This window comes from Pristiophorus japonicus, chromosome 6 (assembly GCF_044704955.1).
Source record: "Pristiophorus japonicus isolate sPriJap1 chromosome 6, sPriJap1.hap1, whole genome shotgun sequence".
Classification (NCBI taxonomy): Eukaryota; Metazoa; Chordata; class Chondrichthyes; family Pristiophoridae; genus Pristiophorus; species Pristiophorus japonicus.
In genome coordinates, this window is record NC_091982.1 from 182,189,041 (window position 1) to 182,333,219 (window position 144,179).

General features: G+C 45.1%; 2 protein-coding genes and 1 non-coding gene across 3 annotated transcripts; 2 read left to right on the top strand and 1 right to left on the bottom strand.

Annotated features, from left to right (window-relative positions):
• Positions 1-6,901: 6,901 nt before the first annotated feature.
• LOC139266233 (intestinal-type alkaline phosphatase-like) lies at positions 6,902-61,711 on the top strand. The gene is made up of 12 exons (XM_070884062.1): positions 6,902-7,121; positions 7,850-7,912; positions 9,503-9,613; positions 26,124-26,239; positions 34,183-34,357; positions 39,219-39,391; positions 41,832-41,966; positions 42,065-42,134; positions 54,534-54,672; positions 55,151-55,341; positions 58,969-59,085; positions 61,440-61,711. The coding sequence occupies exons 1-12, from the start codon at positions 6,902-6,904 to the stop codon at positions 61,709-61,711; spliced, it is 1,782 nt and encodes a 593-aa protein (XP_070740163.1).
• Positions 61,712-75,486: 13,775 nt separating this feature from the next.
• ppp1r2 (protein phosphatase 1, regulatory (inhibitor) subunit 2) lies at positions 75,487-113,181 on the top strand. The gene is made up of 6 exons (XM_070883466.1): positions 75,487-75,734; positions 77,881-77,988; positions 89,751-89,837; positions 98,706-98,803; positions 108,985-109,143; positions 111,771-113,181. Exons 1-6 carry the CDS (start codon positions 75,628-75,630, stop codon positions 111,812-111,814), a joined length of 603 nt encoding a protein of 200 aa, XP_070739567.1. The 5' UTR covers positions 75,487-75,627; the 3' UTR covers positions 111,815-113,181.
• A 17,092-nt stretch (positions 113,182-130,273) lies between these two features.
• On the bottom strand, positions 130,274-130,471 carry LOC139266321 (U2 spliceosomal RNA). Its single transcript, XR_011593694.1, has one exon. It is a non-coding gene; the product is annotated as a U2 spliceosomal RNA (small nuclear RNA).
• Between the last annotated feature and the right edge of the window lie 13,708 nt (positions 130,472-144,179).

The window sequence follows — 144,179 nt, forward strand, 5'->3', positions numbered from 1 at the left end:
CTCTCTCTCTCTCTCTCTCATACTCTCTCTCTGTCACCGTAAAAATCACCTTCCTCTGCCCTTGCTTTGCTGGTGTGTGTGTGTGTGTGCGTGTGTGCGATGCTGCAGCCGCTGTCTCTCGCGGCCGCCGCTGACGTTGGGAACAGGGGCAGTGCCTGCACCGGGTTTCAGGCACAGAACCTGTACATGCATGCTGGTAATGTCCATCTTTTGTTACTCTTTGAGGCTGATTGTATTTATTCATTAAAGTTTTAACTTGTAAATGTAAACTCGCCCTAACGGAAAAATCGTTTACCCGGAATAGCCCAATCCCCGAGGGACCCGGATAATCGAGAGTTGCCTGTACTTGGATAGGGAGGGACATATTAGGGACACCCAACATGGCTTCATAAAAAAGAAGTCATGTTTCACAAATTTAATTGTATTTTTTGAAAAAGTTACAAAGTTGGTGTATGAAGGAAGCCCAGTAGACATTGTCTATTTAGATTTCAAAAAAGCTTTTGACAAAGTACCACATTAGAGGCTTCTCAGAGCCTCTGTTATTATAGTAGTGGAAATATATTGAGTTGGATTCAGAACTGGCTGGCAGGATGCAAGCAAAAAGTAGTTATAGATGGATTTGAATCTGTTTGGAGGCTGGAGACTGGATATCAGTGATACCAAGGGCAGTGTTGGGACCGTTGCTTTTTACTATTTTATTAATGATCTGGATTTTAGGGTTGGGGGCATAATTTGCACATTTGCAGATATCAAGCTCTGTGCGAGTGTTAGAACTATAGAAGATGCTCGTCTGTTCAGGCAGATCTTAATATGTTGGGAGATTGGGCTCAAGACTGGAAAATGATATATAACTTAGATAAGTGCAGTGTTATGCATGTGGGGAGGGCAAATACTCAACATTCATACACCCTCCAGGGAAAAGCATTAAAGATGGTGGAGATAGAAAGGGATTTGGGTATTCTAGTGCATACATCTTTAAAGGTACATGAGCAATGCTTCACAGCGATAGCTAGAAAAAATAGGGTGTTGGGGTGTATTCATAGGACAATTGAGTATAAGACGAGGCGTCCTGTTTTGTCCTTGTACAAAACCTTAGTCAGGCCACACTTGGAATACTGTGTCCAATTTTGGTCTCGTCACATAGTGGGTGATATTGAGGCTCTGGTAAGGGTGCAGAAGAGGGCCACGAGACTAATTCCAAGTCGAAAGCATCTTAATTATCAAGATAGGCTAAAAGAGTTGGGACTCTATATCTTAGAGCAATGTAGACTTAAGGGGGATCTGATTGAGGTTTATAAGGTAATGAAGGGAATAGATGGTGTTTCAGCTGATACTTTATTTCAATTAAATAGCTTCGGCAGGACCAGGGATCACAATTTACGTTGTATAATGCTAGATCTAGGTTAAACATCAGGAGGTGGTTCATTTCCCAGAAAATAGTAGACCTCTGGAACAAGCTGCCGTTTCATGTGGTGAATTCCTTCAAACAAAAGCTGGATTTGTTTCTGGCTGCGGCAAAGATCACCTCTTACAGAAGGTAGGCATTGCAGGGAATTCAAGGCTAGAGTGATGTCCTGGACTAGTTTCGATCGCCTAGATGGGTCGCAGAAGAATTTCCCAGACTTTTTTTTCCCCAAATTGGCCTGGATTTTTTATCTGGATTTTTGCCTCTTCCAGGGGATCACATGGTTTCGGGTGGGGTGGAGTGTATGGGGCCAAGTTTCGGCCTGAGTTACTCCTGTTTTTTTGGAGCAACTGGTTTAGAATGGAGTATCTTAGAAATTCAAATTCTCGGCATTTAGTTTGCTCCAGTTCTAGTCAGTTAGAACAGTTTCAGTTTGGAACAGAATTTTCTTTTCAAAAGGGGGCGTGTCCGGCCACTTACGCCCGTTTTGAAAGTTTAGGCAATGAAAACATACTCCCAACTAACTTAGAATGGAGAAAATGTAGATTTTTGTACGCTCAGAAAAACCTTGCCTACAATTAGAAAATCAAGCGTAGGTTACAAATCAGGCGTAGAGAATGGGGGTGTGGGGGTTTAAAGGGAAGTTTACAAACATTAAACACTTCAGTTTTACAAATAAAGAGCCATCATCAATAATAAATGATAAATACATCAATAAATCAACCAATAAATCAATCAAAAAAAATTAATTAAAAAAAATTTAAAAATCAATAAATAAAACATTTTCTACTTACCGACTGCAGCACCGGTTGCCCTCCAAAAGCGTGCTGGGACGCCCCCCCAGTGTGTCTCTGTCAGTGTCTCTATCTCTCTGTCTGTCTGTCTGTCTGTCTCTCACTCTCTGTCTGTCAGTGTCTGTGTTTCTGACAGCAAGGGGAGGGGTAGAAGGGGGGTGGGGGGGAGGGGTAGAAGGGGGGTGGGTGGGAGAGGGGGAGGGGGGGTGGGGGAGGAGGAGGAGAGGGGGGGGAGGAGGAGGAGAGGGGGGGAGAAGGGGGAGGGGGAAGAGGAGGAGAAGGGGGAGGAAGGAGAGAGGGAAGGAGGGAGGGAAGGAAAGGGGAGGGAGGGAAGGAGAGGGGAGGGAGGGAAGGAGAGGGGAGGGAGGGAAGGAGAGGGGAGGGAGGGAAGGAGAGGGGAGGGAGGGAAGGAAAGGGGAGGGAGGGAAAGGGAAGGGAGAGTGGGAGGGAAGGGGAGGTAGGGAGGGAAGGAAAGTGGAGAGAGGGAGGGAGGGGGAGAGAGGGAGGGAGGGGGAGAGAGGGAGGGAGGGGGAGAGAGGGAGGGAGGGGGAGAGAGGGAGGGAGGGGGAGAGAGGGAGGGAGGGGGAGAGAGGGAGGGAGGGAGGGAGGGGGAGAGAGGGAGGGAGGGGGAGAGAGGGAGGGAGGGAAGGAGAGGGAGGGAGGGAAGAGAGGAGAGGGGAGTAGAGGGAGGGGAGGAGGGGAGGGGAGGAGGGGAGGGGAGGAGAGGGATGGAGGGGAGGAGAGGGAGGGGAGGAGAGGAGAGGGAGGGGAGGAGAGGGAGGGGAGGAGAGGAGAGGGAGGGAGGGGAGGAGAGGAGAGGGAGGGAGGGGAGGAGAGGAGAGGGAGGGAGAGGAGACAGAGGGAGGGGAGGAGAGGAGAGGGAGGGAGGGGAGGAGAGGAGAGGGAGGGAGGGGAGGAGAGGAGAGAGAGGGGGAGAGGAAGGGAAGGAAAGGAAGGAGAGGAGAGAGAGAGAGAGCGAACGGGCCGGGCACAAGACTTCGGACTGGATTTACAGGTAGGTGGCGTCGGGTCCCGGGGGGGGTGGGAGGGTCGCGGAGATCAGGGGGGGGGTCACGGAGATCGGGGGGGTCGTGGAGATCGGGTGGGTCGCGGAGATCGGGGGGGGGGGGGTCGTGGAGATCGGGGGGGTCGCGGAGATCGGGGGGGGAGTCGCGGAGGTCGGGGGGAGGAGTCGCGGAGGTCGGGTCGCCGGGGGGGGAAGCGGAGGTTGGGTCGCCGGGGGGGGGCGTTGGGGGGAGCAGAGGTCGAGTCGCCGGGGTGTGGGGGGGGAGTGGAGGTCAGGTCGCCTGGGGGCAGAGGGGGAGTGGAGGTCAGGTCGCCGGGGGGCGGGGGGGAGCAGAGGTCGGGTCGCCGGGAGGCGGGGGGGGAGCAGAGGTCGGGTCGCTGGGGCGGTGGGGAGCGGAGGTCGGGGGGGGCGTGGCGGGGGGAGAGCGGAGGTCGGGTCGGTGGGGGGGGGGGGGCGGCGGGAGGTCGGGCCGGGTCAGGAGCGGGGGGCGGGTCCGGTCCGGGGGGGGAGCGGGAGTCAATTCGGGTCGGGTCCGGTCGGGAGAGAGCTGGGCGTGGGAGATGAGCCTTATCCACGCAGCCCCAGTGAGGCCATTCGGCCAGGGCTAGGGGCTGCGTGCTTCGGGCCCCTCCCACAGTTTTGGGCGCCTGGAGCTACTGCACATGCGCGCCCATTGTAGCGCATGTGCAGAGGTCCCGGCACTGTTTTCAGCGCAGGGACCTGGCTCCGCCCCCCCACAGCTCATGCTGCGCCGTGCCCAGCTCCAGGGGACCTGCAGGGAGCCGGAGAATAGGTGAGTTTTTTTTAGGTGCACTTTGTGGCGCGAAAAACGGGCGTCCAGGTCCGGGCTGCGCTGTTCTAGACGCCGCCCGAAACTTGGGCCCTATATGTTGTGATACACAAAGTATCTCAATTGTGTGGGACAAGCTCGATGGGCCACATGGTCTTTACCTGTCCGTCATTGTTTGTATGTTTATTTTCCATTGCTTTCCCTCATGATATTTGAGTGTAAAATTGGATCTTTTAAAATAAATCCAGTCTGTATAATTTCCAGTCTAGCAGGGGCTGCAATTTCCTCCAGCTAAACCTTGGGAAGATTGAAGGCATCATCTTTGGCCCCCACCACAAAATCTATACCCTCACCACCAACTCCATTCCTCATACCAATATATTTGCCTTTACTAAGCCTTAATCAAATTATGGTATCTTTGATTAGAATGATTAGTCTTTCATTACCTGAAAAATGGGAAATAATACGAGCCTGCACTATCAGCATTTTTGAGGCAAAACTGATTTTAGTGTTCAATCAAATGGAGTCACTCTTAATTATATAAACCAGGCAAACAAACTGTCCATTTAGTTTATTACTCTTTAAGATAAGACTGATAAAATGGAAAATTTCCTTTGGCTAATATTAGTATCCTACATGGAAATGAGTTTGAATAGTATAAATCCAGTTCCTAATGAACACAAATTACATCCTAATTTACTCTAAAATGTCAATGTCACTCGGAGAAGAACATAACAACATAAGAAATAGGGACAGGAGTAGGCCATATGGCCCCTAGAGCCTGCTCCTCCATTCAATAAGATCATGGTTGATCTGATCATGGATTCAGCTCCACTTCCCTGCCCGCTCCCCGTAACCCCTTATCCCCTTATCGTTTAAGAAACTGTCTATTTCTGTCTTAAAATTATTCAATGTCCCAGTTTCCACAGCTCTCTGAGGCAGCGAATTCCATAGATTTACAACCCTCTGAGAGAAGAAATTTCTCCTCATCTCTGTTTTAAATGGGTGGCCCCTTAGAAATGTTATAATGGTGCAGTGAGGCAGTGTTTTTGAGGCTGATTCCGTACCACATTGATGAACAGCTTTAATGTGCATCTGTATGTAACCATCTTATAGTTGACCTTGGAAATGCTTAAGGCTGAGACTTGGGGGGCTGAAATTGCCCTTCTCCTTAAGGCCTGTTACCACCACAAATCGGCGACCACGCTGCAGAGTGGAATGGCTGCCAACTTTTCGTGGAATGGCCGCTGATAGCCCAATTGCCCTTCCGAGGTTTCCCGGCGGTGCCCCGATCCCCACCCTACCGCTCCGCTGCTGTTGGTCCGACTTAAATGCGTCATCACCAGAAAAAAAACTGGTTTTGGCCCCGCCGACCTACCTTCGTGCCCCACCCCACCAGGGGCGACATTTCACTATGAAAATCTTCGGCCCGCCTGTTGGTGCCAAAACCTGTTTTTTTCCGGTGGTCCAATGAGGCTGTGGCCTTCTGCAATGGCAGTGGGGCTTTTCTTAAAGGGGAGGGTGCACTGCTGCAGTCGCCGTGTTTTTTTTTGTCAGCCGAATACCATGTCGGCCCGACAATTATGTCCCTGGGTTCGTTTGGGCCGCCAACAGGCAGCCTGGCACCCCCTCGGGTGCCAGGCCGCTGGCCCGGCCGAAACCCTCCCTGGTGGCCCAGTGGGCCGAAGTTTAAAAATCGCGAAGGCTCTCCTCTTTAAGTGAAGGGGAGAGCCATGGTGACGCGGCGCCATGATGACGTCACTCTGCAGCGCCTCCAACTTCCGCCCCTCAGGTGTTGCTACCGCCGTGTATCCACTCCTCTCGTGTAGCCACCGCCCGCATTAAGAGCATCTTAGGGATCCGAATTTTTAATAAACAACAACGAGTGGAATTTCGCTCAAGAGGCAACCTCAACCATAGCTGCAAGTAAAAACCATTGAAACGGGGTGCATTTGCCCGGTTTCGGATGGGGGGCAGTTTCTATCCCAAAGTGTTTTGTTCAGCAACATACCATGATGAACACAAAATTCACCAAAATATGTGTTGGGCACATCTCCAGAGCATTGAAGAGAAAGATTAAAATGAAAATCCCAGGCCACTCTCATGCACTTCTTAGAATCACCCCCTCCCCCATTTCCATCATGATCAGCTTCAGAAAGAATTGATAGAGGGCAAGTGTGGGGAGATTGAAAGAGGAGAACATATAAAACTAACTGCAGAAAGACTGCAATGTTATAAAGTTGAAGTTCAATCACCCGTTCTGATCTTAGTTGTCACTGCGTTAGGGAGCTGTTGTTTGTAAAATCAGATGGGGAGCCATCTCAGGGTTGGTTCATGCACAAATATTGTGAAAGTCTGTGAAAAGTTTGTCCAACTGCTCATTTTCTTGACTGTATGTCCCAGTATGTGTTGAAATAGCATCCTAGGCTCCAGTTAGAAGGGAGGGAGATGTGCGTGCGTGTGTGCATGCGCTTGTGTGTGTGTGATGGTGCATATGTGAGTGTATGCTTAGAAAATCAGCCACGGTTCCTCACTGCCATCCAATGGGTCCTATTGGATCCATGTGTGAAGGAGTTGAATGAAGACACAATTAAGTTAAATTGTGATGCCCCTTCGAGCTGGCTATCTAGGCTCACAAATGAAGAATGGCTTCATTTGCAAGTCATTCAATGAATGGTAGTCAGTGCTTGCCCTAATGAGGCTAGGAGAACGAGGAAGGGATTCACACCCTGAAAAATTACTTTAAAAAAAATGGAAGGCATTACCTATTACTTTTGTGAATCTTATCTGGTTCACTTTGCATCAAAAACCCTTCAAGATCTGAACCAGTTGTCACATGATCTCTGCCAAGCCAAAAAAGCAGTTTTGTTTAATTCTGTTAGTACATGGTCCTAGTTCTCTTTGTAAAGACTTTGCTGCTTCAGTACAACAGCTACAAAGTGCAAGAACACCATTTGCTGACAGATGAATTGTACTATACAAACACACATACCCAGTCTGACATCCCATCATCAACAGATGGGAACAATTTGGAAAGGCTTGTGCTGCTTTTGGCTGATGTGACAGAAATTCAGCATACTGGGAATATTATTAAATTAGGACACAGTTGGAGCAGAAAATGAGCAATTTACCAGAACCAAGTGCAAAGATTATTTCTGTATATTTACTAGTACAATCAGCGATTGGGGCAATGAACATATGGGACACTAATAACTTTTGTATCATTTTAGTTCCTGTATAGGAACTAAAATGATAGGAACTAAAATGATACAAAAGTTATTTTTGAATAATATTTAACAAAATAAGCTCTTGGTCTGCTGCAGGAAGCTTTTTAGTTGTAAAACTTTAAAAGAACAAAATAGCAGATGTAGACAGACAGCTTCTTATACTTTTCAAAGTTGAAATCTTATTGAAGATCAAGAATATGTGTTCCAATAGGTTTCCTGAAGGTGGAATTCCTGCAAATGTCTCCCTTCTTGTAATGGGGTAGACACCCCGCGGGCTGCAGTTCCATGGGCACCAATTGTCTCCAGTGCCATACCCAAGCCATTCTTCATTTGTGAGCCTAGATAGCCAGCTCTAAGGGCCATCACAATTTAACTTAATTGTGTCTTCATTCAACACCTTCACACATGGATCCAATAGGACCCATTGGATGGCAGTGAGGAACCGTGGCTGATTTTCTAAGCACACACTCACATACATACCATCACACACACACAAGCGCATGCACACACGCATGCACACCCTCACCCTCCCTTTGAACCGGAGCCTAGGGTGCTAATTCAACACATACTGGGAACAGCGTTGATAATCAGATCTGCTTCACCAAGGATGCAAGAGAGAATTGGTAGGTGAGCGGCTACAGGTCTCTGTGGTGCACCTTCCAGTAGTCAGTATGTTTTGGTGAGGCGGTGGTGCAGACACCCAGAAGAGAAAGAAAATAAGTAAGTGGGTGGGGCAGGGGTATTAGTAGATATAGGGAAGTAGTTGGTATAACATTGCAAGGTTGTTTTGTGCTCTTTATCCGAACACTTGAATGGTATTCCCAATTACTATCGATTCAGTGTAGGTCTCTCAGTATAACAGCTCTCTCTACAGGTCTTGAAGCTTACTGCATTATTTTGGTTACAACAGCTATTACAATGCAAAAACCAGATTTCAATATACAGCAGTTTGTATCTTTTATATCGCTGCTACAGAGACATAAGATGCCTGATATTATATTTACTCTGGATTGAATTAAGTTACAAATTGTGATTATTCACAATTTGCTTGTACTTGGTAGATAGGGCAGAAACATAGGATTACACAGGATATATGACACAGAACAGGCCATTCGGCCTAACCAAACCATGCTGGCATTTATGCTCTACTCGAGGATCCTCCCATCTTTCCTCATCTAAATCTATCAGCATAACCCTATAATTCTCCCTCATATGATCATCTAGCCTCCCCTTAAATGCATCTATACTATTCGCTTCAACCTCTCCCTGTGGTAGTGAGTCCACATTCTCACCACTCTTTGGGTAAAGAAGTTTCTTCTGAATTCCCTATTTCTTGGTGACTATGTTGTATTGATAGGCTCTAGTTATGCTCTTCCCCACAAGTGGAAACATTCTCTCTCTATCCACTCTATCAAAACCTTTGGTAATTTTAAAGAGCTCTATTAGGTCACCCCTCAGCCTTCTTTTTTCAAGTGAAAAGAGACCCAGCCTATTTATCCTTTCCTGATATGTATACCCTGATATTTCTGATATCATCCTTGTAACTCCTCTCCAGTGCCTCTATATCCTTTTTAAAATATGGCGACCAGAACTGTAGCAGTACTCTAAATTTGGTCTAAACAAGGTTCAATACAGGTTTAGCATAACTTCCCTACTTTTCAATTCTATACCTCCAGAAATAAACCCGTGTGCTTGGTTTGCTCTTTTTTTATGGCCTTGCTAACCTGTGTCACAACTTTTAGTGATTTGTGTATTTGTATTCCGGGATCCCTTTGTTCCTCTACCCCACCTAGACTCGCACCCTCCAAATAATAAATGATCTCCCTCTTCTTCCCACCAAAATATGCTACCTCACATTTATCTGTGTTGAACTTCATTTGCCAATTATATGCCCATTCTGCAAGTTTATTAATGTCCTCCTGTAATTTGTTGCCGTCCTCCTCAGTATTGACTATCCCCCACCCCCCACCCCCCAAATTTGGTGTCATCTGCAAATTTAGAAATTGTGTTTTTGATTCCATCGTCTAAATCGTTAATATAAATTGTGAAAAACATCAAACGTCATCTTATTGATTTTCATTTTATTTTTCCAAATGATTTTGAGGGCCCAGCAAACTTAGGAATGTGTAGTAAAAATATATATTTTAAATAAATTATGATTTTATTTAAAAATTAAACACTTATTTTTCATAGATTTATTATAACACAAGTCAAAATTGAAACTTCAAAGCTAGTATGTTTTATATATTATAGTAGAAGAAGAGGACCCATTGTTCTGGAATTCGAAGGCTAAACAAGCATTGAAGACTGCTTTAGAACTACAACCATTAACACACCATGCTAAAAATGTTATATTGTTTCTTGGAGATGGTGAGTAATTCTTTATTCCCTTCACAATCAAGTTTTTTTCCTTATTTTATATTTGCTCCTTCACAGCATCGCACCTCTGACGATCCTTTAGACTGGTTGAACATCTAAGGTTTCCAATACTTGTACTGTTATTATTAAACCAGCATATGTTGCATAATCTTGGTGGTAAGAAGATTCATATTCCAATGGAGGCCATGTTGCCAGATTTGAGTTTATAAAATATAATTGTGCAGTACCAAAAAGATTTTACCATAAAACTGATAAATGATCACTTCATTGACAGGAGGATGTAATTACAATGTGATAAGTTTACATTTCCAGAAAATTATAATGGAAAAATTTGGCAGGAAATGCAACATAAGATTTTTAACGTATTCTACCTAATAATATTTAATCAAATATTACATTAAAATAAGAACAGAATATATGATTTTAAAATAAGGACTGAATGATCCCTCCAACCAGGTTTTTGCCCTGCCACAGTATCGAAAAGGCTCTTATCAAAGCCATAATTTATATCCTTTGTGACTGTGACAAAGGTAAACTATCCCTCCTCATCCTTCTCGACACAGTTGCCTACACCATCTCCTCCCAACACCTCTCCACTATTGTCCAACTGGGCGTGACTGCATTCATTGGTTCCATTTGTATCTATCTAATCGTATCCAGAGAATCATCTGCAATGGCTTCTCTTCCCACTCCCGTACTGTTACCTCTGGTATCCCCCAATGATTATCATTGTCCCCCTCCAATTTCTCATCTACATGCTGCCTCTTGCCAACATCATCCAAAAACACAGCTTCAGTTTCCACATGTATGCTGATGGCACCCAGCTCTACCTCACTACCACTTCCCATGACTCTTCCTCGGTCTCTAAATCGCCAAACTGCTCCGTTCCTCAGCCACCAATTCCGTGACAATTGTCTGAGGCGGAACCAGACTGTTCGCAACCTTGGTGTCATATTTGACCCTGAAATGAACCTCCAACCACATATCCGCACCATCACTAAGATCACCTATTTCCACCTCCGGAACATCGCCAGACTCCATCCCTGCCTCAGGTCAGCTGCTGCTGAAACCCTCATCCATGCCTTTGGTACCTCAAGACTTGATGGTTCCAACACACTCCTGGCCTGCCTCCCACGATCTACCCTCCGAAAACTTGAGGTCATCCAAAACTTTGCTGCCCGTGTCCTAACTTGCACCAAGTCCTGTTCACCCATCACCCCTGTGCTTGCTGACCTACATTGGCTTCCGGTTAAGCAACGCCTCAATTTCAAAATGTTCATCCTTGTTTTCAAATCCCTCCATGGCTTCGCCCCTCCCTTTCTCTGTAGTCTTCTACAGCCCCACAACCCATCGAGATATCAGTGCTCCTCTGATTCTGACCTCTGGAGCATCCCCAATTTTAATCGTTCTACCATTGGCAACTGTGCCTTCAGCTGTCAAAACCTTAAGTTCTAGAATTTCCTCCCCAGACCTCTCCGCCTCTCTACCTCTCTTTTCTCTTTTAAGACACTCCTTAAAATCTATCTCTTTGACCAAGCTTTTGGTCATTTGCCCTAATAACCCCTTATGTGGCTAGGTGTCACATTTTGTTTTAGAATGCTCCTGTGCAGCACCTGGGATGTTTTACTATGTTAAAGGCGCTTTATAAACACAAGTTGTTGTATGCGTACCCTGGTTGAAACATCCTTTGCCCTTTAACGTCACCTCTACAGAGGACTACATTTGTGGAACACCATTGGAGATTGACTAGTAATATAATGGAAGAGCCACAGAAATCCCATTAAAAACAAGAACTGTGCTTGGGGGCTGTTCTCACCATTCCTGCCGAAGTTATGGCAGACGAGTGGGAGAACCCTCAGGGAAATTTACCCTCCTTTTGTTGTTTCTAATAAAGAAAATTGAAGATGGTCATAGAAGCTCATGTTGCCAGTTATATTTGGGGTACATGTCAAAATGCTTCCACCTGGAGCTACATTAAAATATGCAGATAATGGTGGGGATGCTCTTCTTGATATACAGCAGGACGTCAAATGCAACCGATGTCCTGGAAATCACATCCAGGGTTGTATTTTTGGTTAGTTTGCGCCTCGTTTTGTGAGGTGGCGGGGCAGCAAATGTTGCATCTGGGCGTCAAACGGGCGTCCAGGATTTTGCGCCCGGGCAGAACTTTCAGCATTGGTTTTGTGGTGATGTTAAAGGTGTTAACCGCCCGACCTCCGTTTGGATCATAATGATGACATAAATCATTGTGCAAGGCTGCATAACACCCTGGGCGAAACATTCGGGCCTTGCGCCTGATTTAGCGTCCGCCTGAAAAACTGACAGGAAAAAGCTGACATTCCCATGGGGCAGCAGGCATAATAGAGGCATCTTTGAATGGAAGTTGGACCATTTCATATCGGAGTTGTTGCATACTGCTATGGTTTAGCGCCGAACGCTGCGTGAATCTGCAGAAGACTTCCAGGTGAGTTAACTCTTTGACAACCAGTTCGCAAGGGCAAAGTATGCACGGCGAATGGAATTTAAAGTTCCCAATGAGCAGGGTGTGCCAGACTGAGAGGGCTATAGGCTCTGAGCACTTTGCTTGAATGGGGAAGGGATGGTTTTGAGTGAAGCCTCGCGACTCAATGCCACTATGTTGGCTTTTCGCCCACTTACTCAGCAAATGAGAATCAAGACAGCAATGTTTAAGGTCAAGGAAATATTTTATGAAAAATGTAACAGTATCAACCCCCACTCCATCCCCCCTGCACCCAACAAAGCCCACAATAATTCACCAGATACACACTTATGGACACAAATCTGCATCCTGCAATGAACAACATGAATATAAAAAGAAAAACTGCATCCTCCACTGGACAATATGCAGCATTCATTAACAATGCATTCTGCAGTGCACTACATTTTTGTGATGCCCTAATGTTTATGGGTTGCGCTTTTACCCCCCCCGCCTTCCCTTCATCCACTCCCATGCCTGCTGCTCCTTCTCAATGTGGCATCAGGGCGTGCAGCAAGGCTGCCAGAGGGCTGCTGTCTTGGGGGCTCAGACAATGGAAACTGTGTACGAGGATGCACTGGACCAGCTCCTGGCCTGGAAGGCTCAGCTTCTGACTGGTTCACTTCTTCCTCGGCATTACCAGTCACAGGTGGTTTGGGTGTCAACCATCATTGGTGCTTGGTTGACGAGTGAATGGTGGGAGATGGAACGCTGTAATCCTGAGTAATGCCAGCATCTCCCATTTCCCTGGAGCCACTGTCGTCGACAGGGCTGGGCCTTAGCAACCGGAGCACGATGCAAAGGAGCATCTTGCTGGCCTCCTTTGGCATCATCATTTCCCCGTGGGACAGTGGGGAATGCAGAGAGTATGGAGGCAGACATGGACTGCATCACTTGCCTAAGCTGAAGTAGAGCTTGTGCCTGTGATACGCCTGAGTCTGCTACATGATCAAGGGCACACGCCACACTCTCTGGAATTCCACTCCCACTGCTCGAGGTCACCAGCTTCAGTGTGTGGGTAAAGATGGCCTCGCTGGACTCACGGCTCACAGCAACAATCTGCCGACTCTACCTCCGTAACTGTCACAATGAGCTTGTCAATGCTCGTGGGGATCTATCCCAATGCATCAATGATCTCACGGTGCATCGCTGTGGTTTCTCTGGACACGGTCACCAGGTCAAGTTCCATGTCTGCCTGTCTGTTAGCAGCCCGACTTTGCTGACTCACCCTCCGGAGAGCTGGCCTGCGGGATTCCACCCAAGTTGCGTTGCTGCACGCCACTGGGCCCAGGAGCCTTCAAGTCGTCAAACGCCAGGAACGCAGCCTCGTCCCCAGATTAACTCAGTCCCAATGGGACATCGGGTGGGCTGGGATGCTCTGCTGGAGATGTATCATCCATTTCATCCTCCTCCAAACTGTGACGTGGAGGGCTCCCTCAAGGGATGCGGCGCCTCTGGTTGGTCATCTGGAACTAGAAAGCAACAGACGTGTGGCTAGCAGCAGAGGAGGGGGATGAGTGACATGAGGAAGGTGGCATAGCACAGGCTCATTTGAAGGACCGCCGCGACTCCATTATATGTCTCAATGCAGTGTTTTGAGTCGCATGATCCATTTACTTACCCTCAGTATCCAAAGGGGGCTCAGCAACTCCATCAGCAGCTGTCCAACCTGTGACGCCGATAAGGGCTGACACTCCTTCCTCCACATCAGTGAGTGGAAGTGTCTGAGGTGGACCCCCGCTTGTCCACAGTTGCTCCCTCCGGTTGTGGGAGTGCTTTGACTGAAAAGATAAAAATGTGAATGGATAAAAAAGGATCATCTGCTGTTGTAGCACAGATGGCCACTAAAATAGTTTATGCCATATTTTATGAATGTTCTAGGGGCCTCTGTTTAATGTGCTTGGATCTTGCATGTGCTTCATAGAAACATAGAAAATAGTTGCAGGAGTAGGCCAATCGGACCTTTATGCCTGCACCACCATTCAATATGATCATGGCTGATCATGCAACTTCAATACCCCATTCCTGCTTTCTCTCCATATCCTTTGATCTCTTTAGCCGTAAGGGCCACATCTAACTCCCTTTTAAATATATCTAACGAACTGGCCTCAACACCTTTCTGTAGTAGAGAATTCCACAGGTTCACAATTCTCTGAGTGAAGAAGTTTCTCCTCATCTCGGTCCTAAATGGCTTACCCCTTATCCTTAGACTGTGACTCCTGCTTCTGGACTTCCCAACATCGGGAACATTCCCGTGAGAATTTTGTATGTTTCTATGAGATCCCTTCTCATTCTTCTAAGTTCTAGTGAATATAAGCCTAGTCAATTCAGTCTTTCTTCATATGTCAGTCCTGCCATCCTGGTGAACCTTTGCTGCACTCCCTCAATAGCAAGAATGTCCTTCCTCAGATTAGGAGACCAAAACTGTACACAATATTCAAGGTGTGGCCTCACCAAGGCCCTGTATAACTGCAATAAGATCTCCCTGCTCCTATACTCAAATCCTCTCGCTATGAAGGCCAACATGCCATTTGCCTTCTTCACTGCCTGCTGTACCTGCATGCCAACTGACAACCTTCGTCAGTATGTTATCGAAGTCTACAGGCATTTAACATGGGGTGTGTAAGAGGTCTTTCAGAAAGCGATGAGAGCAGTTGCAGTGCATTGTGATGAACGGTGTTAATTATGTGTAGAGATCATTCAACGCAAATAGGGTGCCGAAGTATGCCTTCCTTTCTGTTATACATTGTGGGAGTGTTATGTATTTAATAACTCAATAGACTGAATACAGTAAACTCACTCAGGTGCACACCTGGCTCAACTTTATTCGGGCCCAATGTGCCCACATTACGTGGTGGCTTGCTTTATATACCTGGCCCGCACACACATGAATACAGCCCAGTGACTTCCGACAGTGGCGCCCCCCTGGTGGCTAGTAACCCCAAGCATACATACATGACAACATCCCCCTTCAAGATCTTAGTATCAGTCTTTTTACAAGTTAAGATGGTCCGGGGCTTTCCGCTTACAAATTGATCGTCTCAGTTCAACTCCAGTTCTGGGTGAGCGTTCTGAGTCAGTTATGACTGGAGGCGGGGTGGCCGATCTAATGGGAGTGGCAATGACCATGTCAGAGATTGAAAGTCCAGATTCATTGATGACGGCGGAGTCCTCTGATGAATGAATATAGGTTGGTTGGTCACTGATCGTATCCTCCTCAACTTGTTCCAGTTCCTCCGTGTGCCGCAACTCTCTTGTTTGTTCTGCGTGATCCGTGCTGGATCGATCATCCCCTGCCAACTCTGCCACGTGGTGAGTCGCAGCACTCTTGCACATTCGCTGGCGGTGCCCCATTGTTTCACAGCTTTTGCACACGTAGTGCTTGAATCGACGTTGATGGGCTCGATGATTACCTCCGCAGCGCCAACATGGTGCTAATGGATTTGCATTCATGCCCGATGGCGGACTCTGAGTCATCCTAGGTCTCGCAGCTGCAGACGTGTAGGCCCTGCCATATGCAGTTCTGCCTGCTAGCGACATTATTTTATGCACAGTACATGCCGTGAGCTTCGATGCTGGGAAGATATCTGTCTGGTATTATCGCTCGTGGATATGAATGCCTGGGCTATCATGATGGCCTTGCTCAGGTCTAGGGATTCGGCAGACATCAGCTTGCGAAGAATAACCTCGTGGCCGATGCCAAGCACAAAAAAGTCCCACAGCATTTCCCCCCCAAAATCCAGAAAATTCGCAAGTTCCCGCAAGACGTCTCAGGTCGACGACATAACTCGCCACGTCCTGGCCCTTGGAGCAGTGGTGCATGCCGAAGCGATACCTGGCCATTAAGACGCTCTCCTTCAGCTTGAGGTGGTTCCGAACCAGTGTACACAACTCTGTATATGTCTTCTCCGCTGGTTTCTCCGGTGCTAGCAGATTCTTGATGAGGCTGTATATTGTGGACCCACACATGGTAAGGAGAATCGCCCTGCGCTTCATCGCTTTATCGTCCCCATCCAGCTCATTGGCCACAAAATACTGGTCGAGACGCTCAACAAAGGCAAAGAGACCTGGGTGTCATGGTACATCAGTCATTGAAGGTTGGCATGCAGGTACAGCAGGCGGTTAAGAAAGCAAATGGCATGTTGGCCTTCATAGCGAGGGGATTTGAGTACAAGGGCAGGGAGGTGTTGCTACAATTGTACAGGGCCTTGGTGAGGCCACACCTGGAGTATTGTGTACAGTTTTGGTCTCCTAACCTGAGGAAGGACATTCTTGCTATTGAGGGAGTGCAGCGAAGGTTCACCAGACTGATTCCCGGGATGGCGGGACTGACCTATCAAGAAAGACTGGATCAACTGGGCTTGTATTCACTGGAGTTCAGAAGAATGAGAGGGGACCTCATAGAAACGTTTAAAATTCTGACGGGGTTAGACAGGTTAGATGCAGGAAGAATGTTCCCAATGTTGGGGAAGTCCAGAACCAGGGGACACAGTCTAAGGATAAGGGGGAAGCCATTTAGGACCGAGATGAGGAGGAATTTCTTCACCCAGAGAGTGGTGAACCTGTGGAATTCTCTACCACAGAAAGTTGTTGAGGCCAATTCACTAAATATATTCAAAAAGGAGTTAGATGAAGTCCTTACTACTAGGGGAATCAAGGGGTATGGTGAGAAAGCAGGAATGGGGTACTGAAGTTGCATGTTCAGCCATGAACTCATTGAATGGCGGTGCAGGCTAGAAGGGCCGAATGGCCTACTCCTGCACCTATTTTCTATGTTTCTATGTTTCTATGTTTCTATGTTTCCCAATCATCACCCTCTACAAATCTCTCTAAAGTACCAACGGCATCTATGACCGCATGAAAGTTCGTAATCTGTTACTCATCGCCAATTGTTAAGTATGGAAGAACTCCACAAGACTGAGTACTGTGAGCTAAAACTGATGTGACCTTAGTTTCTTTAATACAACTCCAGAGTGCCTAAGCAGCCTGGCAGACAACCTTTTATACTCCCTTGCACGAGGTGTACAGGTGACCCTTGGGCCTCCAACAGTTGCGCCCTCTAGTGGCAAGTCTTACACAGTTACAATGTTTACATACATGACAAGGGTTGTAAATTAAAAGTTCATTAAAGAAAAAGGTATTGTGATAGCTTCAGTTGCAGCAGCTCTGCACTGTGGTATGTGGCAAATAATCGTATTCAAAGTGTGAGGAGTTGTTCTATGAACAATGGGCTCAATTTTCCCCTGTCATTTGCACCATTTTTTGGTGCGTGCTGTTTTTTCTGGTATATTTATTTTTTTCAAGTTTCCCCCTGTGATCTGCACTGGTGTAAATGACTTAGTTACGATTTTTCTAGACCAGTTTTTTTTTATCTGCGCCGGTTTTATCAGCTCTTCGCAATTTGGCAAACATTTTTTCAGGTTGGCGTATACTCCCGAAAAACCTTCTGGTGAGTTAAGAAAACCAGCGCACATTCACAAATCTGCGCTGAAAGACACCATTGTTTTTAAATCAATTTTGGAGGGAGTCAAAAACACTGTCAAAATTAATAATAAAGTTCAACTTTTTTTTAACCTGTCAACATAGAAGTGTAAATTTGTTGGATTTCAAAAGTTTTCTAATTTTTTTACTCACTCACACGCCACCAGCGAACGTCTTGAAGGAGGGCTGGAGGGTTGTAGGTTTCACTGGCAGAATCGGCCTCGCGCCCAGACACAGGGGCTCGGGGTTCAGCTACAAAACAAGCCGTTGGGGTGGGGGGAGGGTGAGGAGAGAGAGAGAGAGAGCAAGGTGCCGATCGAAAGGCTTGGTGGAGGGGGAGGGAGAGAGAGAAGTCACTCCAATTATGAAAGGCTGGGGGGTGGGTGACAGGGAGAGAGGAGAGGAGAGGAGAGGAGAGAGAGAGATTGGGTGTGGTCCATCCATACAGACCCGGAGAGATTGGGTGTGGTCCATCCATACAGACCTGTGCTGCCTGCTTTCCAGCCGTTTTGAGCTTCTTTCAAAGGTTAAGTTTAAGTATGGGGGCAACACTGACAATGCCATATCTTGTGTCAGCCTTCTACATCATGGTACTACGTAGGAGACAATTGATTCGACTTCATCGCATCAGGAACATCAGAGCCCGTAGGGTGCTGGGCAGGAGGCCTTACCCACCTCGGATATATCGAGACAGGCGTTCGTACCTCCACCTGAGTGATGCAGACTGTGTCAGAAGGCTGCGTTTCCGCAAAGAAATTGTAAGTGAGATCTGTGAGTTGGTCAAAGCAGACCTGCAACCTAGAAGCATCAGGAGGACTGCTTTGTCAGTTGAAGTGAAGATTACAGCTGCACTTTCATTCTATGCCTCCGGATCGTTTCGAGCTACAACTGGGGATGTGTGCGCCATCTCTCAACAAGCAACACATGTCTGCATTCGCCAGGTCACGGCTGCAGTGTATGCACGGAGGAATGACTTCATAAAGTTCCCCATGACCACCCAAGCAATCCATGACAGGGCTGTGGGCTTCTCCAGGATTGCTGGCTTCCCAAAGATATAGGGCTGCTAGATTGTACCCACTTCGCCTTGTGAACACCTTTGAAGGATTCCGAGATGTACAGGAACAGAAAAGGCTTCCACTCCATTAATGTATAGCTCGTGTGTGACGACATGCATCGCATCATGTCAGTCGATGCAAAGTACGCTGGCAGCACTCATGGTGCGTTCATCCTATGCAACAGCGTTATATCTGCCATGTTTCAGCAGCAGCCAGAAGGGCAGAGCTGGCTACTGGGAGACAAAGGGTACGGCCTCACCACCTTACTCGTGATGCCCGTACGCGTAACCCGCACGGATGCTGACCGTCAATACAACATGTCGCACATTACGATGCGCAACATCATTGAGAGGCCCATTGGCATATTGAAACAGCGTTTCCGATACCTGGACCATTCTGGAGGCTACTTGCTGTACTCCCCTGAGATTGTCGGTCAGTTCACTGTTGTGTGCTGCATGCTGCATAACTTAGCCATCATGAGGCAGCAGAACCTGGTAGTGGAAGACCCACGTGCGGTGAGAGTGGCTGATGATAATGATGTGGAAGACGCAGATGATGAGCAGGAGGAAGAGGAGCAGGAGGACGAGGAGGATGAGGAAGCCATGCAAGTGCCTGAGGCCGGAGCACGACGGCGGAGGAGGGCGGGCCATCATGCTCCTTTAACGATTGCTCGAGCCTTGCGCCAGCAACTCATCTGTGAACGCTTTACTGATGCCTGATGGCTCAGCAACAACTATACCACACGGACCATGTTTACTGTTTGGAGCTGTTCCGTAGTGTGTTGTGTTAATGGAACATGATTCAGTTTTAATGTAAAATATATTTTATTCAATAGTTTACAATGTACTTAACTTAACTTTAATAAAATTATTCTTGTATCAAACTTTGCTTCAATATCACTCTTTAAGATCACTTAAAAACTTTAAAATCACTTATAAATTTGAAAATTTACATAACTTCCAAAAAACTTTTAATTTTAGAACAGTCCAGGCGAGATACCAGCAACCACACCCAAAGAAAAACAGACACCAAGGCAAACAACTGAACCACAACTCAGACGTTCCGCGAGAGAGCGTAGACCACCTGAGAGACTGAGCCTATAAAAACAATAAGACCTTGGGGGAGGGTGATGTCATGTATCTTACATTATTATATATAACTGTATCCTAACATGCTATACATGACTACAATAAGATATGACATGTAACCACCAGGGGTGCACTTGCAAGAGACAGGTATATAAGGACAGGTCTCAGGCAAGTGCAGCATTCCAGAGCTGTGAAATAAAGGTGCAGGTCCAGAGTGACCTTGACTTCACTACATGCCTCGTGTGAATCTGTACTGAAGGGACAGGACTTTACAGTGGGTCCCAGTGTTGTGGTGCAGCGAAGCACACCCAGGGCACCACCGTCCCAGGCTGCAGGTTCCAGTGGGGTGGAAGGAGGGGAAGGAGAGCTCGACTGCGCTCTCCTGAGGTGCAGGATCTAACAGATATGGTTCAGATGATGTCATTGAGTGCGGAGAGCATTGACCTTACCCGATCACTCCTGGAAGCCATCAGTGGGGTGAGTGATGAGGTAGCGGGACTATCGGGAGAAGTAACAGCAATGACGTGAGAAATGGGAACGATATCTGAGACCATCAGTGAGGGACTAGTGTCCATGAGGGAGGGAATGTCAGAGGTAGTGCAAACCACGTCACTGACCATGAGGGAGGGAATGTTGCAGGTCGTTGAGACACTGTCAGGGCACATGAGGGACGGCATGTTGGAGTTAGCTGCTGCAATAAGAGAACACACCCAGACCCCGCGTCCATTAACAGAATCAACTGTTGTTCCCTCTGTCTGTCCACCAGGTGTGGTGCGAGTTCCACATTGTAGTCTGCTTCTGGTTCCACAGTGTTGTTGGTAAATCTGCTTTTGACTTGGTCTACATGCCTCCGGCAGGTTTTGCCATTGTCCATTTGTACTACCAGTAGCCTGTTTCATTCCTTGCCTGTTACTGTCCCTGCAAGCCATTTGGGACCCCGGCCATAGTTTAGCACAAACACTTTGTCCCCTATCTCATTCCATCTCCCCCTCGAATTTCTGTCATGGTACTCAGTCAGCTTACGGCGCTTTGCCTCAACGATTTCGTGCATGTCTGGGAGGATTAACGAGAGCCTTGTTTTTAAAGTCCTTTTCATCAACAGTTGCGCGGGGGGGGGGGGTTCCCAGTCAATGAGGGCGGACGAGATCTGTATGCCAGCAGCAATCGCGGCAGGCAACTCTGCAGCGTGGGACCTTGGATTTGAAGCATGCCTTGTTTAATGATTTGCACTGCTCTCTCCACCTGGTCGTTGGAGGCCGGCTTGAACGGTGCCGTCTTGATGTGATTTATGCCGTGGTCAATTATAAAATCTTGTAATTCTGCGCTGGTGAAGAACGGACCATTGTCACTGACTAATATGTCAGGGATTCCGTGCATTGCAAACATGGTTGCGAGGCTCTCCACAGTGGTGGAGGGTGTGCTCGAGTTAAAAATGGTGCATTCGATCCACTTTGAAAATGCATCGACAACTATGAGGAACATTTTGCCCATGAATGGGCCCGCATAGTCTACGTGCACCCGCGACCACGGTTTGGTAGGCCAGGACCAGAGGCTCAGTGGAGCCTCCCTGGGGGCATTGCTGAGTTGGGCACAAATGGTGCACCTTCGGACGCAGAGCTCCAAGTCCGCGTCAACACCAGGCCACCAGACGTGGGATCTGGCTATGGCCTTCATGAGAATGATCCCCGGGTGCTCGCGGTGGAGCTCCCGGACAAATGCCTCTCTGCTCGCAGAGGCATGACGACTCGGCTGCCCCACATCAGGCAGTCTGCTTGTAGTGATAGCTCATGCATGCGCCTGTGAAAGGGTTTTAATTCCTCGGGGCAGGCATCGCGAGCCTCTGCCCAGTCACCGGTTAGGACACATCTTTTTACTAAGGATAACGTGGGGTCGCTGGCCGTCCAAGCTCTCATTTGGCGAGCTGTCATGGGCGAACCTGTGGACTCAAAGGCATTGATTGCCATGACTATCTCGCAGTCCTGTTCGTCAGACCTTTCCTTGGTTGCCAGGGGTAGCCTGCTGAGCGCATCGGCACAGTTGTCTGTGCCTGGTCTGTGCCTTATGGTATAGTCGTAGGACGCTGGCATGAGTGCCCACTGTTGAATTTGCACCGAGGCTTTGGCGTTTATTGCCTTGCTCTCAGATAGGAGGAACGTGAGGGGCTTGTGGTCGGTTTCTAATGCGAACTTGGCCCCGAAAAAGTATTGGTGCATCTTTTTGACACCGTACACGCACGCTAGCGCCTCCTTCTCTACCATTCCGTACCCGCGAAAGTGACCTGGAGGCATAAGCTATGGGTTGTAATTTGCCCACAATATTGACATGTTGCAAAACGCACCCGACCCCATACGCTGACGCATCGCATTGAGAACTAGCTTTTTACCTGGATCAAAGAAAGTCAAAACATTGTTGGAACACAGAAGGTTGCGTGCCTTATTGAAGGCGCATTCCTGGGCGTCCCCCCAAAACCAATTGCACCCCTTCCTGAGTAGCACGTGGAGAGGCTCCAGCAGCGTGCTTAAGTTCTGCATAAAGTTCCCAAAGTAATTGAGTAGCCCGAGAAAGGCACGCCGTTCTGAGGCATTCCGGGGCCTGGGTGCCAGGCGAATTGCTTCTGTTTTGGACTCTGTTGGGCAGAAGGATTCCATCAACGGCAATCCTTCTGCCCAAAAATTCAACCTCGGGTGCGAGAAACAGGCACTTGGATTTCTTGACTCGTGGGCTTACCCGATCCAACCACTTTAGTACTTCCTCCAAATTACGGAGATAGGAGTCGGTGTCCCTGCCCGTGATAAGTATGTCGTCTTGAAATACAACCATCCCCGGGATGGACTTGAGCAGACTCTCCATGTTGCGCTGGAATATGGCAGCTGCCGACCTGATGCCGAATGGGCATCGATTGTACATGAAAAGGCCTCGATGTGTGTTGATGGTGGTGAGTAGCTTGGATTCCTCGGTCAATTCTTGCGTCATATATGCAGATGTGAGGTCTAGTTTTGAGAAAAGTTTATCTCCAGCCAATGTGGCAAATAAGTCCTCTACTCTGGGCAGCGGGTACTGGTCCTGTAGGGAGACTCTGTTTATGGTAGATTTGTAGTCCCCACAGATTCGTACGGATGCATCAGGCTTCATGACTGGGATGATGGGACTTGCCCAGTCGCTAAATTCCACAGGTGATATAATGCCTTCCCACAGAAGCCTGTCCAGTTCGTGTTCAATCTTTTCCCTCATCACATAGGGTACAGCTCTGGCCTTGTGATGGACTGGTCCAGCATCCTGTGTGATGTAGATTTTAACTTTGGCCCCTTTGAAAGTGCCCACACCTGGCTGAAAGAGATGTTCAAATCGCTTTATAACTGTTGAGCAGGAGGTCCGTTCCTCTAATGACATGGCATCGACATCATCCCATTTCCAGTTTAGTTTTGCTAGCCAGCTTCTCCCCAGCAGTGCTGGGAGGTCTCCGGGGACAATCCACAGGGGAAGTCGGTTCACTGTCCCTTTGTGTGTGACAGAGAGCATGGCGCTGCCAAGGACTGGTACGATTTCTTTGGTATAGGTACTTAGTTTGGTTTCGACCCTTGTGAGTTTTGGTCTGTCTCTTTTATGCGGCCACAGTTGTTCAAATTGTTGAGCGCCCATGAGAGATTGACTCGCTCCCGCATCCAGCTCCATGTTGACAGGTATCCCGTTGAGTAGGACCTCATCATTATAGAAGGCGTCCTGTTGTAGGAGCAGCGGCCATTGATCGTGTTGACCCGCTGTACATCGGTGTTCCGGGTACTGTCCCCACCGTCTTCTGGTCCGCTTGCCGACCCAGCTGAGCTGTCGTTTTTTTGCACATGCGGGCCAAATGCCCTGTATATTCACAGTTCCTGCAAACAGCCTGCTGAAATCGACATCCCCTTGACGATTGCCCACCCCCACACCTCCAGCACAGACTGCTTCTATTGTTCACAAAGAATGAGCTGCGTCTGGCTGATCTCTCTTGAGCTTCTCTCAGTTTGTAGTTGATTGCTCGCATTGTGGGTTGATGAGGTATGAACGGCCGTTCCTGTGGCCCTTGATGGCTTCTGGCAACACTGCCTGCTGTCGAGAGCCTGTTCTCCTGGTTTTGTCTGTGTGTGGGGGTAGCAGCTTTTCTAATGCTGTGAACTCCTTGTTCCATTATTTCGTTAGTTGTCATACCTGCATTGTAAATCAACCTCGTTTCTTCTTCCCCTACCAAGAATGTCTGTGCAACCAGTGCTGCTGCCTCTAAGGTCAGGTTCTTGGTCTCTATGAGCTTTCGGAATATGCCTGCGTGGCCTATTCCTTCAATGAAAAAGTCTCTCAGCATTTCTCTCCTCAGTTCATTGGAGAACTCACATAAACTAGCCAACCTCCGAAGTTCCGCCATGAAGTCGGGTATGCTCTGGCCCACACAGCGTCTGTAGTTGTCGAACCTGTGTCTGGCCATGTGTCGGCTGCTCGCTGGCTTCAGGTGGTCTCTTACCAGTGTGCTCAATTCTTCAAACGACTTGCTTGCTGGTTTCTCGGGTGCCAGCAGATCCTTCATTAAAGCGTATGTTTTCGAGCCACAGCTGGTCAAGAGATGGGCTCTTCTCTTGTCTGCTTTGTCGTCTCCTAACCAGTCTTTGGTTACAAAGCTTTGCTGGAGCCTTTCTATGAAGTCCTCCCAATTGTCTTCAGCATTGTACTTTTCATCTGATCCGTTGTTCGCCATTCTGTGGATTCTGTAATCCCGTAACTCGTCGCCACTGTAAAGTCCTGTCCCCTCAGTACAGATTCACACGAGGCATGTAGTGAAGTCAAGGTCACTCTGGACCTGCACCTTTATTTCACAGCTCTGGAATGCTGCACTTGCCTGAGACCTGTTCTTATATACCTGTCTCTTGCAAGTGCACCCCTGGTGGTAAGGTATGCTGGTGGTTACAGGTCATATCTTATTACAGTCATGTATAGCATGCTGGGATACAGTTATATATAATAATGTAAGATACATGACACCCACAATCTCGGAAGGTGTGAAATTGTGGAATGTCCCACCATCACACAAACCACTAGTCACAGAAGGGGCTGTCACTTCCATGAGCGGCACCTCCTCCAAAGTCAGTACAACAGTGAGAGCTTCATCCAGCTCCATCCCCTCCCTCTCACCCCCCGGATGGATTGGAAGATGTTCTCTTCAGGCTCGTCCGTGTCTGAATCTACTTCTGCATCATCAGGGTTGGCCTCAAGTTATACAAAATATAACAGAACAGACAAATGGTTAGCAGCAGAGGAGAGGGCAGGGTGGGTGGCATGAGTAGGCTCACACATTGCAGGCCAGGCGGCAGGTTCATTTGAAGGGCCACGATGAATTTTCAGGACTTACCCTTTCTCTCGAGTGTGGGCCCAGCTTGTGCAGTGGTGATTGCTTTTTTCCAGGCAGGACCATCAAAGCAGTGATCCTCTCTTCCAAGGGTGTCAATGGGTGCAGATTTGCCAGGCCTCCTCCTGTTCAAGTTCTTTTCCTTTTATTATGTGCCACCTTCCTCTGCAAAGATGAAAATGCAACTTTTTAGAGAGAGTGCCTTTCTGCTGGGTGGGACATGTACAGCTGGTCACATTAAATAAATGAAAATATTACTTACACTAATTACTTGACCAAGGTCCTGCCATTTCTTTTTACACTGGCCTCCAGATCTCATGGTGGTCACCACGGCGCAGTAATCATCTGCAACTTGGTTCCAGCGTTTCTTCATTTCTTTTGATGGAACTTTTATGTGACCTCTGCTGATGTCCAACTCCTGCCATCTGGTCTCAATGACAGTAACTAGTGCCTCCACTTCTTCCTGTAAGAAATTCTTGGTCCTTGCACCGCGTTGCACCTCGCTGCAGCTGTGATTTTCCCAATGCGCTCTCACAGCACTCCTTCTCATACACAACTGGTTCTTTAAAAATGTCCGATTGCCAAATCCAAGCTGTGCTGAGCATGCGTGTCCATTGGAACAACGTCAAAACGTAACTTTTTTCCCCGCACATGCGCAGAAGGTACGGCTTCGTTTTTTGGCACAAACAGCAGGCTTCATCCCCCGAGGAGACAGGACACGCTGCGCGGCGCCAAATTCGAATTATAGATCGGGGAAACTTTGGCAAAATATTTCTGCCGCATTTCTGGCCTAGAAAAACAGGCGTAACTCTGGCAATATGCCAGAAAACGGGCTTGGGGAAAATTGAGCCCAATATCTCCTAAAAGTGATTATGTAAAATTGTCTTGGTCAAAGTTCTTATTTTGTGCTGCTTATCAGATTCTCTTTGTATGACCAATGAAACATCTGAACAATTTCATGTAGTAAATTCATTCATTGACAATTAATCATATCCATAATGTTTTTTAGGGATGGGATTGCCAACAGTGACTGCTGCTCGAATACTCAAAGGTCAAATGCAACAAAAAACTGGAGAAGAAACTATCCTAGCAATGGAGGCATTCCCACATGTTGGTCTCTCCAAGGTCAGGCATAGCAGACATAATACTCTAATATTCTGTGAAATTATGGCTTTTATCATGTTTTTAATGACGGTTAGAAAAATGGGATTGAACAAATATATGCATCCAAGCATCCCATGATTAAGCATTTTCATAATGTGCTCCCAGCCAAAAACTTTCAGTAGCTGACTCTTGATATTTCGGTAACAATTATTGGTGTTGTTGCATTTGTCAACAATGAACAAGAAGGTGTGCATTTCAGCGCACTGCGTGCTGTTTAGATACAAGGTTTGGACGGTCCCTGCTGTGCTAAAGTGTAGAGGAACACATATCTTCGATTTTTGTATTGCTCTTACATTGTAGGTAGTTTTGTATATTTTTCCTATTTTCAGTTGCCACCTGTGATTCATTTGACTTCAGAGCAGCAGCATGACCTCTGTTGGGAGTATTCTATGGTAGTAATTTTACATTGCAGCATGTGACCTAACCAAGTCCAGATATGAATAAGCAGAAATTCTTTGGGCCCGAACTTGGTGCCACCAACTGCCACTGAGTTTTTTCAGCGGTCTCCCCTCAGTGACAGATTCCTCCAGGTCTGCCACCGGCAGGAGGGGAGTGCCACTGGGAACCACCCGCTGACGGCCGCTAGCGTGCAAGTCGCGTAAGTGGCCTCCCGCCCACCGAACTGGCAGATTCTTCCGGGCAGGAGTCGGTGGCAGCAGGGGTCCGCTGAAGGTTTTCCTTTTTTTTCTTTGTCTTTAAATTTAAATTTTTATGTGCCTCCCTGGGCCCGACTCAATCCTCAGCGGCACTTTGGCGAGGATCGCATTTGCCATCGAGATGGGAGCTCCCGCCTGCTGCTTCCCAGATTCACGCCGTAAGTCCCTTTTTTGCCGCCGGTAGGTACTGGTGGTCCTTTGGGCGGCACTTGGGCGGGCCTTGGCTTTGACCAAGTTTGGGCCCTTTGAATTTAAATTCTTATTTATCCTAAATATTCGACAGTTTGATGAAACACAAATATAAGAAAAGTCAAAGGGGTGAAAAGATTATTCAGTCCCAATAGTACCCTGACTCTCCCATCCATTTTGAAGAGCTTTAGAGCTAAAAATTTGATAGCCCCCGAAAACTGGTGTGGGCATCACGATTAACCTGCGCCTGTTCAAAGTAATGCAGGCCACATGCAAACTTCGTGATGCCTGCTAATTTAAATGATAATGGCATGCAGCCCAGTGCTAAATGTGCTGCTGAGTGGCTGCACGCTCAGCAGGGGTCCAAGTTTATGCAAGGCTAGCCTGCAGTTCTTAAAGGCAGCCTGTTCCTCTTAAAGGGCAGGTGCAGTTTGACGGTACCAGGTGCTGGAAGTAATTGCAGAAGGGAGTTTCACCTGGGAATCTTACAGGAATGGCACAACAGACCAGAGGGAGAGAGCTCCAAGGTTCTCAGACACAGCACTGGAGGCATTAGTACAGGAGGTAGAGAGGAGGAGCAAGGTCCTATTTCCATAAAGAGCCAAGAGGTCCTCCAGACACTGTGAAGACAGTGGGAGCAGATAGCGACGGAGGTCAATGCCAACAGTGTTGCCCCAAGGACCTAGATACAGTGCCGGAAGAAGTTCAACGATCTCACATGAGTGGTCAAGGTCAGTGAATGCATCTTCAAATGCCATATCCCACAAACTGCACCACTAGCCTCACACACTGCTCATTGACCACATCCCATTAAACTATCAACAATCTCTATCAATCACGGCTAATAACTCACATTCATATCTCCATCTCACCCTCACACACGCTGCAAGCCTCACGCCCACATCTCACAGCTTGTACACACTGCCTGCTATTCAACCATGACAACCTCATCAACCAAACAAATTGCACCACACTCACTGACACACCCAAGAAATCTAACCTGGCCAGGCAATGGTGCAAGAGGAAGAGGAGAGTGATGATGAAGAAGAAACACCATCACTTGATCTGACACTCGCAGCTACTAGCCCAGATACTGGCACTGCGTGGACCTTAGAGGGTATCTTAAAGGCAGGTTCTGCACGTAGTGAGTCACCGGGCACAAGTGGGCTGCAGGCAAGGCAGGGGGACAGGGTAGCACTGGTGTCAGCTCCCCAAAAGGCAAGGCCGCATACGAGTTCTGCTCCACAGAACTCAGATGAGGACTTTGATGGGGCGCCCTATAGAAGAAAGTTGATGGGTATGCACAACAAAATGCTTGGTGCAGTGGCAGGCCTGCCACTAAGTCTGAATGCAATGTCAAGGAGAATGGAAGAGTTCAGCTCCAACTTTGCACAGAGCTTTGCAGAGAGCTTGGAGCCCATCCTTTCCAGCATGGAAGAGGTGGGCAGATTCATTAGCATGCTTGATGACCAACCATCATTGAGCGTCTGATGGCCGATGTCTCAGATTCCATTGCAGCACAAGCAAGTGCCACCCAATGTCTGCCTGCTGCATTGGAAGTTCAGACTGATGTCATGCAGGGTCAGCTTGTTGCCGTGCAAGCACAGACTGCTGCCATCATGGGTGAGTTTACCAGTGTTGAAAGGGGCTTGCAGCAAGCTGTCCTCCAGTAGATTACTGGGATTGCTGAGGCGCCACCCCAGGAGAGTAGCAGTGGTTCGGTGGAGGACGAACCTGCTGTCCTCTCTCAGGATGACAGCATTCATTCTCCCACCACTTCCACTCCGCCAATGCCTGTCAGCCAGCCAGCCCAGACTGCTACTGCACATGCTGAGGCAGTGCAGTCCAAAGCCAGGCCTACTAGGCCCAGAGCTGCTTGAAGTCGTCCTGCAAGGGCAACTGCAGTCTTCCTCCACTGAAGGTTAGCAGCCATCCACCAGCCATGTTGCAGCCACTGGGGTAGCACTGCATAGGAGCACTAGGAATGCAAAAGATAAATCGAAGACAGGCACTAAGGGAATGATCAAGGTGATTCGCTGACATGAATGAAATATTGTAATGGTTTGATTCATAAAATTGGTTTGGAATATTTGTTTTATGATGACTTTTATTGTAGCATTGTGGCCAAGTGGATGCTGTGATGGTCAGTACCAGAGGAAATGTAAGGTGTGGGAGGCTTCCTCCTTCTCCTTCTCCTTAGCTGGTTGCCATATGTCTCATAGCATGGGCTGTGTCCTCATGATGGCAAAGTTGTGGAGCATGCAGCAGACCACGACAAATCTTGAGATGTGCTCTAACGAGTACTGCAGAGCTCCTCCAGAGCGATCCAAGCAGCGGAAGCAGTGTTTAAGGACACCAATGGTCTACTCTATCAGATTCTATGTGGCAGCATGGCTTTCATTATATGCATGCTGGCCACATGTGCGTGAGTTGCGCAGCAGAGTCATGAGCCAGATGATCAGCAGATAGCCCTTGTTGTCCAGTAGCCACCCTCTGGTATGTCGTGGTGGCTCAAATGCTGATGGTACAACGGACTGGCACAGAATGAAGGCATCATGGCTGCTGGCAGGATCCCAAGCATTGACTTCCAGGATGCGCTGAGTATGGTCACTCAGCAGCTGGACATTGAGGGAGTTGAATCCCTTCCAGTTGTGGTACATCTCCGGATTGAGATGTGGCGCCCGCAAAGCAACATGTGCGCAGTCAATGGCACTCTGCATCATGGGGAAGCCTGAAATCCTAGTGAAGCTGTGTGTTCGCACCGCCTACTTCTATCTGGCGAATGTAATCAGCATACAGAACCTCATTCACCTCCCTTATACAGGAGTTGATGGCGAACTGGGAGATGTTACACATATCGCCAGCTCCAGCTTGGAAAGAGCCCGATGCAAAGATGTTCAAGGCCACGCTCACCTTTACAGCCATTAGAAATGCTGTCCTCACCCTGGACTGAGGCTGCAGATTTTCCGACAGCAGGTAGCTGATTTCAGTGATTACCTCCTTAGTAAAACGGAGATGTCGCATGCGCAGTTCCTGGCTGAGGTTCAGGTAGGAGAATTGATCCCTGGAGGCCATGGGTGAATATGGCCTCCTGCTCTTCTCCCCCTCCTTCTCCTGCCTCTAGCAACTTGTCCTGCTCTGTGTCGCCTCTACTTATTCTCCCTTTCATGCTGCAGGTCAAACTACTGCACCCATGTCTGGGAGCAACTTGGTATTGACTTGCAAGAAGACCCCTTGCAAGTCAATACCAAGTCCCTGAGCATGTGTCACACCACTCCTTGTAGATTTTAGGCAACTTTGGGCAACTAGAAAGCACCAAGCACTTCTACAAACTCAGCAACAGCGAATAGAATCAATCAGCAATTAATCCGTAAGTAGGTGATGATTCCTTTAAATAGCACTGGTGGGGGTGGGGAGAGTTCTTCCCGCTGCGAAACACATGTTCAGCTGTGCAAGGTTAAGAGAGAGCATTAGCTCCAGCGTTAAGTTTGAAAATGGCAGCACTGGCATCAAATCAGCATTACACGCCCAGCGCACGCACCCAACGCCCACTCTACCGCCCTCACCAAATGGCATCCGGCACGGCCCACACCAGAAGTGCGCACATGGTGCTCGGATGTTATTTTCAAGCCAAATCGGCACCCATAATGCCCAAACAATGAGTGATACATAAGAACATAAGAACATAAGAATTAGGAACAGGAATAGGCCATCTAGCCCCTCGAGCCTGCTCCGCCATTCAACAAGATCATGGCTGATCTGGCCGTGGACTCAGCTCCACTTACCCGCCTGCTCCCCGTAACCCTTAATTCCCTTATTGGTTAAAAATCTATACGCAACCAAATATTTAGCCCTTAATGTTTTTACTACATTACCAAGCAGATTATTCCCAATATGCATCCGTCTGAGTAAAGAAGCTTTTTCCTAGTATCTGTGCTACATTTACTTTTTATTAATTCATATTCTCTGGTCCCATTTTTCTGGCTTAATTCAAAGTAATATTTTGGTTTACTTTATCCATAACATTTGATGTTTTATATACCTGAATGAGATTTGATCCTCTTGTAACTATTTTCCTTCCAGATTGTAGAGCTTGAATCTTTCCTCAAAGCTCATTCCTTTTACATTTGAATTAACTGTGATTCTGTGTTTGACTTTGTCCATTCAGTGACCAGCTCCACTTCAGTATCAATTGTGGTAATTCATTCTATATTCTAACAAACCTTTGTATCAAAAAATTCCTTCTCGCCTTTCTGTTTATAATCTAATTATGAGTGGATCTCCAGTGACATTGATTGGAAGAGGCAATGTCGAACTTGCTCAGGACTCAGAGAAGCATTGAGAGTCCCAGGAAATACCATGATGAACAGCCCAGGAAAAGTGGGGAGAGAGCAAAACTGAAGCCCTAGTCTCCATTTAGAGGGTAGTCATTCTGGGGCAAACTTATTGGACAGGTTTCCATCAGGAAACTATGAGACAGTTTAAATCTAATAATTTTGTGGTCACAGTAGCTCAGATGTTCCCCCACAAAGAGGTCTATTCCTATATAATCGTTGTTATTAAAGACTAAATCAAATACCTAGTTATCCCTAGTCACATTAACATGCAGTGTTAGAAAACAGTCATTTATAATATTTACAAATCTTTCAGCTGACCTGCCCTCAATGCTAAATGGCTCACCATTGTCCATTGAATGATTGGGAAATTAAAATTCACCTTTACGTAAATGTTACTCAACTCAGATGCTTTCGTAAATTTGTGTCCAATGTGCCTCATCGGATAATCATAAAATAAATTAAAGTAAAGTTAGGAAACATTTCTTTACACAGAGGCTAGTTAGAATATGTTGAAGCAGAATGCAGAAATACTTCTAAAAGGGAATTTGTTGCTTGAACTGAGGAATATTAAAGGGAATGGAGAGCAAGTCAGAGAGCATGATTGAACGAGTTGGCTCGTGTAGTAAAAGATGCTGGACAGACATTTTAGGCCAAATGGCTTGTTTTTGTGCTGTAACGCTCTGTGATTCTTCAGGGGTACAGTGTTGCCAAGGGATGTCAGTTACAAGCCTGACAAAATTACAAAAAAATTGCAATGTGATGCAAGCAGATGGATTATATCACATTAGTTGGCTTCGAAAGATATTGGCCTGGATTTTGCAGTCGGAATAACGGTGAGGCTAACAGCACTCACTGTTATTAAGGAATAAATCGGACAGGAAGTTTCGGCTTTCGCATATGCGCAGTTAAGCGCAGATATCAGGAAATTGCTGTCTAATTTGACCTGCTCCTCCACAAGCTTTGCTACACCGGTATCTCACCAAGAGACTTGCCATTCGGCATGAAAGGAATGAGGTTGCATTACTTCCCCACTAGTTACCCACTAAACATGCCAGAAAATGTTACGGCTTGTCCATTAAAGTGTAAATGCATTTTTAACAGTGTGATGAGTCTTAATTACTACCAAAAACCTCTCTGGCACTGAAAATTTACTCATTTGTCGATTTTTCAAAAATTTGAAATTTAAATTAAAAAAATGTTTTACTTTGTCTTTCTGTCCCTTTTATCTCTCTCTTAATCCCATCTTTCGTTCCCTCTCTTTATTTCACTTTCTGTACATGATTTTACATTGAATTAATTATTCTAACTTACACTTCTTGGTTTGGACTCTGCAAGGATCCTGGTTTGGATTCTGCCTCAGTAAGGATTTTTCAATCTGATTGGTTGAACAGGCACGCTATTACTTGCCATGTTCACACAGGTCGCAGATCCCCTATAGAGGGCAATGTGCTGTTTTGGACTTCTGATGACTGTAAGTTGACGCTCAAAAGCCCATGCAAAGTCTGCGTGCAGCTGTAAGCGTAATGAATGGCGAGTGCCATTTCAAAAAAGAAAAGATTTATATTTTATAGCACCTTTCACGACCTCAAGATGTTCAAATGCTTTACAGCTAATGAAGTACATTTGAAGTGTAGTCACTCTTGTAATGTAGGAAACATGGTAGCCAATTTGCGCACAGCAAGCTCTTACAAACAGCAATGTGATAATCTGTATTATTGTGATGTTGATTGAGGGATAAATATTGTCCAGGATACCGGGGAAAACTCCCCTGCTCTTCTTCAAAATAATGCCTTGGGATCTTTTACGTCCACCCGAGAGGGCAGATGCGGCCTCGGTTTAACATCTCATCCGAAAGATGGCATGTCCGACAGTGCAGCATCCCTCAGTACTGCACTGGAGTGTCAGCCTGGATTTTTGTGCTCAAGTCTCTGGATTGGGACTTTGAACCCACAAGCTTCTGACTCAGAGAGTGCTACCAACTGATCCATGGCTGCCAATTTCTGTGTTGGATCTTCTGCTTGCCACTATAGCTCATGATGACTCAAACACTCATGGTGGGACTTAATCACATAACAGGAATATAATTTTAATTATTTCTGAAGTAGCCTAAAGCCAAAATTAAGTTTAAATTTACTTGTACAGCATTATTTAATTCACTAAGGGATACCCCGAGTAATAAGAGTAATATGGTCATTCTCCAGCTATTTTGGAGCTCTATTACATTAAAAATGATTCACAGTGATATGGACACTAAGAACTGAAATTAAGAAATTATTATAACATTTTTACATTTTTCACGGCATTCTTGTTCCTGTAGTGCTTTGAAAACAAAGTGGGGAACCCTGCGATGCCTGCATTTGTCCCAGTACACTGGTTATAAAATCAATAACTACTCCCAGTATGCTGAAATTCAATTTGTGACCTGAGTAGATGCCAGATTCTCAGGCAAGACTTTCAAATTTGATGCCTCTGAGCTTTCCTCACATATTTTTCTAATTACTGTGAGGAGAAGGTTGTTTTTTTCCACACTAAAATCAAATCCACTTACAGAAATCCAGAAATAGTATCAGTGACATTTCTTCTTTCCAAGGTACACAGGTCTAGATGTAATAAGGCTACTTGGGAACAAGTGGAAACCCATAGAAATCTTGCACATTATAGTTTGTTGCACTGAAATACCAATTCACTAAAGCTCTGAAAACAATGTATTTTTTTGTTTTAGACATACAATGTAGATCATCAAGTCCCTGATAGTGCTGGGACAGCCACTGCTTATCTGTGTGGAATAAAAGCAAACTATGGAACCATTGGACTGAGTGCAGCTGCCAGACGAAAAAACTGTAGCACAACTTTTGGCAATGAGGTCACGTCAGTACTTAAGAGGGCAAAAGATGCTGGTATGGTACATTTTATATATACAAATCTACCTTCAATAATCAATTTATCCTCAGCAAATAAAACTTATGGGGAAGAAATCCTAAAATAGTTGAAACAATAAAGGTGACCATTATGATTTTTCAAACTGCTGTACTTTCAATGCAGTGGAGATGTATTGCTCTGGTGGCCCATATATAACATTATAAATTTATTCAAAAACTATTATTCCACTTAGTAACCAGAACATTTCTTCCCTCAAAATACTCGCTATTGACGAGTCACAACAGCCCAACCATATTCGTTTTGTAACTGTGAGGTTCTATGAAATCCCTGTGCTACCTAATGCCAACTGCATTTACAATACTTTTCACTTCGGCATCATTTACAAGGATACTTAGTGTTATATATGAAGAAAGAGTCTGACTGGATACTGTGAGCTCAAAGTAAAGTGTGACCTTAGTCTTTTATTTTGGTCTCCAGAGTGCCTCTCCAACCTGTCAAGCCTCCCTAAATACCTGTGCTCCCAAGGGATTATGGAATCCCTTGGGACTCCAAGGGATGAGCCCTCTGGTGGCTGTACAGGGTATATACAAGTTTTCATATATAACACTTAGCACTAACAAGTTGTCTACCTTCAAGGAAGGAAAACATATACATGTCTTCCCTTGCATTTAACATTCTGTTCAAAGTGTAATTCAATATTGGCGAAATGTGCAACTGGGTCACCTAGCTTACCAGTTCAATACAAGTAGACCTTGTGAATGTAAAATCTTTTAGGGCAGAGTGATGAATAAGTTTCCAAACAATTGGATTTTTTTCTCAATTATTTGTTCAATTTAAATCATAAAATGTAAACTCTTTTTGGATATTTACTTATTATAAAAACAAAATACTGCAGATGCTGGAAATCTGAAATAAAAATAAAAATGCTGGAAATACTCAACGGGTCAGACAGCATCTGTGGAGAGAGAAACCGAGTTAATGTTTCAGGTTGATGACCGGTAGATTATTATTATTGTTATTTTTATTATTACTTATTATTGTCTGTTATGAAGCTGGAACAGATATTGAAACATTTGTAAAACATAGGACTGATTTTAACTGCCAGGCCTCATTTGAATGGCGCCAGTCAGCTGTTGGTCAATTTTGGGTGAAAAACAGCAGCTGGCCAATGGGGAGGGAGGGGTGATGGGGAGATGAAGATCAGCCGGCCAGGAGATCCTCTGCCGGCACCAAGTGTAGGCTGGCAGCAGTAAGATAAGTTCGGGGCAGGGGGCGGTGTTGAAATGGGTCTCGCGGCTGGAGCAGTCAAGGCCTGGACTTTTCCCATGCTAACCCAGAATAGCACTTCTGTGCTTATATTCATTTGTCCAGAACAACATTTATTTATTAATAAATACAGACAGGCATATTTATATTAGAAACATAGAAAATAGGTGCAGGAGTAGGCTGCTCCACCATTCCATATGATCATGGCTGATCATGCAACTTCAGTTCCCGACTCCTGCTTTCTCTCCATACCTCTTGATCCCTTTAACCGTAAGGGCCACATCTAACTCCCTTTTGAATATATCTAATGAACTGGCCTCAACAACTTTCTGTGGTAGAGAATTCCACAGGTTCACAATTCTCTGAGTGAAGAAGTTTCTCCTCATCTCAGTCCTAAATGGCTTATCCCTTATCCTTAGACTGTGATCCCTGCTTCTGGACTTCCCCAACATCAGGAACATTCTTCCGGCATCTAATCTGTCCAATCCCGTCAGAATTTTATATGTTTCAATGAGATCCCCTCTCATTCTTCTAAATTCCAGTGAATATAAGCCTAGTCGATCCAGTCTTTCTTCATAGGTCAGTCCTGCCATCCCGGGAATCAGTCTGATGAACCTTTGCTGCACTCCCTCAATAGCAAGAATGTCCTTCCTCAGATTTGGAGACCAAAACTGTACACAATATTCAAGGTGTGATCTCACCAAGGCCCTGTACAACTGCGGTAAGACCTCCCTGATCCTATACTCAAATCCTCTCGCTATGAAGGTTAACATGCCATTTGCCGCCTTCACCGCCTGCCGTACCTGCATGCCAACTTTCAATGACTGATGTACCATGACACCCAGGTCTCGTTGCACCTCCTCTTTCCCTAATCTGTCACCATTCAGATAATATTCTGCCTTCCTGTTTTTGCCACCAAAGTGGATAACCTCACATTTATCTACATTGTACTGCATCTGCCATGCATTTACCCACTGACCTAACCTGTCCAAGTCACCCTGCAGCCTCTTAGCATCCTCTGGACAGCTCACACTGCCACCCAGCTTAGTGTCATCTGCAAGCTTGGAGATATTACATTCAATTCCTTCATCTAAATCATTAATATATATTGTAACTATCTAATACCAGCACTGAACCTTGCGGTTTCCCACTAGTCACTGCCTGCCATTCTGAAAAGGACCCGTTTATTCCTACTCTTTGCTTCCTATCTGCCAACCAGTTCTCTATCCACGTCAATACATAACACCCAATACCATGTGCTTTAATTTTGCACACTAATCTCTTGTGTGGGACCTTGTCAAAAGCCTTTTGAAAGTCCAAATACACCACATCCACTGGTTCTCTCTTGTCCACTCTACTAGTTACATCCTCAAAAAATTCTAGATTTGTCAAGCATGATTTCCCTTTCATAAATCCATGCTGATTTGGACCGATCCTGTCACTGCTTTCCAAATGCGCTGCTACTACATCTTTAATAATTATTTCTGACATTTTCCCCACTACTGATGTATTCTTGATAAACTGCATGACTCAGACAAATAGATTATGTACATTGTCGCAAAGCAGCTTGTTCCATCTCATTACAAATTTTGGAAGTTCCTTTTTATAAAGCTCTTTGTGAAGTTTATGCCGATCAAGCTGAGGAATGTCATGAAAGTCTAATGATTCTTCACACCTAAATGGCTAATAATGCATAGAATTAGATAGAATATACAATATATAGAATAACAGAAACAGGCCATGCAGCCCAACTAGTCTGTGCTGGTGTTTCATCATCATCATAGGCAGTCCCTCGGAATCGGGGAAGACTTGCTTCCACTCTTAGCATGAGTTCTTAGTTGGCTGTACAATCCAATACAAGAACCATAGTCTCTGTCACCGTGGGAAGACAGTGGTTGAGGGAAAGGGTGGGCGGGGAGTCTGGTTTGCCGCACCCTCCTTCCGCTGCCTGCGCTTGATTTCTGCATGCTCTTGGTGACGAGACTCGAGGATCTCAGCGCCCTCCTGGATGCACTTCCTCCACTTAGGGTGGTCTTTGGTCAGGGTCTCCCAGATGTCAGTGGGGATGTTGCACTTTATCAGGGAGGCTTTGAGGGTGTCCTTATAACGTTTCCGCTGCCCACCTTTGGCTCGTTTGCCGTGGACGAGTTCCAAGTAGAGCGCTTGCTTTGAGAGTCTCATGTCTAGCATGCGAACTGTGGGGCCTGCCCAGCAGAGCTGATCAAGTATGGTCAGTGCTTCAATGGTGGGAATGTTGGCCTGGTCTTCAAATACTCTTTTCCTCAGGCAGCTGAAGGTTGCACTGGCACACTGGAGGCGGTGTTGGATCTTGTCAATGCTTGCTCTTGTTGATAGGAGGCTGCTGAGATAAGGGAAGTGGTCCACTTGTCCAGGGCCGCGCCATGGATCTTGATGACTGGGGAGCAGTGTTGTGCGGCAAGGACAGGCTGGTGAAGGACCTTTGTAAGGCCCATGCTTTCGTACGCCTCAGTAAATACGTCGGCTATGTCCTGGAGTTCAGCCTCTGTGTGTGCACAGACGCAGGCGTCGTCCGTGTACTGTAGCTCAACGACAGAGGTTGGGGTGGTCTTGGACCTGGCCTGGTGACGGCGAAAGTTGAACAGGTTCCCACTGGTTCTGTAATTTAGTTCCACTCCAGTGGGGAGCTTGCCGACTGTGAGGTGGAGCATGGCAGCGAGGAAGATTGAGAAGAGGGTTGGGGCGATGACGCAGCCCTGCTTGACCGCAGTCTGGACGTGTATTGGGTCTGTGATGGATCCGTTGGTAAGGATCACGGCCTGCATGTCATCATGGAGCAAGCGGAGGATGGAGGACGTTCCATAGACCCTCGCGGTTGACAGTGTCAAAGGCCTTTGTAAGGTCGAAGAAGGCCATGTATAAGGGCTGGCGTTGCTCCCTGCATTTTTCCTGCAGCTGTCGCACTGCAAAAATCATGTCCGTTGTGCACCGGAGGGGACGAAATCCACACTGCAACTCCGGGAGAAGCTCCTCGGCCTCAGGGAGGAGACGGTTGAGGAGGACTTCAGCGATAATTTTCCCAGTGGCTGATAGCTGGGAGATTCTTCTGTAGTTGCCGCAGTCGGACTTGTCCCCTTTTTTACACCTTATCTCTCTCATCTGGAGAGAGGAGAACACGCCGGGAGATCTTAAAGATGCAGTGATCGCAACCATCTTTAAAAAAGGGGACAAGTCTGACTGCGCAACTGCTGGTGTTTATACTCCACATGAGTCTCCTCCCATTCCATTAACCTCATTTTAGTCTTTCAGTATATTGTTCTATTCCCTTTTCTCTTGTGTGCTCGTCTAGATTCTTTTTGAAAGTATCTAAACTAGTTATCTCAACCACTTCCTGTGGTAGCGAGTTCCACACTCTAACCACTCTCTGAGTAAAGAAATTTCTCCTTATTTCCCTATTGGATTTATCATTTCCCTATTGGATTTATCAGTAACTATGATCATCATAGGTAGTCCCTCGTATCAAGGATGACTTGCTTCCACGCCAAAAAGGGATGAGTTCACAAATGTTTCAATGAAGGACCTAATATTCCAGTATCTATATTAGCTAATCTTTAAATTTGTTCTTTTGTTCAGGAAAGTCAGTTGGCATTGTGACAACCACTCGGGTTCAACATGCTTCTCCAGCTGCTACCTACGCCCATGTTGCAAACAGAGATTGGTATAGTGATGCCAGTTTGCCACTTGATGCAATTAAGGATGGTTGCAAAGACATTGCTTATCAGCTCATAACTAACACAGATATTGATGTAAGTTTTATTTCTTTATTTTTATCAGGTTTAGAGGTTAGTCAAACCTCAATGTTCTTTTATAATAGTCCTGCATTTTGAATAAAGGATTCATTTGTTCACCTGATAATATATTTAGAATAGATAACTAATTAAATATTATTTTTTTACAGTTACTTTCCATACTTGCTTCTAATATCATTTTAACCACTTTCAGCCTTTTGCTGATGGTTAACTTCACTTAAGTATATGCCTGAACAGTGACCAGCCAATTTAAGAGACATTTTCCAATATTGATTCATGTTCTATTCCTCCATTGTGCAACTCCACAGTACTGTCCTTGCATGACTCCTTTCTTACCTGTCTGAATGCAGCAGTACATCTCCACAATGGCTTCTTTTCCCTCCTCATACCATTATATCTGGGATTCCCCCAAAGATCTATGCTGGACATCACTGTCTTCCTATCTCTGTACTGCCTCTCAGTGACATCCTCTGCAGGCACAGGGTCAACTTTCACATGTAAGCTGATGATGCCCAGCTCTAACACTCCTATTGACTGCTTCCGTGCTGTCAAACTTCTTGTCCAAAAGAAAGTCTTAGATGAGCCACAACTTTGTCCACCTAAATAACAGCAAAACCAAATCCACTATCTTCGGCCCCATCACCATTCTATTGCCCTCCCCAGCTATTCTCTCAGGCTGGACCAGACTATTGGCAATCTTAGCATCCTGTTCAACCATAAGCTGAACTTTAAACCTCACATTGTATCTATCACCCAGACCACGTATTTCCAACTCAGCAACATTGTCCGCCTCTGTCTCTACCTCAGCCCCTCTCCCAAGAACATACATTTATCACATCCAGTTGTAACTACTGTACCACTTTCCTTGCTGAACTTCCATCCTTCACCTTCCATTGGTTCCAACTTATCCTGTTCCACATTGTCCCACTTGTTAAACACCCCTGTCCTCCCTGATCTGAAGTAAGGCAAATACCTGACATAAAACATCAAGCAAACTCGGGTGTGAGTGTGTTATACATGCAATTATGCTACTCTCCAATTTCCTCGATCTTTTATGCCTGTCTATTAATCCCTGCGCCCAAACGCTTCTCAGCCTTACCCATATGCTAAAGAGCCATACACACAAATTTCCTGCAATTACGAAGGTTCAGAATGGGTGTAAAATTAACTCAGAATTTTAGGCACAACAGGAAACAAAGTAATTTTTCTTACATTCTATTGTGAATTTTAAAAATATTATCTTCACTGAGACCTGCACGGTATTTTCTGTTTCTTTGGCAGCATTTTTATGGCTTCAATATAAGTCACATTAAAAATTGAAAAACTTCCCTAATTGTATGTTTGTAAGCATGCTATGGTAGAGTTTCCGCTCGGTTGCACTGTTTATTCGTCGCAATTTGCTCCAAATTGGTGTAACCGCGCAAAAGATTTTTTTGCGATTAAACCCATTTTCAACTGTATTAATCAAACTGCACCATTACCATTCTTAAATAGATCAAGGAATATTTTTAAAGAATTTTTAATAAACTAAGTTTTAAATATTTCCTGATTGCGCTGGTTAATTATGCAAATGAGTTTGAGCGGAAACTTGAGGAAAAATAACACTTCTCAAAACGGGTACAATTTGCACAGGCATTCTGAGAGCAAATCTCAATAAATAATCTGAAAGAAGAACTTACATTTATATAGATCCTCAAGACATGTCAAAGTGCTTCATAATCAATTAATATCTTTTTAAGCGCAGTCACTGTTAATACATTGGCAAGCATGGCAGCCAATTACACAAGGAAGGTTTTACAAACAAAATGATTGTCCAGTTAATCTGTTTTTGATGGTGTTGGTTGAGGGGTAAATTTTGGCCAGGACCTGGGAGAATTTCTACTCCTCTTTAATTTGTGACCTTGGGATCTCTTATGCTCACCTGTACAGGCAGATTAACACTTGTATCTCTGACAATGTAGCACACCCTGAGTATTGCACTCAAATGTCAGCTAGATGGTGTGATCAGATCGTAAAGTGCAACTTGAACCCATGACCTTCTTGCTCAGAGGTGAGAGTGGTACTAATTTAGCCAAGCTGAAGTTTTGTAGAAGTAGGTATCTGGATCTATTTGTGTGGTCAAAATGTAATTGTGCAGGAAAAAATATATAATTTTGCAGGGCACAATACACTGTAAATAAAGATGGTCTCTATCACACCAATATTAGCCTATGATTATAGTGTAGCTTCTGGTCTCAGACCTATTTCTATGAAACGTGATGTGCAGCCAGCAGGACAACTGTCAATTGCAGATCACACTGAGGTCAGCCAGAAAGGATCTCTGCACATGCACAATTGACTGAGTAATTGCTGTGGGTCTGCAGACTTTCAGTTGTTGACAGTTTATCCTAAGTTAAATTCTTTGTGAAAAAGAGTAACTGTATATTTATTTTTCCAGGTCATACTTGGAGGAGGAAGAATGTACATGACTCCTCAAGGAACTCCTGACCCCGAATATCCAACAAGTACCCAACAAAATGGCAATCGAAAAGATAATACAAATCTGATTGACAAATGGCTCAGTACCAGAAAAGTATTTATTGATATTTTTCACAGCTATATATTTCAATGAATGCTTTATCCAATAATGACATGCCAATTTCTAAAGTATTGCATTCTAACATCTTCCAGGATGCAGTGTATGTGTGGAATAAAAAGCAATTTGATGCTGTTGATGTGAAAAAAACCAGCTATTTGATGGGTAAGTCCACCAAAAATTATTGTTTGCCACACCATTTTTAAAGATAATTGTAGGAAGACCTACATAGATGCACATTGTAGGGTTCATTCTGGATAGTAAATTGTACATTATCTTTCTTTCTTGTCATTGACTTGTAAGTAATTAAATTATATTTTATTTAGAGAACAGTAACAGATGAAGTGATGCTAACTTATTCCTGAAGAAGTTATATTAAAACGCATTAATTAAAAAATTGCTCTTCACAGAAATGTGGGCCTCAATTTTAACTCCAGACAGGATTTGGGCAGGTGGGTGGTTGTGTTAGTGAGAAACTCACACACTGCAGCAGAAAGTAGGTCCCGAGCCTCATTATAATCTGACCCACCCATTTGACTGATATACTTTGGTACTGCAATTTCTGGTGGGTCAGCCAGAGGTCTATTTAAAGTGGGAATGCACCCCTTTTGGCTGATTTCGCTGATGGAGTAGTGAAGGAAGAAACTGCTTAAAGGTGAGTTGCAGGCAAGTCCCCAGATTCTCTGAAGCCTCCCTGGAGGTCTTGATAGAAGAGGTGAGGGCAGAGGGAACTTATCTTTCCAGGCAGTGGGAGAAGGATCCCGAAATATGATGTGCATCAGGCACGGCAAAAGATTGCAGAATTTGTCAGCTGCAGGAGCATCACCCCAAGGAGCTGAATGTCATGCAAGAAACACTTTAGTGGCCTCGCAAGAGTAGCAAGGGTGAGTACAGCTAGCTATTAATTTCTCTATATCTGTCATTAACAACAGATGCACAACACTCCCCAACCCTCCCCAACACTCCGAAAAATTCCCTCACCTCCATCACCCAGCACAAATGCACACTAAAGCACCTTATCATGCCAAACATATACTCAATTCTGCAAAATAATACTGCAGATGCTGGAAATGTGAAATAAAAACAGAAAATGCTGGAAATTCTCAGCAGGTCAGGAAACATCTGTGGAGAGAGAAAAAGAACGTTTCAGGTCGGTGACCTTTCATCAGAATTGGAAAATGTTAGAGATTTACCCTGTAGCAGTTTTTAAACAATTTCCACCACCTCCAGCTTGATGCCACCACCAAACACATCTTCCCCTCCTCTTTCAGCATTCCGAAGGGACCATTCCCTCCAGGACACCCTGGTCGACTCTTCAATTATCCCCAATACCCGCTCTCCTTTCCACGGCACCTCTCCGTGCAAGCGCAGGAGATGCAATACGTGCCCTTTCCCCTCTTCTCTTCCCGTGGTCCAGGGCCCCAAAAACTCCTTCCAGGTGAAGCAGTAATTTACTTGTACTTCTTTCAATGTAGTAAACTATATTCACTGCTCACGATACAGTCCCTCCTACACTGGATAGACCAAAAGAAGGTTGGGTGATCGGTTTGCTGAACACCTCCGTTCAGTCCGCAAGTGTGACCCAGAGCTTCCAGTCGTTTGCCATTTTAATTTTCCGCCCATTCCCACTCTGACATCTCTGTCCTCGGCCTGCTACACAGTTTCAATGAAGGTCAACGGAAGCTTGTGGATCAGCACTTCACCTTTTGATTAGACACTTTACAACCTTCGAGACTCAAGATCAAGTTCCACTACTTCAGATCACCACCACTGCTTCCATTTTTTCTGACAGCAGGTGCTTGTAATGATTCTGCTATTGCCATTTATAGCTCCTCTAGACCCATCTTTTGTTTCTTTCATTGTCCCATTACCACCCCCCTTTGCCTTGCACCATCCCTTTTGTCATTTAATCATTCATGCCTTCGACTCTAGCATAGACCTTCCCTTTTGTTCTTTCCTCTCCTCCTCCTTTCGATGTGCAACAGTCACTACACGTTAAAAAAATCCACGCACAGGCATCTTCCACCCATTCAATTGGAGTTCAGGACTGGAATATCGGGTCCTTCATTGAAACATCTGTGAACCCACGTGGAAGCAAGTCATCCTCGTTCGAGGGACTGCCTATGATGATGATGACTTGCTTAAAAACTATTACATCGCTAACATTTTCCACTTAACTCCTTTTCCCTCTCCACAGATGCTGCCTGACTTGCTGAGTATTTCCAGCATTTTCTGTTTTTATATAATCAAGTCTTGCTTGCTACCTTCTTCAGAGCAGCCACTTGCACCATTATCTTCTCACTTTGCCAGCCTTTGTGGAACCAGCAGCTTCTCTCGTGGCTCCTACCTCAACATGCTTTATAAGAACATAAGACATAAGAAATAGAAGCAGGAGTAGGCCATTAGAGCCTACCATAAGCTCCACCGTTCAAAAAGATCATGGCTGATCTGATCCTGGCCTCAACTCCACTTCCCCGCCTGCTCTCCATAACCCTTGACTCCGTTATCATTCAAAAATCTGTCTATCTCCACCTTAAATATATTCAAAGACCTAGCCTCCACAGCTCTCTGGGGTAGAGAATTCCAAAGATTCATGACCCTCTGAGAAAAGAAATTCCTCATGATTTCTGTTTTAAATGAGCAACCATTCTGAAACGTTGTGTTATGTCTGTAATGCACTTAGGAATGACTCCACGAGGCAATGTGTTGTACTCAAATTGTAGTAACCTTGGTCCTTAATTCGTAACTCCAGAGTGAGGCACAAGCATGGTGGGCGGCCTTTTATACTGGGCCCTGCACACCTATGCAGGTAACCCTCAGGTCTCCCACTGCAGTGCCCTCTGGTGGCCAGCCTCTGCCACAGGAGCAGGAAACCCCGGTCTCCACCAGTTGCACCCTCTAGTGGTGCCAGCATAGTATATACACAGTGTAAACCTTATTGATAGTACATCAGGTAACTTTCCAGTGACTACACAGAGAGTATATCTATAGTTTGCATATATAACATCACTCTCCCCCAAGTCCTTTGTGCCGATTACCGTTGCACTATGTGCTCTGGCTTAGCTCTCCCCAGACTTGAGTGCCAATAGCCTTTGCACCTTGGCTGTGCTTTGGCTTGGCTCTCTCCCTGTTAGCCCCCAAGTCCTTTTGCCACAAAATTGGGTAGTGGTTACCAGTTTGGATGGTTCGATGATGCAGCGGAGGATCCAGTGGGTTCTGGGTGTGATCCATGTGTGTATCCATGGCTACATACATCCATTCCCCCCCTCCCCCACAGCGAGATCATGCAGCAGGCCCGTTACATTAACATACAGGATCAGACACAGTGCAAGTACAAAGAAAGGAAGTTACAGTTTGTATTATGACACCTTGGTTCAGTGACTTACATTCGTTACGTTTTGCGGTCGTGCGCCAGGATTGGGTAGATTGCATTCATGGTTCAGTCAGATATGCGAGGACGCAGGTTCCAGAGCAACCAGACGGGGCCCTAGTCATCTGATAGCGGCGCTGCACCCCCTGCTAGCGGGGTGGGCTTGGTTCGCTCACCTAGCCAGGACTCAGGGCCTTTGCCGTTGCCTAGTGGTGGGCAGAGCCACAGATATGTGTGGCCTCCCTGTCCTCCTTTGAGGGCTGCAGAATCTTCAGCCTACTCTATAACGGTGTTGGGAACCTAGCTGTTCCAGGTCCAGTTTGGGGAACTTGTTGGTTCTGACCTTTCGCTCCCAGACATGACCGAGGTAGTGACTGGGTCTGGGGGCTGCACCGTCTCCACCCGGGTGGTGGGCAACGGCGGCCGACTGCGCATATTGCCGTCTTTTTCGTTTCCAGGTCCGTGGCGAATAGTGCCATCGGGTGCCTGCAGCATGGGATAGACATGGGGCAGGGTATCAGGATCAGTGCCTTCACCTCCTGAGGACGCTGGCCTATAACTTGTGGGGACACCTGGGGCAGGGCATCAGGATCAGCGCCTTTACCCTCCTGAATTTGCTCGCTTACTACTTTTGGGGACACTCTATTCCCGACATCTCGCAACAACATTTTGTTCTTTACATTAGGACTGGTACCGGCATCTCGCAACAACATTTTGTTCACAATCTTAATCAGTTCGTTAGATTGATTACCATGTATACAATGTCTCTTTAAGTTCAGTTGGTTGCAGGTCTCCTTTAAGAGAACCCTGTTGACTTTACCCCAATCAGATCCTCTATTAGACACCACGTGTTGGTCCCTCAGCATTGCACCTCGTGATATTGCCGCGGCCATTTTTTTTTCAGCCACGCTGCCCCTCGCTGCAGCAGGAACGCTACCTTGCCTCTGTCCTCGAGGTCGACTGCCTTGATCCTTCTCTCCCGCGAATCTGCCACAAAAGCTGGAAGAGTGCCTGTGAATTCGATCTTCCTCCCCAGGAGTCCTGCCACTGGAGCCGGGAAGGTACTTTTAGGTCATTCTGGTCAGATCATTGCCATGCAGTCGTGATGGATGGTCTGTGCCTCAGGTGCTGTGCTGGTCTGTTCTCTGGTGCCTGGCCCAAGTGAAGGTGAGATTTTGCTCTGCCTCTGAGCACGGGGGACATCGATTGCTGGAGTCTTCCCATTTCTACTGGATCTTCCCCATCCACCTTCTTCCGAGTAGTGTTGGACCATCACCTGCAACAATCCACAGAGGTAATTTGTGCACCATGCCATTATGGATTATACTTACATCCGCACTACCAAGGACTGGGATCAGCTCCTTGATGTAGGTGCGCAACTTTTCCTGTACTGGAACTAGCTCGGGTCGTTTTTCATGCCATAGCCTCTCAAAGGCATTCTGGCTCATCACTGACTGGCTCGCTCCTGTGTCCATTTCCTTGAAGGCTGGAACGCTGTTTATCTCGACTTCCATCTTCACTGGAGGACAATCGGTGGTGCAGGTATACACTCCATACACTTCTTCTTGGGGCTGAGCTGCCTCTCTGGCCAAATCATCATACTCCCCGCTGGATTCAAAGTCATCTACCGACTCCTCTGCTAGACGGTGAGTCGTAGTTCTTTTACACATATGCTGGAGGTGGCCCTTCGTGTTATAGGCTTTGCATACGTACTCACCAAACCGACACTGGTGAGCCCTATGGTTTCCTCTGCAATGCCAGCATGGTACTACTCGATTAGCACCCTGTTACGTATGCAACCCTATGTAACCAGTATTATACAGCCACCAGAGGGCTAACCTGTTGGAGTCCCAAGGGATCCTAGCGTCCTTTGGGAGCACTGTATATAAGCAGGCCTCCCATGCTGTACCGGCACTCTGGAGTTAGAATAAAGGAACTAAGGTCACACTTACTCACGTTTACAGTACTCAGTTACATCACTTTATTTGAGACATAACAACTGGCGACGAGATAATGAACCGCCACGCGAAAATGCAGAGAACTGTTGGCATCCTGGAGAAATTCTCAGAAGGGGATGATTGGGAGGCCTTCGTGGAGCGACTTCGTGGCCAACGAGCTAGAAGGGAGCGCGAACACTGCCAAACGAAGGGCGATCCTCCTCACCATCTGCGGGGCAACAACCTATGGCCTCATGAAGAATCTTCTTGCTCCAGTGAAACCAACAGCCAAATCATATGAAGAACTGTGTACGCTGGTCCGGGAGCACCTAAATCCGAAGGAGAGCGTTCTGATGGCAAGGTATCGATTTTACACATGTCAACGGTCAGAAGGCTAGGAAGTGGCGAGCTACGTCGCTGAACTAAGGCACCTTGCAGGACATTGCGAATTCGATGGATTCCTGGAGCAAATGCTAAGAGACTTTTTTGTGCTTGGCATTGGCCATGAGGTTATCCTTCGCAAACTATTGACTGTTGAAACACCAAACCTGAGCAAATCCATAACGATAGCCCAGGCATTTATGTCCCCCAGCGATAACACCAAACAAATTTCGCAACATAAAGAGGTTTCAGCTAGTACTGTACACAAAGTAACATCGTTTTCAGGCGGGAATGCACATGGCAGAACGTACACGCCTGCAGCTGCATGACCTCAGATGACCCAGAGTCCACCATCAAACCTGACCTTTGAGGCAATTGATACCCTGTTGGCGCTGCGGAGGTGATCATCGAGTCCATCAATGCTGCTTCAAACACTATGCGTGCAAAGGCTGTGGAACAATGGGACACCTCCAGCGAATGTGCAGACGAGCTGCAAACCTTGCAAACCACCACGTTGCAGAGGAAGACCGATCCATGGCAGATCAAACTGAACTGGAGACTCAAACCGAGGAGGGAGAAGTGTATGGGGTACACACCTTCACCACGAAATGTCTACCGATCATGTTAAAAGTCGAACTGAACGGAATTCCAATATCCATGGAACTGGACATGGGGGCGAGTCAGTCTATCACGAGCAAAAAGGCCTTTGACAGGCTGTGGTGCAACAAGGCACACAGGCCCAAGCTGAGCCCTATTCATACCAAGCTGAGAATTTACACTAAAGAGCTGATTGGTAGCACAGCAGTAAAAGTCTCCTATGATGGAGCAATGCACGAATTCTCACTATGGATTGTACCAGGAGATGGCCCCACACTGTTCGGCAGAAGCTGGCTGGGAAAAATCCGCTGGAACTGGGACGACATCCGAGCGTTTTTGTCCGTCGATGACGCCTCATGTGCCCAGGTTCTGAGCAAGTTTCTGTCGTTATTTGAGCCAGGCATCGGAAGTTTCTCAGGGGCGAAGGTGCAGATCCACTTGGTTCCCAGTACACGACCCATCCACCACAAAGCACGGGCGGTGCCACACATGATGCGTGAGAAGGTGCAGATCGAGCTGGATAGGCTGCAATGAGAGGGCATCATTGCGCCGGTGGAGTTCAACGAGTAGGCCAGTCCGATTGTTCTGGTCCTCAAGGACGATGGCACGGTCAGAATTTGTGGGGACTATAAAGTAACGATTAAGCGTTTTTTGCTGCAGGACCAGTACCCGCTACCCAAGGCAGACGACCTATTTGCGACGCTGGCAGGAGGGAAGACATTCACCAAGTTGGACGTGACCTTGGCCTACATGACGCAGGAGCTGGCGGAATCTTCGAAAGGCCTCACCTGCATCAACACGCACAAAGGTCTGATCATCTACAATAGATGCCCGTTTGGGATTCGATCAGCTGCGGCGATTTTTCAAAGGAACATGGAGAGCCTGCTAAAGTCGGTTCTGTGCACCGTGGTTTTCCGGGACGACATATTGATCACAGGTCGAGACACCATCGAACACTTGAAGAACCTGGAAGAGGATCTAAGTCAGCTAGATCGTGTGGGACTCAGGTTGAGACACTCGACGTGTGTTTTCCTGGCACCAGAGGTTGAGTTCTTAGGGAGAAGAATTGCGGCAGACGACATCAGACCCACCGACGTCAAGAACGCGCTGAGACCACAGAACGTGATGGAGCTGCGGTTGTTCCTGGGACTCCTCAGTTATATTGGTAATTTCCTACCCGGGTTAAGCACCTTGCTAGAACCTCTACATGTGTTGCTACGCAAGGGAGATGACTGGGTATGGGGAAAATTACAAGAGATTGCTTTTGAGAAAGCCAGAAATGTGTTATGTTCCAACAAACTGCTTGTTCTGTATGACCCATGTAAACGTTTAGTGCGAGCTTGCGATGTGTGTTCGTACGGGGTCAGGTGTGTGTTACAACAAGCAAATGAATCGGGAACATTGCAACCGGTCGTCTATGCGTCCAGGAGTTTGTCCAAGGCCGAAAGGGCCTACAGCATGATTGAAAAAGAAGCTCTGACATGCGTTTACGGGGTAAAAAAAATGCACCAGTATATGTTTGGACTTAAGTTCGAGTTAGAAACTGACCATAAGCTGCTCATATCGCTATTCTCTGAGAGCAAAGGTATTAATACCAATGCCTCTGCCCGCATCCAAAGATGGGCACTCACGATGTCTGCATATAACTATGTAATCCACCACAGACCAGGCACAGAGAACTGCGCTGATGCTCTCAGTCGGCTAATATTGCCCACCACCGGGGTGGAAATGGCACAGCCTGCAGACTTGCTCTTGGTGATGGATGCATTTGAAAATGAAAAGTCACCTGTTATGGCCCACGGATCCTCTACTGTCCCTTGTAAAAAAAACTGTGTCCTCCATGGGAGCTGGTCCAGCGTCCCAGCGGAGATACATGAAGAGATCAAGCCATTCCAGCGGCGCAAAGCTGAAATGTCCATACAGGCGGACTGTCTTTTGTGGGGTAATCGCATGGTTTTGCCTAAGAAAGGCAGGGAAAAGTTCATACGCAGTACCCACCCAGGCATAGTAATGATAAAAGCTAGAGCTAGATCCCTTGTATGGTGGCCCGGCATCGACTCAGATTTGGAGTCATGCGTGCGCCAATGCAACGCTCTCAACTGAGCAATGCACCCAGGGAGACACTACTAAGTTTGTGGTCATGGCCCTCCAAACCGTGGTCTTGGATCCAAGTTGACTTTGCTGGCCCGTTTCTAGGCAAAATGTTTTTGGTTGTTGTGGATGCTTATTCAAAATGGATTGAGTGTGTAATAATGTCTGTAAGCACATCCACTGCCACCATCGAAAGCCTACGAGCCATGTTTGCCACGCACGGCCTGCCTGATGTTCTTGTCAGCGACAATGGCCATGCGCAGTCATAGGCAAAGAAGGGAGTAGGGTGTTTCAGGTCAAACTCGCAAATGGACTAACTTGCAGAAAGCATTTGGACCAATCCAAACTGCGATTCACCGACAGCCACGAGCAACCCTAAGAGGACACCACCAACTTCGACCCTCTGACATGCACACAAGTGGCAACCGACATCACGGTTGACCACAAAGCTGAACGCACCATCCCCAGCAGCCCAGCAAGGCCAGCTGCACAGCAGCCCAGCGAAGGACCAACCAACTCACCTACACCTGCGTTTGTACCGAGACGATCGACTCGGGAGCGAAATGCCCCAGATCGTCTCACCTCTGTAAATAAGTGTACATTTGACTTTGGGAGGGAGTGATGTTATGTATGCAACCCTGTGTAACCAGTATTATACCACCACCAGAGGGCATATCTGTTGGAATCCCAAGGGATCCCAGCATCCCTTGGGAGCCCTGTATATAAGCAGGCCTTCCATGCTGTACGGGCACTCTGGAGTGAGAATAAAGGAACTAAGGTCACACTTACTCACATCTACAGTACTCAGTTACATCATTTTATTTGAGACATAACACACCCCTTGGCAGACTCTGAGTTCTGGAACCCTGAGGTCTGTGCTCTCTGCCCTGGACAGAGCCACGTTCTACAGCCTTGCCTGTGAAAGGCACCATTCTGTGTACAGTACTTGCCAGGTTTGAGTCCACAGGATGAATAATTTGCTTGGTACTGCAGGTCGAGGTCATGAATGCCTGACTGATGCTGATGGCCTTCTGCAGGCTGACTGTGGTGTTGGCAGATAATAGCTTCTGAAGGAGGCCCTCGTGGCCAATTCCCATAATGAAGATGTCTCACAATGCTTCATTGAGGTGCGTGCCAAAGTCACACGGTGCCGCAAGTCTCCTGAGGTCAGCCGCATATTTTGCAATCTCCTGACCCTCAGGTCTGCGGTGAGTGTAGAATCTGTGCCTGGCCATGAGGATGCTCTGTTTTGGTTTTAGTTGGTCGCGAATTAGTTCAGTCAGCTCATCGTATGTCTTATCCTTGGCCTTTGTTGGTTCCAGCAAGTCCCTGACCAGGCGGTAGACTTTGGGCCCACAACTGGTCAGCAGTATAGCCTTGCGCTTCTCTGCCAATATGTCCGTCTCCCCTGCCATGAATTATTTGTCATGAAATATTGCTCGAGCCTTTCCATGAAGGCATCCCAATCATCACCCTCTGCGAAGTCTTTTAGTGTGCCAAAGATAGCCATAATCGCGTGAAAGTCCGTATTCTCATCGCCAGTTGTTATGTCTGTAATGCACTTATGAATGACTCCACGAGGCAATGAATTGTACTCAAACTGTAGTGACCTTGGTCCTTTATTCAGAACTCCAGAGTGAGGCACAAGCATGGTGGGCAGCCTTTTATACTGGGCCCTGCACACCTATGCAGGTGACCCTCAGGTCTCCCACCGCAGTGCTCTCTGGACAGCCTCTGCCACAGAGGCAGGAAACCCCGGTTTCCACCAGTTGCACCCTCTAGTGGTGCCAGCATACTATATACACAGTGTAAACCTTATTGATAGTACATTAGGTAACATGTATCCATCTTATGCAACTATACAGTGACTGCACAGGGAGTATATCTGTAGTCTGCATATATAACACTATTCCCCCTAGTTCGAGATTCCCCTATGAGAGGAAACATCCTCTCGGCATCTACCCTGTCAAGCTCCCTCAGAATCTTATATGTTTCAATAAGATCACCTCTCAGTCTTCTAAACTCCAAGGAGTATACCCAACCTGCTCAACCTTTCTTCATATGACCATCCCTTCATCTCAGCTTCGGACACGTGCTTTCCATTCAATACCTCCCCATCCTGATTGAATCTTGCTTCTTCTCCCTCTGAGCATCTGCACAACAAGCAGAAGCCCCATACAACTGCACTCTCCATTGTAGGAGACACTCAATAATTCACGCCCTGTCTGTCTCTGCAGGACAAGGCAGCGCAGAACACAAGGGAGCCGAGTAGGAGCAGGGGAGGACCTCATGGTGCTGTCGCTGTTGGAGCAGCAAGTACTGGAAATCAGTGGTGCCTCCAGAACTGTCAGAATAGACAGTTTGAGGTCAGTGACTTATCTGAACAGGGTCTCTAACTATTGTTTACAACTTTTCATGAAGCTCAGAAAAACGCACAATTAAGCAGCTTGATTATATCAAGCTGCATTGTGATGGCTGTTATCTGTGACTGTCTAGCCTTTCAGTGCCATCCTAACTCTAGTCCCTTTTCTCTTTCTTCAGGGTCCTTCTCAGCAGCAATAGCTTGCAGAAGACCTCAGAGGATTAGAATCCTTCTGAGGAGGCACCGTCATACGCTGCATCAATCTCAAGCTCCAGCACAGAGATTGGCTCCCAGGCTGTGTTAGAGAGTAGACTATCGGAGTCTGCAGGTAATGAAGCACCCAGCACTAGTGAATAGCAGCAGATACTGGTGGCAGAGGCAGCTCGCCGGAGGGTGAGCCCTCTCCCAGCTCCGCTAAGGAGGATAGAGATGAAGACTTTGGGGGTCAAGCTAGGAAAAAAAAAAGGCTTGCCTGATACAAACAGTTATACGAGCTGTTGGAAGGCCTGCCATGGTGTTTCAGCTCTATGACTGAAAGTATAGAGGACTCCACTTGCAGCCTGTGTAGTGCCATCTCACATGCTATCTGCACTCTGTAATCTACCTTGGAACGGGCATGCTGCACCCAGGCTCTCACAGCTAGATTCAATGGCGTGGAATTTCCTGTGGCGGCATATCAGAAGTTACATCCTATTTACATCAGTTCATACGCCAATTTTGCCTTGTCAATTTGCGCTGACATTTCCTGTCCTCTGTGGCACCTTTATTCCAACCAGACCATTGAGTCACAGGCTGTCTACTGGCAACAAGTGGTAGCCCCTCCAGGCATTGCTGATGGCTCATCTCAGGAACCCTCACACAGGCACAGAGCTAACCTACAGTGGGAGCCATGCCGCCACCAGAAATATAATTGAGCAGACTATTGGTATACTCAAGCAATGCTTCCACTACCTGTACCATTCAGGAGAAACTCTACAGTACATCTCTGACCGTGTTGACAGATTTGTGGTCATCCGGTGCATGCTGTATAACCTTGTGATGCAGAGGAATCAGCCCTTACCACCACCTGGGCAGCAAGAAGTGGCGAGGAGGAGGAGCAAAAAGAAGAGCAGGAAGAGTAGCATGAAGAGGAAGAAGAGCAGGAGCAGCATTATCGAAAGTGACCATGGCTGTCAGTGCTCTCGGAGAGCAAATCATCCAAGAGCGCTTCACGTGAACCATTCCTCTCAGCCCAAATACATTAACAGTCCTGCAATCCTTATCACCACCATCCTTACTACAGGTACCACCATTTAATTGCTCTCCTTAAGTCCAGCTTTATATGCCTTGCCCTCTCCTGACTACAAATAATAACACCAAGTGCAGAAAAAAAGAATACGCCAACTTTATTCCATATGTGAATAATTGTTAACAGGAAAATTAACAATAATCTTTGTGAAACCCTTTAGTGCCTATTTTATGTACTTGATTACCTAACCTAGTACTCCTACGAAGTGTATCCCCAGTGGCTACAGCTTGGGAGCTGGAAGGCTGCTGAACTTCCATTGAGGACACATCAGATGATCATGGTGGGTCACTTCTGGGTAAGTAAGGGAAAAAAATCAGAAAGAAGCACAATAGCACATAGATCCTAATGATCTAAAGCATTCTTGTTTGTTCAGTATGGTATGGATTAAGTGGATTAATTGTGTTAAAACCCTGAGGTAGGCTAAAAATAAGTTGCATCGCTCGCTCTTTTTAGCATTTTACAGATGAACCTTTCTTCACCAATATTCAGTATTACTAAATAATGAATAAATTACATAATATCTTGTTTTGTTTTTTAGGCTTGTTTGAACCCAAGGATATGAAATTTGAGTTAAATCGAAATAAGACGATGGATCCATCTATTGTTGAAATGACTGAAAAAGCCATTCAAATTCTTCATAAGAATCCCAAGGGATTTTTCCTCTTTGTTGAAGATAAGTAGTTTAAACCTTTTTCGCATTTGACAGAAAATATTGTAGTTTATAGTTTTCCAGAATAATTATCCAGTCCTAAATCAGTATCCCAAAGTATTATTCATCTTCCCATCATTGGAGTTGTACTAATTTTTGGAGGATGGAGCATTGGCTACTGTTAGTCTGGTAGTTCATACTCATAGATTAGTATAAGTTGTGGATGATGATGCTAGACACCTTGGCATCATTAATGACTGTAATGGAAATTGTCGTTATGGTTTTACATTTAAAAGCCAGTGCTGTATAATGATTGCATTTATCAGCCAGTTTGGCCAGTGAGTTGGAACATTGTCCTATCACCAACTGGGAGCCTGGATTTGAATCTAGCCCAAACAGTTGTGAAGTTGTAGTTAAGGCACACTTTTGAGGAAGGAGCTTTATTCTCCATCTTGACTGTATGCTGTATCTAAATTGGGGGTCAATTTTTATGTTTTTTTTCTAAGTGGGAGAATTGATCATGGACACCATGATGGAACGGCAGTACAAGCTTTATCTGAAGCTGTTCAATTTGATAATGCTATTGAAAGAGCTAGTCACTTGACAAGTGAATTTGACACCCTCAGCATTGTAACTGCAGATCATTCGCATGTGTTCTCCTTTGGTGGAAAAACACTTCGTGGCAATTCAATATTTGGTGAGTGTCAGTATATTTCCTACATTGGTAAATGAAAGGCCTAATTGTACTTTGAGTTCATGAATTTTATTTGATACTCTCCTGTGAAGCGCCCTGGGATGTTTTATTGTATTAAAGGCGCTATATAAATGTAAGTTGCTATTATTATTGAATGAAAAAATTGTTTTGAAAATTCAGTTGTTAAATTGTTTTTTAAATGCTGCATTTCTACAAAAATATCAACAAACCAAAATTTCTCTTGAGTGTAAAGTTTGGTTTAATTTTAGGAAAAATTGCTACAAATTCTGATGAGCAATATTCATTGGAAAACATGCTAGCATCAAACATTGGCATCTGATTTCATTTGAAATAAATTAACAAATGATTTTGATAACTTAGATTGTGAAAACTGAATATTGGCACAATTTTAACTTCAATCTTCTATCCAATATTGAGGGATGATAACCTCTGTGTGCTGTGTACTATGTGTAACAATCGTAAACACATTCCATATACATTTCTTGATTTGCTTATATATATTGTAATCATTAAAGATCAATCTTAAGAAGCCTCCTTCAACCAATCAGTGTCCACCTATTTGACAAAAATAACTTCTAAGTAGATTTCACTCAATAATTAAATATTAATGGTATAAAATTATACTCTTCCACGCTCCAAAGATCAGTGAGCCTTGTGAGGAGCTGGCCTCCAGCAGTGGCATGCATGGATAAGCAGAGGAGCAGTTGAGGACCAGTATTGTCAGCAGCATTTCTGGGCCACCACATAGTCCAACTTATAGAATTATAGAGCAGCACTGTATATTTTCTTTGGGGGGGGGGCTTAACAGTCTTAACAAGCAATTTTTGGCTAACTTCCATCAACATATTATAGTATGGGGGCAAGACTCAGAGCAGAAATAAAAATCCTTTAAGTCATTTTGCTAGTCTTGATCCTCTGTTGACTCACATTTACTTTCTCTTTAAACTTAACACCCATAGGAATAAGTGGGCCTAAGCTGTTTAATCACCTAAAGATTTCTGCTTCTGTTTCAGCTTCACATGGTATTTGATTTTACACAATGATGTAATTGATGAAAAGAACAAGTGATATAATCAGAATTGAGATTGGCATGGTGTCTGTGGCATTAACTGAAGCTGATAGAATCAAATTACACCAAGATTAACATCTGGTTTAGAAGCTTAGATTTTACTTTGAAAATTTAGTTCATTTTGCATCATTGTTATTCTTACAATTGTTTATATTTGATATAGAAAATAGTTTATTACTCAGATTGTATTTAAGTTTGTGTTAAAAGGATACTTTAAATTGTTTCACTGTATCTAGACATTACATTTAGGTTACAATTCTGCTCATTAATGGTCACTGGGTGGAAAATCTGCACATACCATTCTGGAGAAAACTGAACAGTATAAAATTCATCTTGTAGATCTCAGTTACATTTTAAAAATAATTTTAAATTGGTTTTAAAAGTTTTCAGTAGAATATTATCCCCAATTATCCCACATGAAATATATATTTTTTACTGACCCTTTATTTACAAGGCAGAATTTTAAAAGCTGACTATGAAATATAACAAAGTTGAACTTACAAATCTTTAGTGGAAGGACATTGTGGAAGATTTAGTTCTTTGCTTGTCCTGTGTCAGTTTTGTGATTTTGTTTTGGGAGGGGGGGTTATTTTTAATAAATTTAAATTAAATGTGAAACAAATAAGTTTAAAAGTTAAAATGTGTTCATTCAACAGTACACTTTATATTTATGATACTAATACTGTTAAGTTGAACCAAAATATAGGGCCCAAGTTTCGAGCCGCGCCTAGAACGGCGCAGTCCCGACCTGGACGCCCGTTTTTCGCGCCACAAAGTGCGCCTAAAAAAACCCTCCAGATTCTCCACCTCCCTGCAGGTCCTCTGGCCCTCGGCGCAGCGCAGCAGGAGCTGTAGGGGGCGGAGCTAGGTCCCTGCGCCGAAAACAGTGCCGGGACCTCTGCACATGCACGCTACAGTGGGCGCGCAAGTGCAGTAGCTCCAGGCGCCCGAAACTGTGTGGGAGGGGCCCGAAGCACGCAGCCCCTAGCCCTGGCCGAATGGCCTCACTGGGGCTGCATGAATAAGGCTCCTCCCACGGCCAGCTCCTGCTTCCTGCCGACCTGACTCGACTCCCGCTTCCCGCCTCCGGACCGGACCCGACACCGACCTGACTCCCGCTCCCCCACCCCCCCCGCCCCCGACACGACTCCCGCTCCCCCCCCCCCCCGGACCCGACCGACCCGACTCCTGCTCCCCCCCGACTGGACCCGACCCGACTCCCGCTCCCCCCCCCCCCGACTGGACCCGACCCGACTCCCGCTCCCCCCCCCCCGACTGGACCCGACCCGACTCCCGCTCCCCCCCCGACTGGACCCGACCCGACTCCCGCTCCCCCCCCGACTGGACCCGACCCGACTCCCGCTCCCCCCCCCAACTGGACCCGACTCCAGCTCACCCCCCGGACCCGACCCGACTCCCGCTCCCCCCCCACCCCGGACTGACCCGACTCCCGCTCCCCCCCCGTCGGACTGGACCCGACCCGACTCCCGCTCCCCCCCCCGCCCTGGATCCGACCTGACCTCCCTCCCCCCGACCCGAACCGACCTCCCTCCCACCACCCCCCCGACCCGACCCAACCCAACGCCACCTACCTGTAAATCTGGTGCTGGGGACGGGCTCTGCCCGAAGTCTCGGGCCCGGCCCGTTCAGCCTCCCTCCCCCTTCTCCTCCCCCCCCCATCTCCTTCCCCCCTCCCCCTTTCTCCCCCATCCCTCCCTCTGCTCCCCCCTCTCTCCCCCTCCCCTCGCTGTCAGAAACACAGACACTGACAGACAGAGAATGAGAGACACACACAGACAGACAGAGAGATAGAGACACTGACAGAGACACACTGGGGGTGGGGGGGGGGGCATCCCAGCATGCTGTTGGAGGGCTCCCGGTGCTGCAGACGGTAAGTAGAAAATGTTTTATTTATTAATTTTGTAAAATTGATTTATTGGTTGATTTATTGATGTATTTATCATTTATTATTGATGATGGCTCTTTATTTGTAAAACTGAAGTGTTTAATGTTTGTAAACTTCCCTTTATACCCCTCCCCCCCACCATTTCCTACACCTGATTTGTAACCTACGCCTGATTTTCTAAAGTGTAGACAAGGTTTTTTCGAGCGTACAAAAATCTTCACTGACTCCATTCTAAGTTAGTTTGGAGTAAGTTTTCACTCACGAAACTTTGAAATCAGGCGTAAGTGGCCGGACACGCCCCCTTTTGAAAAGAAAATTCTGTTCCAAAGTGAAACTGTTCTAACTGACTCGAACTGGAGCAAACTAAATGGCGAGAATTCCGATTTCTAAGATACTCCGTTCTACACCAGTTGCTCCTAAAAATCAGGAGCAAATCATGTGGAAACTTGGGGCCATAGTGTTTGCTGATTGTGACAACTCTTGTGGTTCATACATAGGGAGGAAATGCAATTCGGTTTTGCTGATAGTGTTGCTATGGCTACCATCAATTATTTTTTTAATTTAAATGTATACTTTGGTCAGGTAGCTGTGAATCAATGAATAATAAACAATATTTTCAAATATATTAATGTAGGGCTGGCACCTGCATTGGCTTTGGATAAAAAGCCATATACAAGTATCTTGTATGGAAATGGGCCAGGTTATGCAATTGAAAATGGCACACGACCAAACATAAACTCAACTGACTATGGTAAGAAAGTCTTGAGTTTTATATTTGTTGCGCTTTATAGATTAAGATGAACATTATAGTATTTAGATGCTATATTGACTATGCTGCACTAATTCTATCAAACTGATAGTATTCGTTAAGGCACATTAAAGCCTGTTGATATTGCAACTGCATATTTACATTCATAGTAATTTTGAGACACAAGTACAGGAGTTAGTTCAGGTTGAATAGTTTGAATTTGAGTTAATTTCAGATTAAAAACTGCCCTGGCTTCCAGAGGATTTTGTCTGGCACTGCAATACAATAAGTAACTAATATGAATTTCCATATACTAGTGGATTTCCTTGGCTTTGTCCTCGGAAAGCTAGAACAAAGCAAATTTATCTGAGTTCATTTGTGATGTTGTGGGTAAAGTTATGGGGGTTTGCAGCTTCTGGAGTTTATGAAGCTCCATCTGGTGGTAGATGTATGTACCTTCAGAAATGTCTGTTTGTCACAGAATAATGATACATTATAACGAGTCAATCTCCTGTGGTATTGAACATGGGGTATGGATGGTAATTTCATCAAGGGGGAAAGAGACGAGGAAAAGGAAGGGGACAAGGAGAAGGATGTGTAGAAAAGGAAGGGGACAAGGAGAGGAGAAGTGGGAGGAAAGGTGGAATTGGGGCAGGAAGAATGTGGAGGGGCAAAGGAAGGTTGAGAGAGGAATGTAAATGGGGGAGGGAGAAATGGAAGAGAGGGAGGGGAAGGATGTGGGATGAGGAGCAGGATAGACCTAGGAAAGGGAGAGGAGCTTTGGGTTGGCACATACGCTAAACTGGAGGGTGGGAAACTAACTTATTTGGTGGATTGAGTAGGATACAATGCTCACTCAAGGGTGGGAGGTGCCTCCAAATACCACGGCGGAGGGATTAGTGTGGGCTTGACAGGCACAGGACCTTATCTTCTTATATCTTCATAGGTCCGGTAAGTGCAAATTGACTTACGCAAATAACATTTTGTGGCCAGTCCAGCCATAGCAAGGTGACTATAAAAGATTACCAGGAATTATTGGCAGCAGTGGGTGGAGTTGAGCTGTGTCTTAGTGACAATGGAGCAGAGGTGCAATCACTTTCACTAGCTCAATGCCATTGTTTGCAATGATAGCAGCATAGTGGCTAGTTTTCTTGGTCCAGTTAGATGCAAGGAATTTGTCTTGAAGGTCAAGCAGGACAGTTCTGTAGAGTGTGTATTTTGGACAGAAAACAACTGGGGTGGTAATGGACCAATCTGGCGCTGCAGATCAATTCACCAAAGTCATTTTACTATTTGAATTTGGCTATACTTTTTAAAGGCACACTACTTTTTGTTACTGGTATTTATATTACTTGCTTCTGCATAATAGGGTGATATTTTTCTATGATTCTATGTAGTACTAAGCAATTTATTAATTTCCCTCTGTCCACTGAAAATTATGAACTGTGAACTCCTGGAAACCAAGGAAACTATCCATTATTGTATGTACCGTTGTTAAAGCAGGTTCCATGTTGAGCTTGACTGTTACATTAATCTAGCAGAACGATCATTTTTGATGAAACTGATGACAATTGATCACTTATGTGCCTTGCCTTATGTGACAGTGCCTGACAAAGCTATGCTCCTTCTATAGACATGAGCTTTAAAAAGTGACTTCGTAATACTAACACTTTCATCTCTGAGACCTGAGCTTGACTGTTGCCCAAACTAATGGAATGAAAGTCTCCTTTCTCCAACAGCTGTGGGAGTCAAAAGTAAAATGTTTTGGGTAGTCACATTTCTCCATTTGGTGTGAGCAAAACGCATCATAATTCAGCACTAACCTGTTACTTTTACACAATGAGGTCAAATGACTGGCTCACGTAGCAAAGAGTAATGTCCTATTGATGGAATGTCTTCTAAGGTAGGCTTGAAGCACATGTTTCATGTGGTGACTGGATAATCATATTTTAATATAACTTCTAATACGAGATGTGCTTGTTTAGCAAAATGGTGTAGGTGCAACAACTTTCATTCATATAATGCCTTTAACATAATAAAATGTCCCAAAGTGCTTTACGGAAATGCCAAGCGTGATGATAGAAGGATTAGAACTGGTAACCAAAAAGTTTTGATGAGGCCTTTGAAGAAGGGGAGAGAGATATCAAGGCAAGAGGATTTATGAGAGCATTCTGCAGAATAGGACAGAAATGGCTGAATTATGCAGCTGAAAGTGGAGTGAAGCGAAGCAGGGATATAAAAGAGGCCAAGTTTGAAGAGCGGAGGGCACATGCAAAAACATGGGATTGAAGGAGGTGACACAGGTTGGGAGGTGTTAAACCATGGAGGAATAGAATGAGATTTTCTGTCTTTTGCAGGGAATAAGAATTATGAGCAACAAGCTGCTGTTCCACTGCTATCAGAAACTCATGGAGGAGAAGATGTGGCAATTTATGCTAAAGGTCCCATGGCTCATCTGTTTCACAAAACGCATGAGGAGAATTACATTGCTCATGTGATTGCATTTGCTTCTTGCATCGAACCATACACAGAGTGTCCACCAAGTCACAACTCCAATGGGGGATCCTCACTCCAGCCTGTGAGCCTTCTCGGTATTTTACTAGTGACACTTTATTTACTCAAATATTAAATAATCTTTAACTTGTGTGTAGAATTAAAAAGAATATACAAGGATAATTGAATAGTGTAGCAATCAAGGCTTGATCATATTGACTCCTATTCTGTTTTCTCTTGTTGCCTATTTAGTTAAGGAAATAAATACTTTCTTTAATATATGATATCTTTGAAATGTTGTATTTGTGTAATGATATACATTCAGTGTGTTTTTCAAATAAAATGTTGAAAATATTACTTGTATTCTCTTTGGCTTCCAGTTTAAAAATAAATAATTGCTATATTATGATTTTCGTGGAATTCCATTCCAGTTCACAGTTGGTTATTGGAAGTGTTTTGTGCAGCTTTGTAACACAAGTGGTTGAACACTTGAATCTGAACTAGATGTTGAAAGTTGAGTGCTGAGGCTGTCCAGTCCAATTCACAAATGGGTGACGCCACTGATGAGTCAAATCTTCCACTGACCAATCATAGAACAACATCCACAACACTTTGTTTAAAAAAAAAATCAACAAAGTTGGTCAGATTGGATCTTCTCCTTCTGAACCCATGTTGGCTGCTGTTTACTGGGTTATTGTCATGCAGGTAATCTTCAAATTTACTCCTGATAATCCATTCCATCTAATTTAGGGGATATTGAAGTAAGACTCAAAGATTTGTAGTTGCCTGTATCTGCTTTCTTGCCCTTTTTGAACATGGACAGCACATTAGCCTGTTTCTATTCTGGCAGCTCCTCCCAGGTGTTCACTGAGTCCCTCCTTTCTTGGTTCTTAGTGTCCATCTGCTCCTGATATCTGGTTCTTGTATGTCTGTCTCTTTGGGTTGTATTTTCCGCCACTATCCACCCAGACTAAGCCGAGACCGACAAAAACTGTTGCTCACTTCTTCATTGAGCTTGTTCTTCCCCTTTAATCACTCTCTCTGTCTCATAAGAACATAAGGAATGAGAGCAGGAGTAGGCCATTTGGCCCCTTGAGCCTGCTCCGCTATTTAATGAAATCATGGCTGATCTTCTACCTCAATTCCATTTGCCTGCACTATCCCCATATCCCTTGATTTCCTTAATATCCAAAAATCTATTGATCTCTATCCTTAATATATTTCATGACTGAGCCGCCATAGTCCTCTGGGGTAGGGAATTCCAAAGATTCACATCCCACTGAGTGAAGACATTTCTCCTCATCTCAGTCCTAAATGGCCGACCCCTTATTCTGAGACTGTGACCCCTGGTTCTAGGCTCCCCAGTCAGGGGAAACATCCTCCCTGCATCTAGCCTGGTCAAGTCCTGTAAGAATTTTGTATGTTTCAATGAAATCACCTCTCATTCTTCTAAACTCTAGAGAATATAGTCCAAGTCTACTCAATCTCTCCTCATAGGACAATCACCCCATCCTAGGAATCAGTCTGGTAAACCTTTGTTGCACTCTCTGTATGGCAAGTATGTCCTTCCTGAGGTAAGGAGACTTGGATGCTGAGGTGGTTCTGCTGCAGCACTGCTGGATCCTCTTGTTCAACAGAGCTGGATCTCCGCAAGATCCTACAAAGCCCTTGGGAGGACAGACGCATCAACATTAGCGTCCTCGACCAGGCCAACATCCCCAACATTGAAGCACTGACCACATTTGATCAGCTCCGCCGGGCAGGCCACATTGTTCACATGCCAGACACGAGACTCCCAAAGCAAGCGCTCTACTCAGAACTCCTTCATGGCAAATGAGCCAAAGGTGGGCAGAGGAAACGTTACAAGGACATCCTCAAAGCCTCCCTGATAAAATGCAACATCCCCACTGACAGCTAGGAGTCCCTGGCCAAAGACCGCCCTAAGTGAGGAAGTGCATCCGGGAGCACATCGAGTCTCATCGCCGAGAGCATGCAGAAATCAAGTGCAGGCAGCAGAAAGAGCGTGCGGCAAACCTATCCCGCCCACCCCTTCCCTCAACGACTATCTGTCCCACCTGTGACAGGGACTGTGGTTCTCGTGTTGGAATGTCTCAGCCACCTAAGGACTTATTTTAAGAGTGGAAGCAAGTTTTCCTCGATTCCAAGGGACTGCCTATGATGATGACTCCCTCTTTCTTTTATTTTGTTCTTGAGTGTATTTATTGCCCATCCATAGTTTCCCTGAGGGCATTAAAACTCAACCACATAGTGTGGGACTGGAGTCACTTGTAAAATGGGTAGGGGTGTCAGATTTCCTTCTTGGAAGGACATCAATGCATCAGTTAAGTGTTGCTGACAATCCTACAGCTTTCATGCTAATTTTCTGGTGCCACAAGTTACCAGATTTATAGATTTGTTACATAACTTGGCTTGTCAGGATTTGAACTCTCAATTTTTGGATTACTAGGCCAGTATCATAACGACTTAGGAGCCCACTCTGCATGTTTATGGAAATGTGACAAGTTCACAGTAGGGTCGGAGGAGCAGGCAGAAGTCTGCTACTCCACGTTGAGGAGAACTCCACCAACCGTGTTCATACCTGCCTATTGACTATTTTCCACTTGGCAATTTGACTTGTAGGGGATCGGCTTTCCTCCCTGCCATCCTCTCCATATATCTAGTCTGAATTATTCTTAATAGCTGTCTCAATGTTCCTTGCAAGTCTTGTGGCTTCTGTTTGATTAGATGCAGCTCATCCCTCTTATGCCCGTCCATTCTGTGCTGAAGATATTCCTAGTTAATTAAGAAAGTAACATGATTATTTTCACAGTTTGTCTCTGGAAGTACTTATAATTGATTTTATTTATAATAATTATTAAGTTTTTGTATTTTGCTGCTGTATTCATACTTCAACTTTGAAGTTGCAATAAAAAATCTTGATTATGTTTCATTTTATCAAGAGTCCACAAAAATGCCTTTGGTCAGCTTCTGGCAGTTTGTTGATGCACAACACCACACAATGATAAGATCTTGGCCTTGAAATTTGTGACCGCCACGAAAGTTGCTGGTGTCACCCCGAACTCAGGTTAACTACCGCTGAAAATGGTCGCGGCGGTAGGAGAGAAAATTTTGCACTGGGGACTAAAGATTTTTAGCCCAGTGCTAACTCACCATGTAACGCCCTCCGAGTGGCATTAGTGCAGGCATCAATAGCGAAGTTGGCATCCAGAAGTGGTATTGCATCTTCCAACAGCACCTGGAAGTGAGGAAATGGGTTCGCTAGGCATTGTGGGACAGAAAAGGGGCAATGCATTAAAAGGCAATGTCTTCTGAACTGATAAAAATAAAAATGAAGTAAAAAAATGCAGTTTACAGCCTTTACTGCCTTAAAAAAAATTAACATTAAAAAGACTTCCCAAATGGCAGTCTTCAGTACTTAAAGCTAAATTCCCTTCCGCAACTTAAAAATGGGAAAGGTTCTTCAGCACTAACATAAATGGCTCAACAAACCAGGGAAGGGGCACGGAGCACTCCAGCTTTGTGAAGGGGGTCAACACTGCAAAAGAGGTCTCTACCCAGGAGGCCCTCTGGAAAGAACGATGTGGAACCACATCACTGAGGCCGTCACTGCCAGCAGTGTCGCTCCCATCACCTGGCTCCAGTTCCCAAAGCAGCTGCATAACCTCAATCTGGTCAAGATCAGTGAATGCATCTTCAAAAGCCATCTCCTACCCAACTGAATCACTAGCCTCACACACTTCTCAATGCACGACTTCCCCCCCCACCCCCAATCACTCACCTACTAATGATCTGTACCAATCACAAGGCACATCTCCCATTTCTAGCCTCACTTCACCCCCTTGGAGGAGACATTGCAGACCATTCTTGGCAGGGGCATGGCTGAGCCATTGGCCAGTGGTGGAGCAGAAAGGATACCAGATGCTGGTATCCTCATATGTTATTCTGGCATGCACCTCTTGCTTTCCCGCCCTCCCTTCACCACAACTCCACCCTTGTGCCTTCCTCATTTCATAGACCCAAGAAATACAGCCTGCCCAACCAGTGGTTGACCAAGAAAAGGGAGAGGAGAGTGAAGGAAAAGAAACACCATCAGATTTCACACTCCCAGCTACCAGCTCAAGTTTGACTAGCAGGCCCATTTGCAGTGCCCCCACTGAAAGTCAGCAGCCATCCACTAGCCAGGCTGCAGACACTGAGGTACCACTGCGTGACATCAGTAGGATAGGCAAAGGTACACACAAGACACTCACGAAGGGAATGCATAAGGGTGATGGGGTGATGAGTTGATTTCTTGATGTCATATTGGCTGAATATATGAATAAAGTTGGATTGGAAAATTTGCTTTGTGGTGGCTTTTATTTCAGCATTGTGGCCAAGAGGGCACTGTGATGGTCAGTAACAGAGGGAAGGAAAGGTGTGGGACAAATGTTGAAAGGGGAATTGGGATTGTGGTCACTGGTACTGCAGGAAGATGATTCCATCCCAGATATTCCAGCCAGAAACGTGCTGTCCAGGGTGCATCCTTCCTTCTGCTTCCTCCTCTTCTATTTCTTCTTCTTGCTTGCCTTCCTCTTCTGTGTCTTCGTCTTCCCTCTGCGAGCGGATGCTGTAAATCTGAAATGACAGCATAAAAAGCTGGAAATACTCAGCAGGTCAGGCAGCATCTCGACCTGAGCTGTGAACTCTGTTTTTCTCTCCACTGATGTTGCCTGACCTGCTGAGTATTTGCAGCATTTTCTGTCTTCTCAGAGGCTTTCATTTACCATCCGAGGCCTTGCAAGCTTCCAGAAGCACTCCCTACACACTTTAAAAAAGAACTTTTAACAGGTATTGCAGCAATACACTACTTCAATAAAATCAAAATAATTCAGTCCAAAGCTTAAATGCAAACTTACTTGAAAGATGTGTGTGTCCCTTTAAGAGGTTCTGAGCACCTGTGAGTCTGCTGAACACTGTGTTTTCATGACGAGCTTAGGACCCAGGGCTGAACTCAGTGCTGAGGTCCAAGTCTGCGCTGCTCGCCAACTGACGTCACCTCTGTTAGAAATTAGGGGTGCCTAAAAATGCATATGGTTATGCAAATGAAACTGTTTAAATTATTGTATAAGTGCTCAAGACAAGTAAGGAGTTACGGTATAAGTTGTCTTACTGGAATTGTGTAAGTTTCATTTCCTGGAAAACTTGTATTAGAGTTTCATGGTACAACAGTCTGCTAATTAAATGAAATAGTTAGTGTACATGACCAGTTGCATGACCATAAACAACTGATAATAAACAGTTACGAACGATGAGGCCTCTGATTGAAGGCATCTGAAGGCCAAGCTTGGTGTGTATGAGCTACTGACTCGACCGGAGGAACAAAACAGGATGAGATAAGAGACTATGGGATCGCAATTCGATCACTTAGCGCCCCTGGAAAGGGTCAGAACAGGGGCGCTAAAGGGGTCGCAGCTGCAAGCGCTGGCATTCACACATTGTGTGCCGGTGCTAGCAATGCTAGCCAGTACCGCCCGGGAGAGTCAAGTCGGTGTGCAACGTTCCCGGTTTCGACAGCGCTATGATTTTTGTTTCGGGCTGACCCTGTAGCGCCCCGTAGTGGGACCGCCTGGGAAAGCGGGCGATCCAAGCTGTTCAGACAGCAGTGAGGGAAGGAATGACTACATGAGATAAGTGTGGTTGTTTTTTTATTTTTGCGACTTATCTTTATATAGGGTGAGCAAGGAATTGGGAATGTTCTTTGTGGGTTTTTTTGCGATTTTAATTTTCCAGCGAAGCCTCTCTAAGGGCGCTCATAAACCAGCTCTTTAGCTGCTTTCAGTTGATCAGCCGGCCTAGCGCCCTAAGGGAGGTGTGGAATGCGTCCCCTTAGCACTCTGCTCCACTCAGGACCCAGCTGCTGAATTTTGTGGCTGCAGACGCAAACCGCTTCCCGGCACAAAATTTACCGTCCCGCTGCCATTAGCGCCCTAAGCAGCTTCCAACCGAATTTCCACCCCTATTACTTTGGAAGGAGAGGGCCGATGAAATAAGGAAAGACAGTCCTCAATATGTTGTAAGGCCATGATTGGTCAATTACAGAAAGCATGTGTAATGGTTGTGAAGACCCGACAGGTGGAAAATAACGAGGTTTGGCTTTTTTCCCTGGCTTAAACAAAGAACTCAACATATCTTGAGCATCTTGTTTTAAGGGGAATCTCTATAGGTTAAATGATCCTGTCCATATTCTACCCTAGACCCATCCCTAAAAAGGGAATAAAGGCAAGACCCGAAAAGCCCTTAGCGCAGATGGTGATGTCAGGACTCCTAAGGTTGGAGACCATCCTGACTTTGGTAACGCTCTTGGGTAGTTCAGAGAGAGGAATAAGAGTTGATCACGCACACCAGCCGTCTGTCTGATCGGATCCAGTACCAGCTACTTGTCACCTTTGTATGTTTTTGTTGTATAACTAGTGTGTTATATTCCGTCCTAAACTCTGACTAAACACAATATACCCACCAGATTGGTTTGCACTCGATCCTGATTTTTTTGAAAGACCAGAGATAAGTAAATCTCAACATCTCTTCCTAATTTAAATTTGCAGGGCTATTACTCTTACCAGCAGCGCTGCTGGACCTCGGAAAATGCTGGACGCCACAGGACCCGCCACCAGTTGGCGAAAAAGCGGTGGCCATGCTCTTTTTGCTACATTTTGCCAGTAATAGGTGGCGTAAAGCCCCTGAATTTTTATCCCAAAGTTTTTACACCTGGGTTTTGCTTTAACTTTACTTGAATGGTGGCAGTTTTCGGTTCATTTCTGCGTTTTCTCCTTGGTTTGATGCATCTGCAGCCGAAAAGGTGGGTGCATGCTGTACCGCCTATGCCTCTGACAAAGGCCTCTGCAGCCAGCAGCCTGGAACTGTTCATGTCATGTTTGTAACTACAATGTAACACCACTGTATTACTGTATACATTCAACTCAGATGCACACCTTGACCACAGGGGGTGAACTTGTGGGAGACACTCCTTACTTGATCACACAGGCATATAAAGGGAGCTCCCGCGCAGGGTCATCACTTGTGGAATCCTGTAATAAAGAGCTAAGGTCACAGAGTGGCCTTGTCCTTGGAATGAGCCTCGTGTGGTTTCATGCTGTAGAGTAAGGACTTTACATTGGCGACGAGAAACGGGAATTCACAAGCCACGAGAATGGCCACCGGTAGCACTGTGTTGGGGAAGACTGGGACGATTTTGTCGAGAGGCTTCAGCAAAGCTTCGTTACTAAAGACTGGCTGGGGGATGCAGCGGTCGACAAGCGACGGGCTCATCTCCTGACCAGCTGCGGGCCAAAGACTTATGCGTTCATGAAGGACTTACTGGCACCTGAAAAGCCGTCGAAGAGCTTAGCAAATTAATCCGGGAGCACCTCAAACCGGCGAGCAGCATACAGATGGCTCGACACAGATTCTACACCCAACGACGTCGTGAAGGACAGAGCAGACCGGACTTTGTAGCGGACCTCCGGCGTTTGGTCAGCCTCTAAGTTCACAGACGCCTGCAGGGGGGAGATGCTAATGGACTTCTTTATCGAGGGTATCGGTCATGCGGGAATTTTTCGCAAGTTAATTGAGACCAAGGACTTGACATTGGAAGCAGCAGCGTTGTTAGCTCAAACTTTCATGGTGGGGGAGGAAGAGACGAAAATGATTTACGCGCACAATTCTGCCTCTTAACGCGGCGATGGATCTGGGAGTTAACACCATCAATGCTACTCAGAGTCCTGCAGGCAGGCAGGAGCAGTCCGACATTTAGCAGGCTGCAATAGACCCCAGAGCAGGACCTCAACAGAGACAATGGCAGGCTGAACGGACATTCACGCCATCAGAGTGGACAATGCGGCCCGGGATGGGGCCATTGACACCCACTAATAGGGTACTTAAGAGCAGTCAAAGGGACAGTCAGCGCGGAATTCCTGGCCATAGTCCCTTTGTCCCCAACAATGGAAACTTTAACTCGTGCTGGCGGTGTGGGAGAAAACACTCAGCCAGATTTTGCAGATTTCAACAGTTTGTCTGCAGAAACTGCAATCTCAGTGGCCAGTTAGCTCGAATGTGCAGAAAACCTGTAACCAGACTAATATATGAGGCAGATGGACAAGAAGAGGGTTCTGTGAGGCAGGATGACTTTTGGGGCAAATCGATAGACGCCGAGGTTCAGCAGGTCCATGCGGCGAATATTCACGTTCATACACCAAAATGCCACCAATGATGATGAGGGTTTTGTTGAACGATATCCCAGTACGCATGGAGCTGGACACTGGGGCCAGCCAGTCACTCATGGGCGTTCAGCTATTTGAAAAGCTATGGCCACTCAAAGCCAGTAGACCCAAATTAGAACGTATTGAGACACAATTACGGACTTACACCAAAGAAATCATTCCGGTGCTAGGCAGTGCAATGATGGCTGTCACACATAATGGGTCAGTGAACCGGTTGCCGCTCTGGATTGTCCCGGGCAATGGTCCCGCACTGTTGGGGAGGAACTGGTTAGCTGAGATGAACTGGAAATGGGGGATGTTCACGCAATGTCCTCGGTGGAGGGGTTCGTGCTCACAAGTCCTACAACAATTCGAATCACTATTCCAACCAGGCGTCGGGACTTTCAAAGGCACTAAAGTAGTGATACACATCACCCCGGACGCCAGGCCAGTGCACCACAAAGTCAGAGCGGTGACGTATGTAATGCGAGAAAAAATCGAGAGCGAATTGGACCAGCTGTTGCGAGAGGGCATCATCTCGCCTGTTGAATCCAGCGACTGGGCGAGCCCCGTCGTTCCCGTTCTAAAAGCGCATGGCTCTGTCAAGATCTGTGGCGACTACAAGGCCACCATCAATCGGGTGTCCCTACAAGACCAATACCTGATCCCAAGAGGGGAGGACCTCTTCACCACGCTGGCAGGTGGCAAGCTGTTCACCAAGTTGGACCTCACTTCAGCCTATATGACCCAGGAACTGGCTGACGAATCCAAACTACTGACCACCATCACCACGCACAAGGGACTGTTTGCGTATAACAGGTGCCCGTTTGGCATTCGATCAGCAGCCGCGGTTTTTCAACGTAACATGGAAAGCCTGCTTCAATCCATTCCGGGACGATCGTATTCCAGGACGACATCCTCAACACCGGTCGAGACACCGAGGAACACCTCCACAACCTGGAGGAGGTGCTACGCCGACTGGACCGGGTAGGCCTGCGACTCAAGAAGTCTAAATGCATGTTCTTAGCTCCCGAGGTTGAGTTTCTGGGCAGGAGGGTTGCTGCAAATGGGATTCGGCCCACCGAATCCAAAACAGAGGCGATTCGATGAGCACCTAGGCCCTGCAACACATTGGAGTTGCGTTCATTCCTGGGACTGTTGAACTATTTCGAGAACTTTCTGCTGAACTTGATCACGTTGATGGAACTGTTACACGTGCTCCTGTGTAAGGGTTGCGATTGGTTTTGGGGGGTCTGTCAGGAACGGGCTTTTGATCGGGCACGAAACCTACTTTGTTCAAACAAGTTGTTGACCCTGTACGACCCCTGTAAACATTTAGTTCTGACATGTGATGCATCGTCCTATGGGGTTGGGTGCGTGTTGCAGCAGAGTAATGCTGAGGGTCAGCTACAACCTATGGCTTATGCCTCCAGGTCTCTCTCTCAAGCAGAACGGGGTAATGGAATGGTCGAGAAGGAAGTGCTTGCATGTGTCTATGGTGTAAAAATGCCAACGCATCAGCTCGCATACAGTGGTGGGCTCTCATGCTAGCTGCTTATGATTACTCCATTCGGCACCGGCCCGGCACTAAAAACTGCGCTAACGCGCTCAGCAGGCTCCCACTGCCAACCACTGAGGGGGCAGCTGAGCAAAGCGCTGAGATGGTCATGGCTGTCGATGCCTTTGACAGTGCAGGCTTCCCCATCACAGCCCGCCAGATCAAAATCTGGACAAACAGAGATCCCCTCCTATCCTTGATTAAGAAATGTGTCCTGACTGGGGATTGGGCGCCCGCACACGGAGCATGCTCTGAGGAGGTCAGATCATTCCACAGGCGGAAGGATGAGCTCTCCATCCAAGCCGACTGCCTACTATGGGGCAGCCGGGTAGTCATGCCCCAGAAGGGCAGGGAGGCATTCATCAGGGTACTCCACAGCGAGCACTCAGGCATCATGATGATGAAGGCCATTGCCCAGTCACACGTTTGGTGGCCTGGAATTGATTCAGACCTGGAACATTGTGTTCGCAGGTGCACGGCCTGTGCCCAGTTGGGTAATGCCCCCAGGGAGGACCCGCTCAGCCCGTGGCCCTGGCCCACCAAGCCATGGTCACGCATTCACGTTGACTACGCGGGCCCGTTCATGGGGAAGATGTTCCTCATTGTAGTAGATGCGTACTCGAAATGGATCGAGTGAATCATCCTGAATTCATGCATGTCATCCACCACCATGGAACGCCTACGTGCGATCTTTGCAACCCATGGCTTGCGGACATCCTGGTTAGTGATAATGGCCCGTGTTTCACGAGCTATGAATTCCGGGAGTTTATGTCGGGCAATGGCATCAACCACGTCAGGACTGCGCTGTTCAAGCCGGCCTCCAATGGCCAGGCGGAATGTGCGGTCCAAATCACTAAGCAAGGTGTGCTCAGGATTCAAGGACCCTCCCTACAATGCCGCCTAGCGTGCCTCCTGCTGGCCTATAGATCCCGCCCGCACCCGCTCACGGGGGTCCCGCCCGCAGAGCTACTCATGAAACGGACACTCAAAACTCGGTTGTCCCTCATCCACTCAGTCCTGACCAACATAGTTGAGGGCAAGCGCAAGTCACAAAACGAGTACCATGACCATAATTCAAGGGGGAGATGTATAGAAATAAATGATCCTGTATTCGTCCTCAATCACGCCATGGGGCCCAAATGGCTTGAGGGTACTGTATTTGGCAAAGAGGGGAATAGGGTCATCGTGGTAAAACAATATTCAGATATGCCGTAAATATCTGGACCAAGTAAAAAAAAGGTTCAGCATGGACGCGAAGGAACCTGAAGAAGACCATGAGATGGAGCTCACACTACCGCCAGTGAACGTGCAACAAGAGCAATCAGAAGAATGCACAATCCATGAGGTCAGCCCAGACAGGCCGGAATCAGTACAGGTGACACTCACGTCAGTGTCCAACAACCAGAGTCCCAACTGTGGCGCTCCACGAGGGAGCGTAGACCACCTGAAAGACTAAACCTATGATCCCAGTAAGTCTTTGGGGGGGGGGCGGAAGGTGATGTCATGTTTGTAACTACAGTGTAATGCTGTATACACTCAACTCAGATGCACACCTTGACCACAGGGGGTGAACTTGTGGGAGACACTCCTTACCTGATCACACAGGTATATAAAGGGAGGTCCCACGCAGGGTCATCACTTGTGGAGTCCTGTAATAAAGAGTTAAGGTCACAGAGTGGCCTTGTCCCTGGAATGAGCCTCGTGTGGTTTCATGCTGTAGAGGAAGGACTTTACAGTTCAGATCTTACTTTCCATCTGATTTTCCTTCATTCTTGCTAGGAAATGCCAGTCTCCACCAGAGACTTCACCACTTACCATGGTTCAGATTGGGAACTGAGTGGAATGTAATAAGTCTCCATCTATCTCCAGTCTTTGGCAATGAACGGTAATGCCAGGCACAAAGGGGAAATTGAGATCTTTCACTTTCCTGCCTAAAGATCACAGATATTTTCTCATTAAACAGTAAAAAAAAACAAGGGCCATCTATCGTGATAATGAAAGGCCCTACAGTTTAAATAGAAGAGGCTTCTGAAGGCAGAGAGGAAGGTGACAAGGCAGACATGCTGAGAGAGAGAGTTCCAGAGTGTGAGAGCACGTGGTTGAAGGAGCGGCCACCAACAACAACTTGTATTTATATAGCACTTTTAACATAGTAAAATGTCCCAAGGCACTTCACAGGAGCACATTATTCTGAGAAATTTGGCATCGAGCCACATAAGTAGAAATTAGGACAGGTGCCCAAAAGCTTGGTCTTAAAGGAGGAGAGGTAGAGAGGAGTGTCTTAAAGGAGGAGAGGTAGAGAGGCAGGGAGGTTTAGGAAGGGAATTCTAGTGCATTTGGTTTAGGCAACTGAAGGCATAGTCGCCAATAGTCAATCGAACAAATCAGAATCAGAGGAGCGCAGAGATGTTGGAGCATTGTAGGGGTGGAGGAAGTTATAGAGATAGTGAGGGGTGAGGCCATGGAGGGAAATGAATTTTAAAATTGAGTCATTACCGGACCAGTTGCCAATGTAGATCAGCGAACACATGGGTGATGTGTGAATAGGACTTGGTGCGAGTTAGAATACGGGCAGCGGAGTTTTCGATAAGCACAAGTTTACAGAGGATACAAGATGGGAGGCCGGCCAGGGGAGCATTGGAATAGTTGCGTCTAGAGGTCATCATCATAGGCAGTCCCTCGGGATCGAGGAAGACTTGCTTCCACTCTTAGCATGAGTTCTTAGCTGGCTGTACAGTCCAATACAAGAACCACAGTCTCTGTCACAGGTGGGACAGATAGTCGTTGAGGGAAAGGGTGGGCAGGGAGCTTGGTTTGCCGCACGCTCCTTCCACTGCCTACGCTTGATTTCTGCATGCTCTCGGCGACAATACTCGAGGAGCTCAGCGCCCTTCCGAATGCACTTCCTTCACTTAGGGCGGTCTATGGCCAAGGACTCCCAGGTGTCAGTGGGGATGTCACAATTTATCAAGGAGTCTTTGAGGGTGTCCTTGTAACGTTTCCTCTGCCCGCCTTTGGCTTGTTTGCCGTGGACGAGTTCCGAGTAGAGCGCTTGCTTTGGGAGTCTCGTGTCTGGAAAATACATCGACTATGTCCTGGAATTCAGCCTCTGTGTGTGCACAGATGCAGGCATAACAAAGACATCGATGATAGTTGCAATGGCGGGATGGGCGATGTTACAGTGGTGGAAGTTGAGAGTCTTGGTGATGGAGAAGATATGGGATTGGAAGCTCAACTCAAGATCAAGTAGGATGCCAATGTTGTGAACAGACTGTTCCAGCCTCAGTGGCCAAGAAAAGGCTAAATGAGGAGCAGGCCGATGTTGAAGGAGCAGATGGTGAATGCAGAGACATGTGGTGAGGAAAAGAATGAAGGTAGGGAGAGGTGAGGCCATAAAGGGATTTGGTGGTTAAGCCGTATCTGGCGGTGTTCATCCAGTCTGGTCATGTGTTATCTGCATCCAAACATGCGGCCTATGTATTTGAGCACATGGTCGTGGCCATTGTACAAGGTGGACAGTTGGAAAGACTAGGACTTTCAAAAAATCAATTATGTCAATGTTGCAGCCAAAGCAGTTATGGAGCAGATTGAAACAGATGTTTCTTGAATGACAGGCCAGAGGAACATAACATAAGAAATAGGAGCAGGAGTAGGCCATTTAGCCCCTCGAGCCTGCTCCGCCATTTAGTAAGATCATGGCTGATCTGATCTTGGGCTCAGCTCCACTTCCCTGCCCGAAGGGGTACTTGAAGATTGAGCTGGTGCCTGTGAGGTTTCTTGAGTAGCATTTTATAACATCAAAAAAAGTGTGAAGGGATTATTACCAGAAGTGAAGATAGCAAGTGGTTGGAGATGGAGAACCTGGGAGGTGTGCGAGCAAGCCATAACCTATCCGCTACAAAGCTTTCCAACTGGAAATGGCCTCTTGAGAAACGGCGAGGCTCTGAGCACGTGCCGTGCCTCATTTCCGGTGCCTCACAATGCACGTGACCGCGTTTCTTTCCCGGATCCCGCGAGAACCTGGCCCGTAGCGGGGCGGGTTCACGTCATGGCTCGGCTCGTTCTCGCGAGAGCTGCCGCGAATGCCCAGGCTGGTCGGCGGAGGATGAGCGGCGGGGGGGGGGGGGGAAGGAAGAGTGAGTGTTGTTGAGGGAACAACTTCTCGCAGCCGCTGCTAGCGGCCCCAGCTCAGAGTTGCAGCCCGCCTGTCCCCTCGCGCTCCCGGGGAACCGCTCCGCTATGGCAACTCCCGCACCTATCAAAGGGATTTTAAAAAACAGCAAATCGTTGCGATCTGAGCCGTCCTCGGCGCTGGATCTCTGTGTCGAGGAAGAGGAGGAGTACAAGTAAGTCAATGCGTGCTGGGCCTGGCCGAGTGAGCCGTGTTCAGTGCCAGAACCCTCTCCGCACTCACTAAGCTTAACGTCGCCAGACTTTCGGCGGCACCACTGTCCGTGCGTGCTGCCACCGCTGCCCAAACACCACCCAGAGAGTAGAGTTACTGATCAGGGCCTCCACCCCTGGGTAGAGTGACTGATCAACCGGCCGTTACCTGAATGTCGGGGATTTGGGTTTAGTCAGCTGGCGATCGATTCGAGCGGACTCTGCTGGCCCTCGCAGTTACTGCCCACTTTCTTTCCACACGTCCCGCTTTCTCGGCTTTGACCTTGCACACGGTCTTTTCCCGAGTTCTGGCATTTTTCATCACTTTGTAAACCGTACAGTGCACATACCGAGATTTTCTCTACCCTGCACTCTGTTGTTCCGACACCGGCTGCTGCTGCTTCTTGACACTTCAGTGTTCGCCACTTTGTCATGCAGCCACTTTTGTACAATATCACAGAAACACCTATCTAAATTAGTACCCATCTATAACCACCTCTGCAAATATTGAAACTCTTGCAAACCTTATTTGTATCATCGCTATTCACTTCTGATATGTTTTTGTCATGCCAATATCACCATCATTTTCTGGCACCTAACTGCAAATTACTTTTGATTGACTTGTACAGTAATAGCACAATAAATCTTTGTGTGGACTTAAGCTACAGTGTCGACCGTAACTGGCGCTCTTGTCTCTTGAGTCATGGGTTCAATACCTGCTCCAGAGACTTGAGCAAAGGTTGGCACTTCAGTGCAGTACTGAGGGAGGGCTGCACTTTTGGTGGTGCCATCTTTCGGATGAGACCTTAAACTACATAGAATTACACAGGATACATGACACAGAAACAGGCCATTCGGCCCAACCAGTCCATGGCAGTGTTTATGCTTCACTTGAATCTCATCCTGTCTTTCCTCATCTAAATCTTAGCAGCATAACCCTCTATTTTCTTCTCTCTCATATGCTTGCCTAGCCTCTCCTGAGGCTAAATTGAGGCCCCATCTGCTCTTGGGTGGATGTAAAAGGTCCAATGATACTATCCAAAGAAGAGCAGGGGAGTCCTGCCCAGCCCTTATCCCTCAACCAATATTCTGTTTTTTTTTATCTCATTGCTGCATACTACAGTGACTGCCCTTTTATATATTTATATATAATTAAGTTATTGGTTGTGAAGTGCTTTGGAATGTCATGAGATCATGAAAAGTAAATGGTATTTCTTGTCTTTCAATGGCATGTTAACAGCTGTCAATAAAAGATCCCAAATTGAAAGTCAATAATGTAAAAATAACTATAAAAAATTAAGAATTCTCCAAAGATAATAATTGAGGTGTTCAGGTTACTGCTGCAAAGTGAGGCTTAAAAGTTGGATTATGGTGGCAGTTTGGGTGTTTTTATACTGCTGATATATTTAGGTGATGTAGATAAAGTCTGCAGTACTACTTGGGCAGGTTCCCATTTTATCAGGCAAGTGGAGCTTTTCAAAGTTCCTTTTACACTGGCTGATTGTAGTTACACTGCAGCTTTGGTTTCACAGTCGTTCAAAGGTCTGACACCACTTGTCACATAAGTTGTCAGATAAAAGGGACTTTAGATTGCTACTTTGCATGGCTGTATATGTAATTTATTGTCCTATGGCTTGATATGAAATGAAGTTTAACATCATAATAGTTTGGATGACCTAGCTATTGCAGAGACCTATTTGTTTTCAAATTGAACAGCTATCTCTGCTGCCATTGATGCTTTCATTTGTAATTGGTCCCAAGACTCCATTTTCTGTGACTTGTGTGAAGAAGTATGTAGATTTTTCCCCAATTTCTTTATGACCCTTTAATGGCAAAACAACATTACATAACTTCAACTGATCTTAGTTATTTCAAATCAATTTTACATTTGAAAATATATAGTGTGTGTGTTTTGAGGGTGAATAGGTTTTTGGGAAAGACACACTTCCTTCAATAGCAACATAAGAGTATTTAAAAATTAGTTGAATAACTGAATGTAACATGGAAAGATGTCTTTGCCAGTGGCTAATTTTTCCTGACTAAGATTTGAGGTGTATACTGGTGGCCTGGTGTATTTTAATCACACAATTGAACATGCATGTTTTGCAGTAAAAAGTCACAAAAATGGGATGAAATGAACATTCTTGCCACTTATCATCCAGAAGGAAAGGACTATGGGCTAATGAAAATCGATGAGCCCAGTACACCATACAATAGGTAAATAATCAAATTATTTATCTTGTGTCTAATGAAGTTACAACACGTCTCCAAGCTTGCCCAAGTGACTGAAAAGGTTAGAAAATATTGTAATTTAAAACTTACCTTTTACTTCCTTGTGCTATTTACAATCTATATTAATGACTTGGATGAAGTGACCAAGTGTAATGTAGCTAAGTTTGCTGATGATACAAAGATGGGTGGGACTGGAGCTGCGCATGGATTCACTCTGGAGCATCCGCGATGCTGAGGATGTCGTGAAAAGCACGTTTAGTGAGTTGGTCACACCGCAGGCAAAAGTTACTCAGGCAGATAAGGAATTTGTGACCATCAGGCAGAGCAGTGGAAGGAAGATAGTGCAGCAGTCCCCTGCGGTCATCCACCTCCAAATCAGATGCACCGTTTTGGGTACTGTTGGGGGGTTGACTCATCGGGGAAGGCACTATGGGTGGCTCTGCTGCACAGGAGGGCAGGAAGAAGAGTGGGAGACCTATAGTGGTAGGGGATTCTATTGTAAGGGGAATAGATAGGTGTTTCTGTGGTCTTGGAGCGGCTGCAGGACATTTTGGAGGGGGAGGGTGAGCAGCCAGTTGTCATGGTGCATATAGGTGCCAACGATAATAGGTAATAAACGGGATGAGGTCCTAGAAGCTGAATTTAGGGAGCTAGGAGTTAAATTAAAAAGCACAACCTCAAAGGTAGTAATCTCAGGATTGCTACCAGTGCCACGTGCTCGTCAGAGTAGGAATTGCAGGATAGCTAAGATGAATATGTGGCTTGAGGAGTGGTGCAGGAGGGAGGGATTCAAATTCCTGGGACATTGGAACTGGTTCTGGGGAGATGGGACCAGTACAAACCGGATGGTCTGCACCTGGACCGGACTAGAACCAATGTCCGAGGGGCAGTGTTTGCTAGTGCTGTTGGTGAGGGGTTAAACTACTATGGCAGGGGGATGGGAACCTATGCAGGGAGACAGAGAGGGAAGTAAAATGGGGACAGAAGCAAAAGATAGAAAGAAGAAAAATAAAAGTGGAGGGCAGAGAAACCCAAGGCAAAAATCAAAAATGGCCACATCACAGCAACAGTCGAAAGGGGCAAAGTGTGTTTAAAAAGACAAGCCTGAAGGCTCTGTGCCTCAATGCGAGGAGTATTATTCGGAGCAGTTAAGGATGAATTAACTGCGCAGGCAGCTATTAACGAATATGATATAATTGGGATTATGGAGACATGGCTTCAAGGTGACCAAGGCTTGGAACTCAACATCCAGGGGTATTCAACATTCAGGAAGGATAGACAGAAAGGAAAAGGAGGTAGGGGGTAGCGTTGCTGGTTAGAGACAAAATTAATGCAAAAGTAAGGAAGGACATTAGCTTGGATGATGTGGAATCTATATGGATAGAGGGCGGAATACCAAAGGGCAGTAAACGTCAGTGGGAGTTGTGTACAGACCACCAAACAGTAGTAGTGAGTTGGGGACAGCATCAAACAAGAAATTAGGGATGCGTGCAATAAAGGTACAGTAGTTATCATGGGCGACTTTAATCTATATATAGATTGGGCTAACCAAACTGGTAGCAGTACGGTGGAAGTGGACTTCCTGGAGTGTATTAGGGATGGTTTTCTAGACCAATATGTCGAGGAACCAAATAGACAGCTGGCCATCCTGGACTGGGTGATGTGTAACGAGAAAGGACTAATTAGCAATCTTGTTGTGTGAGGCCCCTTGGAGAAGAGTGACCATAATATGGTAGAATTCTTTATTAAGATGGAGAGTGACATAGTTAATTCAGAGACTAGGGTCCTGAACTTAAGGAAAGGTAACTTCGATGGTATGAGACGTGAATTGGCTAGAATAGATTGGCGAATGATACTTAAAGGGTTGACGGTGGATAGGCAATAGCAAACATTTAAAGAGCACATGGATGAACTTCAACAATTGTACATCCCTGTCTGTAGTAAAAATAAAAAGGGGAAGGTGGCTCAACTGTGGCTAACAAAAGAAATTAGGAATAGTGTTAAATCCAAGGAAGAGGCATATAAATTGGCCAGAAAAAGCAGCAAACCTGAGGACTGGGAGAAATTTAGAATTCAGCAAAGGAGGACAAAGGGTTTAATTAGGAGGGGGAAAATAGAGTATGTGAGGAAACTTGCTGGGAACATAAAAACTGACTGCAAAAGCTTCTATAGATATGTGAAGAGAAAAAGATTAGTGAAGACAAAGTAGGTCGCTTGCAGTCAGAATCAGAGGAATTTATAATGGGGAACAAGCAAATGGCAGATCAATTGAACAAATACTTTGATTCTGTCTTCATGAAGGAAGACACAAATAACCTTCTGGAAATACTAGGGAACAGAGGGCCTAGCGAGATGGAGGAACTGAAGGAAATCCTTATTTGTCAGGAAATTGTGTTAAGGAAATTGATGGGATTGAAGGCTGATAAATTCCCAGGGCCTGATAGTCTGCATCCCAGAGAACTTAAGGAAGTGGCCCTAGACATAATGGATGTATTGGTGATCATTTTCCAACAGTCTATCGACACTGGATCAGTTCCTATGGACTGGAGGGTAGCTAATGAAACGCCACTTTTTTTAAAAAGGAGGGAGAGAGAAAATGGGAAATTATAGACTGGTTAGCCTGACACCAGTAGTGGGGAAAATGCTGGAATCAAATTAAAGATGAAATAGCAACGCATTTGGAAAGCAGTGACAGGATCGGTCCAAATCAGCATGGATTTATGAAAGGGAAATCATGCTTGACAAATCTTCTAGAATTTTTTGAGGATGTAACTGGTAGAGTGGACAAGGGAGAACCAGTGGATGTGGTGTATTTGAACTTTCAAAAGGCTTTTGACAAGGTTCCGCACGAGATTGGTGTGCAGAGTTAAAGCACATGGTATTGGGAGTAATGTATTGATATGGATAGAGAACTGGTTGGCAGACAGGAAGCAGAGAGTCGGGATAAACGGGTCCTTTTCAGAATGGTAGGCATTGACGAGTGGGGTGCTGCAGGGCTCAGTGCTGGGACCCCAGCTATTTACAATATACATCAATGATTTAGATGAAGGAATTGAATGTAATATCTCCAAGTTTGCAGATGACACTAAGCTGGGTGGCGGTGTGAGCTGTGAGGAGGATGCTAAGAGGCTGCAAGGTGACTTGGACAGGTTAGGTGAGTGGGCAAATGCATGGCAGATGTAGTATTATGTGGATAAATATGAGATTATCCACTTTGGTGGCAAAAACACGAAGGCAGAATATTATCTGAATGGCGGCAGATTAGGAAAAGGGGAGTTGCAAAGAGACCTGGGTGTCATAGTACATCAGTCATTGAAGGTTGGCATGCAGGTGCAGCAGGTGGTGAAGAAGGCAAATGGCATGTTGGCCTTCATATCTAGGGGGTTTGAGTATAGGAGCAGGGAGGTCTTGCTGCAGCTGTACAGGGCCTTGGTGAGGCCTCACCTGGAATATTGTGTTCAATTTTGGCCTCCTAAGCTGAGGAAGGATGTTCTTGCTATTGAGGGAGTGCAGCGAAGGTTCACTGGACTGATTCCCGGGATGGCAGGACTGACCTATGAGGAGAGACTGGATCGACTGGGCCTGTATTCACTGGAGTTTAGAAGAATGAGAGGGGATCTCATAGAAACATATAAAATTTTGATGGGACTGGACAGGTTAGATACAAGAAGAATGTTCCTGATGTTGGGGGAGTCCAGAACCAGGGGTCACAGTCTAAGGAACAGGGGTAAGCCACTTAGGACTGAGATGAGGAGAACCTTCTTCACTCAGAGTTATTAACCTATGGCATTCTCTTCCACAGAGAGTTGTTGATGCCAGTTTGTTAGATATATTCAAGAAGGAGTTGGATATGGCCCTTATGGCTAAAGTGATCAAGGGGTATGAAGCAAAAGCAGGAAAGGGGTACTGAGGTGAATGATCAGCCATGATCTTAATGAATGATCAGCCATGATCTTAATGAATGGTGGTGCAGGCTCGAAGGGCGAAATGGCCTACTCCAGCACCTATTTTCTATGTTTCTATGAAAGCAAATTGTGAGGAGGACACAAAACATCTGCAAAGAGATATAGACAGGCTAAGTGAGTGTGCAAAAATTTTGCAGATGGATTATAATGTGGGAAAATGTGAGGTTATCCTCTTTGGCAGAAATAATAGAAAAGCAAATTATAATTTAAATGGAGAAAAATTGCAAAGTGCTGCAGCACAGAGAGACCTGGGGATCCTTGTGCATGAAACACAAAAAGTTAGTATGCAGGTCCAGCAAGTAATCAGAAAGGCAAATGGAATGTTGGCCTTTATTGCAAGGGGGATAGAGTATAAAAGCAGAGAAGTCCTGCTACAACTGTACAGGATATGGGTGAGGCCACACCTGGAGTACTGTGTACAGTTTTGGTCTCCGTATTTAAGGAAGGATGTACTTGCATTGGAGGCTGTTCAGAAAGGTTCATTAGATTGATTTCGGAGAGAAATTTGCTGCAATTCTTTGAGGATGTAACGAACAGGGTGGATAAAGGGGAACCAGTGGATGTGGTATATTTGGACTTGCAGAAGGCATTTGACAAGGTGCCACATAAAAGGTTACTGCACAAGATAAAGGTTCACAGGATTGGGGGTAATATATTAGCATGGATAGAGGATTGGCAAACTAACAGATAAGAGAGTCGGGATAAATGGTTCATTCTCTGATTGGCGACCAGTAACTAGTGGGGTGCCGCAGGGATCAGTGCTGGGACACCAACTATTTACAATCTATATTAACACTCAATCCCTTCTTCCAAGTCGTAACGTAGCCAAGTTTTCTGACGATATAAAGATCGGAGGAAAAGCAATGTGTGAGGAGGTCATAAAAAATCTGCAAAAGCACATAGACAGGCTAAGTGAGTTGGCAAAAATTTGGCAGATGGGTGTATAATGTTGGAAATGAGAGGTCATGCACTTTGGCAGAAAAAATCAAAGAGCAAGTTATTATTTAAATGGAGAAAGATTGCAAAGTGCTGCAGTACAGCGGGACCTGGGGGTACTTGTGCATGAAACACAAAAGGATAGTATGCAGGTACAGCAAGTGATCAGAAAGGCCAGTGGAATGTTGGCCTTTATTGCAAAGGGGATGGCGTATAAAATGAGCAAAGTCTTGTTATAACTATACAGGGTATTGGTGAGGCCACACCTGGAATACTGCATGCAGTTTTGGTTTCCCTATTTACGAAATACTTGCTTTGGAGGCAGTTCGGAGAAGGTTCACTAGGTTGATTCTGGAGATGAGGGGATTGACTTATGAGGAAAGATTGAGTAGGTTGGGCCTCTACTCATTGGAATTCAGAAGAATGAGAGGTGATCTTATTGAAACGTATAAGGTTATGAGGGGGCTTGACCAGGTGGGTGCAGAGAGGATGTTTCCACTGATGGGGGAGACTAGAGCTTGGAGAGTATGATCTTAGAATAAGGTGCCGCCCATTTAAAACAGAGATGAGAAATTTCTTCTCTCTGAGGGTTGTAAATCTGTGGAATTCGTTGCCTCAGAGAGCTGTGGAAGCTGGGACATTGAATAAATATAAGACTGAAGTGGACAGTTTCTTAAACGATAAGGGGTTATGGTGAGTGGGCGGGGAAGTGGAACTGAGTCCATGATCAGATCAACCATGATCATATTAAATGGCGGAGCAGGCTCGAGGGGCCGTATGGCCTACTCCTGCTCCTATTTCTTATGTTCTTATTATCATCCTGCAGATTTGTACTGATCATGCCTTGATACATAAACATGATACATTTCCATCTGGGCAGATAGCAATTTCTGGCAGTGGTTTAAAAGAATTGTGAAAACCTAGAAGATGTTTTGATGCAAGCAAGTTTATTTTGTCCACTATTAAATTATAGTGATCAAAATAACTGAGGAGGGTCTGAGTATTTTTGCTTCAGTTTTCTTTTAATTTTCCCATTAGAAGTCTTCTTCATTAGAAATCTCTTTTATGTTTAAAAATCAAAGTTACAAAGAATTATGATTCAACCCCTGTATAGCCTATTTATATTATCCTGGAGGAAAATCAAATAGACACTGCCCCTTTTAAGAACTTTGTCCCTTTAGAACTTTGTCCCTTGCATGTGCATATATATTTTATTTTTATATATAATATACATATAAATAATAATATAAAATCTTATCTTGTGTCACGAGAGAGGATTAATTCGCAATCTGGTCGTGCGGGGCCCCTTGGGGAAGAGTGACCATAATTTGGTAGAATTCTTCTTTTAAGATGGAGAGTGACAGTTAATTCAGAGACTAAGGTCCTGAGCTGAAGGAAAGGTAACTTCGATGGTATGAGATGTGAATTGGCTAGGATAGACTGGAGAATGATACTAAAAGGGTTGACGGTGGATCGGCAATGGCAGACATTTAAATATCACATGGATGAACTACAACAGTGAACAACTACATCCCTGTGTGGCGTAAGATTAAAAAAGAGAAGGTGGCTCAACCGTGGCTAACAAGCAAAATTAGGGATAGCATTAAATCCAAGGAAGAGACCTATAAATTGGCCAGAAAAAGCAGCAAACCTGAGGACTGGGAGAAATTTAGAATTCAGCAGAGGAAGACAAAGGATTTAATTGGGTAGGGGAAAATAGAGTATGAGAGTAAGCTTGCAGGGAACATAAAAACTGACTGCAAAAGCTTCTATAGATATGTGAAGAGAAAAAGATTAGTGAAGACTAATGTAGGTCCCTTGCAGTCAGAATCAGAGGAATTCATAATGGGGAACAAGGAAATCACAGATCAATTGAACAAATACTTTGGTTCTTCTTTACTAAGGAAGACACGAATAACCTCCCGAAAATAGTAGAGGACTGAGGGTCGAGCGCGAAGGGGGATCTGAGGGAAATCCTTTATTAGTCAGGAAATGGTGTTGGGGAAATTGAAGGGACTGAAGGACGATAAATCCCCAGGCCCTGATAGTCTGCATCCTAGAGCACTTGAGGAAGTGGCCCTTGAAATAGTGGATGCATTGGTAGTCATTTTCCAACATTCTATAGACTCTGGTTCAGTTCCTATGGATTGGAGGGTAGCTAATGTCACCCCACTTTTTAAAAAAGGAGGGAGAAAGAAATCGGGGAATTATAGACCGGTTAGCCTGACATCGATAGTGGGGAAAATGTTGGAATCAATTATTAAAGATGTAACAGCTGCGCATTTGGAAAGCAGTGACAAGATCGGTCCAAGTCAGAATGGATTTATGAAAGGGAAATCATGCTTGACAAATCTTCTAGAATTTTTTGAGGATGTAAGTAGTAGAGTGGACAAGGGAGAACCAGTGGATGTGGTGTATTTGGACTTGCAAAAGGCTTTTGACAAGGTCCCACACGAGATTAGTAGGCAAAATTAAGGCACATGGTAGTGGGGTAATGAATTGATGTGGATAGAGAACCAGTTGGCAGACAGAAAGCAAAGAGTGGGAATAAACAGGTCCTTTTCAGAATGGCAGGCAGTGACTAATGGGGTGCCGCAGGGTTCAGTGCTGGGACCCCAGCTATTTACAATGTACATTAATGATTTAGGCGAAGGAATTGAATGTAATATCTCCAAGTTTGCAGATGACACTAAGCTGGGTGGCATTGCGAGCTGCGAGGAGGATGCTAGAAGGCTACAGGGGGACTTGGACAGGTTAGGTGAATGGTCAAATGCATGGCAGATGCAGTATAATGTGGATTAGTGTGAGGTTATCCACTTTGGCTGCAAAAACAGGAAGGCAGATTATTATGAATGATGACAGATTTGTAAAAGGGGAGGTGCAACAAGACCTGGGTGTCATGGTACCTCAATCATTGAAGGTAGGCATACAGGTACAGCAAGCAGAAAAGAAGGCAAATGTCATGCTGGCCTTCATAGCGAGGGGATTTAAATATAGGAGCAGGGAGGTCTTACTGCAGTTGTACAAGGCCTTGGTGAGACCACACCTTGAGTATTGTGTGCAGTTTTGGTCTCCTAACCTGAGGAAGGACATTCTTGCTATTGAGGGAGTGCAGCTAAGGTTCACCAGACTGATTCCCGGGTTGGCAGGACTGACCTATGAAGAAAGACTGGATCGACTAGGCTTATACTCACTGGAATTTAGAAGAATGAGGGGATCTCATAGAAACATAGAAAATAGGTGCAGGAGTAGGCCATTTGGCCATTCGAGCCTGCACCACCATTCAATAAGATCATGGCTGATCATTCCCTCTGTACCCCTTACCTGCTTTCTCTCCATACCCCTTGATCCCTTCAGCCGTAAGGGCCATAATCCAACTCCCTCTTGAATATATCCAATGAACTGGCATCAACAACTCTCTGCGGCAGGGAATTCCACAGGTTAACAACTCTGAGTGAAGAAGTTTCTCCTTATCTCAGTCCTAAATGGCCTACCCCTTATCCTAGGACTGTGTCCCCTGGTTCTGGACTTTTCCAACATCGGGAACATTCTTCCCGCATCTAACCTGTCCAGTCCTGTCAGAATTTTATACGTTTCTATGAGATCCCCTCTCATCCTTCTAAACTCCAGTGTATAAAGGCCCAGTTGACCCAGTCTCTCCTCGTATGTCAGTCCAGCCATCCCTAGAATCAGTCTGGTGAGCAATAGCAAGAATGTCATTCCTCAGATTAGGAGACCAAAACTGAACACAATATTCCAGGTGAGGTCTCACCAAGGCTCTGTACAACTGTAGTAAGACCTTCCTGCTCCTATACTCAAATCCCCTAGCTTTGAAGGCCAACATAGCATTTGCCTTCTTCACCGCCTGCTGTACCTGCATGCCAACTTTCAATGACTGATGAACCATGACACCCAGGTCTCGTTGCACCTCCCCTTTTCCTAATCTGCCGCCATTCAGATAATCTGCCTTCGTGTTTTTGCCCCCAAAGTGGATAATCTCACATTTATCCACATTGTACTGCATCTGCCATGCATTTGCCTACTCGCCTAACCTGTTCAAGTCACCCTGCAGCCTCTTGGCCTCCTCCTCATGGCTCACACCGCCACCCAGTTTAGTGTCCTCTGCAAACTTGGAGAAATGACACTCAATTCCTTCATCTAAATCATTAATGTATATTGTAAAAAGCTGGGGTCCCAGCACTGAGCCCTGTGGCACTCCACTAGTCACTTGCTGCCATTCTGAAAAGGTCCCATTTATCCTGACTCTCTGCTTCCTGTCTGCCAATCAGTTTTCTATCCACATCAGTACATTACCCCCAATACCATGTGCTTTGATTTTGTGTGGGACCTTGTCAAAAGCCTTTTGAAAGTCCAAATACACCACATCCACTGGTTATCCCTTGTCCACTCTGCTAGTTACATCCTCAAAAAATTCCAGAAGATTTGTTAAGCCTGATTTCCCTTTCATAAACCCATGCTGACTTGGACCGATTCTGTCACTACTTTCCAAATGCGCTGCTATTTCATCCTTAATGATTGATTACAACATTTTCCCCACTATTGATGTCAGGCTAACCGGTCTATAATTCCCCGTTTTCTCTCTCCCTTTTTTAAAAAGTGGTGTTACATTACGTTACAAAAAGTGGACTCTCCAGTCCATGGGAACTGATCCAGAGTCGATAGACTGTTGGAAAATAATTAACCATGCATCCACTATGTCTAGGGTCACTTCCTTAAGTACTCTGGGATGCAGACTATCTGGCCCCAGGGATTTATCGGCCTTCAATCCCATCAATTTCCTTCACACAATTTCCCATCTAATAAGGATATCCTTCAGTTCCTCCTTCTCACTCGACCCCCGGTCCCCTAGTACATCCGGAAGGTTATTTGTGTCTTCCTTCATGAAGACAGAACCAAAGTATTTGTTCAATTGGTCTGACATTTCTTTGTTCCCCATTATAAATTCACCTGAATCCGACTGCAAGGAACCTACATTTGTCTTCACTAATCTTTTTCTCTTCACATATCTATAGAAGCTTTTGCAGTCAGTTTTTATGTTCCCGGCAAGCTTCCTCTCGTACTCTGTTTTCCCCCTCTTAATTAAACCCTTAGTCCTCCTCTGCTGAATTCTAAATTACTCCCAGTCCTCAGGTTTGCTGCTGTTTCTGGCCAATTTATATGCCTCTTCCTTGCATTTAACACTATCCTTAATTTCTCTTGTTAGCCATGGTTGCGCCACCTTTCCCGTTTTATTTTTACTCCAGACAGGGATGTACAATTGCTGAAGTTCATCCATGTGATCTTTAAATGTTTGCCATTGCCTATCCACCATCAACCCTTTAAGTATCATTTGCCAGTCTATTCTAGCCAATTCACGCCTCATAACGTCAAAGTTACCTTTCCTTAAGTTCAGGACCCTAGTTTCTGAATTAACTGTCACTCTCCATCTTAATAAAGAATTCTACCATATTATGATCACTCTTCCCCAAGAGGCCTCGCACAACAAGATTGCTAATTAGTCCCTTCTCATTCCACATCACCCAGTCTTGGATGGCCAGCCCTCTAGTTGGTTCCTCGACATATTGGTCTCTCAAACCATCCCTAATACACTCCAGGAAATCTTCCTCCACCGCATTGCTACCAGTTTGGTTAGCCCAATCAATATGTAGATTAAAGTTGCCCATGATAACTGCTGTACCTTTATTGCACACATCCCTTATTTCTTGTTTGATAATGTCCCCTACCTCACTACTGTTTGATGGTCTGTACACAACTCCCACTAGCTTTTTCTGCCCTTTGGTATTCCGCAGCTCCACCCATACTGATTCCACATCATCCAAGCTAATGTCCCTCCTTACTATTGCATTAATTTCCTCTCTAACCAGCAAAGCCACCCTGCCTCCTTTTTCTTTCTGTCTATCCTTCGTAGAAACATATAAAATTATGACGGGATTGGACAGGTTAGATGCAGGAAGAATGTTCCCGATGTTGGTGAAGTCCAGAACCAGGGGTCACAGTCTAAGGATAAGGACGGAGATGAGGAGAAACTTCTTCACTCAGAGAATTGTGAACCTGTGGAATTCTCTGCCACAGAAAGTTGTTGAGGCCAGTTCGTTGGATATATTCAAAAGGGAGTTAGATGTGGCCCTTGTGGCTAAAGGGATCAAGGGATATGGAGAGAAAGCAGGAATCGGGTATTGAAGTTGCTGTGATCATATTGAATGGTGGTGCAGGCTCGAAGGGCCAAATGGCCTACTCCTGCACCTACTTTCTATGTTACTGACGTAGCTCTTGATGCTTTTTCTCGTGATAGCAAAAGGTCTCTGCCTTCCATATAAGGGAAAATTCATGTCCAGAGGATAATTATGGAAGTACACAAAGGGGTTAATTGGTGTAAACACAGAACCCGCAAACTCACTAATAGAATGTTTATTTGGCACCAAAGCACTCCTGCATTTGGGTCTCAATTAATTTGCATTTGTGTACTGCATTCATTATCGTAAATTTGTGCTGTGTAAGTAGCATACTTCAATCGTGAATCCCAAGTTTTATGGTGGTCAAACCTCTGTCAAACAGGTGGAATGCTGTACCTTCTCACCATTGACGAATGGTTTTGGGTTCTTTGTTTATAACCATTAGCACAGGATCAGAAAAGATACATTGGAACTGATATATAGAACAGTACTTTGAATTTGAATAGCTTGCAGAAAAGATGTGCATTGTAAGCATGTTTTAATATTACAGGTTTTAAGTAGAATCTAACGTACAAAGTTGTTATAGTGGTCGGGTTCAGCCATCAGTGGGAACAAAATATAATGTTTAGTTTTTAATGTTTCCTTTGCACAGGATGGTAGGAGATGATGATGACGATGAAACTGCAATGAGTGACTCTGAATCAAACATAAATATTACTGCAGAAATACTAGCAAAAAAGTGAGTACATATCTGCTCAGACTTTGAACTTCCTTTCTTGGTGACATTTATATTTTTGTGATTGAAAATGGCTCTCTTTTATTTTAATAAAGTTTGGTGTCTTTCTGTGATTTTGTTTATCTCAGATTGGAGATGTGAACTAGCCAGAAGGGGAAGGGAGCAGATTAAGATGGTGGGTGGAGGGGTGAAAGAGATTTGTGAACCTGTGGAATTCTCTACCACAGAAAGTTGTTGAGGCCAGTTCATTAGATATATTTAAAAAGGAGTTAGATGTGGCCCTTACGGCTAAATGGATCAAGGGGTATGGAGAGAAAGCAGGAATGGGGTACTGAAGTTGCATGATCAGCCATGCTCATATTGAATGGTGGTGCAGGCTCGAAGGGTCGAATGGCCTATTCCTGCACCTATTTTCTATGTTTCTGAGAGATTTAAAGCTCTTTATTTGAATGCACGCAGCATTCGTAACAAAACAGATGAGTTGACGGCACAAATAGATACAAATGGGTATGATCTGATGGCCATCACAGAGACATGGTTGCAAGGTGACCAGGACTGGGGACTAAATATTCAGGAGTATTTGACAGTTCGGAAGGACAGACAGACAGAAAGGAAAAGGAGGTGGGGTAGCACTGTTAATAAAGGTTGAGATCAGTTTGTTAGTGAGAAACGATATCGTCTCAGAAGATCAAGATGTTGACTCAGTTTGGGTGGAGATAAGGAATAATAAGAGGAAAAAGTCACTAGTGGGCATAAATTTTAGGCCCCCTCTCAGTAGCTGCACTGTTGGATGGAGTATAAATCAAGAAATAATGGAGGTGTGTAAAAAAGGAACGGCAATAATCATGGGCGATTTTAACCTTGATTGGACAAAGCAAATTGGCCAGGGTAGCCTTGAGGAAGAGTTCATAGAGTGTATCCGGGATAGTTTCCTTGAACAGTACATTGCGGAACCAACCGGGGAGCAGGCTATCCTAGATCTGGTACTGTGTAATGAGACAGGATTAATAAACTATCTCCAAGTAAAGGGTCCTCTAGGAATGAGTGACCATAACATGGTTGAATTTCCAATTCAGTTGGAGGGTGAGAAAGTTGGATCTCAAACCAGTGTCCTAAGCTTAAATAAAGGAGACTACAAAGGTATGAGGACAGAGTTGGCTAAAGTGGACTAGGAAAATAGATCAAAGTATGGGACAGTTGGAGTGCAGTGGCAGACATTTAAGGAGATATTTCAAAACTCGCAACAAAAATATATCCCAATGAGAAGGAAAGACTATCAGAGAAGGGATAACGATCCGTGGCTAACTAAGGAAATAAGGGATGGTATCAAATTGAAAACAAGGGCATATAATGTGGCTAAGACTAGTGGGAGACCAGAAGATTGGGAAACTTTTAAAAAGCCAGCAAAGAACGACTAAAAAAATGATGGAGAGGGAAGATAGATTATGAAAGTAAAACAAAATATAAAAATAGATAGTAAGAGTTTCTACAAGTACATAAAAAGGAAACAAATGGCTAAAGTAAATGTTCATCCCCTAGAAGATGAGACTAGGGAATTAATAATGGGGAGCAGGGAAATAGCAGAAACGTTGAACAAATATTTTATAACAGTCTTCATGGTAGAAGACACTAAAAACATCCCAATAGTGGATAATCAAGGGGCCATAGGGAGGGAGGAACTTAATACAATCACTATCATTAAAGAAGTAGTACTCGGTTAAATAATGGAACTAAAGGCGGACAAGTCCCCTGGACCTGATGGCTTACATCCTAGAGTCTTAAAAGAAGTGGCTGCAGAGATAGTGGATGCATTAGTTGTAATCTACCAAAATTCCCTGGATTCTGAGGCGGTCCCAGCGCGTTGGAAAACAGCAAATGTTATGCCACTATTTTTTTTTAAAAAGGAGTCAGACAAAAAGCAGGAAACTATAGACCAGTTAGCCTAACATCTGGGGTTGGGAAAATGCTAGAGTTCATTATTAAGGAAGCAGTAGCAGGACATTTGGAAAAACATAATTCAATCAAGCAGAGTCAGCATGGTTTTTTGGAAGGGAAATCATGTTTGACAAATTAGCTGAGCTCTTTGAGGATGTAACAAGCAGGGTGGATAAGGGGGAACGAATGGATGAGATGTATTTGGATTTTCAGAAGGCATTCGATAAGGTGCCACATAAAAGGTTACTGCACAAGATAAAAGTTCACTGGGTTGGGGATAATAGAGGATTGGCTAACTAACAAAACAGAGAGTCTGGTTAAATGGGTCATTTTCCAGTTGGCAAACTGTAACTAGTGAAGTGCCACAGGGATCGGTGCTGGATCCTCCACTATTTACAATCTATATTAATGACTTGGATGAAGGGACAGAGTGTAATGTAGCCAAGTTGGCTGATGATACAAAGATGGGTGGGAAAGCGAATTGTGAGGAGGACACAAAACATCTGCAAAGGGACATAGACAGGCTAAGTGAGTGGGCAAAAAATTGGCAGACGGAGTATAATGTGGGAAAATGTGAGGTTATCCACTTTGGCAGAAAAAATAGAAAATCAAATTATAATTTAAATGGAGAAAGATTGCAAAGTGCTGCAGTACAGGGGGACCTGGGAGTCCTTGTGCATGAAACACAAAAAGTTAGTATGCAGGTACAGCAAGTAATCAGAAAGGCAAATGGAATGTTAGCCTTTATTGCAAGGAGAGATAGGGTATAAAAGCAGAGAAGTCGTGCTACAACTGTACAGGGTATTGGCGAGGGCACACCTAGAGTACTGCATACAGTTTTGGTCTCCGTATTTAAGGAAGGATATACCTGCATTGGAGGCTGTTCAGAGAAGGTTCACTAGGTTGATTTTGGAGATGAGGGTGTTGACTTATGAAGATAGGTTGAGTAGATTGGGCCTATACACATTGGAGTTCAGAAGAATGAGAGGTTATCTTATCGAAACATACAAAATAATAAGGGGGCTCGACAAGGTGGATGCAGAGAGGATATTTTCATTCATAGGGGAAACTAAAACTAGGAGACATAGTCCCAGAATAAGGGTCCTCCCATTTAAAATTGAGATAAGGAGGAATTTCTTCTGAGGGTTGTAAATCTATGAAATTCTCTGCCCTAGAGAGCTGTGGAGGCTGATCATTGAATATATTTAAGGCGGAGATCGACAGATTTGAGCGATAAGGGAATAAAAGGTTTTTTATGGAGTGGGTAGGGAAGTGGAGCGGAGTCCATGATCAGATCAGCCATGATATTAAATGGCGGAGCAGGCTCAAGGGTCCAAATGGTCTACTCCTGCTCCTATTTCTTATGTAAGGTATTGCACAGGAATTCTTCAATTAATTATTCCTCGGTGGGGTTTTATACCTTTTATGTAACAGTAGCTCCAATGATTTAAAACTAAAGGGCTGGAATTGATGTAAACTCAATTAATATTTTTCACATTTTGATATTACATTACCTTCTGGCAAGTTTGTATTATGCAGAACAAGATCAGATCAAAGTGGTACTGTGTTTGTCTGCTTTTTGGTGCTCTCGAGTTTTCCTTGTTTCCATTCCAGACTGTATTCCAGAGCACTGGTGGCAACACACAGAATTGCAGCTGTATAAAAGATGTGATGATGACTTTTAATTTTTAGTTCCTGAGCTTTTTCCTGATTTTGGGAGATTTGAGCAAAAGGAGGGGTGGAGGGCAGCAGGAGAGGAGGAGGAGGTCCATGAAAAAATTGCACAAAAAACATCCAGTGCAAATATTACAATAAAAACAGAAACTGCTTGAAAAGGCAGGTTAATATTTTGGGTGTAGACCCATTGCCAGAACTGGTCTATCTCCTGATTTCCATCATTTACAGGGTTTTTTTGAACGTGTAATGCGCAATCTGCAGCGCTAGTCTGTTCCATGTGGGTTGAACTTTTACCTTGCCTATGGCATTCTATGTTCAGCACTGATGGCGCTGTGCAGAGAAAAAAACGTTTCGTGCCCTCATTTATATTCCAGCGATGTTGCTGAAGTTGGGGTTCCCACCAGCAAGAGGGTTATAATATAAATGAAGCATTACACTTGTCTAGACTAACTGCTCTTGCCTATTTAGCCTGGATGTTAAACTCTACTAGTTCGCCTGAACATTTATTGGCTTTACTACATGTTGCTTTTTCATGTAAGCTAGCATCTAATGCAAACTTGTTCCTATTTATAATGCTGTCTAGATCATTACTGGTGTTGGGGTGTACAGAACCGTGTGACACTGCAATATAAATGATAACTTGGCTGCTGCTGCAGCTGCTCTTGCCCCACTTAGCAGCATTGCGAAGAGACAAAGAACCACCAGCACCCCTACCAATCCTGTCCATTCCTCAGACTTAACCCACAATTGCTTAAGATGGGTTGACTGTGGGCAATGATCAGGGTATGGGTCTTGTGAAAGGTACTGCTGTGTAAACTGTTGTTGCAGATCCAGGTGTTGAATTGTTTACGGAATTTCCAAGTTAGATCCCACATCCAAGATAGTATTTGATGGCCCAGGGCAAAAGGGTCAGAAAAACAAACAGTAGCCACATGAAAAGGTACAGAGCTGGCTTTTAGCCAGAGCTTGCATATACTTGAGAAGTGCTGTTCATTAGACAAAGGCATAACAGCAATGATAATGGACACACTATTGGCTTCCGGAAAACTATCTACAAATCAGGCTTGTAACCTAAAGTGGAAAAAGGTTTTATACAGTGGAGTGTTGGTTCTCTCTGATATTGGTACCCCACTCATGGTAACCAATCTATTCTGGTGATCTCATTGAAACATACAAAATTCTTACAGGGTTTGATGCAGGGAGGATGTTTCCCCTGGCTGGGGAGTCGAGAACCAGGGGTCACAATCTCAATAAGGGGTTGGACATTTAGGACTAAGATGAGAAGATGTTTCTTCACTGAGTGGAGGCTCAGTCGTTGAATATTTTCAAGTCAGAGATCGATAGATTTTTGGGATATTAAGGGAATCTAGGGATATGGAGATAGTGGAGTTGAGCTAGAAAATCAGCCATGATCTTATTGAATGGCGGAGCAGACTCTACGTGCCAAATGGCTTACTCCTGCTCCTATTTCTTGTGTTCTTACTGTATACAATTTATTGTCAAATATATGCAAGCTATGTCTAAAACAATTAAGGAATTAATTAACAATGTCTAAAATTAAGGAAACTTCAAAGGTGTTCTATAAATATATTGAGTAAGAGGGCAACTAAAGAAAGTGTAGGGCCTATTAGAGACCATGAGGGTAATCTTTGTGTGGAGGCGGAAGATATTGGTAAGGTTCTTAATGAATACTTTGCATCTGTTTTCACAAAGGAAAGGGACAATGCAGATACTGCTATCGAGGAGGAGTGTGATATTTTTGATGAAATAAACATAGAGAGAGGAAGTATTAAGGAGTTTAGCAGCTTTGAAAGTAGATAAATCCCCAGGCCTGGATGAAATGTATCCCAGGTTGTTGAGCGAAGTAAAAGAGGAAATAGCAGAGGTCTTACCATCATTTTCCAGTCCTCTTGGGATTTGGGCATGGTGCCGGAGGATTGGAGGACTGCTAATGTGGTACCTTGTTTCAGAAGGGAGAAAGGGATAGGCTGAGTAATTACAGGCCTGTCAGCCTAACCTCAGTGGTGGGAAAATTATTGGAAAAAATCCTGAAAGACAGGCTAAATCTACATTTGGAAAGGCAAGGATTAATTAGAGACAGCACGGATTTGTTAAGGGAAGATCATGTTTGATTAATCTAATTGAATTTTTTGAGGAGGTAACCAAGAGGGTCGATGAGGGTAGTGCGTGCGATGTAGTGTATATGGACTTTAGCAAAGCTTTTTATAAGGTCCCACATGGTAGACTGGTCACAAAGGTTAATGCCCATGGGATCCAGGGCAAAGTGGCAAGTTTGATCCAAAATTGGTTTAGAGATAGGAAGCACAGGGTAATGGTTGATTGTTTTTGTGACTGGAAGGATGTTTCCAGTGAGGTTCTGCAGGGCTCAGTACTGGGTCCCATGCTTTTTGTGGTATATGTCAACGATTTAGATTTGAATATAGGGAGTAAAATTAAGAAGTTTGCAGATAACACTAAAATTGGCTGTGTGGTTGATAATGAAGAGGAAAGTCATGGGCTGCAGGAAGATATCAATCTACTGGTCAGGTGGACAGAGCCGTGGCAAATGGAATTTAATTCAGAGAAGTGTGAGGTGATGCACTTTGGGAGGGCTAATAAGGAAAGGGTAAACACATTAAGCGGTAGGCCACTTAATAGTGTAGATGAACAAAGGGACCTTGGAGTGCTTGTCCACAGATCCCTGAAAGTAGCAGGCCAGGTGGATAAGGTGATTAAGAAAACATACGGAATGCTTGCCTTTATTGGCCGAGGCATAGAATATAAGAGCAGGGAGTGTCATGTATTTAACTCTCATTGTAACCGATGTATAAACTGACTAGTTGTACACTGTGAGAGCATTGACCATTAGGTGGTGAACTTGTGGCAGACACTCCTAACCTGGTCTTTCAGGTATAAAAGGGGAAGCTCCACCCACCTTCATCACTTCAGTGCTGGAATAAAAGTTGCTGGTCACAGAGTGACCTTCTCTCAAGCATGGGCCTCATGTGCATTTGTACTGTATAGTAAGGACATATCAGGGAGGTTATGCATAAATTGTATAATACTTTGGTTCAGCCATAGCTGGAGTACTGCGTGCAGTTCTGGTCGCTGTATTATAGGAAGGACGTGATTGCACTCGAGAGGGTGCAGAGGGTATTTACTAGGATGCTGCCTGGAATGGAGAATCTTTGTTATGAGGACAGATTGCATAGGCTTGGTTTGTTCTAATTGGAACAGAGGAGGTTGAGAGGAGACTTCATTGAGGTGTAGGGCCTGGATATAGTGGATAGCAAGAGCCTATTTCCATTGGTGCAGGGCTCTATTATGAGGGGGCATAGTTTTAAGGGGGTTGGTGGAAGGTTTAAGCGGGGATTTGAGGGTTGAGGGGATCTGGAACTCGCTTCCCGGAAGAGTGGTGGATGCAGAAACCCTCACCACATTTAAAAGATGGTTGGATGGGTATTTAAAGTGCAGTAACATGCAGGTTTACAGACCGAGAGCTGGTAATTGGGATTAGACTGGAAAACCTCTTGTTGGCAGGCGCAGATATGATGGTAAGTACTGCAGGGATTCGAATACGGCCAGGGTGATCTCCTGGACTAGTTTTGATCGCCTGGATGGGTCGGAGAGGAATTTTCCCAGATTTTTCTTTTCCCCGCCCCCAAATTGGCCTGGGTTTTTATCTGGTTTTTGCCTCTCCCAGGAGATCACATGGTTTCGGTTGGTGTTTCAGTGTAAGGAGTGTCGCAGTTGTGGTGGGGCGGACTGGTTGGACTGGATGCTCTTTACCTTTCCTTCATTGTTCATTGTTCATAGGTTTATATGTAACCTTCAGGGCTGCTGACCGAGGGCCGTGCGGCTCTTTGTTGGCTGGCGTGAACACGATAGGCCGAAATGGCCTCCTTCTGCACTCTAAATTTCTATGTTTCTAAAACCCAACTTTGTACCTTTCCATGTGACTACTATTTGTCTTTTCTGATCCTTTTGTATCAGGCTTATGAGAATATCCTCTAATCTCTAGGTTTATGAAGGTGAACTGGAAACTGAATCCAGATAGACCCACCTCTTGTGCCAAAATAATATTAACTTGACCTGATAAATTGATGTATGTTTCTTTTGAATCTTGTAGAACTTGTGATTTGAAATTTTTGTTCTTGGAAGAATATGCTTTTGGGTGGTTCTGGTTTCTACCCTTAGGATTATTGAAATCTAGGCACTGGTCATGGATCAGCCTTGCCAGATATGGCATGCTGACTTGTGGTATTTTGAACATGCCTGCCAAGTTTTGTGTTCTACTTCCATTTCCACCTGGAAGTTACCTTCTACCTTTTATCAACCTCTTTAAATGTATATAGATGCCCCTAAGGCTCATGCATGCTAAATTATCAGTGTCAAAAATCTTTTGTCAATCCCTTTATGCAATTCCAAGGTTCCATGATGAACCTATCTCCAAGCCGCAGGTTGTCGAATGGCATGTGAATATATTCTTCACTCATTCTTCTTGCTTCACTGCAGGAAATCCTTGTTCTGCTTTCTAGCTACTCTTAATGGTTATGCAATAAGCAAGTGGCCATTGATAATTTATGCAAAGCAATTCGCGTAATCCAGACACTGTTTGGATTTAGTAACTGTAGATGATACCTTATTTGGCAGCTTTAGTCTCTCTTCCCTGCAAGAGCCACCCTCCTTATCCCAAGGTGCTAATTGATCAGGTCTTGTAGGGATTTCATTTAATAACATCCCTTTATACTTGAGTTAAAATGAATTGACACAATGGGCAGAGCATGCCTTTTTATACTGTGCAGAAGTAGGTTGATCACACGAACATGAATCAGACCAAAAATTTCTTGGGTGCATTCACAGTCGCACTGTAGCATAGGTGTGAAAAAGTTTGGCTTTGTATTGATCCTGCAATTACAGTGTAAATAATGCCTCAATCCAGCATTGATGTCTGACCTGTCACCAAAGGAAGCTGATTGAGACTCTGGAGATTGGAGTCAATTCGGACCTTGGCAGAAAGTTCCTACCCCAAGTTTAGCATCAGTGTGAAGATTCTACTTCACAATGACACCAAACATCTCTTGTAGAAAAATGGTTCTCACAAACGGAAGAGAAAAGGCACCGTTGCAAAATTGCTTGGATGTTTACCTAAACTTTGATCTGCATTTTGGTAGTCATAAAGCATATGAACAGTTATGCTTTCAGAGCAATGGACATGAAATTACAGGATGTCTGCAAACTTTTTTTTAACTCTTTTAGGCTGACAGCAGCTGAGGGAATTAATCCTAAAATCTTTCAGCCAAAGGAGGAAAGTAGTGAAGAAGAGGAAGAGGTAGAATTAACTCCAGAAGAACAAGGCAAGCCAACTAGATTTACAGCATTTAGAGCATATATTTTAACTTCCGCATATTGTTCTTTTATACATTTTTGAATGCCTGTTCATTAATTGTACTTTTAAGACTACTTCCAGTTCTATAGTTACATAATTAAAGCCCATTTATGATACTGAAATTTCTCACGTTTTTCATACTTGCAAAAGATGTTGGTAATGAAAATCTGCATCTCAGAGTTGGTGCCTGTGACCTCCAACACTGACCCCATGCACAGCAGGCACCAGGTGCACATCTCAAGCACCTGACAGAAAGGAGAAGCCAGATAACACAATGTACTCTGGAGACTGAGGGGTGTTCTGGGCAGCTCCTTCCCTGAGAAAGGTGGGGCCAAAAATCCCACTAAATTTTTAGTATCTTTGAGTGTTTGGGCCACAAGACAGGCCATCATCAGATGGATTGCAGTTGTGCTAGCTGGCAGATTGGCACACCTACTTTCAATGGCTATACTGGCCTGGGGATGAGGAAATTCCTGGTCGAGGAGTTCCCTCCCCAAATCCCCTACCCCTGCCACCCTGATGTAGGAGACTATACAAATGAAAGGGTAGGCAGCCAATCTGCTGTAAAACTGTTGCCATTGCTACTTTTGGGCTAGCCTCTGTGTACACAAAAGGGGCTAACTCAGTGACAAAATAAAAATATTGTTACTCTTGAGACTAAACTAATCCTTTAGACCTGACTTTTAAATGCCCACATTTCTCTTGTCTTTAACAACTTTCAAACTGCTGGTGTTCTCAAACTTCTGTGGTTCCTTTTCTGAGATTTTAAAATTTATGTATCCTCAAGATTTTCCATTACCACCTATTGACGAGAATTGTTCCTTTTTTATGTTACCATGAGTTAATGGTTTTTGACTAACTGGTGAGCTAAATTGAACAAGGAACAGTCAGTCAAATATGAACTGAGCCAATCATCAAGTCTGTATATAATTGAAAATCATGTTGTTAGAATACACTCTGGGTGGGGGACTTCAATGTCCATCACCAAGAGTGGCTCGGTAGCACCACTACTGACCGAGCTGGCCGAGTACTGAAGGATATAGCTGCCAGACTGGTCCTGCAGCAGGTGGTGACAGAACCAACACGAGGTAAATACCTACTTGACCTTGTCCTCGCCAATCAACCTGTCGCAGATGCATCTGTCCATGACAGCATTGGTAGCAGTGACCTTGTGCAGATGAAGTCCTATCTTCACACTGAAGACACCCTCCATTGTGTTGTATGGCACTGCCACCATGCTAAATGGGATAGATTCAGAATAGATCTCGCAGCTCAAAACTGGGCATCCATGAGGCGCAGAGGGCCATCAATGGCAGCAGAATTGTACTCCACCGCAATCTGTAACCTCATGGCCTGGCATATCCCTCACTCTACCATTACCGTCAAGCCTCAGTTGGGCAGAGGAAACATTTCAAGGACACCCTCAAAGCCTCCTTGTTAAAGTGCAACATTCCCACCAACACCTGGGAATCCCTGGCCAAAGACCGCTCTAAGTGGAGGAAAAGCATCTGGGAGGGCACTGAGCATCTAGAGTCTCATCGCTGAGAACATGCAGAAAGCAAGCAGAAGGAGTGTGAGGCAAACCAGACTCCCCACCCATCCTTTCCTTCACCTGTGACAGAGACTGTAATTCCCGTATTGGACTGTACCGTCACCTGGGAATTGACTTTTTTTTTTAAAGAGTGGAAGAAAATCCGTGATTTCAAGGGTCTGCCTATGATGATGACCATCAAGCCAGGGGGTCAACCCTGGTTCAATGAAGATGCAAAAGAGCATGCCAGGAGCAGCACCAGGTGCACCTAAAATTGAGGTACCATCCTAGGGAAGCTGCAACACAGGACTACATGCATGCTAAACAGCAGAGGCAGAATGCTATAAACAGAGCTAAGTGATTCCACAATCAACGGATCAGATCAAAGCTCTGCAGTCCTGCCACGTCCAGTCGTGAATGGAGGTGGACAATTAAACAACTAACGGGAGGAGGCTCCATGAATATCCCCATCCTCAATGCTGGCAGAGCCCAGCATATAAGTGCAAAAGACAAAGCTGAAGCTTTTGCAACCATCTTCAACCAGAAGTGCCGAGGATGATCCATTTCGGCCTCCACCTGAGATTCCCACCATCACAGATGCCAGTCTTCAGCCAATTCGATTCACGCTACGTGATATCAAGAAATGGCTGAGCACAGTGGAAACGGCAAAGGCTATGGGCCACGACAACATCACGACTGTTGTGCTCCAGAACTAGCCACGCCTCTAGCCAAGCTGTTCCAATATAGCTGCAGCACTGGCATCTACCTGACCATGTGGAAAGCTGCTCAGGTATGTCCTGTCCACAAAAAACAGGACAAATCCAATCCGGCCAGTTACCATCCCATCAGTCTACTCTCAATAATCAGCGAAGTGATGAAAGGTGTCGTCGACAGTGCTATTAAACAGCACTTACGAATAGCCTGCTCACCGATGATCAGTTTGGCTTCCGCCAGGACCACTCGGCTCCAGACCTCATTACAGCCTTGGTCCAAACATGGACAAACGAGCTGAATTCTAGAGGTGAGGTGAGAGTGACTGTCTTTGACCTCAAGGAGCCCTAGTGAAATTGATGGGAATCGGGGTGGAAAACTCTCCCATCGGCTGGAGTCTTACCTAATACAAAGGAAGATGGTTGTGGTGGTTTGAGGTCAATCATCTCAGTCCGAGGACATCGCTGCAGGAGTTCCTCGGGCAGTGTCCACGGTCCAACTATCTTCAGCTGCTTCATCAATGACCTTCCCTCCCTCATAAGGTCAGAAGTGGGGGTGTTCACTGATGATTGCACAGTGTTCAGTTCCATTCGCAACTCCTTAGAAAATGAAACAGTCAATGCCCGCATGCAGCAAGACCTGGATAACATTCCAGCTTAGGCTGATAAGTGGCAAGTAATATTCATGCTACAAAAGTGCCAGGCAATGACCATCTCCCAACAAGCGAGAGTCTAACCACCTTCAACAGCATTACCATTGCCGAATCCCCCACCATTAACATCCTGGAGGTCAACGTTGACCAGAGACAAATACTGTGGCGACAAGAGCAGGTCAGAGGCTGGATATTCTGCGGCGAGTGTCTCACCTCCTGACTCCCCAAAGCCTTTCCACCATCTACAAGGCACAAGTCAGGATTGTGATGGAATACTCTCCACTTGCCTGGATGAGTGCAGCACCAACAACACTCGAAGCTCGACACCCTCCAGGACAATGCAGCCTGCTTGATTGACACCCCATCTACCACCTTCAACATTCACTCCCTCTACCACTGACACTTCGTGGCTGCAGTGTGTACCATCTATAAGATGCACTGCAGCAACTCGCCACGGCTTCTTCGGCAGCACCTCCCAAACGGCAACCTCTACCACCTAGAAGAACATGGGCAGCATGGGAGCACCATCACCTGCCAGTTCCCCTCCCAAGTTACACACCATCCTGATGTTGAAATATATCGCCGTTCGTTCATTGTCACTGGGTCAAAATCTTGGAACACCCTCCCTAACAGCACTGTAGGAGTACATTCACCACAAGGACTGTAACAGTTCAAAAAGGCAGCTGACCACCACCTTCTCTAGGGCAATTGGGGATGGGCAATAAATGCTAGCCTTGCCAGCGACACCCACATCCTAGAATGAATAAAACATTCCGTTCAAGCTTGTTACCATGCAAATTCTTAACGTTGCAACATTGTATCTGGATAGAATAAAAAAAAGAAAAGAAATCTTACATTTGTATAACTTTTTTCACTACCTCAGGATGTCCCAAAGTGGTTTACAGCCAATTGAGTTATTTTGGTGTGTAGTCACTATTGTAATGTAGGGAAATGCAACTGCCAATTTGCAAGCAGCATTGTCCCACAAATTAGATAAATCACCAGATAATCTTTTGATATTGTTGGTTGAGGGATGAATATTGGCCACGGCACTGGAAAGAACTCTCCTGCTCTTTGAACAGTGCCATGGGTTCTTTTATGTCCACTTGAGAGGGCAGATGGGGCCTCTGTTTAATGTCTCCTCTAAAAGACTTGCAGTACTCCCTCAGTACTGCTGAGTCAAGTCTCTGGACTGAGATTTAAACCCATGTTTTTTTGAGTTGGGGGAACAGTGCCAGGGCTGAGGATGCTTCAAGACCTCGGCATTAGCTCGCTGTTGAACTCTCTAAGCACAGTGAGTTTCAAAGAAACAGCCACTTAATCAAATACTGTACAAAAATATATCTGGGCCACACTCCCACCATAATTCCAGCTGAAGTCTGGCGGATGGAGCTGCAAAATAGGCCGAGACTCAGTAGTTTTGGGTAGGGGTCGTGACTCTCCGCAAATGTGGGGCCTAAGCCTGCGTTGTGGCTTGAACCCCGAAAATTCGTTTTAGACTGCAGTGCTCGGTGTATAAAATCAGAAGGAAAACGATGTAGTTATATATTATCCATATTTAAAGTACAGTACTAACATCAGTTCTGTACTTTAAAATGACATCAGCTAATTATGCTATTGTAATAATGGTTTGCTGGATTTTGGTGGTTTTTAGAAAATAGGTGCAGAAGTAGGCCATTCGGCCCTTCAAGCCTACACCACCATTCAATAAGATCATGGCTGATCATTCACCTCAGTATCCCTTTCCTGCTTTCTCTCCATACCCCTTGATCGTTTTAGCTGTAAGGGCCATATCTAACTCTCTCTTGAATATATCCAATGAACTGGCATCAACAACTCTCTGCGGCAGGGAATTCCACAGGTTAACAATTCTTGGAATTCCCTGCGTTTGTCTTCACTAATCTTTTTCTCTTCACATACCTATAGAAGCTTTTGCAGTCAGCTTTATGTTCCCAGCAAGCTTCCTCTCATACTCTATTTTCCCCCTCCTAATTAAACCCTTTGTCCTCCTTTGCTGAATTCTAAATTTCTCCCAGTCCTCTGGTTTGCTGCTGTTTCTGGCCAATTTATTTGCCTCTTCCTTGGATTTAACACAATCCCTAATTTCCCTTGTTAGCCACGGTTGAGCCACCTTCCCCGTTTTATTTTTACTCCAGGCAGGGATGTACAATTGTTGAAGTTCATCCATGTGATCTTTAAATGTCTGCCATTGCCGATCCACCTTCAACCCTTTAAGTATCATTCACTAGTCTATTTTAGCCAATTCATGTCTCATACAATCGAAGTTACCTTTCCTTAAGTTCAGGACCCTAGTCTCTGAATTAACTGTGTCACTCTCCATCTTAATAAAGAATTCTACCATATTATGGTCATTCTTCCCCAAGGGTCCTCGCACAAGATTGTTAATTAGTCCTTTCTCATTACACATCGCCCAGTCTAGGATGGCCAGCTCTCCAGTTGGATTCTCGACATATTGGTCAAGAAAACCATCCCTAATACACTCCAGGAAATCCTCCTCCACCGTATTGCTACAGTTTGGTTTGCCCAATCAATATGTAGATTAAAGTCGCACATAATAACTGCTGTACCTTTATTGCACGCATCCCTAATTTCTTGTTTGATGCTGTCCCCAACCTCTCTACTACTGTTTGGTCTATACACAACACCCACTAGCGTTTTCTGCCCTTTGGTATTCCGCAGCTCTACCCATGCCGATTCCACATCATCCAAGCTAATGTCCTTCCTTACTATTGTGTTAATTTCCTCTTTAACCAGCAACGCTACCCCACCTCCTTTTACTTTCTGTCCATCCTTCCTGAATGTTGAATACCCCTGGATGTTGAGTTCCCAGCCTTGGTCACCCTGGAGCCATGTCTCCGTAATCCCAATTATATCAGATTCGTTAATAGCTGCCTGCGCAGTTAATTCATCCGCTTTATTACAAATACTCCTCGCATTGAGGCACAGAGCCTTCAGGCTTGTCTTTTTAACACCCATTGCCCCTTTAGGATTTTGCTGTAATGTGGCCCTTTTTGATTTTTGCCTTGGGTTTCTCTGCCCTCCACTTTTACTTTTCTTCTTTCTATCTTTTGTTTCTGTCCCCATTTTACTTCCCTCTGCCTCCCTGCATAGGTTCCCGTCCCCCTGCCACATTAGTTTAACCCCTCCCCAACAACATTAGCAAACACTTACCCCTAGGACATTGGTTCCGGTCCTGCCCAGGTGCAGACTGTCCAGTTTGCACTGGTACCACCTCCCCCAGAACCGAAATAATTAGAGATGTTATGGAAAGAAATTATATTCACTGTAAAACACTGGCTTCCCCATAGCATTTTACAAATGTTCCCTTTCATTCAGCAGCCGATGATTGTGAAGAATAGACTTTTACAATATAATTCTTTCCTATCTGTCAACAGAATGGCATTTAATGAGCAAATGTGTTCTTGAGAGAGATTACCAGTGTATCTGTAGGCCTGTGGTTGCATGGAGATTGATGGATTTTGGCATTGTTTCATTTATCTGCTGTTTGAAAGCCACAGTTTCTCTTGTAAATCAGAGCTGCAATCTCAAAACACATTTCTCTTGAAAATTGACTGACGTAAGTGAATTTGGTTGAATTTCTAATTTTTTTACTTGTTTATGATCACTCTTTTTTCCCCACATTATTTCCTCCTAAGGGAATGGGTAAACTGCCTGTGAACATGTGCAATTCATTGACCCACCGCCTCCCCTTGCTTTTCCTAATGGTTTCTTGTGTACACTTCTCTAATATTTATGACGAAATTAAACATGAACTGATGAAATAGAAAGTAATTTTAAAATTCATTTGGTCAGCATGCAGAATTTTCCACATTTACGATTAACGCGTAGATTTATTTTCTGAAATCTACATTTAGTGCTGGATTGTTAGATGATGGAATCACAAAGGGAGGCATATTACTCCATTAACAGGGTAATCGTAACGCAGTGGAATGATGTGTCGTTGCCAGGGAAATGCTGCGATAAACTAATGGTCACTGAAGTTTTAAGGTAGCTATTACTGTTGGAAATGGGCTTAGCATTAAGTATAGTATGGGAGAGATTGAAAAACTGGAGAATTATTTTAATGATCTAATATCAATAAACTTTAACTGCATAAAATTGAACTGCGCCCCCCCCCTCCCCCCAACCCCCATAGTGCAACCAGTACTTGTTCAGAAAAGTTATTAGTATGTATCTATTCTATAGATTTAGAGATTATTGCTACTTTACCTGATGCCATTTTATGATTCTTCTCAGTTCTAAGCCAACCTTTAACGCATAAATTAAACTCTGCCCCCTCCTGTTTCTCATCTGCATGCTGTCCCTTGGCAACGTCATCCGAAAACACAGCCACAGTTTCCACATGTACACTGACAACACCCAGCAATACCTTACCACCACCACCACCACCTCGACTCCTCCACTGCCTCTGATTTGTCACGCTCCTTGCCCGACATCCAATATTGAATGAGCAGAAATTACATCTAATTAAATATTGTCTTCAGTCCCCGCCACAAATTCCGTTCCCGAGCCACTGGCTCCATCCCTCATCCTGGCCACTTTGAGGCTGAACCAGACTGAACACAACAGTGGCATCCTATTTGACTCTGAGCTGAGCTTCTGATCCCTCCATCACCAAGACCGCCTACTGCCACCTCCATAACATTGCCTGTCTCCACCCCTGACTCAGCTCATCTGCTGCTGAAACCCTCATCCGTGCCTTTGTTACCTCTCGGCTCGACAATTCCAACGCCTCTTCTGGCCGGCCTTCCACCTTGCACCCTCCGTATACTTGAGCTCATTCAAAACTCTGCTGCCTGTAACCGAACTTGCACCAAGTTCTTTTCACCCATCACTTCTGTGCTCCCAGTCCAGCCTCAATTAAAAAATTCTTCTTGTTTTCAAATCCCTGCATAGCCAAGCCCCTCCCTATCTCTGTAATCTTCTCCAGCCACCCCCCCCACCCCCCGGCAGATCACTGTGCTCCTCCAATTCTGGCTTCTTGTGCATCCCCGATTTTAATCACTACAGCTGTTCCTTCAGCTGCCTAGGCCCTAAGCTCTGGAATTCCCTCCCTAACCTCTCCACCTCTCGACCCTGCTCTCATCCTTTTCGAGGTCTTCGAGTCTCAACGCAAAGAGCATGAAGAGGCCAAGCGCAGGCAGCGGAACGAGTGTGCGGCAAACCAGCCCCACCGACCCCTTCCCTTGACGAATGACTATCCCACCTGTAACAGGGTCTGTGGCTCTCATATCAGACTGTTCAGCTATCAAATAACTCACTTTTGGAGTGGAAGTAAGTCCTCCTCGATTCTAAGAGACTGCCTATGATGATGATGACATCCTTTATGACGCTCCTTAAAACCTACCTCCTTGACCAAACTTTCCATCCTAATATTTCCTTATGTGGCTCATGTCAAATGTTATTTGATAATGCTCCCACATTGGGACATTTTACTATGTTAAAGGTACTAGATGGTCTTTGTGTGTGTGTGTAACACTGGTTATAATTTAAGATTATCTGATATGTAGTAAATTAGTTGCCATCGCTAAGTAATTTTCTGTGTTTTTTTTAAACACCCCCTCTTTATCCTACTCCATTTGTACAGGTGAGAATTAGTCACATCAGCATACATGGTCACATGCCATTGTGGTCTCTCCATTGCCAATCAGTGGAGATATTGCATACCTTCAGGTTGTTTTTCTAATGTGTCTTGGTACAATTTATACAATGTGTTTCTGACCACTATTTAAACGTTGTATACATTTCTAATTCACACTGGAATGTATTCCATATGAGAATTTTTTGTTTATCTTTACCAATGCCTGAAAGATCTCTGTACTCAGTTGTCTTGTCATCTGTCTGTGTCCCTCCCTATAAATGGTAAGCGAGCCAAAGGAGGACAGCGGAAACGTTATAAGGGCACCCTCAAAGCCTCCCTGGTAAAGTGTGACATCACCACTGACACCTAGGAGACGCTGGCCGAAGACCGTCCGAGGTGGAGAAAGTGCATCCGGGAGGGCGTTGAGCTCTTCGAGTCTTAACGCAAAGAACGTGAAGAGGCCAAGCGCAGGCAGCGGAAGGAGCGCGTGGCAAACCAGCCCCACCGACCCCTTGCCTCGACGAATATCTGTCCCACCTGTGACAGGGTGTGTGGCTCTCATATCGGACTGTTCAGCCATCAAAGAATTCCCTTTGGAAGTGGAAGCAAGTCTTCCTCGATTCTGAGGGACTGCCTATGATAATCCCATGGTTGTGCTATTTATAAATGATTTGCCGGTCAAAGCAAAGCAAAAGGATTATTCTCAACAGCTTCTAACAGTTTTTAGTTATGTGGAATTTATTTCTGTACATTTTGATGTCTGCTTTTCGGACATTTCCCAGTAAATTCAGTGCTACGAATGAACATGCAAAACACTAGAAGTCTGTAAACAAATTTAAGGCTCCATATTTACTTGCAGTTTGATTCAAACTACATGATTCTGAGCATTTAAATCCTGAATATCAGTGTTTTTGTTAAAATTGTCTCAAGAATTTACTTATGAAATGTTCTGATAAAGAATATACATGTCCAAACCTGTCATTGCTCTTTACAGATACTAAGCTGCTGTGTATTTGCAGCATTTTAATAATTTCAGATTTCCATCATAGCCAGTTTTTTAAATTCTTTTGTAAAGTATTGTAAATTGTGATAATGTGAAAGTCTGTGACAAGTGGCTATCCGTTTATGTCTGGCACCAATGCAGAACTAATGACTAAGTCCATATAAGGCATACATATCCTTAGTTATATAGAGAGAAACTGTTGTGAGGTTTAGTTTTTATATTAAAGGATTGAAACTTTCCTGGCAAGTGCAGTGCTCTTTTGTCTAAATTTCTGCAAAGTTTGTGGTGCATTCAGTTTGAGAATTTATTTTTGTATTATTTTGTTAGGACGTAAAATCTTCAAGGTCTAGTGATCAAGCTAATAAGACTGCTTCTTTATAGACATGGACTTCATTTGAAAAAAAGTATCTTTAATGTTTGAACCCCTATTCTAGGTTTCAAGATGCACTATTCAATGGCTTATGGGACAGAAAGTGCCTCTTTAGTCTCTCTTGCGTTGCTTTTAAGCTAATTGTTCTAGAGCAGGTCCGACGGATTCCCTTTCTTTGGGAAAGGTAACAATCTTTTATATGATATTTCCTGAAAAAACATAGCTTCTTATAATGATAAACCTTCCTTTTTTTTTGAAGAAAACAAAAAGCAGTTTGAGATGAAGAGAAAAATGCATTACAATGAAGGCATGAATATCAAATTAGCAAGACAGCTAATAGCCAAGGAACTAGACGATGCTGAAGAGGATGATGATGACATGAAAGGAGCTCGAGACCGAGAAGAGGATTTTGAAGATGGTAACCAGTAAATCGCTGCATTTTCACATGAAATACATTGTATCGGCTTTGGAACTAAAGTGATTTGGGACAAATCTGATTATAGCTCAGTTTGTAGAATTCACAATAGTTTCACAGATCCCTTCCAATCTTGAAAGCTATGCAAATGTAGGTTGTTGGAATGGTGATGTAAAGTAATTACATTGTAGCATTTCAAAAAAATCTGCCAATTTTCTAAAGCATCTAAAATAGTCTGTTTTTCATCAACACTTAGAGTTAAACTTTTTCATTTACCTCCACAAAAAGGACATTGGTGCTGAGCATGTAAAGGATCAGGTGTGCAAGCATTTTAATGAAAACTTGTTCATGGTTGTCATCTGGATTTTGATGAATTATCATGCTGGAGTTCAACCCCAAGTTTCAAGCCTTGTCTGTTTTTATATTGCATAATGGCTACATGATTGCTGCCGCCTCCCACCAACTCTGCACTGTTGCTTAATCTAACTTGGAAATAGTGCCAAATATTGGACTACGATTCCTAGATCTGACAATTCTGACATCAAGTTGTGGACACGCCAGAATTTTCTCCATCCAACATTGGTAGGGCTGATGCTCTTGTACATTGCTCCCTCTGGAAATGCCACACTCCAACTTCCTGATGCTCTCTTCTCCCTGGCTGCTTGCTCTAGCTCAATCACATGGGATCAACTTTGTCTTCTGTTTGACCCTGAATCCCATATACTAACCATCAACAAGACCACCTCTTTCCACCTCTGAAAATTCACTGCTTTTAAACTTTTATCTCACCATCACTGCTGAAACCCTGATCACCTATCTCACCTCCAGGCTCAACTTCCCTCATGCTGTCCTCACTTGAGGCTTGCAGACAACTTGTCTAAATCTCCGTTACCTACATCCTATCCTTTACATAGTTCTGCTTGACTTTTAGAAACATAAAAACAAGGTGCAGGACCAGGCCATTCAGCCCTTCAAGCCTGCACCGCCATTCAATAAGATCTTGGCTGATCATTCAACCTCAGTACCCCTTTGGCTGTAAGGGCCATATCTAACTCCCTCTTGAATATATCTAACAAACTGGCTTCAACAACTTTCTGCGGTAGAGAGTTCCACCGGTTAACAACTCTCTGAGTGAAGAAGTTTCTCCTCATCTCGGTCCTAAATGGCTTACCCCTTATTCTTAGGTTGTGACCCCTGGTTCTGGAACTCCCCAGCAACAGGAACATTCTTCCTGCCTCTAACCTGTCCAATCCCGTCAGAATTTTATATTTTGGCACCAACCTTCATTGGTTCCCTGTCCCCAGTGTGTTGAATTGAAATGCCTCATCCTCATTTGCAGTCTAGCACCAGCTTATCTCTGCAACCACCTCCAGCCCTCTGTACCAGTGTATTCCCTCCAAAGCGCTGAGTGGTTTCCTGTCTATACTCCCCTCCTTCTACTCCTTCAGTCATCTTGGCCCTACACTGCAACTTCATTCCTAAATTTCTCGGAACTAACACTATCCCCACCGTCTACTCTCGCCTTCTGCTACTGCTCAGTGTTCATTTATCTTCTGTTGGTCACCTTGGAATGTTTATTATGGTGTTGGTAATGATCTGGCGCAAGACCTAGAGCTGCAGGTGGTTGCAAAACCGGGAATAAAAGTAGTATGTTGTAAATGGGAACATAAAGGAGTTAGGAAAAGGTTAATGAAATGATGCACCTCTGTCAGGTCTTTGCTTCATTGTTACCAACTATTTCATTACAAATGGTAAACTATAAATGGTGTACAACATCCAAGCCAGTTGTAACAAACTTAAATGGATTATTAGGTTTAACTGACTCCCCAACCTACAAAATGCTAGCACAAACTGTGAGTTTGTCTCTATTATCATTATCCATTTGTCAGTCTCTTAGTGAAAATTGTGAAATCTAACTTTGAAAGAAATCTGTTTAGTCCGTTAGCTGAAAGAAATACTTACATTTATATAGCGCCTTTACAGCTAATTAAATACTTTTGGAGTGTAGTCACTGTTGTAATGTGGGAAACAGGTAGCCAATTTTGTGCACATCAAGCTTCCACAAACAGCAATGTGATAATGACCAGATAATCTGTCTTTGTTATGTTGATTGAGGGATAAATATTGTTCAGGACACCAGGGATAACTCCCCTGTTCTTCTTTGAAATAATGCCATGGGATCTTTTGCATCCACCTGAGAACGTCTCATCCGAAACTTGGCACCTCCAACAGTGCAGCACTCTATCAGCACTGCACTGGAGTGTCAACCTAGATTTATGTGTTCAAGTCCATGGAGTAGAATTTGAACCACCAGCCTTCTGACTCTGAGGCGAGTGTGCTACCCACTGAGCCACAGCTGACATTACGAAGCCAATAAGGGATAGTTCTTCAGTGCACAGCCCCATAGAAATTACCAACAATAAGTAAAAAATGACCAATGTGTATAAACAAAGGACAAACAGTTACCTAATAACTATTGGACAAAACAAGGTTTCCAAAATAAATTGCCCTCATTTAATTTATGGGTGGTTTAATTATGTGTTAAGGCTTGTGCTAAAGCAGAAATATACTTCGAACTGTTTTTTAAAAAATATTCATTTTCTGACTTTTTGTGTTTTCTTTCCCATCAGATACAGATGAGGAACTTTCTGAAAATGACGATCCAGAATCGTAGAGCAAAGCCATTTTAAAAAATCTGGCACAAAATATCCCTGCTAATAGCGTTTGCCATCAATGAGTTTTAACTTATTGAAATGCTGAGGTGTTTCATTGACAATCCAACTTGCATTTAGAAAAGTGTAGTTCCATCTGTGCACTCAGAATTTTGCAGTCGGTGTATTTCTCCCGTGACGTAAATAAAATCCTCTTGGGAGATGGGCAGGATGTGCCTGTCTGCCTGTGTTTTTTGTGCTTGCACCGAGGTTGGATCACTGAAAAAAACACTTGTTTCCTGGAAACTGCAGTAGCTCAGAATTCATTGACTAGTACATAACAGAACATTTTCTAGCAGCTCTCTACCCATTGATACGCTTGTGGTACTTTCATATCTGTATGATACTGTGTGCATGGTGCTTAGTTCACATCGATACAATTGTGCAGTTCATTTTTTTTTTACAGTAGTACTCTTTCATATAATGTTTGGCATCAGGTAGCCAGTTTTAGTTCACATTTTTATTTTTTAATTTAAGCAGTTTTTGCTCTCTGGAGCTTGCCTTTGGAAAGTGTTCAAAATGGACGTCCCGATAGGTGATTTGCGAACACAATGCAACCTTTTGTTCTTGAAATAATTTAATGCTGCTGATGATGTAAGTTAACACAATTTATACTTGTGTTGATGTTAGCAAGTGTCACTTAAATATACTGGAATCCTAAAAACCCAATCTAATACCAAGTGTAAAAATATATTTTAACAAGTGCCACAAAAACTTACCTGTAGTTTATTTTGGGTAAGGGAAAAAAATCCCAATAAAGTTGCATGAATCAGTATTTGGTGTAATGTACAGCTTTACATAGGGCAATGAAAGGGATAATGTATTTTAAATTTTTTGATTTAAATGGTAGTATAGTTTTCAGTGAAGATGTTTATATCTCCACAAATTCGGATTTAAGAAACTCTTAACTGGCTAGTGGATTTGAGTGGCACATGGCTATAAAGCACTTCAGTACCAGGTTGTGAAACAAGCCATTTCTATAATTGAAACAAGACTGTATTTTTTCATTCCAGGGTCCAAACACTAATTTTCTCTGGAATATTTTGTCTGTGGTCATAGATGGAACACATCATTGAAATTAATTTATTTTACAGATATGCACACTCCCTGAACATTAGTAAATATCTTGTAATGTTTAACAAATCACAGTTGTATTGTAATATTTCATCGAATTATTATATTTGTTTACTGTTTCTAATTCCAGCCAAGACAACGTTGGCTTCTATGGCCTTAACACAGTATTGTGCTAACTTCAATATAAGAAAACTATACCTGTTATGTGAATGGAGAGAAAATAAAAGGTGTACAGTCACTTTATTGTGTACATGCACTGAAGATTTTATTGTCTGGTTTACTTGAAAGTGAAGGGGTTATTATCCCCTTCTGCATTGCACTCGCTGCAGTTCAGAGTACATAATTATTTTAAAAAAGCATTAAAAAAAGTGAGGTAGTAAACTACAATGTCTGTTATAATGCATAAAACAAATTTTATGTAAAGCTTCATTCTGAGTTTAATGTTGGGTCAATATAAATACCGTATATACTCGTGTATCATGCGACTTTTGAAGACCTAAATTGTAACCTAAATTTGGGGGGTCGCATGATACGCGAGATACAAAATTTGCGGGTGTGAAGTGCTGGCCAAGATTAGGCTGTTAGGCTGTTAAGCAGACCGTATCCACGCTGAATCTCGGCAGGTATCTCCTGGGCTGGATTGCAGCCTCTATTGTCGCTTGTACTGTATCGGGGGGGATGAGAGAGAGTCGCGGAGGTCGGGGGGGGAGAGAGTCGCGGAGGTCGGGGGGGGGGGGAGGAAAGAGACCGGACCGGATCCGACCTGACCCCCAGTGACCCAACCCGACCTCCTCTTCACCCCACCCCCCCGGCGACCCGACCTCCGCCACCCACAACTCCTTCTGAAGTTTGCTGCATTATTAGAGGCTCCATCTATCTCAGCCCATGCTTCTTTTATCCGCAAACACAGTAGAGGCTGTGGCTGAACGACGCTAGTCAAGCCAGCTGGAACGATTGCTGTATCGGTATTCGATTCGCGAACAGCTTTCACAGCAGAATCCACTCGATGTTTCATGTTAAGGTCTGTATTCGATCTTAAAAAAGTGACTCGGATGATACATGAGATATATGGTAAAATCATGTTTTGGGGACGAAAATTTAGGGGTCGCATGATACGCGAGATCGCAGGATACACGAGTATATACGGTAAATAGCCTGTTACTAAATGATAGGATTACCAAATTGGGAAATACATCTAGCTTTGATTAGTACTTGAATCTTAATTCTCAAGTTAAAATTGTGTGCCAAAATGTTGACAATCTCAAAACTATTTAAGGAAGTTTGGTTAGTAAATTACCATAAGGAGGATATGATTTTGTTCAAATAGTTTACAAAAGGCCAAATTTTATCCCCGCGCTGATTATTGTCCATATAGGAATAGTTCTGCCTTTTGATGACTACGATGGTTTCATTGTAAAAGGTGGCAGTATCAGAAATAACACCATTTGTTACATTTTTTAACATGTATTTTGTTTTCACATGATTTTAATAGCAGAGACCATAAGATCAAGTTCCATGTGCAGATTTGATTTTGATATGCCAGTGTAACAGGAAAAAAACATTGCTTGATTGACAGTGAAAATAAATTGTTGATATATTTTGGATATTTTAATGCATTATTTACACTTTTTATATAAAGTGTACTGCATTGATCTATTGAAAGAAACGATCATAAAAGCATCTCTGACAAGTTGGGGTAGATTTTAACTTTGTGCGATAGTGTAATGGGTGATAGCGAATCGGCAGCCCAAGTCAACGAAAATAAAAATTGGGAGAGATGTAAAACAGCCAGCAATCACCCGTTTTACATTATCACAGTCAAAATCTACCCTTATTTGTTTTTCATCATACTTTTATGGTTGAAAAACTGTGTATAAAATTATACATTTGGTTATTTAATGGAAGCATATGTAGTTATAATTTACATTTTTTTTTAAACTATCTTTTTGATCCTTCGCTTTAGCCCCCTCTTTCTTTTACCCCTCTAAAATACACTGATTCCTGCTATATGTACCCAAACTATTGCTTATTTGGCATTTTTATCTGACAGTATATTTGCACAACATTCTGTTCAAGAACATGGATCTTTTTTTCTATTGTTAGCACAGAGGAATTTAGTACAACCACAATACTGGTCTGAAATGGCCTCATGAAACAGACCATTGAAAACATGGAACTAGAATAAAAATAATTGAAGAAATAGCTTAAATATTAAATTAAGAAAGCAAACTCTCTAAGTTACTAATGGAGTACATTGTCCTGAATTGTTTTGAATTTTTTATAGCAATCAAATAATGCAGATAGATTTCAGTCTGAGTGCTCTTGGGATCTATTGTCTATGTTTGAAAGAGGTTACTGATGGGTATTGCATGGGGAGATCATTTATAATGATGGTTTCTTAGTTTTACTTAATGAAATTTAATCGTACACTTGCAATAAAAGAGGCAGTACTGCTGTGTAATTCTCCACGTACAACTTTTACTAATGTATTTATGTTTGAATTGAATGTATTGAAATAAAGTTGCTGCTAATTTGTTAAATTATCTTACCTTTCACTATTCAAACATGGTTGAGTATCTATGCAACAATGAGCAATAAATTGTTTTCGTCATGAGACAGTTTAAAATGAAATCAAATCAACATTGACATCATAGAGATTTGACTATGATCTGAGTCACTGGAACTACAGAATTTTTCCATACCTTTAACGTGGCTTTCCATTCAACACTGGGGGAACAGGATTGAGGTGAATACAAACTCCATGTCATTAATGAGCAGACCAAGGATCCTCTTGCACTACATCCTTGCTTAGACGTATTGTTCCTTCATTTTCATTGAATCTAAATCCAGGCATTCCCTCCTTAGCATCATCACCTCAAAAACTAGCAGTTCAAGGGAAAAAAGCCCACAACTACCTATTCTGAGAAGCTAGGGATGGGTGATAAATGCAGCATTGCTACTGGTGCTCATATCCTGAGAACAAATGTTTTTAAAGGCCATTCGTACACCATGTTTGTGCTGCCTCTTTGCTCTCTCCATATCTGTAGTTTCCTCTGCTTCAAATGTTTACACTTCACAAGTTGAATTGGCCTCTGCCTCAACCACTTTCTATGGCTGAGCATTCCATACTCTTAACAACCCTGCATGAAGATTGATAATGATTTTAAATTGATAACTCCCACAGCCAAAAGAAACTCTTTCCCACTCCATCACAATTTTAGACATCTCTACTAAATTTGGTGAATCTACTGTAGGGGGTAGAAATTGACCTCCGCCCCAAATGGGGCGCGCCCTGACCAGTTATCAGGGCCGAGTTACAACGTCTCTCCCCTTCAGTTAAAGGGGAGCGCTGCTGCGAACTCTGCAGCCACTTCAGTGGCAAACACTGGGCCACCAGGGCAGGTTTCAGATGGGTCAGCGGCCTGATATCCAAGCGGAGGTGCCAGGCTGCCTGTTAGAGGCCTGGCCGAACCCAGGGCATAATTGTCAGGCCAACCTGGCAGTCGGCCAGTAATAAAAAATAAAATGGCGCCGTTGGCAGCGTCTCCTCCCCTTTAAGGGCGGCCGCGGCGCTGACCAACAAGAAGTACACTGACCGAAAAAGCTGTCGGCAATTCCACAAGAGTGATATTTCTCTCTGGGCAATTTCGGGAAGGGGTCAGCACCGCGACGGGAAATGGGCGGAGTAGTCCCCTACACCCCTCTGACCCTGGGGAAGGGCAATTTACAAAATGGTGGCCCCCTCCTCGGAGTGTCAGCGGCCATTCTGCGCTGCCCGGCGGCCAGAGGTCTTAGCGGGAGGGGCAATTTCGACCCCGAGATCTCTTGGCTGTAATGCTGTTTGCTTAATGGGTACCCAAAAGTGTATATGGTACTTCCAACTGTTGGCGTGTACAAATTTATCATAACATTGTTCTTTTATTATATGCACCCATTTATAGAACTTGGAAAGCTTTTGAATTTTTTATGGCTTTACCTGCATTTGCATTTTCAAGCAGTTTATTTGCATCAATTGGTCTCTTTGTTTCTACACATTCTTCAGCATCTTTCCTTTGAGTGTGCTTTCATTAATTTCCTCCCTAAATGCATCAACTCACGTTTCACATTAAAATGCATCTGCCACCTGTCTTCCCATTCTGCAAATGTATTTGTCTTCCTTTTATAGTCCCACTCGCTGTTTGCAAGTCCAATTAACTCTTAAGTCCCTCACCCTGCTTCATCAGAATAGGACATTTGTCTTAAGTCCTTGTGTGCCACATGATGGGAGATCAGTTAGTGTTAAATATTTTGTATGGTGCACAATTCCTGTCCACAACCCTTACTACTTATCGCGATTTTTATGTTAACATTTAACACAGAAAATGATTTGTAAACATTGTAATGGGAAAACCCTATTTAAATATTTCCTAACTCTATCATGTAGTTAAAGACATCTGCCACTTAGTGACACTGGAGTTACTTTCAAGAGTCTGCCAGTTATGTCCATCTTGCCTTGTATGGGAGTGGGATGGGGAACGGGAGGTCGAGGCCCATAAAAGGGGTGGCAGCGGAGTGGGAGATCAAGGCCCATTAAAAGGGCGGCAACAGATCGGGAGGAGCCAGCTGGTGCAGGGACAAAAAGTTTTTAAAAAAACAATCAAAATTGAAGTATGATGTCATAGCCAAGCAGGGAAGTGATTGGCTGGCTGGTGGATTGGTGAATATTTTTCTTTTCCTTTTCAGTAGGAAACCTTCGGCATTGTTGTAAGTAGAATCTGCCAGTAACATAGAAAATAGGTGCAGGAGTAGGCCATTCAGCCCTTTGAGCCTGCACCACCATTCAATAAGATCATGGCTGATCATTCACCTCCGTACCCCTTTCCTGCTTTCTCTCCATAGCCCTTGATCCCTTTAGCCGTAAGGGCCATATCTAACTCCCTCTTGAATATATCTAATGAACTGGCATGAACAACTCTCTGCGATAGGGAATGCCACAGGTTAACAACTCTGAGTGAAGAAGTTTCTCCTCATCTCAATCCTAAATGGCTTACCCCTTATCCTTAGACTGTGTCCTCTGGTTCTGGACTTCCCCAACATTGGGAACATTCTTCCTGCATCTAACCTGTCCAGTCCCGTCAGAATTTTATATGTTTCTATCAGATGCCCTCTCATCCTTCTAAATTCCAGTGAATACAGGCCCAGTCGATCCAGTCTCTCGTATGTCAGTTCTGCCATCCCGGGAATCAGTCTGGTGAACCTTTGCTGCACTCAATAGCAAGAACGTCCTTCCTCAGATTAGGAGACCAAAACTAAACACAGTATTCCAGGTGAGGCCTCACCAAGGCCCTGTACAACTGCAGTAAGACCTCCCTGCTCCAATACTCAAATCCCCCAGCTATGAAGGCCAACATATCATTTGCCTCCTTCACCGCCTGCTGTACCTGCATGCCAACTTTCAATCAGTGATGTGCCATGACACCCAGGTCTCGTTGCACCTCCCCTTTTCCTAATCTGCCGCCATTCAGATAATATTCTGCTTTCCTCTTTTTGCCACCAAAGTAGATAACCTCACATTTATCCACATTATACTGCATCTGCCATGCATTTGCCCACTCACCTAACCTGTTCAAGTCACCCTGCAGCCTCTTAGCGTCCTCCTCACAGCTCACACCGCTACCGAGCTTAGTGTCGTCTGCAAACTTGGAGATATTACACTCAATTCCTTCAGCTAAATCATTGATGTATATTGTAAATAGCTGGGGTCCCAGCAGTGAGCTCTGCGGCACCCCACTAGTCACTGCCTGCCATTCTGAAAAGGAGAAACTTCTTCACCCAGAGAGTGGTGAACCTGTGGAATTCTCTACCACAGAAAGTTGTTGAGGCCAATTTACTAAATATATTCAAAAAGGAGTTAGATGTAGTCCTTACTACTAGGGGGATCAAGGAGTATGGCGAGAAAGCAGGGATGGGGTACTGAAATTGCATGTTCAGCCATGAACTCATTGAATGGCAGTGCAGGCTCGAAGGGCCGAATGGCCTACTCCTGCACCCGTTTATCCTAATTCTCTGCTTCCTATCAACCAGTTCTCTATCCACGTCAATACATTACCCCCAATACCATGTGCTTTAATTTTGCACACCAATCTCTTGTGTGGGACCTTGTCAAAAGCCTTTTGAAAGTCCAAATACACCACATCCACTGGTTCTTCTTTGTCCACTCTACAAAGAAACATAGTAAATAGGTGCAGGAGTAGGCCATTCGGCCCTTCGAGCCTGCACTGCCATTCAATGAGTTCATGGCTGAACATGCAATTTCAGTACCCCATCCCTGCTTTCTCGCCATACTCCTTGATCCCCCTAGTAGTAAGGACTACATCTAACTCCTTTTTGAATATATTTAGTAAATTGGCCTCAACAACTTTCTGTGGTAGAGAATTCCACAGGTTCACCACTCTCTGGGTGAAGAAGTTTCTCCTCATCTCAGTCCTAAATGGCTTACTCCTTATCCTTAGACTGTGACCCCTGGTTCTGGACTTCCCCAACATTGGGAACATTCTTCCTGCATCTAACCTGTCTAAACCCGTCAGAATTTTAAACGTTTCTATGAGATCCCCTCTCATTCTTCTGAACTCCAGTGAATACAAGCCCAGTTAATCCAGTCTTTCTTGATACGTCAGTCCCGCCATCCCGGGAATCAGCCTGGTGAACCTTCGCTGCATTCCCTCAATAGCAAGAATGTCCTTCCTCAAGTTAGGAGACCAAAACTGTACACAATACTCCAGGTGTGGCCTCACCAAGGGCCTGTACAACTGTAGTAACACCTCCCTGCCCCGTACTCAAATCCCCTCGCTATGAAGGCCAACATGCCATTTGCTTTCTTAACCGCCTGCTCTACCTGCATGCCAACCTTCAATGACTGATGTACCATGACACCCAGGTCTCGTTGCAGCTCCCCTTTTCCTAATCTGTCACCATTCAGATAATAGTCTGTGTCTCTGTTTTTACCACCAAAGTGGATAACCTCACATTTATCCACATTATACTTCATCTGCCATGCATTTGCCCACTCACCTAACCTATCCAAGTCACTCTGCAGCCTCATAGAATCCTCCTCGCAGCTCACACTGCCACCCAACTTGGTGTCATCTGCAAATTTGGAGACACTACATTTAGTCCCCTCGTCTAAATCATTAATGTACAATGTAAACAGCTGGGGCCCCAGCACAGAACCTTGCGGTACCCCACTAGTCATTGCCTGCCATTCTGAAAAGTACTCATTTACTCCTACTCTTTGCTTCCTGTCTGCCAACCAGTTCTCAAGCCACGTCAGCACACTACCCCCAATCCCACGCGCTTTAACTTTGCACATTAATCACTTGTGTGGGACTTTGTCGAAAGCTTTCTGAAAGTCCAAATACACCATATCAACTGGTTCTCCCTTGTCCACTCTACTGGAAACATCCTCAAAAAATTCCAGAAGATTTGTCAAGCATGATTTCCCTTTCACAAATCCATGCTGACTTGGACCTATCATGTCACCTCTTTCCAAATGCGCTGCTATGACATCCTCAATAATTAATTCCATCATTTTACCCACTACCAATGTCAGGCTGACTCATCTCTAATTCCCTGTTTTCTCTCTCCCTCCTTTTTTAAAAAGTGGGGTTACATTGGCTACCCTCCACTCCATAGGAACTGATCCAGAGTCTGGAATGTTGGAAAATGACTCAATGCATCCACTATTTCCAAGGCAACCTCCTTAAGTACTCTGGGATGCAGACCATCAGGCCCTGGGGATTTATCGGCCTTCAATCCCATCAATTTCCCCAACACAATTTTAAGACTAATAAGGATTTCCCTCAGTTCCTTCTTCTTACTAGACTCTCTGACCTGTTTTATATCCGGAAGGTTGTTTGTGTCCTCCTTAGTGAATACCGAACCAAAGTACTTGTTCAATTGGTCTGCCATTTCTTTGTTCCCCGTTATGACTTCCCCTGATTCTGACTGCAGGGGACCTACGTTTGTCTTTACTAACCTTTTTCTCTTTACATATCTATAGAAGCTGTTGCAGTCCGTTTTAATGTTCCCTGCAAGCTTCCTCTCGTACTCTATTTTCCCTGCCCTAATCAAACCCTTTGTCCTCCTCTGCTGAGTTCTAAATTTCTCCCAGTCCCCGGGTTCACTGCTATTTCTGGCCAATCTGTATGCCACTTCCTTGGCTTTAATATTATCCCTGATTTCCCTTGATAGCCACGGTTGAGCCACCTTCCCTTTTTTATTTTTACGCCAGATTAAGGATGTACAATTGTTGTAGTTCATCCATGCCGTCTCTAAATGTCTGCCATTGCTCAACCACTGTCAACCCCTTAAGTATCATTCGCCAATCTCTCCTAGCCAATTCACGCTTCATACCTTCAAAGTTACCCTTCTTTAAGTTCTGGACCATGGTCTCTGAATTAACTGTTTGATTCTCCATCCTAATGCAGAATTCCACCATATTATGGTCACTCTTCCCCAAGGGGCCTCGCACAACGAGATTGCTAATTAATCCTCTCTCATTACACAACACCCAGTCTAAGATGGTCTCCCCCCTAGTTGGTTCTTCAACATATTTGTCTAGAAAACCATCCCTTATGCACTCCAGGAAATCTTCCTCCACCGTATTGTTTCCAGTTTGGTTAGCTCAATTGATATGCATATTAAAGTCACCCATTATAATTGCTGCACCTTTATTGCATGCACCCCTAATTTCCTGTTTGATGCCCTCCCCAACATCACTACTACTGTTTGGAGGTCTGTACACAATTCCCACTAACGTTTTTTGCCCTTTGATGTTCTGCAGCTCTACCCATATAGATTCCACATCATCCAAGCTAATGTCCTTCCTAACTATTGCATTAATCTCCTCTTTAACCAGCAATGCTACCCCACCTCCTTTTCCTTTTATTCTATCCTTCCTAAATGTTGAATACCCTTGGATGTTGAGTTCCCAGCCATGATCATCCTGGAACCACGTCTCTGTAATCCCAATCACATCATATCTGTTAATATCTATTTGCACAGTTAATTCATCCACCTTATTCCGAATACTCCTTGCTTTAAGACACAAAGCCTTCAGGCTTGTTTTTTTAACACCCTTTGTCCTTTTAAAATTATGATGTAGTGTGGCCCTTTTTGTTTCTTGCCTTTGTTTACTCGGCCTTCCACTATTGCCTTTTACCTTTCTACCATCTGTTTCTGATTCCATATTACTTCGCCCTGTCTCACTGCATAGGTTCCCATCCCCCTGCTATATTAGTTTAAACACTCCCAAACTGCATTAGCAAATGTTACTCCGAGGACATCAGTTCCACTCCTGCCCAAGTGCAGACCGTCCCTTTTGTATCGGTGCCACTTCCCCCAGAACTGGTTCCAATGTCCCAGGAATTTGAATCCCTCCCTCTTGCACCACTGCTGAAACCATGTATTTATTCTAACTATCCTGCTCCCTCTACTCTGATTAGCACGTGGCACTGGTAGCAATCCAGAGATTACTACCTTTGAGGTCCTACTTTTTAATTTAACTCTACTAGTTACATCCTCAAAAAATTCTTGAAGATTTGTCAAGCATGATTTCCCTTTCATAAATTCATGCTGACTTGGACTGATCCTGTCACTGCTTTCCAAATGCGCTGCTATTTCATCTTTAATAATTGATTCCAACATTTTCCCCACTACTGATGTCAGGCTAACTGGTCTGTAATCCACTGTTTTCTCTCTCCCTTTTAAAAAAAAAGTGGTGTTACATTAGCTACTCTCCAGTCCATAGGAACTGATCCAGAGTTGATAGACTGTTGGAAAATGATCACCAATGTATCCACTATTTCTAGGGCCACTTCCTTAAGTACTCTGGGATGCAGACTATCAGGCCCCGGGGATTTATCAGCCTTCAATCCCTTCAATTTCCCTAACAATTTCCTGCCCAATAAGGATTTCCTTCAGTTCCTCCTCCTCACTAGACCCTCGGCCCACTTGTATTTCCGGAAGGTTATTTGTGTCTTCCTTCGTGAAAACAGAACCAAAGTATTTGTTCAACTGGTCTGCCATTTCTTTGTTCCCCATTATAAATTCACCTGAATCTGACTGCAAGGGATCCACGTTTGCCTTCACTAATCTTTTTCTCTTCACATATCTAGAGAAGCTTTTGCAGTCAGTTTTTATGTTTCCAGCAAGCTTCCTCTCATACTCTATTTTTCCCCTCCTAACTAAACCCTTTGTCCTCCTCTGCTGAATTCTAAACTTTTCCCAGTCCTCAGATTTGCTGCTTTTTCTGGCCAATTTATATGCCTCTTCCTTGGATTTAACACTATCCTTAATTTCCCTTGTTAGCCACGGTTGAGCCACCTTCCCCGTTTTATTTTTACTCCAGACAGCAATGTACAATTGTTGAAGTTCATCATGTGATCTTTAAACGTTTGTCATTGCCTATCCACCGTCAGCCCTTTAAGTATCATTTGCCAGTCTATTCTAGCCAATTCACGCCTCAAACCATCAAAGTTACCTTTCCTTAAGTTCAGGACCCTAGTCTCTGAATTAACTGTGTCACCCTCCATCTTAATAAAGAATTCTACCATATTATGTTCACTCTTCCCCAAGGGGACTCACACAACAAGATTGCTAATTAGTCCTTTCTCATTACACATCACCCAGTCTAGGATGGCCAGCCCTCTAGTTGGTTCCTCGACATATTGGTCAAGAAAACCATCCCTAATACACTCCAGGAAATCCTCCTCCACCGTGTTGCTATCAGTTTGGTTCGCCCAATCTATATTTAATTTAAAGTCGCCCATGATAACTGCTGTACCTTTATTGCATGCATCCCTAATTTCTTGTTTGATGCTGTCCCCAACCTCACTACTACTGTTTGGTGGTCTGCACACAACTCCCACTAGTGTTTTCTGCCCTTTGGTATTCCACAGCTCTAACCATACAGATTCCATATCATCCAAGCTAATGTCCTTCCTTATTATTGTGTTAATTTCCTCTTTAACCAGCAACGCTACCCCACCTCCTTTTCCTTTCTGTCTATCCTTCATGAATGTTGAATACCCCTGGATATTGAGTTCCCAGCCTTGGTCACCCTGGAGCCATGTCTCCGTGATGCCAATCATATCATATTCATTAATTGCTGCCCGTGCAGTTAATTCGTCCATCTTATTACGAACACTCCTCGCATTGAGGCACAGAGCCTTCAGGCTTGTCTTTTTAACACACTTTGGCCCCTTTAGAACCTTGCTGTAATGTGGCCCTTTTTGATTTTTGCCTTGGTGTTTCTCTGTCCTCCACTTATACTTTCCTTCTTTCTATCTTTTGCTTCTGCCTCCATTCTACTTCCCTCTGTCTCCCTGCGTAGGTTCCCATCCCTCTGCCACATTAGTTTAATCCCTCCCCAACAGCACTAGCAAACACTCCCCCTTGGACATTATTTCCGGTCCTGCCCAGGTGCAGACCGTCCGGTTTGTATTGGTCCCACCTCCCCCAGAACCGGTTCCAATATCCCAGGAATTTGAATCCCTCCCTTCTGCACCACTCCTCAAGGCACGTATTCAGCTGAGCTATCCTGCGATTCCTACTCTGACTAGCATGTGGCACTGGTAGCAATCCTGAGATTACTACTTTTGAGGTCCTACTTTTTAAATGTAACTCCTAGCTCCCTAAATTCACCTTGTAGGCCCTCATCCCGTTTTTTACCTATATCTTTGGTGTCTATATGCACCATGACAACTGGCTGTTCACCCTCCTCCTCCAAAATGTCCTGCAACTACTCCGAGACATCCTTGACCCTTGGACCAGGGAGGCAACATACCATCCTGGAGTCTCAATTGCGGCCGCAGAAACGTCTATCTATTCCCCTTATAATAGAATCCCCTACCACTACTAGTAAATATATGTGATCTTTATTATCTAAGGAGAGCCAGTTAATTAAATCGGCTGTTTGCTGAGTAGCAGGTGGGTGCGTTGTGCTAAGGTTTAGAATTTAGTTCTACTCGATAGTTGCGAGTGTAATTAGAGGGATGGTAGGTCAGCTCAGTCCCGTGGATTGCACATCCTGTGGCATGTGGGAAGTCCTGGATGCTTCACACAGCTGGGGCAACCATGTGTGTAGGAGGTGTCTCCAGCTGCACCAACTCGAGCTCCGTGTTTTGGAGCTTGAGCACCAGTTGGGGTCACTGCAGTGCATCCGTGAGACTGAGAGCAATATGGATAGCATGTTTCTGGAGGTAGTCACCCCAAAGCTTAAAAGTGTGCAGGCAGAGAGGGAGTGGGTGACCGGCAGACAGAAGAGGAGGACTAGGCAGGTAGTGCAGGAGTCCACTGAGTCCATCTCACTCGTCAATCGGTACTCTGTTCTGAGTACCGGTGGGGGCGATGGTGGCTCTGGGGAGTGCAGCCAGATCTAAGTCCACGGTGTAAGGGGGGTGGGGTGGGGTGTGTTGTCTCTGAGGGGGTCAGGTTCCCTTCTGGCCAACTTGAGCGGTTTCGAATCGCTCGCCCTCCCTTGGTTTCTGTACTCTGGATTTATTTGAGGGGTGTGACAAAAGTGCAGAGAACGCTGGTTTGATGCAAAGAACTTTGGTTTTATTACAGTCAAGGTAATACAGACTTATTACTCTAGTAAGAAAATACACGGCCAGACTTACAATCACTCGAATAAAGGACAGTACAAGGAAAGGTACAAGGTCAAACTTATAATCACTCTAATAAAGTACCATACACTACACATTCAAAGGGGGTTGCAGTAAAATTATACCTCCCATCTCCCAATACCTAATTCTAGCTAGGTTAGATTCCAGGGCAGGCAGGGACTTATGCTTACCAATCTTTTTGATAGTTAATGGTAGATGGTGATGTTCTTCCTTCCTTCAGGACTTCAAGACTTCGAGACTTCGAGGCTGGAGAGTCTCTCCTCTCTCTCTCTCCTCTCTCCTCTCTCCTCTCTCCTCTCTCCTCTCTCCTCTCTCCTCTCTCCTCTCTCCTCTCTCCTCTCTCCTCTCTCCTCTCTCCTCTCTCCTCTCTCCTCTCCCCTCTCCCCTCTCTCCTCTCTCTAACCTCTATTGAAAACAGTGGCCAGTTATACGAGTTCAGTGTTCTAATCTGTTCACAATCCTTTGTATAATTTTGGCGGGCTTGGTTCTTTTTTGTAATATTTTGTCGGGCTCGTTAAAGTTGATATGTCTTGGGTGGGTTGATGTTCGAAAACTGTTTCCTGATGGAAATATTAGTTTGGTAATTGCAATATCCTTTTGTGCTTAGTCTTTCGCATACAGGCTGGATTGGGCCTCTTTGTGATGTTTATGCTGAAATAGTTTGTCCAGACCCATGTTGATGGGGAGTCACCTCTGGGTGATTTTGTGATGGTAATGTCCCTTGTGGAGGAAGATTTCCAAATACTCATTCTTCCAGACAGGTTAACTCAGCCCTCACACCCAGGCAGTTCCAATAATCAAGTGGGCTTCTTTTGTTCCCTCGGTCCGTCCACAGTCTTGAATTTGTCTTGTAAAAGTTCATAATTCTATTAAAGTTCGTAGTTTCTTCCATAAGCACTTCAGAGTTGCAAACTTTTCGGTGTATATAGTCCCAAATTAAATTTCCTTTCGAATGAGCCCAAACACAAGGGGGGTTCTGGTGAATTTTGCTCTCTGCAACGGCACCACGGGTGGCTCAGCTGCACAGGGGAGGAGGAAAAAGAATGGAAGAGCTATAGTGGTAGGCGATTCGCTAGTCAGGGGAGCAGACAAGGGTTTCTGCAGGCCGCAGATGTGACTCCAGGATTGTATGTTACCTCCCTGGTGCTAGGGTCAAGGACATCACTGAGCATTCTCGGGGGAGAGGGTGAACAGCCAGAGATCATGGTCCACATCGGTACCAATGACGTAGGTAGGAAGAGGGATGAGATCCTGCAGGCAGAGTTTAGGGAGCTAGGAGAGAGATTAAAAAGCAGGACCTCAAGGTAGTAATCTCCGGATTACTCACAGTACCATAAACTAGTGAGTACAAAAACAGGAGGATAGAGCCGATGAATATGTGGCTGGAGAGATGGTGCAGGCGGGAGGGCTTTAATTTCCTGAGGCATTGGGACCGCTTCTGGGGGAGGTGGGACCTGTACAAGCCGAACGGGTTGTACCTCAACAGAGCCAGGACCAATATCCTCGCCGGCGGGGGCCTTTGCTAGTGCTGTTGGGGAGGGTTTAAACTAGCTTGGCAGGGAGATGGGAACCTGAAAATCGATTCAGTAGGGAGGGGAGTAAAGTTGGAATTAGAAAGCAAGAATAAAGAAAGTGAGTTTGAAGGGGAGAGGAAACGAGCAGGAAAAAAGGGTAAATAAACAAACTTAAAGGCACTTTATCTAAATGCACGTAACATTTGTAATAAAATAGGTGAGTTGATGGCACAAATTGAGACAAATGGTTATGACCTGATAGCCATTACAGAGACGTGGTTGCAAGGTGACCAGGACTGGGAATTAAATATTGAGGGGTACTTGACAATCCGGAAGGACAGACAGAAAGGAAAAGGAAGTGGGTAGCTCTATTGATAAAGGATGGAATCATTGCAAAATAGTAAGAAACGATATTGGCTCAAATGATAAGGGTGTTGAAACAGTTTGGGTGGAGATAAGGAACAATAAGGGGAAAAAGTCACTGGTGGGCGTAGTCTAAAGGACCCCTAACAGTAGCAACATTGGTCGGAGCATAACCAGGAAGTAGTGGGGGCTTGTAAAAAGGGAACAGCAATAATCATAGGTGATTTTAACCTCCATATTGATTGGACAAATCAAATTGGTCAGGGTAGCCTTGAGGAGGAGTTCATAGAATGCGTAAGGGACGGGTTCCTTGATCAGTATGTAATGGGACCAACCAGCGGGCAGGCTATCTTAGATCTGATCCTGTGTAATGAGACAGGATTAATAAACAATCTCCTAGTAAAGGATCCCCTCAGAATGAGTGATCATAGCATGATTGAATTTCAAATTCAAATGGAGGGTGAGAGAGTTGGATCTCTAACCAGCGTACTAAGCTTAAATAAAGGAGACTATGAAGATATGAGAGCAGAGTTGGCTAAAGTGGACTGGGAACATAGATTAAAGTGTAGGACGATTGATGAACAGTTTTGTACATTTAAGGAGATATTTCATAACTTAAGAAAAATATATTCTAGTGAGGAGGAAAGGATATAAGAGAAAAGATAGCCATCCATGGCTAACTGAAGAACTAAAGGACGGCATCCAATTAAAAACAAGGGCATACAAAGTGGCCAAAACTAGTGGGAGGACAGAAGTCTGGGAAGCTTTTAAAAGCCAGCAAAGAACGACTAAAAAAATGATTAAGAAAAGGGAAGATAGACTGTGAAAGTAAACTAGCACAAAATATAAAAACAGATAGCAAGAGTTTCTATCGGTATACAAAAAGGAAAAGAGTGGCTAAAGTAAAAGTTGGTCCCTTAGAGGACGAGACCGGGGAACATGGAGATGGCAGAAACTCTGAACAAATATTTTGTATCAGTCTTTACGGTAGATGACATTAATAATATTCCAACAGTGGATAGTCAAGGGGCTACAGGAGGGGGAGGAACTTAACACAATCACAATCACTAAGGAGGCGGTGCTCTGTAAGATAATGGGACTAAAGGCAGATAAATCCTAGGGTCTTAAGAGAAGTAGCGGCAGGGATTGTGGATGCATTGGTTGTAATTTACCAAAATTCCCTGGATTCTGGGGAGGTCCTAGCCGATTGGAAAACTGCAAATGTAACACCCCTATTTTAAAAAGGAGGCAGACAAAAAGCAGGAAACTATAGACCAGTTAGCCTAACATCTGTGGTTGGGAAAATGTTGGAGTCCATTATTAAAGAAGCAGTAGTAGGACATTTGGAAAAGCAAAATTCGGTCAGGCAGAGTCAGCATGGATTTATGAAGGGGAAGTCATGTTTGACAAATTTGCTGGAGTTCTTTGAGGATGTAACAAACAGGGTGGATAAAGGGGAACCAGTGGATGTGGTGTATTTGAACTTCCAGAAGGCATTTGACAAGGTGCCACATAAAAGGTTACTGCACAAGATAAAAGTTCATGGGGTTGGGGGTAATATTTAGCATGGATAGAGGATTGGCTAACTAACAGATAACAGAGAGTCAGGATAAATGGTTCATTCTCTGGTTCGCAACCAGTAACTACTGGGGTGCTGCAGGGATCAGTGCTGGGACCCCAAGTGTTATTTAATGATGTGTGTATCGTCCCAGTACCTTAAATGTAATGTAAGTACTATGCCACACCACAGAGGGCGCTGCGGTGGGAAACCCTGGTAGTACCTGTAACAAGGACTATATAAGGCTGACCAACACACCTGAGAGGCACTCTGGAGCTGAACAATAAAGGACGAAGGTCACAGCAGTTAGACTTACACCAGACCGTGTGGAGTCAGTGATTTGTGTGCTACATACACCACATTGGCAACGAGGAAGCGGACGAACTCCACGCAACCATGGCTACTCTGGGCTCGCTAAAGGATTTTACCGTGGGCAATGATTGGGAGGCCTTTACGGAAAGGCTCGAGTACTACTTCACAGCAAATGACCTGACGGAGGACACATACGCAATGAGAGACAAGCGTAAGGCGATATTGCTCTCCAGTTGTGGAGATGAGGTTTACTGTCTCGTCAGGAATTTGCTGGCACCTGGGAGCGCCAGGGACAAGTCATACGAGGAGTTGATTGAACTAATTCGTGACCAGTTGAAACCGAAGGAGAGCATCCTCACGGCCAGATACAAATTTTACCATCACTGCAGATCTGAGGGCCAGGATGTCACCAAATATGCTGCGGACCTCAGGAGACTTGCGGCGCCGTGTGATTTTGGGGCACACCTTGACGAGGCTTTGCAGGACGTTTTCATTATGGGGATTGGCCACGAGGGCCTCCTTCACAAGCTGCTGGCCACGGAACCCACAGTCACTCTGACAAAGGCCATCACCATTAGCCGGGCATATATGACCTCGACTTGCAGCACCAAGCAAATGATCCACACAGTCTCGAACCCAGCAGGCACGGTCCACAGGATAGCGCCCACCACGGACAAAACTGCAGAACGTGGCTCTGCCCGGGGCAGAGAGCATGGACCTCGGGATCCTGGAGCTCAGAGTCCGCCGAGGAGGGCCAATCAAGCAGCACCATGCTGGCGCTGTGGAGGAAGCCATGGGGCTCACCGGTGTAGGTTTGCGGAGTACACGTGCAATACCTTTTTTTTTAAATTTTATCCAATTTCGTTCCAGATCAACTCTAACGCCAAAGATCACTTTGCGCCAATGTGTTTGATCTTAGGCCAAAAGGCTGAGAGGCGAAGTTGCACCGTTCCTGGAAATATTGCAATACCAGGTCGGTGCATGGAGTGGACGGGGCATGCCCCTGATCCAGCTCCCTGTCCAAAAATCAATTCAATATCATGTCCCCATAGGGGATATTAAACTGATAAGAACAGATACTACACTTGATCTTAGCCAAAAGAAGGCCACCTTCAGCATATGCGTAAAAGAAATTGGACTCACCGTGTGGCTGAGGAGATGGGGGTTGATCCACTGTTCAGCGAGAGCAGGTAGAAGATGAAGTGCTTGGACTGTATACGTGCACCAACGATTCGCCCCCAGTGATAAGTGAAGTAAAAATCAACGGAGTCCCTGTGAGTATGGAAGTGGACACGGGCTCGGGTCCGTCGTTGATGAGTTGGAGAACTTTTGATAAACTGTGGATTAATCCAGCTGCACGACCCAAGCTGGTCCCGGTCACGGTGAAGCTGCGTACCTACACCAGGGAACTAATACCTGTTCTCGGCAGAGCGATGGTGCAGGTATCCCACGGGGACGAGACGCACGCTTTACCTTTGTGGGTCGTTGCAGGCGATGGGCCGACACTCCTCGGCCGGAGGTGGATGGGGAAGGTCCATGGGAGCTGGGAAGACTTCATTCCTCCACAGGCTGCTGCTCCCCAGGGTGCTGCCGTGCCCCGGGTCCCCAGAGAGCAGCGCCGGCCGAGCTGGAGCTGCAGCCTCAATCCACCCACAGGCAAGCCCCAGGCCCGGACCTCATACAGAGACCCTGCAGCCCCAGCCCCCACAGGCAAGTCCCAGGCCCGGATCTCACATAGAGACCCTGCAGCCCCAGCCCCCACGGGCAAGCAGCCCTGCACAGAGGGGCCGAGTGGGGGGGGGGGGAGTGAGCCGGCGGGGCGCTGCGGGCGGGGTGCTGAGGGATCCAGGGGCCGGCGGTTCGGAAGGGCCCCGCAGAGGAAGAGGACCCGCCAAGGAGCTGGTAGCGGCAGCAGCCGCAGGGGAGGCTGCTACGGAGGCCGCGGGGGACGCGGCAAGTGCGGCCGCTGGAGAGGCCACGACAGCTGCAGGAGAGGCGGCAAGTCAGGTGGCAGAGGAGGGGAGCGGAGGCTGCGACGGCGGAGGGCATTCGGAGCGGCAGAGAAGAAGATGGCGGTGGCATCGTGTCGGAGCTGCAGAACATCAAAGATGGCGGCGCCCAAGGAGAAGCCTCATGGAATCCTCCTGCATCAAAGATGGCGCCTTAAAGAGGAAATGCACCCGGGAGTCTTAAAAGGGCCTTACAAAGAGGTGGTCCCCACAAAGGACTTCTGTTTGGCAGAGCGAGTCTAAAATGAGCTATGCTAACGTGAGATAGTGAATTTATAATAAGAATTATTTTTTTTATGCTGAATGGCCAGTGTATATGTGTAAAATAATGGATGAAGTACAATTAATGATAACGGTTAACAAGGAAATCAAGGTTCCGCTACCAGTCAATAACCAGTTAATGTACCAGATAATATGTACCATACTAACGCACTGTCTATGCCCACCTGCCTTCCGTTGGACAAGTGTGATGTTATGTAATGATGTGTGTATTGTTGTTCTGCTTCCAGGTGGGGGGGGGAAGGTGATGTTATATAATGATGTGTGTATCGTCCTAGTACCTTAAATGTAATGTAAGTACTATGCCACACCACAGAGGGCGCTGCGGTGGGAAACCCTGGTAGTACCTGTAACAAGGACTATATAAGGGTGACCACCACACCTGGGAGGCACTCTGGAGCTGAACAATAAAGGACGAAGGTCACAGCAGTTAGACTTACACCAGACCGTGTGGAGTCAGTGATTTGTGTGCTACATACACCACACCAAGTATTTACAATCTATATTAACGACTTGGAAGAAGGGACTGGGGGTACTTGTGCATGAAACACAAAAGGATAGTATGCAGGTACAGCAAGTGATCAGGAAGACCAATGGTATCTTGGCCTTTATTGCAAAGGGGATGGAGTATAAAAGCAGGGAAGTCTTGCTACAGTTATACAGGGTATTGGTAAGGCCACACCTGGAATACTGCATGCAGTTTTGGTTTCCATATTTACGAAAGGATATACTTGCTTTGGAAGCAGTTCAGAGAAGGTTCACTAGGTTGATTCCGGGGATGAGGGGGTTGATTTATGAGGAAAGATTGAGTAGGTTGGGCCTCTACTCATTGGAATTCAGAAGGATGAGAGGTGATCTTATCAAAACGTATAAGATTATGAGGGGGCTTGACAAGGTGGATGCAGAGAGGATGTTTCCACTGATGGGGGATATTGTGTTCCTAACACAGATGAGACTGCACACAGGGAGGTTAAAGTAACAGTGACCTCAGTCTTTATTAAGACATTCCAGAGTGAGGAACAGACCTCAGGGGCCGGCTTATATACAGTGCTCCCAAGGGATGCTGGGATCCCTTGGGACTTCAGGGGATGCACTCCCTGGTGGCGGAACATGGGAGTGCATGCTTTACAGGTACACAACATCACTCCCCGCCAAAGTCAAAGTGAAAACTATTTACAAGGTGAGGCAGTCGGGAGCCTTTCTTTCTCTGGTGGACCGCTTCGGTACAAATGTGTGTTCTGGTGTGTTGGCTGTGCCCTCGCTGGGCTGGCGTGTTGTTGGCCCTGCAGGGCTGCTGGGTGAACCTGGCCTTGCTGGGCTGTTGGGCATGATGGGTTCGATTTCTTGGTCCGGCGTGGTGTCGTTGATCCTTTGGGTATGTGTTGTGGGCTCGAAAAAGGCGGTGCCTGCTGTGGGTTGATCAGGGCAGTCTGTGAACCGCAGTCTCGTTTGGTCCAGGTGCTTTCTGCAAATTTGTCCATTGTCTAGTTTGACTACAAACACCCTACTCCCTTCTTTAGCTATCACCGTGCCTGCGATCCACTTGGGACCATGTCCATAGTTTAGCACATACACAGGGTCATTCAGATCAATTTCTTATGACACAGTGGCGCGACCATCGTTTACATTTTGTTGCTGCCGCCTGTTCTCTACCTGATCATGCAGGTTGGGGTGAACCAGCGAGAGTCTGGTTTTAAGTGTCCTTTTCATGAGTAGCTCAGCGGGGGGCACCCCTGTGAGCGAGTGGGGTCTCGTGCGGTAGCTGAGTAGTACTCAGGACAGGCAGGTTTGGAATGAGCCTTCTGTGACTCGTTTAAGGCTCTGTTTGATTGTTTGTACTGCCCGCTCTGCCTGCCCATTGGAGGCTGGTTTAAACGGGGCCGAGGTGACATGTTTGATCCCATTGCGGGTCATAAATTCTTTAAATTCGGCACTGGTGAAACATGGTCCGTTGTCACTGACCAGTATGTCAGGCAGGCCATGGGTGGCAAACATGGCCCGCAGACTTTCAATGGTGGCAGTGGCGTTGCTTCCCGACATTATTTCACACTCAATCCATTTTGAAAAAGCATCCACCACCACCAGGAACATTTTACCGAGAAACGGGCCCACATAGTCGACATGGATCCTTGACCATGGTCTGGAGGGCCAGGACCACAAACTTCGTGGTGCCTCTCTGGGCGTGGTGCCTCTCTGAGCACACATGCTGCATTGCCGTACACAGGACTCTAAGTCAGAGTCGATACCGGGCCACCACACGTGGGATCTGGCTATCGCTTTCATCATTACTATACCCGGGTGTGTGCTGTGGAAATCCGGAATGAACATCTCCCTGCCCTTTTTGGGTAGCACTATGCGGTTACCCCACAACAGGCAGTCTGCTTGAATGAACAATTCTTCCTTTCGCCGCTAGAACGGCTTGATTAACTCTTGCATTTCATCGGGGATGCTGGCCCAGCTCCCATGCAGTACATAGTTTTTTACTAGGGACAGCAGAGGATCTTGGCTGGTCCAAGTCCTAATCTGGCGGTCCGTGATATGTGATGTATCATTTTCAAACGCTTCCATGACCATCAACAAGTCTGCGGGCTGCGCCACCATCAACAAGTTTGCAGGCTGCGTCATTTCCACCCCCGTGGTGGGCAATGGTAGCCGACTGAGAGCATCCGCACAGTTCTCGGTGCCTGGCCTGTGGCAGATGGTATAATTATACACTGATAGCGCAAGTGCCCACCTTTGTATGCGGGCTGAGGCATTAGTATTTATCCCCTTGTTTTCAGCGAACAGGGATATGAGGGGCTTGTGATCAGTTTCCAGCTCAAATTTGAGGCCAAACAGGTACTGATGCATTTTCTTTACCCCGAACACACGCTAATGCCTCTTTCCCAATCATGCTGTAGGCCCTCTCGGCCTTAGACAAGCTCCTGGAGGCATAGGCGGCAGGTTGCAACTTCCCTGCAACGTTAGCTTGTTGTAATACACACCCGACTCCGTACGACGACGCATCACATGCTAGCACGAGTCTTTTACACGGGTTATACAATACAAGCAGCTTGTTGGAGCATAAAATGTTTCTGGCTTTCTCAAAAGCAATTACCTGTTTTTTTTCCCATATCCAATTATCACCTTTATGGAATAACACATGTAGGGGCTCTAAGAGGGTGCTTAACCCCAATAGGAAGTTACCAAAATAGTTGAGGAGTCCCAGGAATGACCACAGCTCCGTGACGTTCTGTGGCCTGGGTGCGTTCCTGATAGCCTCTGTTTTGGCGTCTGTGGGCTGAATGCCGTCTGCTGCGATCTTTCTCCCCAAAAACTCCACTTCTATTGCCATGAAGACACATTTCGACCTCTTCAGCCGCAGCCCTACGCGATCCAGTCGCTGGAGGACCTCCTCCACGTTTAGTAGGTGCTCGACGATGTCCCGACCCGTGACCAATATGTCGTCCTGAAAAACCACCGTGCATGGTACTGACTTAAGTAGGCTCTCCATGTTTCTCAGGAAGATCGCTACAGCCGACCGAATTCCAAACGGGCATCTGTTGTAGATGAACAGTCCCTTGTGCGTGTTGATGCATGTGAGGCCCTTTGAAGACTCCTCCAGCTCCTGCGTAATGTAGGCCGAAGTCAGGTCGAGCTTGGTGAATGTCTTGCCTCCTGCCAGCATCGCAAATAGGTCATCTGCCTTAGGTAGCGGGTATTGGTCCTGTAGCGAGAAACGATTAATAGTTTCTTTATAATCGCCGCAAATCTTGACCGTGCCATCACTTTTGAGTACTGGGACAATAGGGCTGGCCCACTCGCTGAATTCCACTGGGGAGATGATGCCCTCACGTTGCAGCCTGTTCTGCTCGATTTCCACTCTCTCCCTCATCATGTGGGGTACCGCTCGCGCCTTGTGGTGAATGGGTCGTGCTTCTGGGACCAAGTGGATCCGCACCTTTGCCCCGGAGAAGTTTCCAATGCCAGGCTCAAAAAAGGAAGGAAATTTGTTAAGAACCTGGGTACATGAGGCCTCATCGACATGTGATAGCGCTCAGATGTCATCCCAGTTCCAGCGGATTTTGCCCAGCCAGCTCCTTCCAATGTGGCACTAGCCAATCCATCATGAGTAAAAAGATGTTTGAGAGACTGTGGTGCAACAAGGCATTCAGACCAGCCCTGAGCCCCATCCACATGAAACTGAGAGCGTACACCAAAGAGCTTAGTGTGGGGCCAATGCCCGGGACAAACCAGAGTGGCAGTTTGTGCACCGTGCCCTCGTAGGTGACCTTGACCATGGCGCTGCCCAGGACGGTGATAAGCTCTTTGGTGTATGCTCTTAGTTTCATGTGGATGGGGCTCAGGGCTGGTCTGAATGCCTTGTTGCACCACAGTCTCTCAAACATCTTTTTACTCATGATGGATTGGCTAGTGCCAGTGTCCAGTTCCATGGCTTCGGGTAAGTCATTCAATTTTATATTTAGCATTATAAGTGGGCATTTCATCGAAAATGTGTGCACCCCATGTACTTCAGCATCTGCCTCCTCTCTCTGAGGCTCAAAATTGCTTTGATCCACCATGGACCGATCTTCCTCTGCCATGTGGTGGTTTGCAGGTATTGCAGAGCTTGCAGCTCATCTGCAAGCTCATTGGAGGCACCCCATTGTTCTACAGCTCTTGCAAACATACCCTTTGAAACAGCATGAATAGGCTGAATGGAAGCCTCCACAACGCCAACAAGGTGTGAATTGCCTTGCATTCATCCTTTGTTGGGGACTCAGAGTCATCTGGGTCACCTGACGCCTGCTGGCAGTTGCAGTTTCGTGGTTTCTGCCCTGTACATCTCTGTTCGCAAACACAGTTCCAGTTAAGTTATGAACATTGCTAGCACTTGTGTGCTGAGAGATTTGTTTGGTGTTATCATTGATGGACATAAACGCCTGTGCTATCGCAATGGCCTTACTGAGGGTCGGTGTCTCTACAGTCAAACATTTTCGTAGGATGGTCTCGTTGCCAGTACAAAAAAGTCTCTGAGCATTTGCCCCAGGTAGCCATCAAACTCACATTGTCTTGCAAGTCGCCTTAGCTCAACGATGTAGCTTGCTACTTCCTGACCTTCAGATCGCTGACACGTGTAGAACCGATACCTTGCCATCAGCACGCTCTCCCTCGGGTTAAGATGCTGCTGAACCAGTGTACACAGCTCCTCATACGACTTATCTGTAGATTTCACCAGAGTCAGAAGATTTTTCATGAGGCTGTAGGTCGGTGCCCCACAGACCGTGAGGAGGACCGCTCTCCTTTTTACAGCGCTTCCTTCTCCGTCCAGCTCGTTGGCTACAAAGTACTGGTCTAGCCGTTCAACATAGACTTCCCAGTCCTCACCCTCCGAGAACTTCTCCAGGATGCCCACAGTTTGCTGCATCTTTGCGTTGGATTCGTATACTCGTCGCCAGTTATTGTGTTCCTAACACAGATGAGACTGCACACAGGGAGGTTAAAGTAACAGACACCTCAGTCTTTATTAAAGACACTCCAGAGTGAGGAACACGTCTTAGGGGCCGGCTTATATACAGTGCTCCCAAGGGATGCTGGGATCCCTTGGGACTTCAGGGAATGCACTCCCTGGTGGCGGAACATGGGAGTGCAAGCTTTACAGATACAGAACAGGGGAGACTCGAACTAGAGGGCGTGATCTTAAAATAAGGGACCGCTCATTTAAAACAGAGATGAGGAGAAATTTATTTTCTCAGAGGGTTGTAAACCTGTGGAATTTGCTGCCTCAGAGAGCTATGGAAGCTGGGACGTTGAATAAATTTAAGAAAGAAATAGACAGCTTCTTAAACGATAAGGTGCTAAGGGGTTATGGGAAGCGGGCGGGAAAGTGGAGCTGAGTCCATGATCAGATCATTAATGATTTTATTGAATGGCGGAGCAGGCTTGAGGGGACGTATGGCCTACTCCTGTTCCTATTTGTTTTGTTCTTATGCATCCAGTAAGTATTCGGGCAGGATTTTCCTCCAACAAACTGCTAATTTTTGGGCAATATTGGAGCAGTGTAGCAGGGAAAATGGGACAAAGAAGCCCATCGACAAGTCCCCATTCCTAAATTCAGCTACAGTGATTTTCCTCCTCCCCACCTTGCTGCAAAATCTATGCCTCATGCCCTGCTTCCCTCCTATAAAGAAGGAATGATTTGCATTTACATGGTGCCTTTCATGACCGCCGATGTCCCAAAGCAATGTACAGCCAATTAAATACATTTGATGTGTTGTGATGTAGCAAATGTATATTGCTATGCCCTGCTCCCCACATTTTAGCCTCCAAAAAATAATGATCTTAATTTGCATGCCTCCAAATGTGTCTGTTCTCGTCCATGCCTTCCTGGCTTTGACGATTCCTCACTGCCTCGAAGGCATGATCAGTGCAAATCTGCAGGCTGATAATAAGAACATAAGAAATAGGAGCAGGAGTAGGCCATACTGCCCCTTGAGCCTGCTCCGCCATTTAATATGATCATGGCTGATCCAATCATGGACTCGGCTCCACTTCCCTGCCCACTCCCCATAACCCCTTATCCCCTTATCATTTAAGAAACTGTCTACTTCTGTCTTAAATTTATTCAATGTCCCAACTACCACAACTCTCTGAGGCAGCAAATTCCACAGATTTACAATCCTCAGAGAAGAAATTTCTCCTCATCTCTGTTTTAAATGGGTGGCCTTTTATTCTAAGATTATGCCCTCTAGTTCTAGTCTCCTCCATCAGTGGAAACATCCTCTCTGCATCCACCCAGTCAAGCCCCCTCATAATCATATATGTTTCGATAAGATCACCTCTCATTCTTCTGAATTCCAATGAGTAGAGGCCCAACCTACTTAACCTTTACTCATGTCAACCCCCTCATCTCCGGAATCAACCTAGTAAACCTTCTCTGAACTGCCTCCAAAGCAAGTATATCCTTTCTTAAATATGGAAACCAAAATTGCATGCAGTATTCCAGGTGTGGCCTCACTAATACCCTGTATAACTGTAGCAAGACTTCCCTGCTTTTATACTCCATTCCCTTTGCAATAAAGTTCAAGATTCCTTGGGCTTCCTGATCACTTGCTGTACCTGCATACTATCCTTTTGTGTTTCATGCACATGGCTACCTTCGCCCTGACAAAGGCATTTGACACTGTCAACCGCGAGGGTCTATGGAGCGTCCTCCTCTGTTTCGGCTGTCAATATCCTTTGCCTGTTCCACGACAACATGCAGGCCATGATCCTTACCAACGGATCCATTACAGACCCAATCTACGTCCGGACCGGGGTGAAACAAGGCTGCGTCATCGCTCCAACCCTCTTCTTAATCTTCCTCGCTGCCATGCTCCATCTCACAGTCAACAAGCTCTCCGCCGGAGTAGAACAAAAATACAGAACCAGTGGGAAGCTGTTTAACCTACGCCGCCTCCAGGCCAGGTCCAAGATCACCCCAACCTCTGTCGTTGAGCTACAATACGCGGACGACGCCTGTGTCTGCGCACATTCTGAACTCCAGGATATAGTCGATGTATTTACTGAGGCATATGAAAGCATAGGCCTTACGCTAAACATCCGTAAGACAAAGGTTCTCCACCAACCTGTCCTCACCGCACAGCATTGCCCCCCAGTCATCAAGATCCACGGCGCGGCCCTCAACAACGTGGATCACTTCCCGTATCTCGGGAGCCTCTCGTCAACAAAAGCAGATATTGATGCGGAGATTCAACACCGCCTCCAGTGCGCCAGTGCAACCTTCGGCCGCCTGAGGAAAAGAGTGTTCGAAGACCAGGCCCACAAATCTACCACCAAGCTCATGGTCTACAGGGCTGTAGTAATACCCGCCCTCCTGTATGGTTTAAAGGCATGGACGATGTACAGAAGACACCTCAAGTCACTGGAGCTATATCACCAACGATGTCTCCTCAAGGTCCGCAATGAAGTCCGGTATGCTCTGTCCTCCCTGACGCCGGTGGGTATAAAATCTGTGTCGGGCCATGTGTATGCTGCTCGCTGGTTTGAGGTGCTCACTGATTAGCTTGCTGAGCTCATCAAAGGTTTTGTCCGCCGGCTTCTCGGGTGCTAGCAGGTCTTTCATGAGCGTGTAAGTCTTAGATCCACAGCTAGTCAGTAGATGAGCCTTTCGCTTGTCGGCCGCTGCATCTCCCAGCCAGTCCTTCGTGACAAAGCTCTGCTGAAGCCTCTCAATGAAATCGTCCCAGTCCTCACCAACACAGTACCGTTCCTCTGTGCTACCGGTGGCCATTCTCGTGGGTCGTTGATTCCCGTTTCTCGTCGCCACTGTAAAGTCCTTACACAATACCACAAATCCACATGAGGCACATTCTATGGACAAGGTCACTCTGTGACCTGCATCTTTATTCACAGGACCAAGAAGTGATGACCCTGCATGGGACCTCCCTTTATATACCTGGATGACCAGGTGAGGAGTGTCTCCCACAAGTTCACCCCCTGTGGTCAATATGTGCATTTCTCAAGTATATACAGTATTGCAGTGTTGTTACATGAAGGTTACATACATGACAAGAATGAACCATTTATCCCGACTCTCTATTTTCTGTTAGTTCGCCAATCCTCTATCCATGCTAATATATTACCCCCAACCCCATGAACTTTTATCTTGTGCAGTAACCTTTTATGATGGCAATATAGATTGATAAAAAGTATGCTCCTGTCTCTCTGTTGATTAGTTGGTGTGCCTTGTACCTACTGCAATATTAATTTCTTAATTTTCCACTTTAAATATTATGTATTCATTTACTGATGGCTGCTACTCTTGTTTTGCTGCTGTCCACTGCTCCATTAATTTTTGAATGCTTTTAAGCCCCAAAATTGTTTTCAATACCTTGTGTATTCACATACCACTCAATTTTGATTCTATTTTTGTCAATCTTACTTTTTAATTCCTCCTCTTCCTGATCTATGTTTTTCTCATTACTTTCCTGTTTTTAAAAATCTTTTCCTTTCTTATGCTTATAGCCACTTTTGCTTTGCTTTCCTCTTATTTTTTTCCTGCTATTAATTTAAACTCTTCATTTGTTACTCCCAGCAACACAATTGCTTTCAGCACTTTTCAGGTGAACCTCATCCATTCTGCACAAGCCACTCCTGCCCCAAAACTAAACCCATTGTCTCAAATATCTGAACGCATTCCTCAAGCCATGTATTGACTTCCCTTATCTTGCTATTCCTATACTTTTATTACTTGGCACCAAGAGTAATCCTGAGATTACTAGCCTGAGGTCCTGCTCTTTATCTCTAATATCTGAATTAATCTTCACAGAACCTAAATTCTATTCTTTCCAATGTTATTAATTCAACATGAACCACAGCTTCTGGTTGTTCCTGATTCCTATCAAATATCTTGATGCATCTCCATTTATATAGCTTACTGTAGCACCTGGGAGGCAATACACCCTTGGTTATGACTGTAAAATCTCCTAGCTGCTGCCCCAGACTATAGAATCTCCTATTGTTCCATGGTGCTGTAGTTTGATCATGATTACCCTCCCTCACATTGGAGTCATTGTCAGATATTCAGCACTCAATACTGGTTTGTGAAATTCACACTTCTGGGGGATCCTATCTCCTCTTCCGAGCCCAATGGATGATCACCGATTTCCTTTCCCCACTAACTCGCTCTTTAATTTTCTCTTTCAATCTATTAATGGTTGATGATATTTACTCTGGTTTGCATATTGGATCTTAAGCATCATGTAAGGTTTGCTTCAGTTCTCCTAGGCTATTTTTTACTGCCTTTTGCATTTACCAGATATGCAGAATTCCATATGAGCTCAAAATTAGTTCACTTTTCTTTGTTTATTTGGAAGAAGATTTGTCGGCTTTTCAAAAACTACGCTTTGTCGTTTTAGCTTACTTTCAAAATTGCCATGCTCCAGAAAATTTTAGTAATTCATTTCAAATATAGCAATTTAGGTGTCTATTCAGTTTTTAATCATCATAGGCAGTCCCTCGTATCGAGGATGACTTGCTTCCACGCCAAAAAAGAATGAGTTTGCAGGTGTTTCAATAAAGGACCTAATATTCCAGGTCCCGAACTACATGCTGAAGGGTGGAAGATGCCTGTGCGTGGATTTTTTTAACTTGTGGTGGCGATTGTACACCAGCCACCACAGTCCTCCCGTGCCTTAAATTTTTTTTTATATGAGTTTTTAAGATAGAATCATAAAAATTTAAGGCATGGAAGGAGGCCATTCCTGGAGGCCATTGCCAGCTGACAGAGCTATCCAGCCTAATCCCACTTTCCAGCTCTTGGACTGTACCTTGTACGTTACGGTATTTCAAGTTCACATCCAAGTACTTTTTAAATATATTGATAGAGAATTCAAACAGGCTGCATTTAGACAGGCTGTGAAAATTCACAGACACCAAGTCAGAGATGCTACGTGAATGGGAGCATGTTGCATTAAGTCATCAATCAACTTGACATTTTAGGACCTTTGGGTAGCGAGCCAATTAAAAGGTTAAAAGACTATTATTTGAGCCAATAAGGTCAAAGAAGGCGAGTTCTTTTCTGTAAATTGATCCAGGTATAAGTACAGCCATTTTGACCATGTGGTCTCAGAAGGACAAAGACCTGGCTGAAAGCCAAGAGCTTGTTGCTGTCTGTAAAAATAAAGTGATATTAAAACTACAATCGGAGTTCGTATTTCATTGGAAATTAAGAGATCTAACAATTTTGGCGTCACGAACAGGATCGCTGAGGAAAGAAACTGAATTTTGGACATTGGACCTACATACTGAGGTAAGGACTCCTCTTTATAAAAGTCCTCGGTCAAAAGTCTAAATTCGCCTCTCCTTCTACGCGATTCCGAAAGCCTCCGGTTTGCGAACCCTCCGGTTGGTAGTCAGCTCGAGGTCCCATAAGACGTCTAAACTTCGGCGGTGTGTTAGTTAATTAATCACCGACCTATTGATCGGCTAGAAAGCCTACGACTCGAGACCCCAGTGAAGAAATCAGTATTATGGCAGCAGGAGATAAGAGCAAAGAATTGCCTACAACTGTTAAAGGTGGGCAAGCACCACCTGAGGTTTCACTAGATGAGATTCTCGAACAGTTGAAAGAATACATAGAGCAACAATTCAATTTATCTAAAACCTGTATTAAGATCGAACAAAAGTACGGAACCTCCAAAGGACAATGGTCCTTGGACGAGATTAAAAGGGTCTGGGGAAAAATGACCCATATGAAAAATAAAGAGCGAACTAGATGGTCCCTAGCCATTATGGGAAAGATCCGAAACCGGAATGAAATTATAATGCGTTCCCAACATGATCGAGAACTGACCAGTACAAAGGATCAATTGCAAGGTGTTTGTGCACAGCTGCGACAGAAAAGACTTGAACTTGAAAAGCAGGAAGCGTAAGTTAAAGATCTTAAAGGTGAAATTAAAGAATGGAAAAAATCATTAGGTCAAGAGACAGTAATAGGAAAAGGAAAATGTATCTGTCAATTACCAGGATACCCATGTTTGGATAAATTAAAAGCGCAAACCCGAAGACACGACCAAGGAATAGATACAGATTCTGAGTCCTCCGACGATACAGGGTCGGAGGATGAAGAATTAGGGGTGCGCTTTGCCCCGTTTAAAAAAGACGAGTTGTAGTCAAATCAGAAGAGACTGCGGATGAGGGCGGAACCAAAAAAACGAGGAAAAGGCTGTATGCAGAATACTTAATTCATGATCCGGCAGACCCAGAGAAAATTGATAAATGGTCCAAGGAATTGCCCAATCCAAAGAAAGGGGGAGTGAAAACGTGGGACCAATTGGACTGCTTAAGAAATATGTATCAACTTCATCCCTGGGACAGAGTGCAAATTTTGACCATAATGGTGCCAAAAACACAGGGAAGAAAATTGCACGACAAGGTAGAAGAAGCTTTGGGGCAGGATGAGCAAGAATTAGACGCAGGATGGAAGGCAATTAAACACTGGCTGCAAGCCTTCAGTCCAGCTAAGACAGACTGGGGAAAAATTGCAGCCTGCCAACAGAAAGGAACAGAGGAGGTCCTGGAGTATGACGAGCGGTTTAGATGCACGTGGCTAGAACATTCGGGTATGAATAATACGGATGAGGAAATGGATGAACAAGTGTTTGGACCCCTGAAAGCAGCTTTCGTGGCAGGTCTAAAGCCAGAACTGTCCAAAATGCTTAAGGTAGTGTTATCGGACTGGGAAGGTAGAGGAACTATCTTTGCAGCATTGGTGGATCGATGTAACCAATTAGATCGGGATATAGGAGCTAAAGTCCGAGCTGTACAGGCTATGGGATGGAAATCCCAGGATTCCGATAAACAGTCATTAGGAAAATTACCCGGAAAATGTCATTATTGTGAGAAAGAAGGTCACTGGGCCAAGACGTGCAGGGAAAAACAGAAAGGTCTTGGCTGGGGAAGAGGACGCAGCCAGGGATACAATTCAGCCAACAAACCAGGCTTGTCACAAGATAACGACATCATAGAAGCATTTAAGCGACTGACAATACAACAACAGAAGGAGTTACTTG

What these genes read in the sequence shown, in the direction of transcription:
- LOC139266233 (XM_070884062.1), top strand. Translation starts at nt 6,902, where the DNA reads ATGGTCCTAGTTCTCTTTGTAAAGACTTTGCTGCTTCAGTACAACAGC. An exon ending in TAAGAGGGCAAAAGATGCTG is followed by an intron (nt 34,358 to 39,218) that starts GTATGGTACATT and finishes TCTTTTGTTCAG; the next exon opens with GAAAGTCAGTTGGCATTGTG. An exon ending in CATAAACTCAACTGACTATG is followed by an intron (nt 59,086 to 61,439) that starts GTAAGAAAGTCT and finishes TGTCTTTTGCAG; the next exon opens with GGAATAAGAATTATGAGCAA.
- ppp1r2 (XM_070883466.1), top strand. Translation starts at nt 75,628, where the DNA reads ATGGCAACTCCCGCACCTATCAAAGGGATTTTAAAAAACAGCAAATCG. An exon ending in CCCAGTACACCATACAATAG is followed by an intron (nt 77,989 to 89,750) that starts GTAAATAATCAA and finishes TCCTTTGCACAG; the next exon opens with GATGGTAGGAGATGATGATG. An exon ending in GCAGAAATACTAGCAAAAAA is followed by an intron (nt 89,838 to 98,705) that starts GTGAGTACATAT and finishes TAACTCTTTTAG; the next exon opens with GCTGACAGCAGCTGAGGGAA.